At 45.1% G+C, this 144,179-nt stretch overlaps 5 protein-coding genes and 3 pseudogenes across 6 annotated transcripts; 7 read left to right on the top strand and 1 right to left on the bottom strand.

Annotated features, from left to right (window-relative positions):
• The window catches only part of LOC127328419 (wall-associated receptor kinase 1-like), a 13,412-nt pseudogene extending 994 nt beyond the window's left edge, over positions 1-12,418 (top strand).
• A 2,421-nt stretch (positions 12,419-14,839) lies between these two features.
• On the bottom strand, positions 14,840-16,310 carry LOC139831249 (uncharacterized). The gene is made up of 4 exons (XM_071820579.1): positions 15,760-16,310; positions 15,504-15,677; positions 15,291-15,401; positions 14,840-15,173 (listed from the first exon to the last, which is right to left on the bottom strand). The coding sequence occupies exons 1-4, from the start codon at positions 16,020-16,022 to the stop codon at positions 14,840-14,842; spliced, it is 882 nt and encodes a 293-aa protein (XP_071676680.1). The 5' UTR covers positions 16,023-16,310.
• A 9,835-nt stretch (positions 16,311-26,145) lies between these two features.
• Positions 26,146-32,914, top strand: LOC127342225 (cysteine-rich receptor-like protein kinase 10). Of its 2 annotated transcripts, none has more exons than XM_051368183.2 (6): positions 26,146-27,024; positions 28,295-28,405; positions 28,511-28,746; positions 28,974-29,103; positions 31,964-32,023; positions 32,099-32,914. In XM_051368183.2, the coding sequence occupies exons 1-6, from the start codon at positions 26,196-26,198 to the stop codon at positions 32,767-32,769; spliced, it is 2,037 nt and encodes a 678-aa protein (XP_051224143.1). In that variant the 5' UTR covers positions 26,146-26,195; the 3' UTR covers positions 32,770-32,914. The 2 variants fall into 2 exon arrangements, with proteins under 2 accessions (XP_051224143.1, XP_071682076.1); XM_071825975.1 differs by having other exon boundaries at positions 28,595-28,746.
• A 604-nt stretch (positions 32,915-33,518) lies between these two features.
• LOC139835988 (mannose/glucose-specific lectin-like) lies at positions 33,519-54,652 on the top strand. The gene is made up of 4 exons (XM_071825980.1): positions 33,519-34,332; positions 34,985-35,044; positions 38,114-38,161; positions 54,513-54,652. Exons 1-4 carry the CDS (start codon positions 33,519-33,521, stop codon positions 54,521-54,523), a joined length of 933 nt encoding a protein of 310 aa, XP_071682081.1. The 3' UTR covers positions 54,524-54,652.
• Positions 54,613-83,189, top strand: LOC127328427 (L-type lectin-domain containing receptor kinase IX.2-like; annotated as a pseudogene).
• Positions 83,190-93,135: 9,946 nt separating this feature from the next.
• Positions 93,136-95,139, top strand: LOC127328452 (wall-associated receptor kinase 4-like; annotated as a pseudogene).
• A 15,500-nt stretch (positions 95,140-110,639) lies between these two features.
• On the top strand, positions 110,640-115,527 carry LOC127342227 (probable serine/threonine-protein kinase WNK2). The gene is made up of 9 exons (XM_051368184.2): positions 110,640-110,897; positions 111,033-111,070; positions 111,882-112,109; positions 112,438-112,661; positions 112,751-112,908; positions 113,746-113,923; positions 114,010-114,090; positions 114,181-114,327; positions 114,416-115,527. The coding sequence occupies exons 1-9, from the start codon at positions 110,817-110,819 to the stop codon at positions 115,159-115,161; spliced, it is 1,881 nt and encodes a 626-aa protein (XP_051224144.1). The 5' UTR covers positions 110,640-110,816; the 3' UTR covers positions 115,162-115,527.
• Positions 115,528-116,412: 885 nt separating this feature from the next.
• On the top strand, positions 116,413-117,759 carry LOC127328462 (uncharacterized). The gene has a single exon (XM_051355059.2). It carries the CDS (start codon positions 116,681-116,683, stop codon positions 117,611-117,613), a length of 933 nt encoding a protein of 310 aa, XP_051211019.1. The 5' UTR covers positions 116,413-116,680; the 3' UTR covers positions 117,614-117,759.
• Positions 117,760-144,179: the final 26,420 nt, after the last annotated feature.

Below are 144,179 nucleotides of genomic sequence, written 5' to 3' on the forward strand. Positions count from 1 at the left end.
TTATCATTCCTTATTCTTCTTCGCAAAGAGAAAAGGAAGACCAGAGAGTTTTATGCAAAAAATGGCAGGCCCACAATAGAGAAGGCAAAGATTATAAAGATTTTCAAAAAGGAGGCACTGAAACATATCTTGAAGAGTAGCAATTTCATTGGAAAAGGTGGCTTCGGTGAAGTTTACAAGGGTATTGTTGGTGATGAAATAGTTGCAGTAAAGAAGCCAATTAGTGGTAGCATCCTAGAAAATGAACAATTTGCAAATGAAGTTATTATCAAATCTCAAGTGATCCATAAGAACATTGTGAGGCTCATTGGTTGTTGCCTAGAAGTTGATATCCCATTGCTAGTATGACTATGAGTTTCTGTCCAAATGTAGCTTTGATGACATTCTACATAGCAACAGCATGGAGCCTCTCAACTTGGTTGCACGTTTAAGAATTGCCGCAGAATCAGCAGATGGTCTGGCTTATATGCATTCAAAAAACAATAGTAAAATCCTGCATGGTGATGTTAAACCAGCAAATATACTCTTGGATGATAATTTAGTACCCAAAATTTCAGATTTTGGCATTTCAAGGTTGATTGCAAGAGATAAAGAACACACTGCATCAGTCATTGGTGACATGAGTTATATGGACCCTGTATATCTGCAGAGAGGCCTACTAACTGAAAAAAGTGATGTGTACAGTTTTGGAGTGGTACTCCTAGAACTTATTAGTAGGAACAAGGGCACACATTGTGACAACTATAAATTGGTGAAAAGTTTTCTAAAAGTTCACAAAAAGGGTAAGAGAGCAACCGAGTTATTTGAAAAGGACATTGAAGTGGAAAGTGATTTGGAGTTGTTTTGATAGCCTAGCTGGGGTCGCTGTGGAATGTCTGAACCTCGATGTGGATCAGCGACCTGCCATGACAGAAGTAACGCATCACCTTCTCATGTTGTATCAAACCCGTTGTCTTAGGTTATCTGCCACTGATTTGATGCATATTCCTGCTTGGACACCATGCTTTATTTTGTTTCGTTTTGACGAACAAACTCTTATAGTGGATGTGGATGTATGTTTCCTACAAAAGATGTATTGTGTATTGAGTGACCGTGATTATATGTTAACATGTGTATGTGTTAATTCATAAAATTCATCCGTCCTTATTTGTACAAGAGTCCATTATTATTTCTTTCAAGAGAGCAGCGATCAAAGGGCTAAATTAACAAGGGATTTCTATGTTGATTGAACTGTCGAATCACTACTACTAGCAAGTGTGCGTATGTTCCAACTAATGTACAATACAACTAGAACAAAATTATGAACCCATTCTCTATAATAAATATTGCTTTAATATTTATTTTTTAAAAACTCTATCATCAATAATAAAACTCACTCTGTCACGAATTAGATGACCAATCTGTGACATTCTTTTCTGGATAGAGGGAGTAAAAAATTTGAGGGAAGTATCAGCAATAATAATTGAGCACACGCAATGCAGTCATGTTGGAACATATCTATTTATATACTAAAAGCAAAATACAGAGATCGAAAATAGAGACATTACGTTGATCCACATCATCCGAATTATTTTAACTGTTAGATCTGTAATTTTAACGGACACGATTTAAAAAAAATTGCGTAACATGTACGAGTATATATTTTGTGGACATGCACCATATGTTATGTTTGACACGTACCTACCTTAGTCCGTGGGAAAGAAAAATAAAAGAAGTCCGACGTACGTGCCACTGTCTTTGGGAAGAAAAATAAAATAAGCCGGGAGGCTACACTCAGGAAAAAAAGAGTCCGTCCTCTAAAAAAAAGGAAGAAGTCCAGAGCTATTATTGCAAATAATGAGTCGTATTAGTCTCCAACTCTCCGTTGGAGAAAAAACTAACTTTATGTGTTGCTTTTTCATGTAGACGTGTTACGTAGCATGCATGAAAATAACATGCGACTCTTTCATCCCATTAACTAAGATTAAGAATGTAAAAAATAAGCCGTGCATATTTTTTTAAGTTTAATGGGCAAGCACCATAACATGTAATGTATATGCAAGAAGAAATATGATTAACTATCCGGTTAGGTTCTAAAGATTCTCTCAGAGGTGCTCATAGTGTAGATCGTATGTACGTACATGCTGTGTTTCGAAAAAAAAAACACCATCACGGTTTACTATATGGGAAAAAACAGTTGGCTTCTATTTATATGATTCTAATCCAAACATAGACCTAATTGTACGGCAATAATTTAGCGTAAAATGTTATAAATTTTAGTCGGAATCACTACGGGAGAGCACAGATGTGCCGACGGCCGCCGTGTGTGCCGACGGCCAAATATCGGGGCCGTCGGCACAGAAGCATCCGGACCGCGGCGACAAAGATGGCCGTCGGCGTTAAAATGGCCGTCGGCACAAGCCGGTTGTGCCGACGGTCACCGTCGGCACAGTTCTGGCCGTCGGCACAGGACCAGTCTGACCGTCGGCACAACATTTTTTTTTTTTACTACAGACCTGTGCCAACGGTTATACCGTCGGCATAGCTTTTTTCTATTTCTGCACGAACAGTCTTCAAAAAATCATAACTAAATCATTCTAATTGAGAAAAATAAGTATAATATATCAAATTTTGCAGAAAAACAAGATCTATCATAGAAAAATATAAAAAATGGAATATTTCAAATACCTAAACAAATATTTTTAGAAATGAGCTATAATGTTCGAGGTTTCATGGCTTTCACACACGCCAAAAATGAAAAAAATGTCGCTCGTGGGTCGGATTAGAAATCCGCGTCCGGGGACTTGCTTCCCATCCTAGGGTCCACACACGTGCCAAATATGATCTCGTTTCGGCAAACTATGTCATGCCGAGGCCGTTTCCCACCTTATTTCCCCTAAAATCCATAGAACTCCGGACGTGATAGCCCTTTTCGTGAAGGATTTTTCAAAATAATTGTCGTATCCCAGTTTTAATAAACGGAATAGTTACTATGACATATAAAATGACGTCACGCGGCTCCGTGGGATTTTTGGACTTCGTTCAAATTGTCATCTGGCCAAAAACGGACCCCCGGGACATGCGGTATCGCCGTACCGGGCGTGCGGGTGCACCCATTTACGAACAAACTAAACGGACAAAAATTAGCACATATAATGATGCGTCGTAGAACTTAAAACAATTTTTTCGGAATTTCTGAAGCGACGGATAGTTCACCCCTAGTTCAAATCTGGTCAGTTTCCAGCGGATTCGACGGGACACCGCCGGAGGCCGCATGGGTTCCCAAAATGCTAACGAGTCCACATGTCTTGTGATAGGTGGTGTGTAGGTGGTCTACTATTATTGCACGGAGGTTTCATGTCATAGTAAAATACGCCCCATGTAGCTGCTTCACAAATAAAAACCGTTTGGGCACGCTAAAAATGAAAAGATGGTCGTCCGTAGGTCGGTTTAGAAATCCGCGTCCGGGTTCTTGCTTCCCATCCTAGGGCCCACACACGTGCCAAATATGATCTTGTTTCAGCAAACTATGCCATACCGAGGCCGTTTCCCACCTCATTTCACCTGAAATCCATAGAACTCCAGACGTGATAGCCATTTTCATGAAGGGTTTTTAAAAATAATTTATGTATCCCAGTTTTGACAAACGGAATAGTTACTATGACATATAAAATGACGCCACCCGGCTTCGTGGGATTTTTTTGACTTCGTTCAAAAAGCCATCTGGCCAAAACAGGGCCCCCGGGACATGCGGTATCGCCGTACCGGGTGTGCGGGTGCACCCATTCGCGAACAAACTAAACGGACAAAAATTAGCACATATAATGATGCATCGTTGAACTAAAAACAATTTTTCCGGAATTTCTGGAGCGACGGATAGTTGACCCCTAGTTCAAATCCGGTCAGTTTCCAGCGGATACGGCGGGACACCGCCGGAAGCCGTATGGGTTCCCAAAAAGCTAACGCGTGCACATATCATCTGATAGGTGGTGCGTAGGTGGTCTACTATCATCGCACGGAGGTTTCACTTCATACTAAAATGCGCCCCATGTAGCTGCTTCACAAATAAAAACCGTTTGGGCACGCTGAAAATGAAAAGATGGCCGACCGTGGATCGGATTAGAAATGCGCATCCGGGGTGTTACTTCCCATCCTAGGGCCCACACACGTGCCAAATATGATCTCGTTTCGGCAAACTATGCCATGCCGAGGCCGTTACCCACCTCATTTCTCTTGAAATCCATAGAACTCCGGACGTGATAGCCCTTTTCGTGAATGGTTTTTCAAAATAATTGCCGTATCCCAGTTTTAACAAACGGAATAGTTACTATGACATATAAAATGACGTCACGCGACTCTGTGGGATTTTTTTGACTTCGTTCAAATTGCCATCTGGCAAAAACAGGACCCCCGAGACATGCGGTATGGCCGTACCGGGCGTGCGGGTGCACCCATTCGCGAACAAACTAAACGGACAAAAATTAGCACATATAATGATGCGTGTTTGAACTAAAAACAATTTTTCCGGAATTTCTGGAGCGACGGTTAATTGACCCCTAGTTCAAATCCGGTCAGTTTCCAGCGGATACAGCGGGACACCGCCGGAAGCCGCATGGGTTCCCAAAAAGCTAACGCATGCACATGGCATGTGATAGGTGGTGTGTAGGTGATCTACTATCATCGCACGGAGGTTTCACTTCATACTAAAATGCGCCCCATGTAGCTGCTTCACAAATAAAAACCGTTTGGGCACGCTAAAAATGAAAAGATGGCCGACCGTGGATCGGATTTGAAATGCGCGTCCGGGGTCTTACTTCCCATCCTAGGGCCCACACACGTGCAAAATATGATCTCGTTTCGGCAAACTATGCCATGCCAAGGCCGTTTCCCACCTCATTTCCCTTGAAATCAATAGAACTCCGGACGTGATAGCCCTTTTCGTGAATGGTTTTTCAAAATAATTACTATATCCCAGTTTTAACAAACGGAATAGTTACTATGACATATAAAATGACGTCACGCGACTCTGTGGGATTTTTTTGACTTCGTTCAAATTGCCATCTGACCAAAATAGGACCCCCGAGACATGCGGTATCGCCGTACCGGGCGTGCGGGTGCACCCATTCGCGAACAAACTAAACGAACAAAAATTAGCACATATAATGATGCGTGTTTGAACTAAAAACAATTTTTCCGGAATTTCTGGAGCGACAGATAATTGACCCCTAGTTCAAATCCGGTCAGTTTCCAGCGGATACGGCGGGATACCGCCGGAAGCCGCATGGGTTCCCAAAAAGCTAACGTGTGCACATGGCATGTGATAGGTGGTGCGTAGGTGATCTACTATCATCACACGGAGGTTTCACTTCATACTAAAATGCGTCCCATGTAGCTGCTTCACAAATAAAAACCGTTTGGGCACGCTAAAAATGAAAAGATGGCCGACCGTGGATCGGATTTGAAATGCGCATCCGGGGTCTTACTTCCCATCCTAGGTCCCACACACGTGCCAAATATGACCTTCTTTCGGCAAACTATGCCATGCCGAGGCCGTTTCCCACCTCATTTTCGATAAAGTCAGTCAAATTTAAACTAGAGGTACTTGATCTAATGCTCATGAGTTTTGGGTAAGTTAGCTTTGTAGGTTCAAAAGATGATATGGATGTCATATTTGTATTCCTCTCATTTTTCTGATCAATTTAGACATATTATTTGCCAAATTCGCATTTACTGATATTAATTATTCCTTATTAAGTAAAAAACAAAAAAAATCATTTAATTGTATTTCAAATTCTATATTATTATTATTTATATATATTCATTGTTGTTTACTTAAATAATTGTTTAGAATTTAAAAATATAGAGGTGTGACATCACGGTCAAAGGGTTAATATGATAGATATGGTAATATTAACATCAAGGTGTCATTTCTTTCAGGGAAGCTCATCCGAAGAGAACCAAGAAGTTAAGCGTGCCGGGGCGGGAGTAGTGTGAGGATGGGTGACCAACTGGGAAGTTTGACCATAAGTGCAATTTGACCTAAGATTAAGTGTACTAAGTGTGATTATGAAAGATTAACAAGTAAAAAGTAGAAGAAGAAAAGTGAAAAAAAAATTAAAAAAAAAATTCAAATTTTTTTTGAATATTTTTTCGAAAATAAATTTGAAAATTTTGAAATACTATGCCGACGGTGTTACCGTCGGCACAACAATCTATGCCGACGACCAGTCTGTGCCGACGGTGATCGGGCAGTCCCCGACCAGAACTATGCCGACGGTCACCGTCGGCACAGCCTGTGCCGACGGCCTTCTAGGCTGTGCCGACGGCTGGCGGCCGTCGGCATACAACATCTCTCCCGTAGTGAATGTAGAGTGGCTGGAATATATAAAATTAATATCACTACAGCAAAAATTTCCGGAAAAAACATTTTTATTTAAATATCCAGTTTTTCACGCTCTCGGTTTAAAAAACATACACGTGCCACGAGATGATACTAAATAGGATTGTATGTTGTTACAAATATAATAAAAGCGGTTTAAATGTAACAATTTAGAATCTTAAAATGTAAATTAGAATACCACATCTATCTTTGTATTTACATGGACTATAGAAATATATACAAAGTTGATGTATGTTTCAAACTCCGGGATGAGTGACTTTCAATTCATAGTACTTTTGACACAATAAGAATGATATTATCATAGTTGCTATAAGAATGATATCATCATAGTTGCTAAGGCCACACTTATGAGAAGTTTCATGATATATTTCATCTGGTTAGGTTTTTAAAGAGTCTCTCGGAGGTGCTCATATGGTAGGGCATCTGTACATACTATGTTTCGAAAAGAAAGCGTACCATCACGTTTACGGGGAAAAAATTTAGCTGCAAGTTATGATTCTAATCTAAACATATATCTAATTGTATGCCAATAATTTAGCATAAAATGGTATAAATTTTAGTCGGAATGTATAGTGTTTGGAATATATAAAATTAATATCTCTACGGCACAAATTTCCGAAAAATACGATCTTATCTAAATATACAGTTATTCACACACTATGTTTAAAAAACATACATGTGGCATGATATTGACTGATCACTGAAATAGGATTGTACGTTGTGACAAATCTAATAAAAATGGTTTAAAAATAACACTTTAGAATCTTAGAATATAAATTAGAATACCATATCTCCCAATTTTTTACAAAACATAGTGATTTTTCTACCAAACTAAATTCGTGAAGATAATAATAGCGAAACTATTCTAAGGTGTATCTTCTACGGCAGTGTAGAATAAAAGTTGAAAACATAAGGATGGAACATTGTAGCTATTTCACATATTTGTGAACCAACTTCTCACAGAAACAAAGATATGTTACCTGACATACTGCTGAAGCTAGAAAGAAAAATATCACTAATCAAACCAGTATTCGTCCAAATTTTCCATTCTTGGCACGTGGTATATACAGGAAGATAGAAATTCGAAGTCTCTTATTTTCCTGGCATCAAGCTGAGCCAGGGGCTTCTGTTTAACAACGTATTCATATATTCTACTGTACTCGTATTTGATATTCCACGTCAGGAGCCTTTCTTACTGCTTAAATTTACCTCTCCTACACTGCATTTGTTTCGCTCGATGGCCATGTTACCGAAGGGTGACCGCGGAACTCACCTGGGGAAAGGGAGCCGAGGGAGGAGCCGTAATGGTAGGAGTCAAGGATGTCGAGGCAGAGGGCAGCCGCAGCCACGACAGAGACAAGGGGGCAGGAGGAGCACGAGGGTTTAGCCGCGGAGGAAAGGACCGCCGCGGCGGCAGGAACCGGTGAGCAGCATCACCTAGCGCTGGCGGCGGCGCATCGCGCGTAAGAGCATGTACATCGCGGGCGCTTATTCCAGGGCGCTAGGATTCCAATCCCGAACGGTAGGCAGTTGTGACCAGCAATCCTAGTCGATGGGCGCTAATTATCAAGCGTGGACGCAAATTGTTGAGCCGGCGCTTGTTGGCTTCAGCAGAGAGATCAGGGTAGTTAATTGGGGAAACAAGCGCCTCGAAATTCCATGCATGCGTTGGAGTTACAGCCGCTTAAGCTGACGCAAGGATCAATTTCCAATTCAATCTCCACTTAAGCGTCTAAATAGGCGCCATCATTGGACATGCCCTAAGAGGAGAACGAGACGAGACAGAGAGGTGGGGGAGAGAGTGAGAGGTTAAGAGAGATGAGGGGTGCGGGCCAGGCTTAGGTTAGTTAGCAAATGGGCTTCGGCCCAATAGCCTTAGTATGGGCTGTCAAGTCTAGGATCTAATTGACCCAATTTTAATATCTGACCCAAACATTTTTAATTATTTTCGTCTCAAAAAAACATTTTTAATTGTATATTCCATCCAAATAGCATTGCAATAATATTTTCATAATACTCCAAAGTTCCAATCAAAGAAATAAAAAAAATTAAATACACTAATCTATTATATACTAAAAGCAAAATACGTGTGTTTAAAATAGAGACACCACGTTAATCCACATCATCTCAATTATTTTAATTGTTAGATCTAAATTATGTGGCTAGGATTTAATAAAATATTATTAGTAACGTAACTGTGCAGTTTCCAGTTGACACGTTAAGATTATTATGGTACGTATTCTTTTTTCCTTATATATTTAGACTTCCTGTTATGATTGAATAAAAAATTTACGTGAAAATATCCGCGGGTGTCCGTGTCTACCACGTATGCTGAATTTGCTTTTTGGAGTATTCCATCGGTCCAGGCAGGTCCAATATGACGTGTCAATACGTACGAGAAGTGATCTTTTTTTTCCTTAGCTAATTCCATCCATACAACCCAGGTCCTACACACATCATGTGTGCAACACTTTTTTTTAACGACGAGTCTGTTTGAAAAATGAAACCAAACGAAAGATTTCGATCTGGAAAAAGGATTCAAGTCTGTAGAATCGGAATAGCTAGCTAACCCCGGGCATGGTTTGGTGCGAAACCGTTGAAACCATCAGCCCGCACCGCACCACACCGTATGACCGGTTTGTGTCGTTGTTTGTTGGTTTACGTGTTCAAACCGTACTAGAGAATCTCCTGCTGGTTTGAGACGGGTTGGACCCAGATAAACTGGTCAAACTTTTCTAAAACATCCACACGAGGGTGGGCAGTTACCATGGCGGCGCCGCCCGAGCAGTGGCGAGGCGTCGTGGATGCCGCGCTACCAGGCACGCCGACGGGCGCCGTGTGGGCGCACGTCGCTAAGCTAGCTGAGTACGCTCACGAAAAAACGATGTACAAGCTCACACCTAGCTTCATCGGAATAACTCAGTACGTCCACAAAAATATAGATGCGATTCCCTAAAACTAAATTCAGAATAGCTGAGTTCGTCGAAGAAAAATTAGAGGCAATGCACTAAAATGAAATTCTAAATAACTGAGTCAGTTGAAGAAAAATAGAAGTGATGCTCTAAAATTAATGATCACTACATAGTTGAGTGTCCAGATTCATACATTATTGGAGGTTGAATATACGAAAAACTATGTTTTTCTTTGAGTATGAAACACAAAAGAGATAAAAATATTCCAAAAAATCAGAATACTAAAACATTCTACGAAAGGTTGCAATATCATACTCTACAAATATTAATTATAAAAATACTAAATGAAAATTTTAAGTTTTAAATTTGAGTATGAAACACAAAAGAGATAGAAATATCCTGAAACTCGGTCTATAAAATATATCATACTTTTCAATATTAATTAGAAAAAGTTATCTATGTTTAAAAGTTATCCTATGCTAATTACAACTTAAACAAAATTACTTTTAGTGTTTTATTTATTTCCTAAATGATTTTTATTTATGTTAGATGTTTTACTAATTATTGATTTTTTCTTAGAATTTTGGATAAAAGAAAAGGAATAAATAATAAGGTTAAATAATTGAATTTAAAAATATTATATTTTTAGTGGATAGAGTTTATTTTTGTGATTATTATGATATCTCATTTATATTTTTCTGATTTAAAACGAATTAGATATGAATTTGCAAAGTCTAAATCATTTCCTGGAATTTGAATTAAATGGAAAATACATAATAATTACCCTAAATATTCTTAAATTATTATATATTTGGGATCTTAATATTTTAGATAAACTTTTTATCTATTTGAGTGTCGCACATATAATGATAATCTTCAAATCAAAGGTAATTAAATAAGTTACCCACATGTGTCATGTATTATTTATCTAAATATTTTGGTAGTTATATAGATGTATTATTTCTTATCACATCATCCAATTTCCATGAAATTATAATATCTTTGTGCTGATCATTTGGCTTAATGAAGACGATGCCCTTGCATTTGCGAGGGCCACTATGCTAGTTAAGTACTTAATAGTTTAATGAGCATTATTTTAAATGTAATTATAACTTAATATTCAACACCTATTTTTAAAAAACTTAAGATTTAATCAAAGGGAAAAAGTTATTTCTCAAGCAATCGAACAACACCCAGTTAAGAATGCCACAGGTATCTTCCAATTGACGTCACATCACGTGGTCCTAGTTGTGCCACGTCGCCCTCTATCTGTAACACACGAAAATTGTTGCATTCCCCATACCCCAAACCATTCATTTTGTCCATTCCCTACGCATGAGAGGAGGGGAGACACCGGAGGTGTGAGAGGAGATGCGTCACAAGTTATTTCTTTTTTCATGTTGATGCACACTGCATTTGTGTAGATGCTTTATTCTGTAGCTAACCAAGTTTCGAGTTAATTTCGACTACCAATGTTTGGCTACACCAGAGTTATGTAGATTACATATCCTTAGTCCCACAAGTTTACTACTTTTATGTCTCCTTTTTTTGGACTACAAGCAACTACATTATTGTGTGTACTTGTCATGGTAATTAGAAAAATACAAGCAACTACAGGTAACAACATCACAAAATATTTGGTACTGCAAAATATCTTTTCCTGCTATGAAAAACCTGTCCATTAATCCAGTTGCTACTGAGTCATAGACTTTATTATATCATTGCCCTATACCGCCGTAAATAATTATATACAAATTACTACGTACGAAATTAGTAACACAAACGGATTGTAGTATAACGGTAGTACTTCCCGATCAATTCCACTTCATACGTTCGATTCACTTATATGCCTGTTTTTTTCCTATTTGTTGAACTAGTTTGTTGCTTTTCTACATTGACATTGACAACCTGGTCCCACCACTAATCAATGACGGACTAATGTACCACAAACTCAATTTCGTCATCAGGATTATCCGTGACGGTTAACCATGACACAATTTCATGTCGTCATGCATGTATGATTATACATGACAAAAAAAGCCAATCAGTCACCTACTTACCTTAATACATGACAGACTAGACATTTTTCATCAGGAAATTTGTCACTGAATATGATATCTGGCGTAGTGAAATTTCCCCACACCCCCACCCCTCACCTCTGCCGCCGACGGTCGCCAGCACGGCCTCGCACCCATTCTGTCCTCCCCCTCTCCCTCCCTGCTGATAAACCGGCGGCGCTCGACCACGGGCCCTTCTTTCCATAGTGTTTACGATGTGGGAGATGACCGGGGCTGGTACCACCATCACCATGGCGGCCCCGTCGTAGGTGCGCCTAGCACCTTGATCTAGAAGCCCCCGTCACTGACATTCGGGCCGTACTTTTCTTCCTGAGCAATGCCCTGGCCCCGGATCCGTGCCGAGCAGGGTGCACACGCCCACGAGCATCAAGGCCAACACCTATTCGGGAGATTGCGCAACCAAAGACCAGGTATGCTGCTCCATCAATCCTCGCAAACATAGTGGATATCGAGGGCTCAAATTTTGACATTAGTTAATTATGTTGTGTAGAACACCATTGATAGCTCGGGCGAGTTTTACTACAATTATTTTGTCGACATGTCTGAAGAGTCCTCTGAACGATGGCACTGCAATCATCGTGGTCATGGCCGCAATCATCGGGCAGCTCCAAGTGGACGAAGGATTGATCTACGTCGGATCCTTGCCTGGCAAGGCAGGGGCGTTGGATCGAGACAAGGTGGCCGGCCACATCTGGCTTGACAAGGACTACTTCCACCCGACGGATGCAATCTTCAGTCCTCCCCAATTCTGGAGGCGGTACCAGATCAGGAGTCTTATTTTCATGAGGATCATGCACGGCGTGCTAGGCGTAGCCGACTACTTCAAGTTGAAGAGAGATACCGCCGATAAAATTGGCTTTTCGCCCTATCAAAAATGCACTACAGCTCTTAGGATGCTTGCGTATGGGATATCTAGCGATCTCGTTGATGAGTACGTGTGCCTGAGTGATTCCACATGCCTAGAGGCCATGTATAGGTTTTGTCGTGCCGTAGTGAAAGCATTTGGGAGTGTCTACTTTTGTGAGCCTAATATGGAGGACACGACCTGACTGTTGGATATCAACACTGCCATAGGGTTTTCGGGGAAGCTTGGTAGCATAGATTGCATGCACTGGCAGTGAAAGAACTGCCCAATAGGTTGGTAAGGGCAGTTCCAAGGGCACGCCGAGGGGTGCACTGTCATCCTTGAGGGATTTGGCACTCCTTCTTTGGGTTGGCTGGCTTCAACAATGATATCAATGTGCTTCAGCGTTCTCCAGTGTTAGTTAGGCTTGCCGAGGGCAATGCCCCACAGATCTCATTTGTGGCAAAAATAACCACACCTATACCAAAGGATACTATCTTGCCGATTGTATCTATCCTGAGTGGTCCACTTTTGTGAAGAAAATCATCGTTCCGAAGGGCGAGTTTGAGGATGCTTTTGCGAAAGAACACGATGCATGAGGAAGGACGTGGAGTGACCTTTTGGTGTGCTACAAGCTAGATGTGCCATTGTATGGTATCCTGCAAGAACATGGAGCAGGAAGATGATGAACTAGGTGATAACTGCTTGCGTGATAATGCACACCATGATTCTTGAGGATGAGCGCACTAATACACATATTTATGATTTAGATTGGGAAGACTGGAGATTTGGTGTTCAGCCCAATCCAGGGCTAGCAACATTCTAAGAATCTCTCCATGTTCATCATGAAATTCATGATAGAGACACCCACAATGCACTTTAGGCCGATCACGTAAAGCATGTGTGGGTGCATCGTGGTCACCACCAATGCCTCCGGTTTAGATGTTCAACTATGTATGTATTGTGTTGAACTTTTTGTGTGTTTAACTTGTGTGTGGAACTACTTGTGCTTGGAACTATTTGTATTTGTGTTATACTTTTTGGGTGTGTCGATGAATATGAGGCCGAAATTCTAAAAAAAAAACAGTCCATTTTAAGACCAAAACGTTCGAAAAATGACCTCTGCGACCTCGCGCGGCCGAAATGGCGAGAGATTTGCTCTCAGAAAATGCTCCACCCCGGACCGTTGGGTATGCTCTTAGGCGGACAAACGGTTTTCCTGTATATACCATGTGCCCAAGCCCAAGTAGGCAGTGTGCAGCCAAAACGACGGTAAGATTACATGATAGTAGTATTAGGGCATCTCCAGCGGCGCGACAGCGACCGTTTGCATCCGCACAGACCGAAAATGCGTCTGGCACCCTCTCTAGTGGGGCGACACAAAGTGATCGGGCCGTCCGCGGAGACGCAAACCTGGCCCAAATATGCGCCAGGTTTGCGTCTCCGCGGACGCTCCGTGGTCGCGCCTAGCGTCCGCTCGCTTCCCCACGGGCCCTCATGGCAGCGACCCAGGTTCGATCGGCCTCGAATTCACAACGTGCCGATCAACCGCCGCAATGGAGCACCGAACCGCCGCAATGGAGCGCCGAACCACCGCGGAAGAGCAACCGCCGCCTCTTCGTTATACGCGCCGCCGTTAATGCCCGTAGATTATAACCCCTGCGTCTACGGTAATTCAAGTTCAGCCGCCTCCTTCTTCCTCCTCTTATTCTTCTCCAACACCGGCATGCCATGAGCGACTACACGCTGTCGTCCGACTCGGACAGCGAGGGCAAGTCGCCCGGATTTCTGCATTGGTGGGAATCCCCTGCGACGCCAAGCGATCCGGGCTCCACGCCCAGCGACCCTGCCTCCACGCCGAGTGAGGAGGAGGAGGAGGACGGAGGCAGCAATGCCAGCGAAGGCCAGGAGGAGGACGGAGGCGGCGCTGGCAGCGACGCCGAGGACGAGGAGGGGCAGGAGGAGGAGGAGGACTCCGACACCAAGTTCGCCCGGTTGGAGGCGCAGGAGGCGGCGGACGACAAGGCGGCGGCAAGGAAGAAGTCCAGGGCCCGGGCAAGGGCGCTGGCGCGGGCGGCGTGTCGTTGTCGTCATCGTCCGTTCACCGACGACGATGACGAAGACGCCATTTCTTCCAGTTCACTGGTGGAAAAAAGGGCTTTGGTCGCGGTTGGCAACTGCCATTAGTCGCGGTGGCGCAACCGCGACCAAAGCTGCGCGACTAAAGGCCCCCCCCTTTAGTCGCGGTTCCTTACGAACCGCGACTAAAGGCCCGTCCACGTGGGCCGCAGGCGAGCGCCAGGGCGGAGGACCTTTAGTCGCGGTTCTTCTGGCCAGCCGCGACTAAAGGCCTCCGCAGGGTTTAGGGTTTTAGCCCCCCTCCCCCTAAATCTGGTTTCTTTTTAATTTGTATTATTTTATTTCTTTTGGGTTTTAATTTTGAAGGAGTTTCACATATTCTACGGTACTGTATACATACATGCATATGAATGTACAATTTCAAACAAATTTGAAATTAGAACCAAAAAGAATTCAAGAGGAATATACAATATATATTCAATATCGGATCACCATATACAATATATATTCAATATCGGATGACCATATACAATTTTGAACAAGTTAGTTACAAATTCTGGTGCATATAAAGTTCTACGTCATCGTAATAGTGTTCTCCTTTAGGATCGATGACTTCCCTCGCCAACCATCCAGCTAGTTCCTCTTGAAGTGGTCGGAAGCGAGCTTCTGGACTAAGCGTCTTCCGGAGGTTATTCCTCAGGATGTTGTTCTCACACGTCTGGTCCCGCTCATTGCAGTATCTCCGGATCCTCTCACAAACATAGTATCCACATAGATTGGTCCCCGGTGGCTGAGTATCCCCAGTCGTCCGCACTGCCATTTTAAAAGATAGCTCTTTTTTGAATTCACCGACCTTGGTATCTACGAACCGTCTCCAAACCCTACGAGGCAAAGAAAATTAAATAAACAAGAGAGTTATTAATTAGTTACTTGATATTAGGAAATGATGAACGAAATAGGCCGATCGATATAGAGCGCAAATGAATGAAAATAATTACTTTTGCAACATTTTTCTCATGTCGCCCCAAAGCGCCGGATCCATATTCAGAGAGTCGTGGACGAGAACTGAGGAGGTCTGAACTTTAATTACCATAAGAATCCAGTGGAACCTGCGGACACGATACATGCACAGTCATGCATAACTCATCGATTAGCCACATACCATGCATGGAGTAAACAAAAGAGAATGTGCTCAAGACAGAAACACTCACCCAAAATGGTAAGGAAATAGAATATCACTTTTCTGTTGCTGTTTTCTAATAAACCGCCACAGGTCATCCTCCACGTCGGCGGGGTGGTGTTCTAACACATGTGAATTAACGATGTGTGGGTCAATGAACCCAACATCATGGATGTTCCTTATTCGCATTTCCCGCTTCTTCATTCTGCATAATAGCGTACACAACAAGATAGTTAGGACAGTGCAGGCAATGAACGAGATGGGGTAGAAATTAATAAATCACTTACAGAACGTAGCAACTGATGATAGATTTGTCGAGGTCGCGCAGATTGAACAGCTGGAACAATTCACTCAGAGGAATTTGTACCCAGTAATGTTTGAAGTGATGCTCATATCTAACTTCCGCATAGATATAGTCTTTGGCGTTTTTATGTTTTATGTAACCCTTGTACCAATTTAGCAGACCTAGCATTTGTCGAGGTAGATCCCCTTCCTGCGCAGGCTCGACGAGAGGGCCATTCTTCACATATGTAAATACTACGTCCTTCATTGGCGCCTCATCAAGGCCTAGCAGTGCACGAAGAGTGATACCTAACTCGGCCGCTTGTTCTCTGGCACTCGTTACAGTCAATCCATGTGCTGCCGCAGCTGCTACGATATCGGGGGCATCCGGATCGGCGGCTTGCACTATGAGCGGGGCGATCGATTGTTTACTTTGTTCCCCGAGCTGGGCAACTTCTTTCCCCCTTTCTAATTTTGACTCGGCCTCGTCCTTCACGGCTTTCTTCTCCGCCAACTCTTTCCTGTTCTTGAACGCGAGTGCTTGCCTACGAAGTTCACGTAAATAGTCGTCAGCAGATTCTTCGCGGCTTGGGACGGTGTGTTCAAAAATGACTTAGCCCACTGCTTTTCCTTGTCAGAATATACTGGCTTGGGCTCGCCCTCTATTTTCCTCTTGACGCTCGCCTTCCATTTCTCTAAATCAGCAGCCGCGCCCGCCTCGACTTCCTCGGCACTACTTTCCCAAGGCCTCGTGGGGAGAGGCTTCAGTGATACCTCCGGTACCTTTGTTTTCTTAGGTACGTAAGGGTCCGGGTTAATAACCCAGGACTGCTTCTGCTTCTTCGCCGGAGGTGGATTGGGGGGCGGTACCGGTGTCTGATCACCCGCCGGACGAGGACTGGGGGGCGGCGGCGTGGGCTGACGTGAATGAGGTGTATTAGGTGAAGCACCACCGCCACCGTCACCGCCACCGCCACCGTCACCGCCACCGCCACCGCCACCGTCACCGCCACCGCCACCACCACCACCGTACGGGGGTGGACTAGGTGGCGCCTCGCTGGAAACTTGATAAATTTCTTCGCCATAGAATGAATCGGCGCTTGACATCTCCAAGTCTTTTCACCCCTTCAGGTGTAGCAATGTCACTGTCCAGGTTCTCCAACCCGCGGACTAGCTCCTCCACCGTCACACGAGCATAGCCATCTTGAATGGGGTTGTTGTGGTGGAGTGCTCCAGTGGTAAAGCACCGCCGATGGCTACCTTCATGGACATGTTCCCGATAGGATAATACAGATGACATGCTTTCATCTCCTTTATATCGTCCACGGGGTAGCGAGGAGGCTCCGGTGCAGTAATTTCGACCACCAGAGGCTCCGGTGCAGTAATTTCTATCGTCGGTGCACCAGCCGGTGAGGCCTCCGTGGAAGCCACGCTGCTTCTTCTCTGCTGGCTTCCGAGATCCATTGGATGATCTTCAGCATGCTGCGCCCGAGCTGCATCTCTTTCGGCGACTAGTACACTCACGGTTTTCTTCATCACATCCATTTCAGTTACCAACTTCGCCACAACATCTCGCATCCCGATCCATCTTTCTCTTACGGCTTCGTAACCGTACGGGTCATCGTTCCGGGAACCCTATTTTCCACGGAATGGGCCCCATGCCTCGTATACGTCCTCCGTGTTCAGGATTCCCGAGGGCTTTTGTCAGGGCGTCGTTCTCTCTGTTGAACCTGATCCTCCCCTCTTGAGCCTCCCTCATTGCCTCAATAAGCTTTTGGGTGGGTGTAATTATTTTGCCCTGATAAACACACTCCCCTGTCTCCGGGTTCAGCGATCCCCCATGCCCGTACCACCAGCTTTTGGCCCTTGGGTCCCATCCCTCCGTACCTGGACGGATTCCTCGCGCCCTCAGCTCGTTCTCCATCTTCTCCCACTTAGGCTGCCAAAAGCGATACCCTCCTGGCCCCATTTTATGATTGTACTCCTTCTTGGCCGCATTTTCCTTATTTTTTCTCGATAGTTCAAGGAACTGCTCCGATTTCTTTTGCTTCACAAATTCTGGCCAATCATGTTGCAGTTTCTCATATTGTCCTATGAAATCCGGAGTCTTGCCCTGGTTGACAAAGTCATGGGCTAGATTTTGCTTGTATTTCCGGAATGCGTTGGCCATCCTAGAAAGAGCGAACTGTTTGACTAGCTTGCGCCTCTCCTTGTTTTCCGCAATCTTGTTACCCTCCTCATCGTATTTGCGGTATTCCGGAGGTAGAACAGAAATGTTCCATAAGCTTGTTGAAGCAATCTTTTTTCTCTCTTATCGACAAAAGTGAAACCAACACGTGCCTTCTTTGGCTCATTCCACTCCTGGCGGGTGATCGAGACGTTGTCTCTAACAACGGCTCCGCATTGGCTGACAAACTTGGTGGCGTTCTTGCTGGGCTCCAGCGGCCTGCCGGTTGCTTCATCGACAACATCGATGGTGCATGTTTCTCCTGCTTTCATCGTCTTGGTTGCGCCACGCTTTGACGACGTACTCGATTTTTTCGACGATCCGGCCGAGGGCTAAAATAAGAAAGAGAGTCGCGCGCGTTAGTACACACACATTTATTCAAATCAGTTAGTTTGTATCACCAGACGCTCAATATGTATATATATATACCTCGGCGCCGGAGGTGGTTGCTACTTCCAATTGAAGATCGTCGTTTATCGACGTTTCTTCGGCATCATCTGCTTGCTGACGGCGCCCTTCATCTTCACCCTCAAGGTTCAGATAAGAAGAGATATCATCTTCTTCTTCTCCGGTCGGCACATATAGAATATCGCCTTTTATGATGCCGAACATATGGTCTTCAGCTTCCGGATCATAGTTGGCCAGAATCGGGTCAGCTCTATCGTCCGCCATATGTCGATCCACGAAAACATGTAGTCAAAACAAATTAATTGTGTATATGCCAGCATTATCACATCTCTTCTACATATAAAGAGAGAGGGCGACGAGGGAGGCGAGAGGGGGGACGCGTGTTATATGCGGACGATCGACCTCGCAGTGACCGCGTGACCGAGAGACCGGTGGCGGTGGCGAACCGGTGGCGAAAGGGCGGTGGCGGTGCCGACGACACATAACCCTCGCCGCCCCCTCTCGATCCCAAAAAAAACACCGCGCGTATACGGACCCTCAGAACTCTCTCGATCTCTCCCGGCGACGCGGCGGCGGCGCCTCGATCTCTACTGTGGGACTCGAGGGCGCGGTGGCGGTGACGTTGGCGGTCCCTCCTTTCTCTCTCTTTCTCTCTGGCTCGCGAGAGGGTCGCGCGGTGCCCCCTCCGTATACACGCGGGACGAGCGCGAGAGTTTTTTTAAAGTCAAATTTTACTTTTTTTAAGTCAAAATTTAGTTTTTTTAGACAAACTTTTTAAGTCAATTTTTAGTTTTTTAAAATCAAATTTTAGTTATTTTTTATATTTGTTTTTTGTTTTAAATTAAAATTAACAACAATTAAAACTAAAAAAAAAAAGAAAAAAAAACGTCGGCGCCCCGGCCCTCCCTCCGTGACCCCGGCCTCCTCTCCTCCTCTCTCTGTCATGAGGCTGGCGGCCGGTCAATGGCGCGCGCGGCGGTCACGGCGTGGCGGCGGTCACGGGCGGCCGGGTCACGGCGGCGGCGGCGCGGTGCACGGCGGCGGTCACGGGCGGCGGCCGGTCACGGCGGCGGCGCGGCAGTGCATGGCGGCCGGGCGGTCGAGCGCGGACGACGGAGGCGGCGGCGGCGGGCGAGACGTACGGGTCGACGACGGAGGCGGCGTCGGTGACGAGGCGGCGACGACGAGGCGGCACGGCAAGACGGCACGGCAACGACGTCGACGTCGAGGGCGAGAGCTTCCGCGCGGGAGAAGAAGAGACCGGGGCGGCGGTTCGTGCCGCGCAGCATTTATAGCTCCTCACCTTTAGTCGCGGTTGGGGAGCCCAACCGCGACTAAAGGGTACCTTTAGTCGCGGTTGGTGAGCCCAACCGCGACTAAAGGATTTTTTCGCGAATTCTCGCGGTTCCGCGGAGAGGACCTTTAGTCGCGGTTGGCCGTGCCAACCGCGACTAAAGGCCTTTTTTCAAAATTCTTTTCATAAAACTAATTCATTTCAAAATTTCAAAAATACATATAATATATCAATAAATTCCAAAAAATAAAACTAATTCATTTCAAAATCTTAAAAATACAAATAATATATCAAAAAATTCAGAAAAATAAAACTAATTCATTTCAAAATGTTAAAAATACAAATAGTATATCAAAAAATTAAGAAAAGTAAAACTAATTCAATTAAAAATGTTAAAAATACAAATAATATATCAAAAAATTCAGAAAAATAGAACTAATTCAATTCAAAATGTTGAAAATACAAATAATATACCAAAAAAATCAGAAAAATAAAACTAATTCAATTCAAAATGTTAATAATACAAATAATATATCAAAAAATTCAGAAAAATAAAACTAATTCATTTCAAAATGTTAAAAATACATATAATATATCAAAAAAATCAGAAAAATAAAACTAATTCAATTCAAAATTTTAAAAATACAAATAATATATCAAAAAAATCAGAAAAAAAAACTAATGCAATTCAAAATCTTAAAAATACAAATAATATATCAAAAAATTCAGAAAAATAAAACTAATTCAATTCAAAAATCTTAAAAATACAAATTATCAAAAATTCAAAAAAATAAAACTAATTCAATTCAAAAGTTCGTTGGCCCCCTCTTCCCGCCTCTTTCCGCCGCCCGCCTCTTCCCTCCTCGTCTTCCCGCCATTTCTTCCCTGTCTTCCCGCCTCTTTCTTCCCACCAATTGTTTCCCGCCAATTTCTTCCGGCCTCTTTCTTCCCGCCAATTTTTTCCCGCCAATTTCTTCCCGCCACTTTCTCCCCGCCTCTTTCTTCCCGCCTCTGTCTTCCCGCTCCCATTTTTCCCGCCATTTGTCACTACATATAGGTAGCCCGGCTTGGCCAGCATCACATCTCTACAATCTCTCATCACTCTCTCATGGCTTCCACCGCACCCACTCTAACCTACCAGCAGGTGGAGGAGCTTTGCGCCTCGAACTACCCTTGCCCTCCGGGCTACCGCGTCCTCGCCGGGCCGGAGCCTAAGCGCCGGCGGCGTGCCGGTCCCTCCCGTCCCTCGGGTACTGCGCGCCGGCGGCCATCACGAACCACTACTACCTCGACCTCACGCCGGAGCAGCGGATGAATCCCCGCCGGCATCCCGATAACCAGCATACTTGGGACGCCTTCTTCATCAATCGGCGTGAGAGGGCGCTCGCTGTATGAGGAGGACGGTCTGCCTCCCGGAAACTTCCACGAGGCCGGCCGTCGGCTATGGTGGTACGGCCGGACTCTGCAGAGCGTCATGGACTACATCACGGCCGGCGATATCCCCGCCCGCGCTACCCCCCGTTCGAGCCACGAGCGCCGCCCGACGACAGCGACGACAGCAGCGACGACGACGCCGGCAACTTAGAAGGCGACGACTACCAGTACAATGGCGGCGGCTATGAAGACTACGAGTATGCATATTATACGCCTAGGCAGGAGTATGACTAAATCACTCCAAATTTCAAGTATGTAGGAGTATGACTTAGTCACTCCAAATTTCTGTATGCAGGAGTATGACTTAGTCACTCCAAATTTCATGTATGCGGGAGTATGACTTAGTCACTCCAAATTTCATGTATCATCGGTGCTATCTCGAGTCAATTGAATCATTCGAAAATGGACACCAAACACATCACGGGTAATATAATTCACATGATTCATTCAACAAAGTTTTGTAAAATAAATTAAAACACATCATTTCTTCCCATGAGTCCCAGCTTGCTTACGATTGAGCCGTATCAAAGGAGCATCCTCATCATTTAACTTAATGCTTGGGTCGGTGTTCACTTTGAAGGGCGGAATTTCAGCAAACATATTATAATCTTCGACATGTCTGTCTTGTCCTCCACTCCCACGATGTTTCTTTTCCTGAAAGAACAATGTGGCGCTTTGGATCATCGAACGATGTACCGATCGTTTTCTTATCTTTCCGTTTCCTCGGTTTGCTACTCATGTCCTTCACATAGAAAACCTGAGCGACATCTTTCGCTAGGACGAATGGTTCGTCAAGATAACCAAGATTGTTGAAATCCACCATTGTCATTCCGTATTGCTGGTCCACCTTTACCCCACCTCCTGTTAGCTTGAACCATTTGCACCGGAACAAAGGGACCCTAAAGGAGGGTCCATAGTCAAGTTCCCATATCTCCTCTATGTAACCATAATATGTGACCTTTTGCCCATTCTCGGTTGCTGCATCAAAGCGGACACCACTGTTTTGGTTGGTGCTCTTTTTATCTTGGGCGATCGTGTAAAATGTATTCCCATTTATCTCGTACCCTTGGAAAGTCGTTATAGTCGAAGATGGTGTCTTGGCCAACATGTACAGCTGATCTACAACCTTATTGTCACTCATTAAATGTTTTATCAACCAACCGCCGAAAGTCTCCATGTGGGCCTTCCTAATCCAGGATTCGAGGCTTCCCAGGGTTGTCCGAGCGTAAAATATTCTTGTGTTTCTCAAAGTACGGAGCAACCAAGCTGGAATTGGTCGAAGCGTGTGGTGTGCTTCGATCGAGAGAATGGCCGTCCATACATATCATTGATTTCCTTCCGATCGTGCCTTTTCCACTTAGTCTCCCCTCGTGCCGCGATTGAGGAAGACCAATCGGCTTAAGGTCAGGAACAAAGTCAACACAAAACTCAATTACCTCCTCATTTCCATAGCCCTTGGCGATGCTTCCTTCTGGCCTAGCACGGTTACGAACATATTTCTTTAATACTCCCATGAACCTCTCGAAGGGGAACATATTGTGTAGAAATACAGGACCGAGAATGGAAATCTCATCGACTAGGTGAACCAGGAGGTGCGTCATAATATTGAAGAAGGATGGCGGGAACACCAACTCGAAACTGACAAGACATTGGATCACATCGTTCAGAATCGTGGTAGAACTTGGATTGATTACCTTCGAGAGATTGCATTGAGGAATGCACATAGCTTCACAATGGGCGATCGAACATTTTCCGGCAGGAGCCCCCTCAAAGCAATCGGAAGCAATTGCGTCATAATCACGTGGCGGTCGTGAGACTTCAGGTTTTGGAACTTTTTCTCCGCCATGTTTATTATTCCCTTTATATTGGACGAGAATCTGACTGGACATTCTTACTGCTCAGGCATTCAAAAAAGATGACCTTCTCTTCTTTGGTAATAGAGTAGGTGGCACGACCTTGAAACCGTTCCGGATGCCGGTCATCAGGGTCTTTCAAACTTTGCTGGTCCTGCCGTGCTTCCTTTGTATCATTTGACTTCCCATACACGCCCAAGAAGCTTAGGATGTTCACGCAAATATTCTTCGTAACGTGCATCACGTCGATTGCAGAGCGGACTTCTAGGACTTTCCAATATTCTAGCTCCCGAGAATATAGATTTCTTCTTCCACATGGCTACGTGCCCGTCAGCTCCCTTCGGAACTGATTGTCCGCCAGACCCTTTCCAAAGATGACTGTCAAACCCTGGACCCTATCAAATCCCACCGCACCAGTGTGTTCCGCAGGCTTCGGCCGGTGATCTGCCTTGCCGTTGTAATGCTTGCCTTTCTTTCTTCCTGGATGACCTTTCGGAAGAAATCGACGATGCCCAAGGTACACGTTCTTCTTACAATTTGGCAAATGTACACTTTCGCCTCATGTAAGCAGTGCGTGCATGCATTGTATCCCTTATTTGACAGTCCCGAAAGGTTACTAAGAGCAGGCCAATCGTTGATGGTTACGAAAAGCAACGCTCGTAGGTCAAATTCCTCTTCTTTGTGCTCATCCCACACACGGACACCAGGTCTGCCCCACAGCTGTAAAAGTTCATCAACTAATGGCCTTAGGTACACATCGATGTCGTTGCCGGGTTGCTTCGGACCTTGGATGAGCACGGGCATCATAATGAACTTCCGCTTCATGCACAACCAAGGAGGAAGGTTGTAGATGCATAGAGTCACGGGCCAGGTACTATGGCTGGAGCTCTGCTCGCCAAAAGGATTCATGCCATCCGTACTTAGACCAAATCTTATGTTCCTTGCGTCAGCTGCAAAATCTTTGAACTCTCTCGTCGATCTTTCTCCATTGCGTTCCATCTGCGGGGTGTCTCAACTCCCCGTCCGACTTACGGTCCTCTTTGTGCCATCGCAACAACTTGGCATGCTCTTTGTTCCCGAACAGACGTTTCAACCGTGGTATTATAGGAGCATACCACATCACCTTGGCGGGAACCCTCTTCCCGGGTTTCTGGCCCTCAACATCGTCACCAGGGTCATCGCCTCGATCTTATAACGCAATGCAAGGTGCATACTGGGCATTCATTCAAATTCTCGTATTCACCGCGGTAGAGGATGCGATCGTTGATGCATGCATGTATCTTCGTAACCTCTAAACCTAGAGGGCAGACAACCTTCTTTGCTTCGTACGTAGTGGCGGGCAACTCGTTATTCTTTGGAAACATATTCTTCAACATTTTCAGCAAGTTTTCAAATGCCGAGTCAGCTACACCTGCCTCGTGCCTTCCATCTCAGCAAATCCAGTGTGCAGCCCAGCTTTTTCAGACCATCATCGCATCCGGGGTACAGCGCCTTCCTGTGATCCTCTAACATGCGATCCAAATTCTCCCTCTCTTTTTCAGTTTCGCAGCGTCTCCGTGCATCAGCAATGGTCCGACCAAGATCATCAACGGGATCATCACGTGCCTCTTCTTCACCTTCCCCTTCACCTTCCCCTTCACCTTCAGCATCCTCCATGAAAGTATCACCGAAATGAGCAAGATAGCTTTCATAGATGAAATCATCCCCTTCTTCATCTTCTTCAATAAAAACCCCTCTTTCTCCATGCTTGGTCCAACAATTATAGCTTGGCATGAAACCGTGCCAAGCAGGTGCATGTGAACATCTCTTGAGGAAGAGTAACCCTTCTGATTCTTACATTTAACACATGGACAGATAACAAAACCCTCCTGCTTGTTCGCATTAGCCACTACGAGGAAATCTTTCAAACCCGCACTGAACTCGCCGGAGAGTCGGTTACCGTACATCCATTGTCGATTCATCTGCATTATTATAATATAAAATATATAATTAACCATCATGCATTTGTTAAACTAACTAGCTACAAACAATATAAATTAAACAATGAACTACACACACATGCACATTTTATCAACGACACATCAAAGGTTCAAGTTGCTAACCGCGATCGAGGAGGAAAAAATAAATGAGAAAGCTCAAGTGTGGCTCCAACACTTCATATCATGTTTGTTTCATGCTCTTGGGGCATTTCATCAAACACCTTATGTGCATAAGAGGAACCAAAAGCAAACCTAACACCCACTTGTGAGCTTGTGAAGAGAATGGCACCAAATGGCTAAGTGTTGGCTGCTGGATGGGTATATATAGGGGAGGGGCTTTAGTCCCGGTTGGCCTGGCCAACCGCGACTAAAGGCCTTCGGGCACCTTTAGTCGCGGTTGGCCTGGCCAACCGCGACTAAAGACCCCCCACGTGCACCGGCTGGCCACCGAGCGCCCTGGGCCCAGGCCTTTGGTCGCGGTTCTCCTCCCGAACCGCGACTAAAGGTACCATTTGTCGCGGATCCTGCAGCATCGCGACTTATGGGGCTCACCCGAAGCCTGTTTTTCCACCAGTGGTTTCAACTCCTCGACGGGCGCGTCGTCCTCCAGTTCATCTTCCGACGAGGATGTGACAAGAAAGAGGCGCAGGAGTTTGGACGACGAGGCAGGGCCTTCTAACAAGAAGGCCAAAAATTAGTTTTACTTTATATGTTTTTAAATTTGTACTTCTTTGTATGTTAAATATGTTTGAATCTATTCGATTGAAGTATCCGGTTAATTGTTTCGATTGGAGCAACATGACATTATTGATGAGTACTACTTTTTCGCGTTTAACTTGCTCATTCAACAAAAATGAAAAGAAGTAGCACAAAAAAAAAACTCTTGCATGTCCAAAATGCGTCGGACCGCTGGAGGTAGCCCCCGACGCAAACGGACGTTTCGCCCCTCGCGGTCATTTTGGCATCCGCCAGGCGATGTAAACGGACGCTCGCGGATATTTTGGACGTCCGAAATGCGTCGGTCCACTGGATATGCCCTTAGTAGAACTCATCATTGTCATCAAGTGGATCTGAGCTGTCCTGGGCAAAAGAACAAGAAGAGAAACTTCTTCACGCATTACTGACATCGATTGGTCTGACCTGATCCTTTTTAATTAACTCCAAAGTCTCTCTCTAGCTTCATCCACCAGCTCCAAAGTCTCTCTCCCCGGCCTCCTGCGCGCAGTGTTCACGCCACAGCAACACCATGGATAGAGGCTACCCATGGTCTCATGCTCTTCTGCTTCTCGCGCTTCTCCCGCTCGCCGCAGCACAGCCGTGGTCGGTTTGCAACAGCAGCAGCGGCAGCTACTCTTCAGGCAGCACTTACGGAGCCAACCTGGTAAGCCTCGTCGGCACCCTCCGCCAGAAGTCCGCCTCCTCCATGTCCCTCTTCGCCTCCGGCGTCCTCGGCGCCGCCCCGGACACCGTGTACGGGCTGATTCTCTGCCGCGGCGACGTCAGCTTCTCCGACTGCTTTGACTGCGGCAGCCGTGCCCGCGACGACGCGGCCACGGCCTGCACAGGCCGCAGCAGGGACGTGGCGCTCTGCTACAACCAGTGCTACGTCCGCCTGGCGGACACCGACTTCCTCGCCTCCACCGACAACTCCGGCGAGGTACCCCTCATCAGCGGCACCAACATCTCCAGCAGCGACGTGGCCGGCTACAACCAGGCCCTCACGGGCCTCCTCGACGCCACGGCGCAGTACGCCGTCGACAACACCACGACGCTCTTCGCCACGGGGCAATGGGAAGGGCCCGACCCGGGGTTCAGTCGTATCTATTCGGTGGCGCAGTGCGCGGCGGACATTTCGCCGGCACTGTGCCGGAGTTGCCTACAGGACCTCTGGGCCAGGTGGTTTACCTGGTTCCACATGCCACCCAAAGGGGATGGCGCCAGGGTTGCTGGCTCCCGATGCTCCTTGAGGTACCAGATCGGGCAGGACCCGTTCTACACCGGCGCCGCGATGCTCCAGCTCCCGGCCAAGACTCCCGCACCGGGACCGGGACCGGCGGCGACAGCAGCTACGCCAGGTCAGTTGACTCTAGACTCCTTTCCATCCATTAGACTAGCCACAGTGCATGGGATATCATAGTAGGTGTAACTGTAATTAATGATCCACGTAGTCCTCCTTGCTATAAATAACTGTAGTAGTGCATATAAACAAATAAATACAATATTGAACTCAAATGGAATATCAACTCAATACTATTAGGTTTATTATGATATATTTTCATATGGTATTTATTTGACATTATAGATATACATATTTTTTCTTAATAAACTTGGTCAATGCAGCTGATGACGTTTGACTTTTGAAAATCTTATATATGTACTATATTGTGACAACAAGGGAGTATCATATGTAGACACGGTATCACATCACGTGGAACTAGGAAAACTAATCTCAAATAAAACTTCTACTACTGTATTGTGCCAAGAAGGGAGTATCATATGTAGACACGGTATCACATCACGTGCAACTAGGAAAACTAATCTCAAATAAAGCTTCTACATAATTTTACATTAAGATTCTACAAAATAATAATAAATATAATAAGATCACGATACTACTATATGATACCATGCATTGTGGATATAGTATCATATATACTACTATGGTATGCACGATACTAATATGTGATACATCCCTGTGTGATTAGACTTAAAAGTTAATTGATTTATTCCATTTGTTACCTCTGAAGATCTAATCTGTGACACACTTAACCCTTTAATACAAATCTTGCCAACAATTTTTTTGAATCAAAGGCATTATGCCTGAATTTGTCATATATAAGGCCCGGAGGGTAGTAGGTGTTAGGGATACGAATAATGATGTCGGGGTGGCCAGCTTGCTTACAAAGGCTTAAACGAGCAACATGTCCAAAGAAGGATTGGAGTATTCTTCAGCACTTACTCTTCCTTCGGGAGCCTATCCGTAATTCACTATAGCATGATACTTTGTACTCCCTCTGTTTCATAATATAAGATGTTTTAGATTTATGAAAAAAAAATGTATCTATATGACTTCTAGTGTCTAGATTCACTTAAACCTATACACTAAAATCCATATAGATATATTTGTTTCATAAACCTATAACATCTTATATTTTGAAACGGAGAGAGTACATTGTAAAAGGTGTAATTGTATAGAAGGGATATTAGCTAGAGCCCGTGCAATAATAACAACTTTATGAGCAGTTGAGATATTTTGAACTTATTACTTATGTATGCTGTTTAATCGCATACGATGATTTATTGGAATTTTTATATGCTCAAGTGCCAAAGATATTTATTGTCCAGATAATAAGAAGAGCAACTCCAAACGTGTCGTGCTCATCGCAGTGATAGTTTCTGTGGTGCTGATATTCCTCCTAGTAGGGATGTGCATGCTCTGGAAAATATATTGGAAAGGTAAGACAAAATTATATGATTTAAATTTATTTCCATTAATGCATGGGAGGTAGACATTATACGTCAGTCCCAGACCTTTTAAAACCAACTATTTTCACATTATAGAGAACTCAGGAGGCAATCTGGACTATGCTATGTTTGAAGAGGAAACTCCCCTACATATTGACATCAGACGGTTCACGTATGCAGAGCTGAAGCTCATTACAAAAAACTTCGAGTCAACCATAGGAAAAGGAGGTTTTGGTATTGTTTATCATGGCATACTAGAGAATGGTGATGAAGTAGCTGTTAAAGTATTGATGGAGACATCAATAGCTGAGTCAACGGACTTCCTCCCTGAGGTACAACACAAAACCAGCTAAGTGAAATTTGTTTTTCTTCAAGAAAAATTTAGAAGCATTTCAACAAAAAACCAACTAATTAAGTGACTAATTTTTTTTTCTTCATAACATATTGAACAATCAAAGATGACGCCCTCTCATTTGTAAGTGGCACCATGCTAGTTGAATGAAATGATGCAACTGCATTATAGCTCTGTAAAGTTTATTAACTATATGTTCTATCGCAGGTGCAAACCTTGTCCAAAGTTCATCACAAAAATCTTGTGACTTTACAAGGGTATTGCCAAAACAAGAAGTGCCTAGCACTTGTTTATGACTTCATGCCTAGAGGAAATCTTCAACAACTTTTGCGAGGAGGTTCCTCTCTTATTTCTATTAATGTTTTTGCTATAAATAGTTGTGTTCGATACAACAAAGCCAACTTGCAGTTAGTTATTTCCACTAAATTATATTTCAACTGTAAACCAATGATTTGTATATTAACTCCAGCTATAAAAAGGATATATAAACCTAAAATATGGCCAGTCTTAATATTAACTTGACTAAATTATAGTTCTACTTGATACCAAGTGAAAAAATAATCTCACATGCCAATAAATTTCATTAAAAATCTGGGGACCAAGTAGTTTTCCAATTTTCCATATATTATTCTTGGTACGATAAAATAAATATTGAAACGCTTGTAAACTACAAAATGGGAAACTAAAGAATTAAACAACTCTACATCTGAAATCAATATAATTATATTATATTATATATATGGACGTGCTAAATTGTTATTTTTTCTAGTCAATAGAATTGAATAGGTAGAACTTATTTACTCTTGTAGATATTGGACTAACGGTTGAGGCCACTGTTAGTGCATTCATAGAGATAATGCCTTGACATGGCAAGGTATTAAATATTTGGATAACATATTTGCCGCCAAGAACAATCTTATATTCGTAAGTAGTACACTACAACATGGACAAGTGCTCTGGCGCTTATAAACCCAAGGCACATGCCTAATCGCTGCACTTGTGACAGGGCGGCAAAAAGAGCTACTAGCGATAACTGTGTCGTGAAAAGTGCATAGTGTTTTTTTTTTGGTCTGGGACATGGTCACGTTTACGCGGCTCCACAAAGGTTGCACCTAGGTACACTATGAAGGACGTCAAAACTTTAATGCCGGGTAATAGTACGGTGCCGGTTATTAATTTGCCTTTATTCGTACACCTTCTAGTGATACAAAAGTTAATTACAATTAAGAGGTAACTAATCGTTTCCAAATATAATCAAATTTCTATTCATAATTTTTTACATAATTATTTCCAATTATTTGTTTCCTCTCCGTTAAATCCTCCAAAATATAAAAAAATAAACTATGCTACCAGTGAAGGAGAAACTAACTATAGAGTCTAACTAAATCCATAATCTTGAGCTCCTCCCTATCTTGAAAGACATGCATTGCCAATCTGAAAGATATGCATCTCCAGTCTGACCATCATCTAATGCACTGGTGAATCTACACGGCAGTACAGCTTGTGGCTGGACTAACCACAATCTTCCGTGTGGTTGATCTTCACGGCGTCCCTTGTTTGACCACCAAGTCTCACATGTTCAATATTCACTTGGTCACTTGCTTTACCACCATCTTCCGTGTGGTCGGTCTTCATAGTATTGCTTGCTTGACCACCATCTTCTGCAGAGTCAGTCTGCAAAGTGCTGATAATCTCGCAGGTGGAGGTGGTGATTGTGATGGTGATGGGATCTTGGGTTAGTCGTCGAGATTGAGAGTGGTGGGAGGTTTATGGTTAGTAGAGAGTGGAGTGTCGTGGGGTCTAGGGTTGGAGAGAGTGCAGTGCTGCGATATCTAGGGTAATTAGAGAGAGGAATACCGCTTGATCTAGGTTTAGGAGAGAGTGGAATGATGTTAGATCTAGGATCAGTAGAGAGTGGTGTGTCAAGAGATCTAGGGTTAGGAATGGACAGAGGGGAGTGTGATAGGGTGGATAGAAGATACTCCAAATGTTCCATGTACTATATACTACTGCGACATGGATCTTGGGCTTGTAATATGGGCCTGACTTGCTTAAGCCCTTAGGCCACAATTGGCTAATTCGGTGCTTATATGTGGTGGCACACACTATTAGCGAGACGAGTCTCTCGTGATTAATAATTAAAACTTATTAAATAAACACTCGAATAATAGGAATATTCGATAATGTAGTGCTCACATATATTTATGGAACACTGCAACAGAAAATTACATATCAGTAGACAAATAGAATTTTCTCCAGCGCCACCATGTCATGAGGTTTCTTCGGATGGTCACCGATTCTCTTCTTGGTTGATCGATCCAAATACGGATATTGCACTTCAGCACTGTGTGGTGGCACCCGAGGAACCTGTGGCCAGCACTCTTGCCACTTACGGCTGCGAGGCAATGCGGCTTCAAGCTACTGCTGCACGTGCAATTCAGTAGAAGAGATTGATAGAAGGCCGCTCCAATCCCAGAGGTTAATATAGAGGTTGATTACAACTACGAAGAACTAAAAGCAACAAACTAGATTAAAGAAACGTATTTAGTGCATTGTCACCGTGTGTGTTTCCACCGTTGAACATCCCAGCAGGGAGATTTGGGGAGAGTACTGCAATGCTGGGAGTAGTAAGAGAAAGACCAATATCGAGATTGCAGTTGCGGGAGGTGTAGAAACGGATATAAAGGCCAACCTCCGTGGTGCTATGCCACACAAATCATCTTGGGACATGCTGTAAATGTTGCATACAATGCACGGGGACTATTTTATGCCTCATTCCATCCACTACGGAATTAGAATGTTTCTGCCTCCCCTCCCACCTACCACAGAACTAATATACGTCAGTATAGAGTCTGCCACGGCTTATCCGTGGACGCCAACGAAAAATGGTGTCGCGACTGCATATGTCAGGTAAAAGTTTTCTATTGGTGGGTATGTCGTTATGTTTCAAGGTAGAGGGAAAGGAAGTAACTACATAGGTATTTTATTAGAAGAGTATTTAAGATGTTTTATTTGTGTTAACTATATTTGTATATGAGGAATTATCTTGTAGAGAGAAGGAAAAGTACTGAAATCTCAATTATCAAAGTGCATGCTATCTCAGATCTCAGTAAATCAATTGGTTAATCTTTGCGTGTGTAAACACCATTTGCACGTTTCAAATGGAACTTACATTGATTTTCTATGTATTGATGCAGCGGAGGACTATACTCTGAATTGGGAACAACGACTTCATATTGCATTTGATTCTGCACAAGGTTCGCATTTTAGTTTTGTGTTTGGCTCATGCATATATATGTTTCTTGACAAAGTACGAGTTTAATAAATTGCAGGACTGGAGTATCTACATGAGTTATGCACCCCATCAATTGTGCATAGAGATGTGAAGACTGCCAACATCCTACTTGATAAGAATCTAGTGGGGATAATATCTGATTTTGGGCTTTCACGAGCTTTTAATGATGCACATACACACATATCTACCGTTGCTGCTGGCACTCTCGGTTACCTTGACCCTGAGTATCATGCTACTTTCCAACTCACTGTCAAGACCGACGTTTACAGCTTCGGTATTGTGTTGCTCGAGATCATCACTGGCCAACCCCCGGTAATCATGGACCCTCAACCCGTCCACCTACCAAATTGGGTCCGCAAAAAGATAACCAAAGGCAGTATTAATGATGTCGTGGACAAGCGGTTGTTGGATGTGTACAATGCTAGTTCCCTGCAGAGTGTGATAGACCTTGCCATGGATTGCGTTGAAAACGCAGCCATTGATAGGCCAGCAATGACCGAGGTTGTTGCAAGGCTCAAAGTGTGGTTGCCAGTTGTTTCAAGTGAAAAGCGCTCTGTTAATGGACCAACTCAATATAAATACTCCATGGATAGTGAAATTCGGAAGCAGTACCAGTTATCAATTTCTGGAGCAAGCACCGAGGGGAGCTCCTTCCAGTCTGGTTCGACCGGTCGAATGTCTGAAATAAGCATGTCTTCCGGAAGGTGAAAGGAAAATTACTAGTGAGTTATTGTTGCATATGCTTTGACAATTCGGTAGTTGTCTCAAACGATGTTGTCATCAGTTGTTTATAAATTGCAAACTATAGTTATTTTATCTTGTGCAATCCTTTTGAATTTGAGGGTGTTATAATCGTCTCAAGGTGTGCTTCGGTGTCCCCCTCTTCTCATAATTTATGAAACTGAAAACCGGCCATGATTTTTGTGTTGTCCATGAACATCCTCTCTCGGTGTGCCTATCGAAGCCCCGCAGGATTTACACCATAACTTCCACCACGTTGTTGTGTTGGAGTGATGTCACGTACCTCTCCACCTTGTCTTGCTTGACCAAGAAATTGAAGACGACGTCGATAAGTATGTGTTATAACTCAGAGGTGCCATCCGTTTGGCGCTAGATCGGATCAAGAAGACGGGAATTGTTTAGCAGATAGTAGTTCGTTGGAAGATAAAATTAACCCTATCAGTGTAAAAAGAAAAAGGAGATAAAACCCTAGAATGCATGGCTGGCAGCAACCTGATGTGCTTCGCACCTGCTTGGTTTCAAGTCTTGCACCAAGTCTTGCTCTTCATTGCTGCAAATTAATGACGACGGAAGCAACATGCATAGAGGGCCCCACGTCCTTGTAATGCCACCTCATGCATGGTCGCGCGCCTTGTGACGTGAGCTTCACCGGGTGCTTCATTTTAAAAGAACTCTATGCTCTCAGTGTCTCACACAGCGTGCACTGGCCGGATGCCATGGCTGCCTGGTTCTTCTTCTTTTTCTTCTTCTCACTCTCCTTTTTGTTCCACCATGTTCGCGCCATCTCCCTGCCGCCTTCCTTTAGCTTTGACTTCTCAAACACCTCCAGCTACCATCTACAAGATCTACTATTCGAAGGAGACACCACCCTAAACGGCGACGTGGTTGACCTCACCTGCAACCCCATGAAAGAATATTGCATTGGGCGGATGTCATACAAACACCCGGTGTTCTTGTATGACAACAACACTGGCGAGTGGGCAAGCTTCACCACCCGCTTCACATTCTCCATCCAATTGGGGCCCACCGAATCCAAGGGGGACGGCATCGCCTTCTTCCTCTCCGGCTACCCCTCACGATTACCTCTTGGATCGTCTGGTGATCAGCTTGGGCTCACCAGCAGAAACAATGTTACCCCTTCTGGCGCGGACCAGTTCCTTGCCGTCGAGTTCGACACGTATAGCTCGAGTTCAACAAGTACGGGAACTCAATTCACGGCTGACCATATTGGCATCGACCTCAACTCCATAAAGTCGGTTAGCAAGACGAGGTTGCCGCCCGGCTACAGCCTCAGCGGCACCATGACGGCAACGATCACGTTCGACAATGCCACAAGGATACTAGAGGCTATCGTGCACTTCGATTCGAATAGTTCTCTTGGCGATGCTCAGGTCAAGACGCGGTTACCGGATTACCTCGATACCTTGCTCCCGCCTGAGGTCTCTGTGGGGTTCTCGGCGGCCACCGGTGCATACAGTGAGCTGCATCAGATACACTCTTGGTCCTTCAACTCCACTATGGTGGCTAGAGGTAATTATTTTTTCAATTTACAGAAGTAATAAAAAATCAACATATCTATGATAGTAAAATAGCATGCATTAGTATATAGGAACTACTAATACATATAATTATTGAGCTACCAAAACGTCTTATATGTAGGAACGGAGGCAGTTGAATTTTTTTAGTTATTACATATCAAATGCCTTGTTAGCCTTAAATTCACTTCATCTTCTTGGTTTATAAGGGACACACTCCAATTTGACGGAAAAAATGGCCATGAGTTCCATAAAAATATATGACTTATTAGGCACAAGAATTAGTCCATTGGATTCACATTTAAAAGGAGTTTCAATGATATACTTTTTGTGAAATATAACTACTATTTTATTATCAAACCCATGGTAAAAGTTTTTTTTTGTTAAAATGAGTGAGGCCTTGTAAATCCACACAGAGATATTACAAATTTAGATAGTGAATGATAATGTCTTTATTAGTCGTATTTCAACAAAATGAATACACTTCGGCATTCACCATTATTGATGTAGTAATTTATTATTTATTAGTAAAGTTTTAGTAAGGTGAGTGAGTGTAAATCTGTAGTAAAGCTAAATTAAATTTTACACTCACTTTATTTATAGCTTCGAACTAAAATATGTTTCAAACTAATATATGTTCTCAACAGAAACACCTACAGGGGCTGCCAAGGTCCTTCCAGCGCAAGGCCCGGTGCGTGGCACAGAAGGTATATATAGAACCATCTTAGTCATTTTAATCCTATCATTTTTATTGTATGCTATAACACATGATTAGTATGATTACATTAGTATTATATTTTCCCGTACGACGTAAAGAAATAATTTATCACAAATTATGACGAATGCGGACCAAAGGTCAATTAGTCGCCGATATATTTGCCGCCAATCCTACAATTTTTATGATTCCGTGGTAGGAGCCCGAGGGGATTGGTCCATGATTAATTTAAGGTCGATCTTATGATCATACGACAGTAGAGAGATGGAGGCAGGAGACCAACTGAATCTGATTTGAGGAAGCCAATACGCCCTACACTTCGCGAAAGCACCCTAAAATTTTGGCATCCTAGTTCATGGCAGCCTTCTGCGTCTCTTTTTATAACCTACTTTAGAGCAGGTCTAACAGACCCTTTAAAAGGCCCAACCCCGTAAAATAACCGCCGATATACGGGGTAGGCCTCTACCCGGCCGTCTAGCAGACCCCGTAAAACAGGTCCCCGTGTCGATTTTTTACAGTTTCGGCTACGGGGTGGCTTTTGGCCCCTTACTTGTACGGGGCGGGAGGCCGAATACAGGGCCAAACCCTCACTCGTGGCGCGCTGAATTTTCAGAAATCGCAACTGCTTCCGCGACGGCTGTTGGCTTGGCGGCGGCTCGGTTCGCCGGTGAATTCGCGCCATGGGTGCCAGCGGCGGGTTGGTCGGCTTGAGGACCTGCAGGTGGGCGCGTAGGTGGGGTTGGGGAGGCGGACGAGGTGCAGCAGCGGCCAAGGCTGGCGCGGCCGTGGCGGGCGGCGGCGCGGCCGGCCGTGGCGGGTGGCGGCCGGCCGGCCGGAGTGGGCGCGGCCAAGGCTGGCGCGGCCGTGGCGGGCGGCGGCGCGGCCGGCCGTGGGCGGGGACGGGGGCGGGCGGCCGTGGGCGGGGACGGGGCGGGCGTCCTTGGCGGGCGGGACGGGGGCGAGCGGCCTTGGCGGGCGGGACGGGGCGGGCGGCCTTGGCAGGTGGGGACGGGGCGGGCGGCCGTGGGCCGGCGGCCGGCGGGCAGGCTCGACGGTGGGGGCCGGCCGGGGCAGGGGCTAGGCAGGAGCTGGCTAGAGGAGGAAGAAGAAGTGGAGGAAGGGGATTTTTTTAATTTGGCATATTTTCGGAATATTCCCTTTTACAGTTTAGTCATACGGCCTTGGCAGGTGGGGACGGGGCGGGCGGCCGTGGGCCGGCGGCAGCGGCGGCGGCGGCGGGGGCCAGCCGGCGGCCGGCGGGCAGGCTCGACGGTGGGGGCCGGCCGGGGCAGGGGCTAGGCAGGAGCTGGCTAGAGGAGGAAGAAGAAGTGGAGGAAGGGGATTTTTTTAATTTGGCATATTTTCGGAATATTCCCTTTTACAGTTTAGTCATACGGGGTCTGCTAGCTCGGATAATTTTTCGGCCGGTGAAAACTGAATACAGGGCCCTCTACTCACGTTTTAAGGGGTGAAAAAATACGGGGCCTGTTAGACATGCTCTTAGCGTCTAGTGTCACCTCTCCACCATGTGGCATCATCGGATATCTCTATAGTTGTCGACGTTACCATTTGGGGCTTGGCATGTAACGTCCTTGGCCTCACCAACACTATCAATCCTGCTAGCATATTCATTATGGCACACCTGTCGAGTTGGGACCCCACGAGACCAACCTACCATATTGACATCTACATTGTCAACTCAACGACTTGGGTTAGCACAACAAAATAAAATTAGTTATAGTCCTAACCGAGGAAGTAATAAGAGTTTACTATTGCAGTAAAAGCATTTAAGATCCTCAATCAAAAGTGCGTACAATTTACGCCAACGTATATTTTTTTACACTAAACTTGGTCCCTGGTGTATGTTACATCTATCAAAAAGCCACCGTTTAAGCTCAAATAGATAATACAGTTCTCGAATAGGACCACCATTGTAGTAACACCAGCCTTTGCTGCAAAATATGCTAATTTTACTAGGTCCACCTCAGGGATCAGCCGGCTGCAGCCACCTTCCCAACCATCCAACTTACTTAAAATTGCAATCAAAATATACCGTTTTATAGTAATTTTATCATCGCTATCCATTTCGTTGAAACAAACCTTACAGTGATCCCTAGATAAATCATCTAAGCATTGAAATATGACCATGCAGCAAAAAAAATCCCTAGTGTGTAAAAAATATCCATTTGGTTTCGACAAAACGTTGGGAAATGTGTCAGCAACACATTCAATATGGGCATATAACATATGATGAGCCACATAGCTAGAACAACAAAAATCCTCATTTTAACATAAGAAAAACCGTTGTTTCAAGCATACTACCAAAATTTTGCAACATGGGCACACAACAAACAACATAGACATGTATATGTGTCGAAACACCCCTAACAACATAAAAAAGCAAAGAAAAAAATCATGAATCTCTAAGCAATGGAGGTACCACAGTCGGCATGTTCGAGATCACCAAGTCCCTGCAAGGGCCAGATCAGGTGTATAAGAACCCAGTATTTCTTGACACATGTCTTCATCCCACCATAGTGTTGTGGGGTTCCGCCTTTAGCTAAAACTTGAGCTCCCCTATGACCGCCGATATCCACACCCATGTGGCTTCCTCTTTTTGTTTATTTCCTGGAGGCGCATGGTTCAAGAGGAGAGGGGTTTCCAGGGACGCTCTTTCATTCACAGGAGAGATATATAGAAAGTGACAAAATTGGAACATGTGCAAAACATGAAGAAAAGGAAGTGTGCCCACCCAAAGCGATTTAATTTCCTTTACTGTTTAGCTAGCTGACTTAATAATTTTCCCATTCACTCTCTTCTCGATGTAGATTCATGTTACATATGGCAAAAAATGTGTTACTATTTGGTGTTTTCACATTTGCATATGGAAAGAATATTGCAAAATCATTTTCTACAAAATACACATACATGAGCTAACAGGGTGCTTCCATGGACTACCGGAATATTTGGTCAACATGTTGCGGAAACTTATCTAAATAAGTTTAGACTGTCTTCAAAATGTGTTTAATCTAATATATATCTTCCGCAAAAACGCCTACAGGAGCCGACAAAGTACAGACAGAGCAAGGCCAGCTGGTTGACATCAAAGGTATATATGGAACGAGCTTTATCATCTTGATCATATGTTTCATTCTATTGCTATAATACATGGATAAATATTATAGCATATATCATGAAGAAATGTAGACCAAATACTAGTTAATCTAGTAAAAACTAGAAGGATATTGTCGCCGAATAAGTTTCTGCTTCTTCTAGGATTGTAACAGATGGTGAGGATACAATTCCCTATAGATCTGTCAACGATTAATTTTCCACCAGTCTTACGACAATTATTAAGGTCGTCAATAAAGTTAAAATGAGGGTAGGAGCACAAGTGAGCTCGACAGAAACAATTTCACATGTGTTCTACGTTTAATTCTAGAGATGATCATAACCATGACTACTTGTGTTAGATGTTGTTTTTGTGCTGGTCTAAGACGTGTTTCCAGATATAACCTCAGTCTCAGCTAGTTGAGATAGGTTTGATTTATGTGTCCACATGTAGATAATGGTGGTAAAGCTAGCCTCGGTTCAAAGTAACGACACCAAGGCCTAGGCCACATGCTTAGACCATCGCCACATGGAAAACTTAAATCTCAAACTAGAATGTGTGAATTTAACAAATCTGTTCATAGTTTTAATAAAATAAAATATAGATTAGTAGAGAGCGTGCAAAACAAAAGTTAAGCCACATATCCTCAAGTAATGAGTGGAATCACATTGAGATGCCCTCTTTTCCTTCTTGAAGGCTTAGCCTAGGACTTCTGTATATTTGTTTCTATCTTTTACCATAGGGCTAGTGCTTGCATGGTGGATTAAATGTGATGAGGCCTACCGCCACATGTTTTCATTTCCGGATCGAACACGTTCGGCTGCTAAATTTCGCATTATGAATAAACAATGTTGAGAAAATTGCTTATCGGTCTTGACTAGGTCGGCTGCCGATTAGCAATTAATAAGAAAATTGGTAGTTAATCAGCCAATTAATCAGTTAATCGGCCGATTTATGAGTTAATCGACTAATTGGTGACCATTGAGTAGCGATGAATCGGCCGATTTTTGTGAACAGTATGAATAAACTATCAAGGTGACCCTCACAAATGCAAGGACATCATCTTTAGTGTATTAAACTTTTTCATGAAATATATTTACGATGCCATTTATATATACTGAGAATAGATACTTTACAAAAAAATCTTAGACCACAAAAGGTTCTCCTTTCGAATTTATTGTGATCACAAATTATTTCCAAAATATTTAATTAAAAGTCCGCCAATTTTTTGTGTTAATACCCAAGGTGAAACTTTACATTAGTAAATTCTTCCCGTGACAATCCAATATATTAGTACTGCTTGTTCTTTCCAATGACCGCTCGACCAACAGGCCTCTATGTACATCTTATGCTAGAACTCTCTTTTTCGGTCGTTGACACCAAGTATGCAAGTAGGTTATGCCATTGAGCTCGCATCCAATTGGGAAATCAAACAATATTCATGTAATCTTGAGGTACAAGGAGAAATCCGGCTCCAAAACTCCGTATTATTATATGCCAATGTGTAAAAGTGAAATACAACTATTGTCGATTTCAATACTGCAACGAATAGTTATTTTTATATTGTACAAATTACAGAATTCATATAACATGTACCTAGAACATAGCAAATCCAACCATATATTTTCAATACGCGTCAATAATTCTTGGTATCACTAATGAGTTTTTTTTTGTTGCGTAACAAGGTAAAAATTGAACAAGCTTGTTTCTTGTGTCTTTAGAAAACTTATTGCTAAGACCATGGTATGCGGCATACCGGACTCAAATACTGTATAAATATAAATATTTGGAAAATAATGATAATACCGGGTACACCAATAGTACGTACTCAAGTGGGATTATGGAGATACACCCTCCGTCCCTGTTTAGTGGCGTCCTCGTTTTCCATATTTTTCTTTGACCAAATAATTATCTAATGATACATGAGATATTTTTATAATAATTATATGATTTAAAACTTTTGGGAACAAAAATTCAATTATATAGTTTCTATAATATGTAACAAATATTTTATTAGTCAAATTAAGAGTAAAAGTTGGACTTTGGGATACTTACGCGCCACTCCCTTTGGGACCGAGGGAGTAGTACATATCGACACCTTCTAGTTGATTAATATCTCAATAAATACCTGGCATGGTAACCTAGAATGCAATTAGAAATTTAATCCTTAAACTGGGGTTTGCATCCTTTAATTTTCATCCTTTAGACGTTGGAAACCATATATGAATACATAATTATTGGACGATATACTACCAAAAAAATACATGGCATGAAATACATTTAAATAGTAACGAAATAATATCATTTTTTCTAAGCATACCTATGTTGCTAGATCCACCAATTATACTAGGTAACTGCATTATATGATGCATCAATGTGAATGTGTGTGGCTTTACATAATTATAAACCATAGACAAGCGTTGTGTGATGTTGGTTCGATTGAATCATCAACCAGTATCTACGAAGATAATGTCACTTGTTTCACACAGATACAAAACATGCCATATAAACATGTATTTTTAATTAACTCTATGAAGATAATGTTACTTGTTTTACATACATAGATACAAAACATGCTACACAAACGGTTGTGTGATTAACTCGCTGTTTTTTTGGAAATATATTCATAGAATTGGTACGCAGATACTTCTTATTTGCATGGATCAGAGGAAGTATATTACACTCTTTTGATGACATAAATGTGAACACAAAAATATAACATGCCTCATTTTCTCACTGCGGTTTTGAAGTTGGTATTACATTATATATATTTTTTTTTTTTATGCTCGCTTATGGTCTTTTATTTTGAATGTATTTTCATATGAGTTACTGCTGTGGGTATACTTCATGGGTATACCATCGACAGTGGCTAGATCCGGCAAGCCCGGGTGGCCCACAGACGGTGATGAGGCATGTGGCCCATCGGGCGGCCCAGTTGCTGTTGATCATGAAGGAAGAAATCCAGCCCAGGATCAGCAGGCCGGATCCGTACCGACCTAGGAGTGACCCGGATCCAGGGAGGCCCATGAGGAACCCGGATCCAGTACGATGTGTATGGAAGGCGGATCCGTGACGTGCACGGCAAGATATTGTACCGTAGCTAGACTATCTGTAATCCGGCTAGGACTCTCCATGTAAACCCTGGATCCGTGCGCCTTTATAAGCCGGATCCCGGGAGCCCTAGAGGCACAACCACAACTCATTGTAACAACGCGAAAGCGCCCAGATAATTCCAGACAAGCAGCAGTAGGCCTGTCATCGTGCAGGTGTTCCGAAGCTGGGTAACTCGCGTACCACCGTCCCGTGTGCACTCCGCCCTATGGCCCCTACTTCTTCTCCCCCTCGTGAGGATCCCTCCTCCGAGGTACCGTCGATTAGGCAACGACAGTTGGCGCCCACCGTGGGGCCTGTGGCGTCTGGAGGCCGGAACCGGGAGGGTTCCGCCATGGGAAGCTACGACGACACCATCGCTGTGGGGCGCGTCCTTTACGCCGGAAATCTGCCGATCGTCCCTCCGGATGAGTGCTGGATTCCGGCTAGGACAAACCCCGTCAAGCTCTCCATCGTCCCAATTGGCGGCATACACATCTTCATCGGGGAAACCGTCGATTTCGACGGAAACCCACTGGTAAGTAACGCAGACGCGACCGCCGCAGAGCTGGACGCTGTCGCGAAGATCCGATCTGAGATGCAGGAGCTTCCCAAGGAAGATTCCGCCTCGGATCTGGAAATTTCAAAGCCCACCCAATCCGCCCCTGAGCAGGAAACAAAGGTGGAAGACCAATGCAGATCCGCCTGGGTTTCCCAGGTGTTAGAAAAGCAGAGGTGCCACTTCGTACACTTCTTGGCCCATACCGCCGGAACCGCCCCTCAAGAAGACGGAGCTGGTCCTGAGCAGGTAGAGGCACCGGAAAACGGCGCAGATCCGGATCAGGCTCAGCTTGTCGGAGAAAGCGAAGCTCCGGTTGAAGAGTCGATTTTGGGCAATCTGAGCCCAATTTCCGGCGACACCCCGTCCATGGAATCTGATGACTTCGTTCGCAAGATAAGGGAGTACGGATACGGCGATCAGCCTGAAGTCGACTCCGCCCAGCCCAAGCAGGTTCTCGCAACGGTAGCAGCGGACAAACTGGATCCGGAGACCAAGTCAGCCAATCTGACCCCCAAACATCCCATCAAGGATCTCCAATGTCTCGGGTGCGACCCCAAAGGGATTCTCCCTCGGAGGAAATCTTGTCAGCAGAGGAGGTGGCCGCGCGAGCAGTTCTTAACACACCTATAACCCCGGGCGACGCCGCAGATCTGGAGGCCCTAGAGACCGCCAGAAAGGAAATGCTGGCCACAGCCAGGAGGCTTGCCGATACCGAAGCTGCGTTAAGGATAGGAAGGGCAGATCATGCAGCCTGGACGGAAAACTTCGAGAGACAGGACCGCGAGATTGCTGCCACACTCGAGCAGGTCAAGAGCATGAGGGCTGAGTGGGAGGTAAAGATGACCTATGCGCAGGCGGAGGCCGATCGAATTGTTAGAGAAGCAATTCCGCCTCGCAGAATACCCTTCAACACGCCCGCAGATCACCAGCCGCTGGAAACTCCCAAGGACAACATACAGAAAGCAGCGGAATTGCTGAAGAAGAAGGACGAAGAAGTTGACATCAACTATCTCCGCACACTTGTCGCTTCAGCAATGCAGCAGCAGAGCAAGGCAGATACTTCGCGCAGGTTGGAATCCAATCCGGATAACTGTGTATCTACCGCGCAGAAGGACGATGAATCGCACACCGGATCCTCGGAGCGCAGAAGAAGGGCCAGGGAGCACCCAAATCCGATCCCCGTTCCGTCCACGTACGCCTCCGTCGGATCCAAGGAAGGGAAAGGACGCGATGTACTCCGGAAGAGACAAATACCGCAACCCCTCACCTCCACCCAACGGTTACCCGCGACCCCCTCGCCGCCGTAGTCCAGCCGGAAACACCAGGCCCGTAGGGCATGGTGCGCTTGTTATCCGCGACAACGTGCTGCCAAGAAACAGAAACAGGGAGCGCTCGCCGGAACCTCGCCGGAATCAGAACAATGTTCATGAGCCCGAGCCCAGGAGGAGTCGGAATGAAGACCGCGGTCCAGAGCCTCGCCGGAACCGCGATCCAGAACCTCGTCGGAGCCGCGACCCAGAGCCTCGCAGGAGCCGGGACCCAGAGCCTCGTCGGAGCCGTGACCCGGAGCCTCGCCGGAACGACCATGGCAGCCAGCGCCAAGGCGAAGGCAGCCACAGGAGCCGGAGTCAGCACCAGGAAGGCCGAGGAGATTCAGATGGCGGAAGCAAGAAGTCAGACCGCCCACCTCGCAGGTCTCCCTCACCACCACCTAGCGGTGGCGGCGGAGGTGGAGGCGGAGGCAATGGCCGGAGATCTCGCTCTCGCTCCAAGTCTCCTCGCCACGGCTCGCGCGACGCGCGGGACCGCCTTAACGAGTACAGAACCGACTACATTGGTCCGAAGTGCTTTGGCAGGATGATTCGAGAGGAACCAAAGCCAAGGATGAACCTCAAGCTACCCGGAAATCTGAAGCATTATGATGGCACCGAAAGGCCGGATACCTGGATTGAGGATTACTACAATGCTGTAACCTTCGCCGGAGGAACCCCTAACATCGCCTGCCGCATGCTCCAGTTGTACCTTGTAGGTCCAGCCCGGATCTGGCTCAGCGACCTCGAGAAGAACTCCATCTTTTGCTGGTTCGACCTGAAGAACGCTTTTGAGAAACACTTCAGGGGCACCTACAAGAGACCTGCCACAACAAGCGACCTACAGGCTTGCATCCAGAAGAAGGGCGAAACATCGAGGAATTTCCTCACCCGATGGTTGGCATGCAGAAACGAGTGCGAGAACGTTGACAACCGCACAGCAATGCACGCCTTCATTGGGGGTTTGCAGCGAGGAGGATTGCTGCGTCACAAGCTAACCTGCATGGTCAATGCAAATCAACTGACGTTGGATGACATGATCACCATCGCTAGCGATCACACCGCCGCCGATGACGACGCAGGCGGTGATCTCGCAGCTACAGCAATCCCCCTGCACCAACAAAAGAAGAACCGTGACAACGGCGGCAGCAGCAGCCATAAGCGCAAGAACCCTGATGACCAGAAGAGTGGCGGATCCGAAATGGTCGCCATGGCGTTTCAACGCGGAGGTCCAGGAGGCGGAAGAGGACGCGGACGCGGAGGCGGAGCCGGCAGGGGTCAGCAGCACACCTCCGAGGTCACTGCTGCCGGATCCCGCGCACCGCAAACCTATGAGGAGTACAGAGACATGCCCTGCCTGGCCCATCTGGATCCGGTTACAGGGAAGTCCACTCATACCAACCGCAACTGCAAGTGGGTCAATGATCTAAAGAACGACCCGGAGGCCGGATACAAGCGCGCCCGGAAGCACCGCCCTCGCGGAAAAGGTGGCAAGGGCAAGAACAAGGACAAGGAGGACGATAGTTCCGAGGCGATGGATGAGGATGATAACTCGCCGGATCCCAAGGCAGGATCCGCAGGAAAATCCAACCCATTCGACAAAAAGAGCGTGGGGGCTTACCACACTTTCCTCGGAACCCCAACAGTACGCGCCTCCAAGTCAGCTACCCGGATCCTGAACGCCATAGTTCCGGCTGTGCCGCAGTACGTCAGGTGGTCGGAAATCCCGTGCACATTTGATCGGAAGGATCATCCCGCAATTGTGCCGAAGGAATGCTACGCCTTGGTTGTAAGTCCCCGCATCGATGGGTATGACTTCTCCAAGTGCCTCATGGATGGTGGAGCTAGCCTGAACATCATGTACCTGGAGACTCTAGAGCGGATGAACCTCACCAAGGAACAGCTCAAACACAGCACCACTGAGTTTCTTGGCGTGGTTCCGGGTAAGAAGACGAACTCCCTCGGCAGCATCACACTTCCCGTGGCTTTTGGCGATGTTCATAATTTCCGCGAAGAAAAGATCACGTTTGAAGTTGTGCCCTTCAAGAGCTCCTACCACGTCATCTTCGGCAGGCCCACCTACCACAAGTTCCACGCAAGAGCGTGCTACATCTACAACAAGCTCAAGATTCCGGGTCCTAAAGGCATGATTACCGTATCCGGAGACTACAAAAAGGCTCATGAGTGCGAGTTAGGCGAAGCCGCCTTCGCAGAGTCTGTGATATCCGGAGAAGAGCTGAAAGGCTACAGAGCCGCGGTGGATCCGACTGAAATGCAGACCACCAAGAAGCAAATCTCCGAGCAGAAAACCTCCTTCAAACCCGCGATAGAAACCAAGAAGCATGACCTCATCCCAGGTGACTCTTCCAAGCAGGTTTCAGTCGGAGCTAACATGGACCCCAAATAGGAAAGCGCGCTCGTCGAGTTCCTCCGCGCTAACATGGATATCTTCGCATGGCAATCTTCTGACATGTCCGGAGTACCTAGGGAACTCGCCGAGCACTACCTCAACATAAATCCGGGGGCCAAACCAGTGAAGCAAGCTATGCGACGCTTTGGAGATAAGAAGCGCCGCGCCATAGGAATGGAACTAGCAAAGTTACTAGAAGCAGGTTTTGTAATAGAAGTTATCCATACCGATTGGGTCGCGAATCCCGTCCTTGTACCCAAAAAGAACACTAAAATACTAAGAATGTGCATCGATTACTCTGGCTTGAACAAACATTGCCCGAAGGATCCGTTCCCCTTGCCGCGCATTGACCAAGTCATTGATTCGACGGCGGGGGCGGAACTTCTGTGTTTTCTTGATGCGTATTCCGGGTATCATCAGATCCGGATGAAGGAATCCGACCAAAAGGCGACTTCATTCATTACCCCCTTTGGTACTTACTGCTATGTTACTATGCCTTTTGGTTTGAAAAATGCAGGTGCTACTTACCAACGTACGATGCAGCGGTGCCTGAAGGACCAAATTGGCCGGAACGTGCACGCTTACGTCGACGACATCGCGGTCATGACCCGAAAAGGATCCGACTTGATCAGCGATCTCACAGAAACCTTCGACAACCTCCGCAGGTACAAGATGATGTTGAATCCGCTGAAGTGCGTCTTTGGCGTGCCAGCCGGAAAACTCCTTGGCTTCATAGTCTCTCACAGGGGCATTGAGGTTAACCCGGAAAAGATCAAGGCAATCCTGTGCATCAAAAGGCCAACTTGTCTCAAAGATGTGCAACGACTAACTGGTTGTGTTGCGGCAATCAGTAGGTTTGTTAGCCGTCTTGGCGAGAAGGCACTACCTCTGTACAAGCTGCTGAAGAAAACAGACAAATTTGTCTGGGACGACGCAGCTGATGCAGCTCTTCGAGGGTTGAAGGAAATACTCACCTCCCCACCTATCTTGGCAGCTCCAGTAGAGTCAGAGCCAATGCTCCTTTATCTGGCAGCTACCAACAAAGTCGTCAGCCTCGTCATTGTGGTGGAGCGAAAGGAAGAAGGTCATGAATATGACGTCCAGAGACCTGTCTACTACATTAGCGAGGTGCTGACGGAATCAAAACAGAGATATCCTCACTTTCAGAAGCTAGCTTATGGCGTGTTCCTAGGCAGCCGGAAGCTGAGGCATTATTTCCAAGAGCATCCGATGTGATCGTGAGCAAGGCTCCGCTGTCAACAATTCTCAACAACGCTGACGCAACAGGACGTACGGCTAAATGGGGCATCGAATTATCCGCCTTCGACATCGCTTACAAGCCAAGGACTGCGGTAAAATCTCAGGTTCTGGCAGATTTCGTTGCAGATTGGACAGAAGCTCTGGATGCAAGTCTGGAGCCGGAACCAGAAACATGGGTCATGCACTTCGATGGATCCAAGCAGCATCAAGGCTCAGGAGCCGGAGTCACCCTGAAGTCCCCTACCGGAGAAGAACTGCAGTACGTTCTGCAGATCCACTTCGAAGCCACAAACAACATGGCGGAATACGAGGCTCTACTACACGGTCTGCGCATCGCTAAGGAAATTGGGATCAAACACATCATATGCTGTGGAGATTCCGACCTGGTGGCACAACAAGTAGCCGGAACCTGGAACGCCAGAAATTCCGTCATGGCGGCCTACAGAGACGAAGTTGACGAGATCGCCAAGAGCTTCCTCGGATACGAAGTCAAGTACGTCAGGCGAGACGATAACACAGCGGCAGACATGCTATCCAAGCTCGGATCCGGCAGGAAACCAATTCCGCCTGGCATTTTCCTGGAACATCTCCGGATACCCTCAGTTAAGGGCGCTAACCCGGAAAACCCAGAGGTGGCAGTGTCTCCGGCTAGGGAAGTGATGGCTATCATTCCGGCTTGGACCCAGCCTTTCCTGGACTACCTCATCGATCAGAAGTTGCCAGAGGACGAGGTCCTCGCACGACGTATCGTCGACGAGCAAGAACCTACACAATAGTTGATGGACAGCTCTACAAACGAAGTGCAGCAGGGGTATTTCTTAAATGCGTCTCCAATCAAGATGGCATTGAAATCCTCAGAGAGATCCACGCAGGGGACTGCGGGCATCACGCCGCTCCCAGATCACTCGTTGCAAAAGCTTTTCGGTTAGGTTTCTATTGGCTTACAGCTAAAGAAGACGCTGATAAAATAGTCAAGACCTGCCGAGGTTGTCAGTACTACGCTACTCAACCAAACGCTCCAGCCCAAGAGCTGAAGACCATACCTATCACCTGGCCATTTGCGGTGCAGGGGCTTGATATGGTTGGTAAGTTAAAGATCATCTCTGGCGGTTTTGAGTACCTCCTGCTCGCTGATGACAAGTTCAGCAAATGGATCGAGGCTAAGCCAGTGAGAAAAGCCGACGGTGCTACGGCACTAAAATTCGTCTGCAACCTCGTGATGAGATTCGGCATCCCACACAGCATAATCACAGATAATGGCACGAACTTCGCTCAAGGAGAATTGAGGGATTATTGTGAAACAATGGGGATACGGCTGGATCTCGCATCTGTGGCTCATCCACAGTCCAATGGTCAGGTTGAAAGGGCTAACGGCCTAATATTATCAGGAATTAAACCACGCCTTGAAGGACCGCTGCGACGAGCAGCTGGAGCTTGGGCTGATGAGTTGGAGGCTGTTCTGTGGAGTTTACGAACTACCCCTAACAGATCAACAGGGTTTACCCCTTTTTTCCTGGTATACGGATCCGAAGCCGTGCTTCCCTCCGACATCATCCACGATTCACCGCGAGTTTCCGCCTACAATGAAGAAACAGCTGACGAGGCCAGACAGCTATCTGTGGACCTGATCGAGGAAGCTCGGAACTTAGCAGACCAGAGATCCGCCATCTACCAGCAAAAGCTCCGACGTTATCACAGTCGTCGAGTTCGGAAACGCTCCTTCATGGCAGGAGACCTGGTCCTCCGCCTTCGACAGGTGAAAGACCATAAGCTGCAATCTCCATGGGAAGGACCCTTCGTCGTTAGCAAAGTGCTTCATAACGGGTCGTACTACCTTGTTGATTTCCGCGAGCTAAGGGATAGACCTGCTAACTGGCACCGGAAACGCAAGCGTGAGGATCCGGATGACATCTACGATGAAACAGATCGCCCCTGGAATATCGCACAGCTACGTCCTTTCTACACTTAGCATATATTTTCCGAGTTATAAACTCTGTAATAGTTATACATGATCAATGAAATAAAGCTTCTGGTTCACTCTTTGATTCTTTTACCTCCTTGTTCATTTTAGATCGTGTATGTTTTTTCCGACTAAAACCGCAGAGCTGGATATTTCCGCCTAGGCGTGTATGAAAGTTGTGATTTTCAAAATCGTCCTTTAGGACGTAAGCTTAAGTTTTCTGATTAAGTTGTTATCTGTTGCAAACTCGTGGATTCCTAGTAGCGATTTCCGGCACCTATGCCTGGGGGCTTGTTTCCGCGGTTATGGACGGACTGCCATTGGGCTTCGTCGCCGCTGGCGAGCGTTTCCGGCTAAGGTTTTCCGGCTCGTGGAAGGTCAAGCGAGCAAGCCGGAAAATAACGAAGTCAGCACTTGCTTTCCGACATAAAACGAAACATGCACATAATATTTAACGGATAGCAGGATAAGTGTTTCCGCCCCATGCATTATCGTTTCGTTCCTAGCTACTTAAGAATTTAGTCTTATTACAAACCCACTCCGGGGCCAAAATGATGCAACTTGTTTCAATGTTTCAAACAGGAACTCTACTCGGAGTCCTCCTCTTCAGATTGCTGGTAGCTGGAGCCGTCGTCGCTGCCACCAGATCCGGCTTCAGAGTCTTCTCCAGAGTTTTCTCCGGAGTGCTCGCTGCTGGATCCGGATCCTTCCCCATAAAACTCTGGCTCGCCTGCTTCCTCCTCTGCATCGGAAAAACCTTCGGGCAGATTGTGCTTGTTGTACCAGAACGAGTGATCCACTCGCCTGACAAACAGCTCTTCATAGCCTTCAGTTTCCGCGAGGAGGGCGCTCATGTCGGAACTCTCGGGGGCTCCGCGTGCAACTTGCGCCAGGTTGAGTGAGGGGAAGAAAGCCTTGCAGGTGGCCAGGACTAAGGAGGCGGCTCCGCGCGCTGAAGACTTCTCGCGCTCCTTCATGAACTCCAGCACCTGTCGCATAAGTTTGGTCATCGTGTCGACGACTGTGGTTTTGGCCTTCTTTAGCCGCAGAGCCGTGGCAATCCCGCGACAAGCTCCAAACAGCGCATCAATTGAGATCCGCGCTTCATCGTACGCCTCCGTCCTCGTCAGGTTTGAGTCCTTTGTCCACTCAAAGCCAAGGCTTGCTGTGAAAGAAAGAGGTTCAGTTCCGTCAAAGAAAACATGCAAGGTGGTCGGAGCAACGACGCGGAAAAATGCTTACGGAAGATAAGCTTGTCAATGGCTTCCGCCTCCGCTTCCAGGGCTTTGTTCTTGGCAATCAGGGAGAGCACGCGGCCTTGGCTTCTCTCCAGCTTGTCGATCAGTTCCGCCTTCTCACGGGCGTGCTTCTCGGAGAGCTCCTTCCTCGCCTCAGTCTCTTTGCTTGAAGATTCTTTCATGAAGTTTTGGAGGGACTCGTTCTCCGCCTCAAGCACCTTGACCTTGGCGGATAGTTCATCAAGCGAGGAATGCTTGGCAGTTTCTTCTGAAAGCAGAATTGAACATGTTATGCACCCTGAACAACTGTCAGCGCAAAACAAAAAGTGAAGATCCGGATCTCGTACCCTGAAGTCGGGTCTCAAGCAGCTGGATAGCCTTTCGGCTATTTTCCGCGTGTTCGCGCAGTCCCTCGATCTCCTTGATTTGCTCCAGCACGTGAATGCGCAAGTCTTCGTGCAGTTTCCCCGTGGACTGAGAAGCAGCAGAGAGAGTCGGATATTAAAATCTGGGGGGCTGGCAAAGATTTCGAAGACTTGGCGAAGATTTCAAATTTCCGCCTAACAGTACATTTTGAGAAAGCATCGGCTAATACATGTTACACGGAACTATATCACCCAGTGCTTGGGGGCTAGTATTACCTGCCGCACTTCCTTGTGCTTGACGAAAAATTCCTTCAGGCTGTCCTCCAGTTCCGCGAGATAACCCACCTCTTCTTCCGGCTTCCCCCATACCTTGTTCAGCATGGCGGAAACTTCCGCGTGACGCTCTGCGAGTGTAAGTTTTTGGAGGGATGGAGTTGGCTCGAGGCTGACGCGGGTCGCATTGGTAACTTGGAGGAGCTTGGCCTTTTGCTCTTGCTCCTCATCAGTAGGTCCCGCGAAAGCGGAACTTGGTTGATCTGGTGGAGGCATGGGTGAGGAGGTCCTCTGGGCGGAGTCGCCATGGTGGGCAGGGTCTTCCGGAAGGTCATCAAGGTCAATGATGTCCTTCGGATTTGGCTTGCTGGCAGATGAAGCCTTAGGCGGAACTTCCACCTCAGGAGTGATAGGGAAGGAAGCCGGAGATGGTTTGATTTTATTCTTGATGACCCTTGGGGCCTTGGGAGGTTGGCTTCCGGAACTTCAGGAAAAGCATACAAATATAAGAGCAAGTGTTAAACCAGAACTTGGGTCTCGGAAGAAGACGCTTACCCGGAAGGCTTGAAAAAGTGCTGGATGGCAGGCTGCCCTTTGTTGCTGGTATTAATCAGCGCGAGGCGCTTCTTTTCCGCCTCAGCTTTCCGGGTAGCCGCGATGCTGAGCGTTTCGCGGGGGCGTTTCGCGTAAGGGCTGGAAGGGGCTGGTTTCTTCCTCTTCGCGGGACGTGGAGCTTCAGGAGCTTCCGCCTCTGACGTGGCCTCCGGATCCGCGTGGCCGGTGGATGGGACTCGGAGGAGAGTTCCGAGCTCATTTTCCTCAAGCGCCTCGAGCTAGTTCAAAGTTACACTTAGCAAAAGTTTGAAGAAAAACGATAAACCAAAGTCAAGACGACGTACCGCAGTTCCGGTTCCCTCCGTGTGGATGTCTTTGTTGCATACGTGAACGTGGAGTTCACGTGGGATTTTGATGAGGACCCGGATCCTCTTGTCGATGGCGTCGGCGGAGAGATTATCCTTGGTGGCGCGCATCGGATCGTCGCGCCCTGTGTATTCAAACATCAGGCGGTCCTCGTGCTGCAGCGGCTGGATCCGCTTCGTGAACCAGGAAAGGGTTAAATCCTTCCCTGTAAGCCCCTCCTCCGTGAGCTTGCAGATCCGCCTGACAGCGCGGGTCAGCTGTGGCGAGTCGGAGAAGTGGGGGCAGTGCGTCCAAGACGGAAGCTCGGTGGCGGGGCAGTTCTTGAAAGGTGGTAGCTTCTTGTCGCTCGCGGGGTCGGAGACGTCCTTTAGATAGAAGAAACCCCCAGACCAGTATCTCGCGGATTCATGGCGGTCGGTGGGGGGATAGACGCGACCCGGGCGGATGATGAAGGTGACAGATCCGCAAGTCGCCAACTCGGAAGTTTGGCGGATCTTCTCCTTCTTAACAGAGAAATAATATTGGAAGAGGGGAAGCTCTGGAGTTACCCGGAGGTGACCTTCGCAGAGAGCGACGTGGTTGCTGATGGCGAGCATGCTGTTCGGAGATATATTGTGGGGTTGGAGTCCATACGTCTTCAGAATCTCTCGGAAGAAATCCGAAGGCGGAAATGAAAATCCGCGCTCCACCAGTGCCTTCGTCAGCACCATCTCGTCGTCCCTTGGAGCCGGAGCTGGTTCGTCTGGAACTGTCCTCCAGCTTCCGGGTTGCAGGAAGCCCTCCGACTCGAGATTCTTCAATTCCATCTCGGTGGTGGTGCAGGGCCACCACTTCCCCTTAGCTTCGGAATCGCGCTTTCGAGCTTTTGACTTCTTGGCAGCTTCTTCTGTTTGCTGCTCCGACTGGCCCGCCCCAGAGGTTTTCTCCGGGTGCGCAGAGGTCCCCTCAGTCTCCTTGCCGGAATCCTTTGAAGGGTCCAGCCTGATGGGGACAAAGGGAGGAGGGGCGGAGGAAATTGGCGTCGCCATGATCGGTTCCGAGCTCGGAGGCGGAGTCGTCGAAGACATCTGAAGAAAAAAAGGTTGGCGGAAACTTTCCTTAGTCGGATCTCACTTCGTCTTCCCCAAGTCTATCCTTACCAACTACGGCGCGAAGTTTGAGCTCGAGGTTTTACCGTAATGGCGCGTGCGGTGGTCGGAGTTGCCGGCGGCGAGTTTTTCCGCGCGGTGGTTCGCCGGAGTTAAGAACACGAAGAACACTGCGGCGGAGGGCTCGCTCCGGCGATGCTCCGGCGACTTTCCGGTGGTTTCCGGCGTGGCGGAGGAATGGCTCTCGGGCGGCGCTCGGAAGAGAGGTAAGAAGGGGGTGAATGAGGTGAGAAGGGGTCGACGGCTGATATTTATAGGCAGAGGGGATGAGATTCGTGTTCCGCATCCTGTGGTCGGAACGCAAGCGTCGCGCCGTTGGATGCGTGACACGTGTCCCAAACCCTAGCGGTAAAAATGGCTAGAGATAAGTTACCGCGCGGATCGCGCGAAAATGGCGCCAGAATTGGCGGAACCGTTTGAGTCTTTTAAGATTTCGGGTAAATGCGTGAAGATAAGTTGGCTCTTGTTCGCGAGCAGGGAGTAACCCGGAAATGTTCTTTGGAACGTCGATGGATGAAGTCCCGCAGGATGAGAGCATTTTCCGGCTATAAGTTGGAAAAAGAAGAAAATGCAAAGTTTGAGCTCTTCGAGTTTCTCCGCGTTGCCGACGATGCCGGAAACCTAAGGAACAAGCATGGCGGAAACTGCAGGTGAAACTCGGAGAACTCTGGGGGCTACTGTTGTGGGTATACTTCATGGGTATACCATCGACAGTGCCTAGATCCGGCAAGCCCGGGTGGCCCACAGACGGTGATGAGGCATGTGGCCCATCGGGCGGCCCAGTTGCTGTTGATCATGAAGGAAGAAGTCCAGCCCAGGATCAGCAGGCCGGATCCGTACCGACCTAGGAGTGACCCGGATCCAGGGAGGCCCATGAGGAACCCGGATCCAGTACGACGTGTATGGAAGGCGGATCCGTGACGTGCACGGCAAGATATTGTACCGTAGCTAGACTATCTGTAATCCGGCTAGGACTCTCCATGTAAACCCTGGATCCGTGCGCCTTTATAAGCCGGATCCCGGGAGCCCTAGAGGCACAACCACAACTCATTGTAACAACGCGAAAGCGCCCAGATAATTCCAGACAAGCAGCAGTAGGCCCTGTCATCGTGCAGGTGTTCCGAAGCTGGGTAACTCGCGTACCACCGTCCCGTGTGCACTCCGCCCTATGGCCCCTACTTCTTCTCCCCCTCGTGAGGATCCCTCCTCCGAGGTACCGTCGATTAGGCAACGACAGTTACTAAGGAGACAATAATTGCTACATGTTAACTCATTTTGTGCTTAATTTTTCACAGATTTTTAATGAGTTACTAAGGAGACAATAATTGTTACATGTTCACTCATTTTGTCCTTACTTTTTCACTGGATTTGAAAGAACTTCAGCACTCTTGCACCACTACTTATATTTTTCCCACGGATTTTTTTGGAGAGATTCTACCAAATAATTGAACGTTCCCAGGAACAAGTACTCGTAAGGTGGAGTGTTAAGATTTAATTTAGTTCTCTTAATTAACTGATATTCCCCTCCTCAGTAAAGATGAATACGTAGTTTCCAATCGATCAAAAGACATGACGGTTCCTCGCATCTCTCTAAATGGACATATCCGTTGGAAGGCTTTGTTTCACTTGTATATATTGCAAACATCATCAATGCAATTCTACAGATTGATTAATTATTTTCTTGATTACACTGAGTTGTAACAGCAATAATCCTTTTTGCTAAACAGGAAGATAGAAGGCCAACTATTTTCTTATATAATAATAGATTTATAGTTTTTCTTATTTTTCAATGCCCTTACTTCCTTCAACAGATCTTCGTTGAGCGTTGATTATTGGAGGAGCAGTGATGCTTACATTGGCCCTTTTCTTGGTAATTTGGTCAACCCTTTCATGGTATAGGTGGAAACGGACATGCGACTCCTTTGGAACGGTAAGTCGGCTTAAGCGATACGGGTACCGCGCCCTGTCTATTGCAACAGACAAATTCTCTGACAAGAAGAAGATCGGGGCTGGTAGTTTCGGCGTGGTTTACCATGGGAGCCTCAAGAACTCAAAAGGAGAATCCAAGGACTTGGCTGTGAAGAAAATCAACAAGGACTCGGGAGGAGAATCCAAGGACTTCCTCGCGGAGCTGGGAGCCATTAGCCAAACACGCCACGGTAACGTGGTGAGGCTTGAAGGCTGGTGTTGCAGCATAAACAACTTTATGTTTTGGTGCTTTCACAGGCAGAACATCAAGCTCTTCCTTGTCTATGAATTGGTGCCTAATGGTGACCTGTACCAGCACCTGTATGAAAGGACAACTGTACTTCCATGGGCAATGAGGTATGACCAAATTTCACATAATTTGGTCAAATTTATTTTTCTGTAGAACTAAGTTTTTTTTTGGAAATCATGCAACCATACATGACATTTGCAGGTACAAAATAGTTCAGGGCTTATGTTCTGCTCTTCATTACCTCCACCACCAATGCGACCCATATATCTTGCATAGAGATATCAAACCAAGCAACATACTTCTTGATAATGAATTCAACGCCAAGTTGGGCGACTTCGGCCTGTCGAGGGTAGCCAAAGACAATCAACAGACATCAGTGCCGATGACGGTGGCTATCGGCACGGAGCGCTACATGGATCCTCTGTGCATGAAAGACGGAAAGGTCAACTTTCGCCGCAGCTCCGACGTATACAGCTTTGGGATCGTCCTGCTAGAGATAGCGCATGGAGGATACGCCCCGGTGGATGTCCGGAAGATGCACACAGATCAACCAGAATCATTCGTGGACGAGATTGCTGACGTGAAGCTTGCTGGCCAGTTTAACAAGACGCAGATGGAGCAGGTCATTCTCCTAGGCCTCCGGTGTTCTGAAGGGGATGAGAACCAACGGCCTACATTCAGAGGTGCAACGAATTTCCTGGATACTGGGGCGGAGTTGTGCCCTGCCACACCTACCCATGAATAAGAACCCCACTTTGCTGCTACCGCTTGTGCCTAGCAAACTATGCTGTCCTCTGCAACCTTGATTTTAAATTTTTAACAGACATTTATTCTTATTTCACATGTTTGCTTGTGTGCTTCTCACCGAGACTTGGTATCCTGGCTTTGGTCTAATTATTTTGGCCCCTCTAGTGTCTGTACTCTGTAATAATTAAGTACTCTTTGTTGTAGAGAACAGCATCATGAAGTGTCTCAGCAATTATTATTGTCACTAGTTTTTGCCTCGTTCATTGGTTTTAAATTGTGGGAGATCTTAAACTACCTTATGTCCAACCGTGTGTTGTTAGTACATTAAGATACTAGTCATTACCATTATGGTAGTATTATTAGTTAGACTCCTAGGGTATCATACAATTATCCCATCCTAATTATAACCGATGCAATTTGATTGCTCCATCTGTGCCGTGTTGTTTCCTTCTAAAACCCTGAACTTCTCTCATTGTATCAGAGGTAGCCAGCGATCGTCCATGGATCCTCTTCCCGCTAAGAGCAGCGCAACTTCCTCGCCACCCAAATATGGCACCTGTAGGGATGTAGAAGTGTGTAGAAGCGTGTGTGGGTGTAGTTATATGTAAATATAGTCTGTTAGAGGGAGGAAATGAAAATGAGACAAGACCAAACGGATAAAGGAAAATAATAAGAAGAGAGGTAGTGAACTCTACAGAACACGAATACGGCAATGTACTCTCGAATCCATAAATCACGGGAATTGCGTTATTGAATCTGATGTTCTTAATCACGTGAGACAACATGGTATCAGAGCATGCTGATCCGGAGTGTTACAAAATCGAGTCACATTGTTCTTTGTTGTGGCCGGGATTTGTCTTCCTGTTCCGCACCATCGTGTGGTTTGTGCCTTTGAGCTTCGATCCTGTCACCGCTTTCTGCTATGCGCTCTTTGAGCTGCATCGTTGCCATACTGTGTGGATTTGATCCGTCAAGGTGTTGCTTCCCTGTCTCTGCTGAATCAAGTTGTGCGCTCCCCACACTGTTGTGCCTTCGTCAGGCTAAAGCTGCCCTGCTGAATCTGCCGTTGATTGATCTGTGAAGTTGTGGGCTGATCCATCGTTTAAGGTGTTAACCTCCATGGAGGAGGAAAAAAAAAGCTTAAGTGTGGCTCGAACACTTCATATCATATTGTTTTGTGCGGTATCATGCTCTCAGGCATTTCATCGAGCACAAGGGAAAAGCAAACCAGCATACACCTCTCAAAACTAAGTGTGGCTCACACATAAGCTCGGGCAGGCACGGTGATATATATGAAAGCTTTAGTCTCGGTTTGTGTCTCCAACCGAAACTAAAGATGAACCTTTAGTCTCGGTTGGAGACATAAACTGGGAATAAAGGGGTTCGCGTCTACCGTAACCCCTTTAGTTCTGGTTAGTGTCTCTAGTCGGGACTAAAGGTTTCGTTTGACCTGGGACTATTGCTGGTCATGGCCCGTGCGGCATCCTAACCGTTGAAACCGGGACTATGCTCACATTAGTTCTGGTTCCAAACGTGTGTGGTGACCCTGCATACCACTGCATGTTGTAGTATGCCAGTCGTTGATATAACATTCACGAAGTACCATTCCGCAAATATTACATCCCTCAGAGTAGTACAACAGAACATAGCAGGTCCATAACTCATTCACTTATTATTACAATCATCATACACATGTCGTCTTGGAGCTCCTCTTGGGTCCTGAGAGGAATACTCCTGGATTCGAGGCGAACCCAACTTAGTTTACAATATAAAAGTCTCATTAAGTCATACATTTATTTCCTCGAGCAGCTAAATATTAAGAGTTCGTGCTGCTCGGTTACAACTACTACTAGGTTCTTTTAGGCTTGATCTCCACCGGAAGCCTCCCCGGTTTCGTAGACTATGAGATAGTCTACGCCTTCAACCCCTCCTGAGAGGTCTGGTTCCTCGTAGCCGATGATCTCGGCTCCTTCATTGTTGTTGTAGTCCTCCTCCAGATGATTCAGACAATCTAAGCATGGGATTTAAGAGTGGTATGAGTACGAGCGTACTCAACAAGTTCATTATAGATAAGAGGTATTTAATGCACTAGCTACGATATTAGACCAGAAAGTCTAATACCAATGCAAGTTTTGATAAACATTTCTTCAAGAGATTGCTTTTATTTCAAAGAGCTATGTCCGTCAGCCTTCACCGGTTTACTAGAACTTCATGGAGCTCCTTTCCGGCCGCGTTCGCAGTTCCTTATCCCGGAACAGGGAGTGACAGATCACAGTTCTTTACACTCTGCAGAGGTGTGTTGCTTTACCCATAAGAGATCTTAACCTTGGTGCCAACCGGGCAGCTTTCCCGTCCACACTTCCTTTGGTGTGAGGCCCGGTATAAGGTCTAGCCAATCATGTTCCTCCGCTACCTCGAACACCCACCCTTTGTTGCATGCCCCGACCCTGGGTCCACGCCGGTCCCATTATTCCTGTAGATTTCAAGGTGGACCCCGACCACGACGACAGTGCTGGGCTCTACCATACACTCCTACGCCGGTAGCTGCAACCATCATAGACCGCATTACCGTGGGGAATTAGAATGGGATCCCCACCCTCCGGTTGTTCCGCAAGACACAACTGCTACGGCAAGCAATGCTTTACCGTGGGGAATTAGAATGGGATCCCCACCCTCCGGTTGTTCCGCCAGACACAACTGCTACGGTAAGTGCATCCGTTGATGAACGAGAGGTGGAAACACTTTTGACTACTCCGTCCCACTCCGGATCTTATGGTTAACACGGGTATTACGGCACAAGAATCACTGGCGACATTTGTTGTTTAATCCTAGATGGATATAAACCCGTGCAATGGAACCTCCACCATATCAACACAATCCATGGTTCCATTGCCCACCACATAGTCATATTCATAGTTATGAAAGTAGTGGTTTTGATTTTTGTGCAATAGTGATAACCATAATACTTTGCAAGTAATTTGATAAAAATACTCAAATGACATGAGCAAGTGATGAACTTGCCTGAACACTGCAAAGTTTTGCAGTTGGAAGGTGTGGACTGACCCTTGTCCTCTGGTTCTGAAAAATAGCATCATTGTCCGATAAGGGCAATGGTTAAAGAAGCAATTATGCATGATTCCATTTTTAGGGTTTGTTCCCCCCTTCCGATGTCGTTATTATTTCATGTAAGAGGTTAATACTAAGAATAATTTAGGAATACTTGATTTGAAGTAATATACAACCTTGAAATGTTGTCCAGGTGTTTTTAAAGTCCAAATGCATTAATGGACTTATTTTTATTATTGAAAATTATATGTGTGATTTAAATGATTATTTAAATCTTCAAATGAAGACTTATTCTTATTTGTCTTCAAAAATCCTCTTCGATATTTTATTTGGATAGAGAATTTTATGCTGATTAATTTTCATATTTTTACTTATTTTTTTAGAGCTGTATTTTATTTTATAAAATTCTTGGAAATTCTCATTTAAATGGGTATTTTGGAAATGTCCAAAATACCCCTCGGGCCCACCTGTCAGGCGGCCGAGCTGGTTAGGTTGGACCAGCCCAGTGGGCTCGGTCCAACCGACCCAGTCGCTTCGTCGTCCTCACTCGCTCTCAAACCCTAATCCCCTACTCGCTCTGGCGACGCGCGCGTCGCCGCCCCCTTTGCCGAATTGTTCCGGCTGACTCCGGCCATCGCCGCCGCCGAGATGCGGCGCATCTGATCCGCCGTTTGACGGCGCTTCAGATCCACCGCGCCGATCTATGTTTCGCCGCTTCCTCGACGCGTCCCCATCGCCTCTGCTCGCCTGCCGTGGTGTGCTGCGGCGAGTTTGTCGCCGCCGACGCTCCTGGTGTCGAGGCCGTGTGCCTCGCCGTGGTGGTGCTGGCGTTGCGGCGAGGTGTGCCTGGCTAGGCTTGGCCTGGCGCCGCCGTTCGCCCGGCGTGTGCCGCCGTGCCGCCATGGTCAAGCTTCTCTCCGCTTCACCAGTAAGTTCTCATCTCCTCCGTCCTTCTCTGCTACTTGTTCTACTGCTTCTCCTTCCCTTCGTCTAGCTTGGCCACTGGCCTGCTTCTCCATGTGGAGATGCACGCTGTGCTGATGTGCTGTGCTAGCTGCTGCGCCTTGCTAGCCTACGCGTATGCTGCTGTGCTGTGTTGCTGTGCTGCTGCTGTGCATCTGCCATGATTCTAGCTTGCTGTGCTGTGCTTGCTCAATTGCTTACTGTTGCAATTCATGAACTATTGCTCATGAGCATGCTGTGGTGCTCTGTGTAATTTAGTGACTCCTGCTGATTCTCTGTATAATATTCCTCTCCTGTATATGCCATGGATTGCCTTTGGCTTGATCATTCTGTGATGATCCTTGCCTTTGGCAAGTGCCAGTGCTCCAGGTGTGCTATGATATGTGCTCTAATTCCTGGACATGCTCAATTGAGCCTAACTGTTGCATTATTAACTCCATCCCTTGATGGAGTGCTTCTGGATGCAATTATAATGCTCTATTCACTTATCTGTGATGCAATTGTTCAATCATATGGTTAATTTAATTATCTGGGCCTTGTGATGATACTATGCTTGGCTATAGTGATCAGTAGTAAAAGTAAGTGATGCTTTGATGATCAATTGATCATTACTTGCTTGTGAGCAAGTGTGTGCTCCTCTCTGTGACTCACTGGTGCTCACCAGTGCTGTTTGTGCTTCATACAGGCTTGGCCTGGTGTGTACTGTTGTTGGCTTAAGCAACTGCTGTTGCTTGAAGTGATCCATTGGATCACTGCAAAGCCCTGGTGCTTTGATTTATTTGTTTAGTTCACTTATCTGTATTTGCCTGAATTATACTGAAGTGGATAAGTGATGTGAGCTGCCTTGCAGTTGTGATCATCCAATTAATTGTGACAGGGCTAGATGGATGCCAACACTCAGTTGTGTACCCTAGACCTCTACTGAATCCAAATGGATAATGATGTGTAGGTTCTTGTGCTGGCTGTGGGTTGAGGTAGCCCTGGCAGCACTGTGATGCTGTCAAGGGTAGCTCCCTTCTTCTGTGGCTTGCTCTAGTTGGTAATTGCTTGCTGGATTTGAACAACTGCTCACTGGCTTGATCCAATACTGGACTTCCAGTGACTTTTGATGTTGAGAAATTATATAGACAAGGATTTGTCTATAGTCTGATGGCCTAGCTAGCTGTAGGTGCTTAGTGTGTGGGTTAGGCTAGCTATGAATTCATTCTTAGCTGGATTCCTTTAGTTATGCACTGATTTGCATAACCGATGTTCCCATAGGATGATTACCTAGTGGTCTTACCCATATTTGCTTGCACCAAATGGCTTTGTAGCCAGATGATGACACAAACAGGGTATTCTACCCTTCTGTGCTCCTGTGATGCATTGTATGCTTATTTATGAGCAAAACTTGGTTTTGCTCAGGTTGATTTGGTTTATACCTCACTCCAGCTCCTAGATTGTTTGTTGGTATAGAGGATTTCTTCAGAGTTGAGCTTGTGCTTGCCCTGCTCCTCCTTGCAATCTTGTGGTGCTTGATTCAGTGCTGTGGTGAGTTAGGCAGATTGAACAGCAGTGGCTGTTCTTGTGTTCTTGTGTTCTTGTGTTCTTGGTGACTTACCCAGTGGAGCCTGTCGATGGATATGGCTTAGGGTTTGCTTCTGAAAAGCTTATATTTGGTGCTCCCTTGCTCTCCCTGGTCGACAGCTTGGTCTGGCACACTTTGTGACTCACTGCTGATGTGTGTGTGTTGTGCTACATGCACACTCAGTGGCTTGGTGTTGAGCATGCACACATGCAGTGTGAGCTGCCTGTGTGTGTGTGTGTGTGCACCTGATCCTTTGAACTTGGCTTGGAGAGGATCAGCTCGGCAGAGCTGTGAGCATATCCTCTCTGTTGCCATTTTATTTCTAACCTGCCAAGTGGCAATGCCACTTGGCATAATTGTTGCTTTGCTTTGTTATGTGCAAGGAATCAAGATGATGATCAAATGAATATGAAGGTCATCAAATCCAAGATCAAGTGATGATGATCTTGTAGTATTTAGGATAGGATCCATCCTTGTACTTTTCTTTTTATTTACTTTTATTTTTCAATTTCTCCAATTCTTGTAATGTGTTGTAAAATTCATTTATTTCCATTATGAGTATTGTAAAGACAATGTATCTTGTGTGTTAATCAATAAAGCTCAAGGTTTTCTCTAATGAGCTTTGTCTTATTGTTTAAATTATTCATAATGTGTGTTATGTATTATTTACTTAATGAATTTCCTCACAATTCAAATATTTAGGGTAATTATTTAATATTTGAATTTGAAATTCAAATTCAACTTTGGTTTGAATTCAACCATGCCACTTAATTTAGAATTCAATCATGCAACTTAAGTTTGATGCAAACTCTCCCCTCTCTTCTCAAAACCCTAAACTAGTTAAGTGAGATGCAAGTTTGTCGCACTCTCGAAACCCTAACCCTGTAAGGTGTCGAGAGAGAAACTTGTTCCCCTTCGATGCAGTTTTTGTTTAAAAGCGCGAAATTTCCCCAGAATTTACCATGCAATGCACATCCCTTTCTAAAATCTACCCCTCGATCGTCTCTAAACCTGGGACATTACAGCCTTTCCCCCTTAAAGAAAACTTCGTCCCGAAGTTGTGGTTGTAATACCTGAAGAGTTCGGGGTATGTTTTCCTCAGGTCTTCCTCTTTTTCCCAGGTGGCTTCCCTCTCGGGGTGATGCTTCCATTGTATTTTGCAATACTTGATAGCTTTATTTTGGAGTTGTTTCCAGCTCTCCTCCAGAATCTTGGCTGGCTTCTCGATGTAAGTCAAGTCTGGTTGTAACTCGAGCTCCTCATGTGATACTGGTTCATCTGGGGTCTTTAAACATTTCCGGAGTTGTGACACATGGAATACATTGTGAACTTGAGCTAGCCTTCCCGGTAGATCCAATTCAAAGGCTAAACCTTGGTTCTGACTCAGTATCTTGAAAGGTCCTATATATCTAGGACTGAGCTTTCCTTTTACTCCAAACCTCTGGAGTCCTTTCATCGGGCTTACCTTAAGATATACCATGTCTCCAACTCGTGGCTCCCATGTCCTCCTCTTCTGATCGGCATAACTCTTTTGCCGACTTTGGGCTATCTTGAGCCTGTCTCTGATAATGTCAATGATTTGTTGTTTTTCCTTGACATAATCAGGGTTGAACTCTTTGCTTGCTCCGGCTTCATACCAACATATCGGTGATCTGCACTTCCTTCCATACAGAGCTTCGAATGGTGCCATCTTGATACTACTTTGATAGCTATTGTTGTATGAAAACTCTGCTAGTGGTAAGTGCTCCTCCCATGATCCTCCGAAGTCTACGGCACAAGCCCTAAGCATATCCTCTAAGATCTGGTTGGTTCTCTCGGTTTGTCCACCTGTCTGGGGATGATAAGCGGTACTATAGTCCAACTTGGATCCTAAAGCTTCGTGTAGTTGCTTCCAGAATGCTGATGTGAACACGGATCCTCGATCCGACACGATCTTCTTAGGCACTCCATGCTTACTCACGATCTCTTTGATGTAAAGATCGATGAGTTTCTCTCCTTTATCCTGCTGGTTTACCGCTAGGAAGTGTGCACTTTTCGTCAACCGGTCCACGATTACCCATATCATGTCCTTCTTTTTATTAGTCATGGGTAGTCCGGTGATGAAATCCATCCCTATCTCCTCCCATTTCCACTCTGGAATAGGTAAAGGTTGTAACTTTCCTGCCGGACTCTGGTGTTCAGCCTTCACTCTCTGGCAGGTATGGCATTCCGCCACATATTGTGCTATCTCTCTCTTCATGTTATTCCACCAGAATAGTTCCTTTAGATCCATGTACATCTTTGTACTTCCCGGATGTATGGAATATGGTGTTTGATGAGCTTCCCGGAGTATTACTTCCTTAATTTCAGCAATATCCGGAACGCAAATTCTTTTCTGGAACCATAAAGATCCAGATTCTCCGCGGTGAAATTCTGATGGTCTACCTTCATCTATTCTTCTCATCTCCTCAACGATAAATGGATCGTCCAGCTGACCCATCATTATCTCGTTCTTCAGGTTAACATTTAACTCATCGGCTACTTGCAACGCCGATAATCCTTCATGGGCTTCCTTCTCCCAAAGTTGTATTTGGGCTTGGCTTATTTCCTTCCTCAACTCCGGTGATATTTCTTGTTCCACTCCTCCGGTACTCTTCCTACTCAGGGCATCTGCTACGACATTGGCCTTCCCTGGAGTGTAATTGATAGTCAAATCATAATCCTTGATCAATTCTAGCCATCTTTTCTGCCTCATGTTGAGTTCCTTCTGGGTGAAGAAATATTTGAGGCTTTTATGGTCTGTATAGAGTTCACACTTAGCTCCATAGAGAAAATGCCTCCATGTTTTGAGTGCAAATACGACTGCTGCTAATTCCAAGTCATGTGTTGGATAGTTTACTTCATGAGGTCTGAGTTGCCTCGATCCATAAGATATCACTTTTCGATCTTGCATGAGTACGCAACCCAATCCATGTTTGGATGCGTCACAGTACACGGTGTAATCCATGCCAACTTCCGGAACTGCTAACACCGGTGCCGTGGTGAGTTTTTCTTTTCGAGTTTGAAAACTCTTCTCACACTCCTCTGACCACACGAATGGTGTGTTCTTCCTTAACAGCTTTGTCATTGGTCCGGCTATCTTAGAGAATCCTTCAATGAATCTCCGATAATATCCTGCCATTCCTAGGAATCCTCGGATTTCCTTGACAGTCTTGGGTGCTTCCCATTCTAGAACTGCTGCTACCTTACTCGGGTTAACAGCTATTCCATCTTTACTAATAACATGACCAAGGAATTCCACTTGATCTAGCCAAAATTCACACTTACTAAGTTTGGCATAGAGTTGATGTTCCCTTAGTGTTTGCAACACTAACCTCAAATGTTCGGCATGTTCGGCCTTGTTCTTGGAATATATCAAGATATCATCGATAAATACGATGACAAACTTGTCTAGATATGGCATGAAGATCTTATTCATGAGATTCATGAATATTGCTGGGGCATTGGTCAATCCAAAAGGTACTACAAGGTATTCATGGTGTCCATACCTTGAGACAAAGGCAGTTTTCGGAACGTCTTCCTTCTTGATCTTTATCTGGTGATAACCGGATCTTAGATCAATCTTGGAAAAGACTCCCGCGCCTCTCACTTGATCAAATAGATCTTGTATTCTTGGAAGTGGATACTTGTTCTTGATTGTTACATTGTTCAAATTCCTGTAGTCTCCGCACATTCTTCTTCCTCCATCTCTTTTATCCCCGAAGATCACAGGTGATCCCCATGGTGAAACACTCTCTTGAATGAATCCCTTTTGTTCCAAGTCATCCAGTTGCTCCTTAAGTTCTTTCAACTCCTTGGGCCCCATCTTATATGGTGCTTTGGCAATCGGAGCTGTTCCTGGGATTAGGTCGATGGTGAATTCTATCTCCCTATCTGGTGGCATACCAGGTAATTCCGCAGGAAACACATCCTGGAATTCATTTACTACAGGTATATCTTCTAACTTCATCTCCTTCATGCTGTTCAGCTGTAGCTCAACTTCAATTTGTGTATGTTTGTCGCCTTGGTAGATCATTCTACTTCCATCGGAGCTTTTCAAAGACACCGTCTTATTTACACAGTCGATCAATGCTCCATTAGCTTCTAACCAGTTCATACCAAGAATGACATCAATGTCCTTCATCGGTAAAATGAACAGGTCCGCGTCAAACGCGCACTTATTGATCATGATGACTTGTTTTTGTTTGGCATGGGTTACTACTATCGTTCCCCCCGCAGAAAGTATGGTTATGGGTGTATCTAACTTAGTGCAACTAATCCCATGTTTGGTGATGAATTGTTGAGAAATGAATGATGTAGTTGCACCAGTATCAAAAAGTACTTTGCCAGGATGAGTGAGTATCTGGAGCGTACCTATCACCGCCTGATCGGAGTTGACCACCTCCTCCAGACTGGTACAGTTCAGCTTGCCGAAGGGCTTCTTATTCTTCCAGTTCCCTCCGGTGTTTCCTCCTCGATTTCCTCCTCCTCCTGACTGACCTCCTCCACTATTTTTCTTGGGGCAGTCCTTCAGCATGTGCCCCTCCTGGCGACAACCAAAGCATATAATCTTTGGCTTCTTACAGTCCTTGGCAAAATGCCCTGTGAAACCACAGCTTCTGCAAACTATTTAATTTGCAGACTGGAACGCTTGGTTCTTCCTACTACCGTAGTAGTTGCTGTTGTTGTTGTTGTTGTTGTTGTTGTTGTTGTTGTTGTTGCTGTATCTGGGCTTGAAACTCAAGCTGGTATTAGGCTTGTTACTAACAAACCTCTTAGGCTCAAACTTGGCCTTTTTCCTTTTCTCCTCCTGCAGTTGTTTAAAATCATCTTCCAGAGTGATTGCAGCATCCACCAACTCTTGAAACTCCGTCGCTCTCATCATACGGAGCTGAACCTTGAACTGGGGACTTAACCCCCTCAGAAATCTCTTTTTCTTCTTGTCCTCGGTGTTGACTTCTTCAACAGTGTACCGGGACAGTTTAGAGAATTCCCTGACATAAGTCAGGATGGCTTTGTCCTTCTGCTCGAGACTTTCAAATTCTCGACGCTTCAATTCCACGATACTTTCAGGGACATTGGATTCCCTGAACTTCCTTGCAAATTCCTCCCAGGTAAATACCTTTCCAGCCGGATAAACGGCTACAATATTGTCCCACCATGATGCGGCAGGTCCACACAGCAGATGGGTAGCGTAACGGACCTTCTCTTGATCGTTACATCCAACAGTATTGAGCTTTCGCTCAGTATCCATAAGCCAATCTTCCGCGTCCATTGGCTCGGCCGCGTATGCGAAAGATATAGGCTTGGTGTTTTGGAAGTCTGCTAATGTGACTCCCGGGTTCTCAGGTCTCTCCACCCTGTTATGCTGCAGCAAATCTTGGAAGAATTTGTTCTGCTGCTCCAGTGTTACACGATGTCTCTCCTCTACCAGCTGCATGTACTGGATAAAATTTTGTTGCGTCATGGGTGGTGGTGGTGGTGGAAACTGATCTCTGGCTGCACCCTCAGCCTCTTCCTTTTGTTTTGCTTCGCGCTCCATGCGCTGTGCTTCGGTCTCGTCTCCTAACGTTCCCGACATACCCCCCTAGTTCTGAAACACAAGATGATACTCATAATTACTCCATGCGCAAGTTTTCTGAGCTCAACTTTGTGCACAGAACTAGTCACGCAATGGAAATCAAGAAGCAAATCCAAATCATACAAAACATATACCCTGTATATACATACTTAAGTGGTCTTATTACAATACTCAAGTCGATGTGAGTATGCAAACTCACTTATAGTATATGTACAAATTTATACAAATATTGCATACTATAATACACGTGGTACTTGTGTATTATAGCCACGCCTCCCTTGGTGGACTCTAGTCGATCTTCACTCCCGATACATCCCAGGCTTCCATCCGGTCGAACGTGTCGTCCTCCTGATAGACCCTGGAACATAAGGTCTCCCCGTTGGCTGGTAATCCGAATCCGATGATGATCCTAGGGAGAAATCAGTGTTCACAAACTGATCGTTAAGTGCATCATAGTCCACCCATCGGGTGTACTCCCCTGTAGCTCCACCATAGGTGTTACCAACACTCATACCCGACTCCACCTGTGTCGGATACCCTCCATCAACTCCTTCATTACTAGGATAACTCTGGTTCTGGGTTGTGGCGTCATCATTCATCTCCCCATCATAATACACAGAAGTACTATGAGTTCCAGTATCAGATCCCCAATGCCAACCCGTGGAATTCTCAATAGGAGTCTCGGAACGCTGGTTGTTTCCGGATTCCTCTCCGCCCTCGTATCCCCCATAGGAACTACCCAGATAGTTCCCAGGTGTAACAGGTGTAGGTTCACGCTCAAGTGGATCAATACTAATATAGTCACCAGCTGAGTAAACTGGTGTGTGCACCACATTCTCCATAGGTTCTTTCCCCCTACTCTCCTCCTTGGGCTCAGTAAATTCCTCTAGCATCGTATCAATTGCTCCTATCAGATGATGGTTCAACTGAAAGAGTAATGATATGAAGTTGCGACTATTATCCATATATTTTGCCGCTGCTATTGGTTTGCGTTTGGCATATTTGTAGTGGTTAAGCATGGGATCTTCTTCCTCCTGATTATGAGGAATATGGGAGAATTCGGAACCCATAAGCTCTTTCGTCTTATGTTCCCGGATGTCGGTTATGGCTCTCATAACAGCTATATGGTAGGCTGTGTTGATTGTCCTAGCTTCCCCTGCTGGCATGACTACGCTCATTCCCAAAGATTCGGGAAGTCGCAGTCCTACTCTGCACTTGGCCAATACAGTACCATCATAGTACATGTATTTCTTTACTTGGATTTGGGGATCGCACCCAAATTCAAGTAACATGGCTCGTAGGATATCTGCAAGTCCTCCTTGGTATTCTCTTAGTGTGGAATCCATCACTTTCACGTTTCGTCCGGAACGTGAACTTGCCATGTTGGCTGTAGAAATAGAAAGATTATAAGATTAGTAATAATGCATCATAATAGAGATAATAAAGAATTATCGCACTAAAAGGTATGATTGTTGTATTCTCAATTGAATATACACCATATTGTTAGAGAATTCTTTACTAGTCCTATTTGACTCCTAACGTTTGGTCCCATTTACTAGGTTCCAACCTAAGGTCAAAGCTTTTGCTCTGATACCAACTGTGGTGACCCTGCATACCACTGCATGTTGTAGTATGCCAGTCGTTGATATAACATTCACGAAGTACCATTCCGCAAATATTACATCCCTCAGAGTAGTACAACAGAACATAGCAGGTCCATAACTCATTCACTTATTATTACAATCATCATACACATGTCGTCTTGGAGCTCCTCTTGGGTCCTGAGAGGAATACTCCTGGATTCGAGGCGAACCCAACTTAGTTTACAATATAAAAGTCTCATTAAGTCATACATTTATTTCCTCGAGCAGCTAAATATTAAGAGTTCGTGTTGCTCGGTTACAACTACTACTAGGTTCTTTTAGGCTTGATCTCCCCCGGAAGCCTCCCCGGTTCCGTAGACTATGAGATAGTCTACGCCTTCAACACCTCCTGAGAGGTCTGGTTCCTCGTAGCCGATGATCTCGGCACCTTCATTGTTGTTGTAGTCCTCCTCCAGATGATTCAGACAATCTAAGCATGGGATTTAAGAGTGGTATGAGTACGAGCGTACTCAACAAGTTCATTATAGATAAGAGGTGTTTAATGCACTAGCTACGATATTAGACCAGAAAGTCTAATACCAATGCAAGTTTTGATAAACATTTCTTCAAGAGATTGCTTTTATTTCAAAGAGCTATGTCCGTCAGCCTTCACCGGTTTACTAGAACTTCATGGAGCTCCTTTCCGGCCGCGTTCGCAGTTCCTTATCCCGGAACAGGGAGTGACATGTCACAGTTCTTTACACTCTGCAGAGGTGTGCTGCTTTACCCATAAGAGATCTTAAACTTGGTGCCAACCGGGCAGCTTTCCCGTCCACACTTCCTTTGGTGTGAGGCCCGGTATAAGGTCTAGCCAATCATGTTCCTCCGCTACCTCGAACACCCACCCTTTGTTGCATGCCCCGACCCTGGGTCCACGCCGGTCCCATTATTCCTGTAGATTTCAAGGTGGACCCCGACCACGACGACAGTGCTGGGCTCTACCATACACTCCTACGCCGGTAGCTGCAACCCATCATAGACCGCATTACCGTGGGGAATTAGAATGGGATCCCCACCCTCCGGTTGTACCGCAAGACACAACTGCTACGGCAAGCAATGCTTTACCGTGGGGAATTAGAATGGGATCCCCACCCTCCGGTTGTTCCGCCAGACACAACTGCTACGGTAAGCGCATCCGTTGATGAACGAGAGGTGGAAACACTTTTGACTACTCCGTCCCACTCCGGATCTTATGGTTAACACGGGTATTACGGCACAAGAATCATCATGACATTTGTTGTTTAATCCTAGATGGATATAAACCCGTGCAATGGAACCTCCACCATATCAACACAATCCATGGTTCCATTGCCCACCACATAGTCATATTCATAGTTATGAAAGTAGTGGTTTTGATTTTTGTGCAATAGTGATAACCATAATACTTTGCAAGTAATTTGATAAAAATACTCAAATGACATGAGCAAGTGATGAACTTGCCTGAACACTGCAAAGTTTTGCAGTTGGAAGGTGTGGACTGACCCTTGTCCTCTGGTTCTGAAAAATAGCATCATTGTCCGATAAGGGCAATGGTTAAAGAAGCAATTATGCATGATTCCATTTTTAGGGTTTGTTCCCCCCTTTCGATGTCGTTATTATTTCATGTAAGAGGTTAATACTAAGAATAATTTGGGAATACTTGATTTGAAGTAATATACAACCTTGAAATGTTGTCCAGGTGTTTTTAAAGTCCAAATGCATTAATGGACTTATTTTTATTATTGAAAATTATATGTGTGATTTAAATGATTATTTAAATCTTCAAATGAAGACTTATTCTTATTTGTCTTCAAAAATCCTCTTTGATATTTTATTTGGATAGAGAATTTTATGCTGATTAATTTTCATATTTTTACTTATTTTTTAGAGCTGTATTTTATTTTATAAAATTCTTGGAAATTCTCATTTAAATGGGTATTTTGGAAATGTCCAAAATACCCCTCGGGCCCACCTATCAGGCGGCCGAGCTGGTTAGGTTGGACCAGCCCAGTGGGCTCGGTCCAACCGACCCAGTCGCTTCGTCGTCCTCACTCGCTCTCAAACCCTAATCCCCTACTTGCTCTGGCGATGCGCGCATCGCCGCCCCCTTTGCCGAATTGTTCCGGCTGACTCTGGCTATCGCCGCCGCCGAGATGCGGCGCATCTGATCCGCCGTTCGACGGCGCTTCAGATCCACCGCGCCGATCTTTGTTTCGCCACTTCCTCGACGCGTCCCCATCGCCTCTGCTCGCCTGCCGTGGTGTGCTGCGGCGAGTTTGTCGCCGCCGACGCTCCTGGTGTCGAGGCCGTGTGCCTCGCCGTGGTGGTGCTGGCGTTGCGGCGAGGTGTGCCTGGCTAGGCTTGGCCTGGCGCCGCCGTTCGCCCGGCGTGTGCCGCCGTGCCGCCATGGTCAAGCTTCTCTCCGCTTCACCAGTAAGTTCTCATCTCCTCCGTCCTTCTCTGCTACTTGTTCTACTGCTTCTCCTTCCCTTCGTCTAGCTTGGCCACTGGCCTGCTTCTCCATGTGGAGATGCACGCTGTGCCGATGTGATGTGCTAGCTGCTGCGCCTTGCTAGCCTACGCGTATGCTGCTGTGCTGTGTTGCTGTGCTGCTGCTGTGCATCTGCCATGATTCTAGCTTGCTGTGCTGTGCTGTGCTTGCTCAATTGCTTACTGTTGCAATTCATGAACTATTGCTCATGAGCATGCTGTGGTGCTCTGTGTAATTTAGTGACTCCTGCTGATTCTCTGTATAATATTCCTCTCCTGTATATGCCATGGATTGCCTTTGGCTTGATCATTCTGTGATGATCCTTGCCTTTGGCAAGTGCCAGTGCTCCAGGTGTGCTATGATGTGTGCTCTAATTCCTGGACCTGCTATGTTCTGTTGTACTACTCTGAGGGATGTAATATTTGAGGAATGGTACTTCGTGAATGTTATATCAACGACTGGCATACTACAACATGCAGTGGTATGCAGGGTCACCACAACGCGGCTGAGACTATTGCCTCCGGGCAGCTCCGAACAAAAGACTCATTTTCTGCTACTGCCTAATGCCGTTTGGAGGGCTTTGGGAGGGAGAGAGGGCAAGTGGAGATGCTCTTAGATCCCCTAGAGGCCGTCTTTTATGTTAGGGAGAAGTGGACATTAGCCGGCGGTGGTTGAGATAGCTTGGTCCCTGGTCCGTGCATGGCCTCGGGTGGAAAATTCCTCCCCGGGAGCTGAGCTGTTGGGGTCTTTTATGTATTGTATGGCTGGCAGCACCGTGCTGTGCTTCACACCAAGTCTTGCTCTGCAAATGACGATGGAAGCAACATGCATATTAACCATCCGTCCTGCCAGCTGATCTAATGGCCAGATCCGTCCTGCCTGCTGATATAATAGGTCAAGATCCTTTGCTATAGCAATAGGCAAGCGCGGCAATAGTACTATTTTTTTATCTTCATCGCCTAACCAATTTGCCATATTTTGCAGCAGTACTAATTTGTCTCAACGCTGAACTCATGACATGAAGAAGACGAGATAACATCATCACCGAGTAAATTGCCCACGTGTCTTACGTAACCGATGATCCGAGCGAGTTACTACCCACCTTAGCAACTAGTAGTAAGTTTCAGCCTAAAAAATCCGCTTTATAACTATGATCTGTCTGTTGCTTGCTTATAAGTTCATGCCAAGCAATGGTAGTGCCAAGTGACACATTCTAGCACACTTCAACTTAGCCGAGTGGCCGGAGCTACCAGCCAGGACTTGTCGATAGAGCCTACATCCACTATGGTGCCTGCAACTGCACACACCACACTGGTGGAAAAACAGGCTTCGGGTGAGCCCCATAAGTCGCGATGCTGCAGGAACCGCGACTAATGGTACCTTTAGTCGCGGTTCGGGAGGAGAACCGCGACCAAAGGCCTGGGCCCAGGGCGCTCGGTGGCCAGCCGGTGCACGTGGGGGGTCTTTAGTCGCGGTTGGCCAGGCCAACCGCGACTAAAGGTGCCCGAAGGCCTTTAGTCGCGGTTGGCCAGGCCAACCGGGACTAAAGCCCCTCCCCTATATATACCCATCCAGCAGCCAACACTTAGCCATTTGGTGCCATTCTCTTCACAAGCTTCACAAGTGGGTGTTAGGTTTGCTTTTGGTTCCTCTTATGCACATAAGGTGTTTGATGAAATGCCCCAAGAGCATGAAACAAACATGATATGAAGTGTTGGAGCCACACTTGAGCTTTCTCATTTATTTTTTCCTCCTCGATCGCGGTTAGCAACTTGAACCTTTGATGTGTCGTTGATAAAATGTGCATGTGTGTGTAGTTCATTGTTTAATTTATATTGTTTGTAGCTAGTTAGTTTAACAAATGCATGATGGTTAATTATATATTTTATATTATAATAATGCAGATGAATCGACAATGGATGTACGGTAACCGACTCTCCGGCGAGTTCAGTGCGGGTTTGAAAGATTTCCTCGTAGTGGCTAATGCGAACAAGCAGGGGGGTTTTGTTATCTGTCCATGTGTTAAATGTAAGAATCAGAAGGGTTACTCTTCCTCAAGAGATGTTCACATGCACCTGCTTCGGCACGGTTTCATGCCAAGCTATAATTGTTGGACCAAGCATGGAGAAAGAGGGGTTATAATGGAAGAAGATGAAGAAGGGGATGATTTCATCGATGAAAGCTATCTTGCTCATTTCGGTGATACTTTCATGGAGGATGCTGAAGGTGAAGGGGAAGGTGAAGGGGAAGGTGAAGAAGAGGCACGTGATGATCCCGTTGATGATCTTGGTCGGACCATTGCTGATGCACGGAGACGCTGCGAAACTGAAAAAGAGAGGGAGAATTTGGATCGCATGTTAGAGGATCACAGGAAGGCGCTGTACCCGGATGCGATGATGGTCTGAAAAAGCTGGGCTGCACAATCGGATTTGCTGAGATGGAAGGCACAGGCAGGTGTAGCTGACTCGGCATTTGAAAACTTGCTGAAAATGTTGAAGAATATGTTTCCAAAGAATAACGAGTTGCCCGCCACTACGTACGAAGCAAAGAAGGTTGTCTGCCCTCTAGGTTTAGAGGTTCTGAAGATACATGCATGCATCAACGACCGCATCCTCTACCGCGGTGAATACGAGAATTTGAATGAATGCCCGCATGCAATCGCATTGCGTTATAAGATCAGAGGCGATGACCCCGGTGACGATGTTGAGGGCCAGAAACCCAGGAAGAGGGTTCCCGCCAAGGTGATGTGGTATGCTCCTATAATACCACGGTTGAAACGTCTGTTCAGGAACAAAGAGCATGCCAAGTTGTTGCGATGGCACAAAGAGGACCGTAAGTCGGACGGGGACACCCCGCAGATGGAACGCAATGGAGAAAGATCGACAGAGAGTTCAAAGATTTTGCAGCTGACGCAAGGAACATAAGATTTGGTCTAAGTACGGATGGCATGAATCCTTTTGGCGAGCAGAGCTCCAGCCATAGTACCCGGCCCGTGACTCTATGCATCTACAACCTTCCTCCTTGGTTGTGCATGAAGCGGAAGTTCATTATGATGCCAGTGCTCATCCAAGGTCCGAAGCAACCCGGCAACGACATCGATGTGTACCTAAGGCCATTAGTTGATGAACTTTTACAGCTGTGGGGCAGACCTGGTGTCCGTGTGTGGGATGAGCACAAAGAAGAGGAATTTGACCTACGAGCGTTGCTTTTCGTAACCATCAACGATTGGCCTGCTCTTAGTAACCTTTCGGGACTGTCAAATAAGGGATACAATGCATGCACGCACTGCTTACATGAGACTGAAAGTGTACATTTGCCAAATTGTAAGAAGAACGTGTACCTTGGGCATCGTCGATTTCTTCCGAAAGGTCATCCAGTAAGAAAGAAAGGCAAGCATTACAACGGCAAGGCAGATCACCGGCCGAAGCCTGCGGAACACACTGGTGCTGAGGTATTTGATATGGTCAAGGGTTTGAAAGTCATCTTTGGAAAGGGTCCTGGCGGACAATCAGTTCCGAAGGGAGCTGACGGGCACGTAGCCATGTGGAAGAAGAAATCTATATTCTGGGAGCTAGAATATTGGAAAGTCCTAGAAGTCCGCTCTGCAATCGACGTGATGCACGTTACGAAGAATATTTGCGTGAACATCCTAAGCTTCTTGGGCGTGTATGGGAAGTCAAATGATACAAAGGAAGCACGGCAGGACCAGCAAAGTTTGAAAGACCCTGATGACCAGCATCCGGAACGGTTTCAAGGTCGTGCCAGCTACGCTCTGACCAAAGAAGAGAAGGTCATCTTTTTTGAATGCCTGAGCAGTATGAAGGTCCCGTCAGGATTCTCGTCCAATATAAAGGGAATAATAAACATGGCGGAGAAAAAGTTCCAAAACCTGAAGTCTCACGACTGCCACGTGATTATGACGCAATTGCTTCCGATTGCTTTGAGGGGGCTTTTGGCAGCCTAAGTGGGAGAAGATGGAGAACGAGCTGAGGGCGCGAGGAATCCGTCCAGGTACGGAGGGATGGGACCCAAGGGCCAAAAGCTGGTGGTACGGGCATGGGGGATCGCTGAACCCGGAGACAGGGGAGTGTGTTTACCAGGGCAAAATAATTACACCCACCAAAAAGCTTATTGAGGCAATAAGGGAGGCTCAAGAGGGGAGGATCAGGTTCAACAGAGAGAACGACGCCCTGACAAAAGCCCTCGGGAATCCTGAACACGGGGGACGTATACGAGGCATGGGGCCCATTCCGTGGAAAGTAGGGTTCCCCCAGAACGATGACCCGTACGGTTACAGAAGCCGTAAGAGAAAGATGGATCGGGATGCAGATGTTGTGGCGAAGTTGGTAACTGAAATGGATGTGATGAAGAAAACCGTGAGTGTACTAGTCGCCGAAAGAGATGCAGCTCGGGCGCAGCATGCTGAAGATCATCCATTGGATCTCGGAAGCCAGCAGCGGAGAAGAAGCAGCGTGGCTTCCACGGAGGCCTCACCGGCTGGTGCACCGACGATAGAAATTACTGCACCGGAGCCTCTGGTGGTCGAAATTACTGCACCGGAGCCTCCTCGCTACCCCGTGGACGATATAAAGGAGATGAAAGCATGTCATCTGTATTATCCTATCGGGAACATGTCCATGAAGGTAGCCATCGGCAGTGCTTTGCCACCTGGAGCACTCCACCACAACAACCCCATTCAAGATGGCTATGCTTGTGTGACGGTGGAGGAGATAGTCCAAGGGTTTGAGGACCTGGACATTGACATTGCTACACCTGAAGGGGTGAAAAGACTTGGAGATGTCAAGCGTCAGTTCATTCTATGGCAGAAGAAGTTTATCAAGTTTCCAGGCGAGGCGCCAACAAGTCCACCCCCTACGGTGGTGGTGGTGGCGGTGGCGGTGACAGTGGCGGTGGCGGCGGTGGTGGTGGTGCTTCACCTAATACACCTCCTTCACGTCAGCCGACGCCGCCCCCCAGTCCTCGTCCGGCGGGTAAGCAGACGCCGCCCCCTAGTCCTCGTCCGGCGGGTGATCAGCAGACACCGCCCCCCAATCCACCTCCGGCGAAGAAGGTATAGTCCTGGGTTATTAACCCGGACCCTTATGTACCTAAGAAAACAAAGATACCAGAGCCATCACTGAAGCCTCTCATCCCGAGGCCTTGGGAACTTAGTGTCGAGGAAAATGCAGCGGCCGTGGCTGCTCAGCATGAGAAATGGAAGGAGGAGTGCAAGAAGAAAAGAGAGGGCGAGCCCAAGCCAGTATATTCTGACAAGCAAAAGCAGTGGGCTAAGTCATTTTTGAACACACCGTCCCAAGCCGCGAAGAATCTGCCTGACGACTATTTACGTGAACTTCGTAGGCAAGCACTCGCGTTCAAGAACAGGAAAGAGTTGGCGGAGAAGAAAGCCTTGGAGGACGAGGCCGAGTCAAAATTAGAAAGGGGGAAAGAAGTTGCCCAGCTCGGGGAACAAAGTAAACAATCGATCGCCCCGCTCATAGTGCAAGCCGCCGATCCGGATGCCCCCGATATCATAGCAGCTGCGGCAGCACATGGATTGACTGTAACGAGTGCCAGAGAACAAGCGGCCGAGTTAGGTATCACTCTTCGTGCACTGCTAGGCCTTGATGAGGCGCCAATGAAGGACGTAGTATTTACATATGTGAAGAATGGCCCTCTCGTCGAGCCTCGCGCAGAAGAGGATCTACCTCGACAAATGAAAGGTCTGCTAAATTGGTACAAGGGTTACATAAAACATAAAAACGCCAAAGAGTATATCTATGCGGAAGTTAGATATGAGCATCACTTCAAACATTACTGGGTACAAATTCATCTGAGTGAATTGTTCCGGCTGTTAAATCTGCGCGACCTCGACAAATCTATCATCGGTTGCTACGTTCTGTAAGTGATTTATTAATTTCTACCCCATCTCGTTCATTGCCTGCACTGTCCTAACTATCTTGTTGTGTACGCTATTATGCAGAATGAAGAAGCGGGAAATGCGAATAAGGAACATCCATGATGTTGGGTTCATTGACCCACATATCGTTAATTCATATGTGTTAGAACACCACCCCGCCGACGTGGAGGATGACCTGTGGCGGTTTATTAGAAAACAGCAACAGAAAAGTGATATTCTATTTCCTTACCATTTTGGGTGAGTGTTTCTGTCTTGAGCACATTCTCTTTTGTTTACTCCATGCATGGTATGTGGCTAATCGATGAGTTATGCATGATTGTGCATGTATCGTGTCCGCAGGTTCCACTGGATTCTTATGGTAATTAAAGTTCAGACCTCCTCAGTTCTCGTCCACGACTCTCTGAATATGGATCCGGCGCTTTGGGGCGACATGAGAAAAATGATGCAAAAGTAATTATTTTCATTCATTTGCGCTCTATATCGATCGGCCTATTTCGTTCATCATTTCCTAATATCAAGTAACTAATTAATAACTCTCTTGTTTATTTAATTTTCTTTGCCTCGTAGGGTTTGGAGACGGTTCGTAGATACCAAGGTCGGTGAATTCAAAAAAGAGCTACATTTTAAAATGGCAGTGCGGACGACTGGGGATATTCAGCCACCGGGGACCAATCTATGTGGATACTATGTTTGTGAGAGGATCCGGAGATACTGCAATGAGCGGGACCAGACGTGTGAGAACAACATCCTGAGGAATAACCTCCGGAAGACGCTTAGTCCAGAAGCTCGCTTCCGACCACTTCAAGAGGAACTAGCTGGATGGTTGGCGAGGGAAGTCATCGATCCTAGAGGAGAACACTATTACGATGACGTAGAACTTTATATGCACCAGAATTTGTAACTAACTTGTTCAAAATTGTATATGGTCATCCGATATTGAATATATATTGTATATGGTCATCCGATATTGAATATATATTGTATATTCCTCTTGAATTCTTTTTGGTTCTAATTTCAAATTTGTTTGAAATTGTACATTCATATGCATGTATGTATACAGTACCGTAGAATATGTGAAACTCCTTCAAAATTAAATCCCAAAAGAAATAAAACAATACAAATTAAAAAGAAACCAGATTTAGGGGGAGGGGGGCTAAAACCCTAAACCCTGCGGAGGCCTTTAGTCGCGGTTGGCCAGAAGAACCGCGACTAAAGGTCCTCCGCCCTGGCGCTCGCCTGCGGCCCACGTGGACGGGCCTTTAGTCGCGGTTCGTAAGGAACCGCGACTAAAGGGGGGGGCCTTTAGTCGCGCTGCTTTGGTCGCGGTTGCGCCACCGCGACTAATGGCAGTTGCCAACCGCGACCAAAGCCCTTTTTTCCACCAGTGCCATCCTGGCCGGCCGCCTGGTTCTTCTTCCTCCCACTCTCCTTGTTCTCCCACCATCTTGCCGTCGCCTCCCCGCCAGTTTCCTTTAGCTTCGACTTCTCAAACCCCTCCAGCTACAGTCGAGACGATCTCCGTTTCGAAGGTGACGCTCTCCCTACGCAGCCCCTTGGTTACCTGATTGATCTTACCTGTGACGCCATGGAATATAACTGCATCGGGCGGATGTCGTACAAACACCCGGTGTTGTTGTACGACAACAACACCGGCGAGTTGGCAAGCTTCAGCACGACCTTCACCTTCTCCATCCACTTGGGGCCCACCACATCCAAGGGTGACGGCATGACCTTCTTCCTCACCGGCTACCCCTCAAGATTACCTCCAGGATCCAACCATGATATGCTTGGCCTCACCAGCAAGAATACTATCCCATCCGGCGCCGACCGGTTCCTCGCCGTCGAATTCGACACGTTCAGCAACACGTGGGATCCCACGGCATCCAAAGACCACATGGGCATCGACCTCAACAACCTGACATCAGTTTCTGCAACGATGTTGCCGAGTTACAGCCTCAATGGCACCATGACGGCGACCATCACCTTGGACAACACCACGCGGACATTGGAGGCCACACTGCACTTTGATGACAATGATTCTCTTCACGATGCTCAAGTCAAGACGCAGTTACCAGATGACCTTGATGCCTTACTACGGGAAAAATATGCGTCGCCGTGCAGCATTTCTTTGCCGTGTGTCCCCGCACGGCAAAGAAATCTTTGCCGTGCGCACAGATAAAAACGCACGGCAAAGACCTTGGTCACGGGAAAGATAGACACAAGCGCACGGCAAAGATACGACTCACGGCAAAGATGGAAGAGGCCGCACGGCAAAGAAAAGTGCACGGCAATGGTCCAACACACCGCACGGCAAAGACTTGGTGCACGGCAAAGGCGTTGGGCATTGCCGTGCCTCATCCTTTGCCGTGCGTGCAGCTGGGTTGCACGGCAAAGCAGCCTTTGCCTAGTGTTTTTGAAAAAACGCACGGCAAAGAAGCCTTTGCCTAGTGTAAGCGCACGGCAAAGATGTAGAAACTGGATTTTTTCTCATCTCAAAAGGCATGGCATGGTATAGTTTTCAACAAACGAACACATAGCTCAGTGGCAAGGTTGCACGCTTTCCCTACTCTGTGTCCTAGGTTCGATTCCCAGACCAGCCAGTTTGGGGCCTTTTTTTAGATAAAACATGTTAGGCACACGGCAAAGAAGCGACCTTTGCCGTGCGGCGTCACACGGCAAAGCCTTTGCCGTGCAACGTTGGCGAGTCACACGGCAAAGAAGCCTTTGCCGTCGATAACATTGCCGTGCGGGGTCGCACGGCAAAGCCTTTGCCGTGCAAATAGGGCTCTTTGCCGTGCAAATAGTTGCACGGCAAAGCCTGTTTTTCCCGCTTGCTTCCACCCGAGGTGGCGGTAGGGTTCTCGGCATCCACAGGCGCAAATGCTGAGCTGCATCAGATACACTCCTGGTCCTTCAACTCATCTATGGCGGCTAGAGGTAAGGATGTTTTAAATTTCCATAAAGAACAGACAAAAACACCATTCTGTCATATAAAATAATATTCTTCAGCATATAGGCGCTACTATGGTCGACAAATCTTTCGTTATTTGCAGCTAAAATGAATTTGTAGGGTTTAGGCTCGTCGTAAAATTTTATTCATCTGTCCTGGTTCATAAAGCCCCATGTATTTGAGGCAAAAAAATCACCATCAATTCAATAAAAAGATATGACTTACACGCCACAACAAGTATATCACTAAATTCATATTTTAAAGGAGTTGCTAATGGTAGATTTTCTGTAGCATGCAATTCTTGTTTTGCTGTTCAAATCAGGTTTTGTCATAAAATATATGTGGGCCTTCTAAGCCTGGAAGGATACATTACAGCTTAGATCGGAAATCTGAATGATAATATTTGTATTATATTACTGGTATACTGAAGACCCTAGGCTTCACCATCATTGTTGTACATATTTGCTATTTATTACTGTCGTAAACTTAGTACTAGGGTGGATGTGTGTAAACATGTACTATAGTAGAATTGAATTGAACTTACAATAACCTTATTTACAATCTGGGATTAATATATGTTTGGAATTAATATCTAAATCTCAACATAAACACCTATATGAGATACCAAGGATGATCAATTGCAAGGCCAGGTGCTTGGCACTGGACGTATATATGGAACAAGCTTTGTCATATTAATCTATATTTCATTTATTGCATATCTTACAAACTATTATATTATTATGTAAGACATTCCTAATTAACATATCACAAATTATGTGGAGAAGAATTTAATACATAATCTTATAAGGCAACACGCGGGTACTTAGCTAGTTGAAAATGTTATTAAGGCCTGTTCATAATATACCATGGACCTGGGGACCAATTTGGGGTCTAAACTAAACGTGTAAATAACATCTAATACCTTTTATTATCATAAAACATCCCCTAGATATAGTACATACTTGATTGTAATCAATTTTTACAATGATGCAACATTTGTACTCTTTTTTTTATAATAGTTAGTATGTTTGTTCGACCAAAACAGAAACATAAGCTAATTGATCCATCTGGGGAATATCTTGAATATTCATCAAAAGAATAGAGAACTTGTCTGAATATTTCAAAATGCGTTTGAAATTAATATATGTTCCTGCCAGAAACACCTCCAGGAGATACAAACGTCCATTCAGAGCACGGTCAGGTGCTAGACATTAAAGGTATATATGCTTCATCATATTGATCATATATTCTATTATATGATATAAAATATGATTAGTATTATTATAAATCATTACGCTCTTACATAATACTACCTCCATCCCAAGGTTAAGGCCTATATTTTTTTCAGAAAGTCAAACGAAGTAAAAGTTTGACCAAACTTTTAGAAAAATTTATGAACATACGATATTTTGTAGGTACCATATGAAAATATATTTCATTATCTATCTAATGATATTGATTTTGTACTTTTCATGTTAATATTTTTTGATAAAAACTTAGTCAAACTTAACATAGTTTGATTTTCTGAAAAAAAAGGCCTTAAGCCTTGGGATGGAGGTAGTAATATTTATAATTAATATATAATTTTCTCAAACTTAGACCAAACATAGATTAATCCAGCGAATCCTAGCAGGATATTATGGACATGTAGTTTACAACCAATTTTACATTGTTATGAGTTGATTAAATGATCTCCAGAGTATATGTGGACAATTAATTTACCGCCGATTTTGTGACATTCATGAAAGCGAATTGTATTGTCTAATAAAATGATAGCCAATTTTGCTCTGACATAGCAGCAAATGGAGAGAATTGTACATGTCTTTCGCAATGTTATTAATTGTGTGTTGACTACTTGATAACCATCCATTCACGTTGCACTAAGCATTCATGCTAATCAGGAAATTCGCATGCCAACTCTTTTTGCATACAATAATAAACCTACATAGAGATGCTTAGTTTTATTGCCCTTCTTCCCTTGAGCAGGTCGTCACGCTGAAGCGTTGATTATTGGAGGAGCAGCGATTCTTGTGTTTGCCCTACTATTGGCAATTTGGTTGATCCTGTCATGGTATAGGTGGAAACGCACACGCGACTCCTTTGGGCAGGGAAGTCGGCTGAAGCGGTTCGAGTACCGTGACCTATCTATCGCAACGAACAGATTCTCTGACACCAAGAAGATCGGAGCGGGTGGCTTCGGCGTGGTATACAGTGGGAGTCTCAAGAAGGAGCAGGTGGCTGTTAAGAGAATCCTCAAAGACTCAATGGGAGAATTTAAGGACTTCCTGGCAGAGTTGGGCACCATCAGCCGAACAGGCCATGGTAATGTGGTGAGGCTTGAAGGCTGGTGCTGCAGCATAAACAACTTTATGTTTTGGTGCTTGCACCGTCAAAACATCAAGCTCTTCCTTGTCTATGAACTCGTGCCCAATGGCAACCTCCACCAGCACCTGCACCCGGATGAGCAGTGCGAAACACGGGAAGTACTATCATGGGCAAAGAGGTGCATACATGTTTAGTTATTCTAGCATACTTTAGTGAAATCTACTTTTCTCTAGAAAAAATTGAACTCTTTGAAATAGTGGACCTGATAAGATTTATGTTCCGGGTGGATATATGTTGCAGGTATAAAATAGTGAAGGGCTTATGTTCTGCTCTTCATTACCTCCACCACGAGTGCAAGCCATACATCTTGCATAGAGATATAAAACCAAGCAACATACTCTTGGATAATGAATTTAACGCCAAGCTCGGCGACTTTGGCCTGTCGAGAGTCGCCCAAGACAGCCTAGAAACATCATTGAAGACAACAAGAGCTATTGGAACCGCATTCTACATGGATCCTCTGTGCATGAAAGATGGACATGTCCATTTTCGCCGCAGCTCGGACGTCTACAGTTTTGGGATTGTCCTGCTAGAGATAGCACATGGAAAATATGACCCTGACAAAGTCCGGAAGCTGCACATAGATCGACCAGGAACATTCGTGGACGACGTTGCCGACCAGAAGCTTGGTGGCCAGTTTGACAAGATGGAGATGGAGCAAGTCATTCTCCTGGGCCTCCGGTGTTCTGAATGAGATGAGAACCAACGCCCTACACTCAAAGGTGCAATTAATTTCCTGGATAATCGGGCCGAGTTGTGCCCTGCCACACCCACCCATGAGTATGAACCCCACACTGCTGCTACCGCTGGTGCCTAGCAAACTAGTACTAGTATGATGTCCTCTGCAACCTTGATTTCAGTAGACATTTATCGCTATGTCATATCTTTACTTGTCTGCTTCTCTCCGAGACTAGGTATCCTGGCTTTGGTCTATTTATTTTGGCCCCTCGAGGGTCTGTAATAAGTAAGTACTCTTTGTTCTAGAGCATAGCGTCGTGAAGTGTGATGGTAATTGTTCGTCTTCCTACTTATTGGTTCGTTCCTTGCTCTTAAATTGTGGGAGATTTGGTTAAACTACCTTATGTGCAACCATGTGTTGTTAGTACGTTAAGATTCTTGCCAAGACCAATATGGTCGTATTAGTTAAACTCCTACCGTATCGTAGAGTATATCCTTATTATAACCCATGTAATTTGAATATCTGATCGCTCCATCCGTGTGGCCTGGTTTCCTTCTAAAACCCTAAACCTCTCTCATGCTTTCATGGTACCAGCGAGCCAACGATCAGACATGGATTCTCTTTCCGCCAATAGCGGCACAATAACTTCCCCACCACTCAAATATGGCACCCTTCGTCCTCTCTCATCTCTGGCATGGCCACAAACTAGGACATGATGTCATCAACAAAGGTGTGAAGAAAAGTGTGGCAAATTATAAAATACCACTGTCTTTGCCACTGATCAACATCACCAACCAGATGACGATCAAGCTCACAGCCAAGAACTAACTCTATCAGTGAGCGCAAGCAGTTGGCCCCAGTCCTGATCCCTTCTCCGTTGGGGGCGGATGATGGATTAACTCTACCGTTGCCAATCCAGCACACCGGGCCTGGCAACACCACGCCATATATCCTCCCAGTGCTTACACGAGGAGGTGGTCGGGATAGTATTCCTCACCACCACTTCATAGGAGGCCAGGATGCGTGGAAAACTATAACTGGAAGTAACATTACCCGTTCCTTGCTGGGACTGAACTTCGCTTAGGCAAATGTTATTGCTGTACAGAGAGAGGGAGGTCACAAGAGATAGAGAGGATGGCTGCACGGACCGCCGGACCGGACATGCTACGTCTGCCGTGGCCCAAGGCCGTGTCGTGTGGCTCGCCTGCTGACACTGATGACGCGACGACGACGACTTCATCCTGCCATGCAACCCTTATCAGTCAACTTTAAAGAGTCAAACGGCCCACTGGGCAAAGCAATAACGAGGCTATTTAATGCAGAAAATAACATTTCTGACACTCTCATTCTTGGTCTTCAAAAACGTAGGATGTAACTTTGTCATTCTAAATCAAAACTTTCTTTCGAAGTCCTAAACTAAACCTCATTTAAAAAAAGATAAATAGTTTTGCTGTTTTATATGTATGCGAATTAATGTGTACTTGAATAATAACAATGTGAAGACTGGGAGAGTATTCTGTCCATCATCTAAACAAATAGTATATCTGCTTATACATGCACCTCTATTTTACTTGCCATTACTAAAATTTAAGCTAATCAGTTGGTGCGAGTACTGGACATTCATAATTTAGCCCCATTCTCCAAGCTTTGTGCCTCAGTCAGACCCAAGTTCAGTACAATAAGCTGTGGACTACTCCTCCGGCACAAAATGAAACTATATCTCGAAAAACCAGTTCTGAACTCGGGTGTAGATGCTCCTGGTTGAATAAACAATCAGAGAAAATAGCAAACAAATTCAAACAAAATCTGAAATTTTTGGACAATGAACATGAACAAGTGTCCTAAATCTCCGAAAAGACATACGTAGCGATCTGTGCAAAAAAATCTCCGAGAAAAGACATACGTAGCGATCTGTGCAAAAATAGACAAAATGCAGTGTTGTTTGGAAGATCTAAATTTGTTTATTATCACTCACTACATATGTCTTTTTCCGGAGATTTTGGTGTGAAGTTAGAACATTTGTTCATATTCATTTTACAAAAAATTCAGTTTTTATTTATTTATTTGCTATTTTTTGTTCAACCAGGAGCATCTACACCCAGGTTCAGAAATACCTTTTCCAGTATATCTCGGTTAAATTATTTTAGGTTCAATCAGAGTTGTGGAATTTAGACATCCGTGACACCAAACTACTATCATTAGATCAAAGATGAAATACATTTTGCTTGTGTATTTGTTGGATGTCATGAATGTTCATATTATTTCCTATAAATTTAGTCAAACTTAAAATAGTGTCTCATAACTAATCCAAATGTACTTATATTTTGGCTTGAAGGGCGTATTAATGGTGTATTAACTTCGATCAAGCTTGCCTTTGTATATATTTCTAAACAATAAATATGTGTGTCTACAGTCTGCAAACCACAGGATTGTGTTCCACAAGTGCAAAGCATTGGCATAGCCATAGAATGGCGACGCCTAGCTCGCAGTTTCATTCCCGGCTGCTGCTTCCGATAATCCTACTACTCCTTGCAGCGGCTGCTGATTACCAGACCCCGCATGCATGTGCCGTTGTGTTGCCGATCACTCGTCCTCATCCCCTTCCCGTTTGGCATAGGTTCCGTCTGCTTCCTTGAGGGCTTCGAGGTCACCTGCAATAACTCCTTCCTTCCACCTCGAGCCTTCATCACGAACCGCGAGCTCGACGACTCGACGATCCGAATGCCAGCTGGCCTTACAGCGGCGTGTTCTAGGACATGCTTGAGCTCGTCTACCTAGCGGGTAGCTCCGACCTACCTAGCAGGAAGCAGTGGGCTGTCCCGCTGGAGCTCTTCAGCAGATCTATCTCTCCTTGCAGCACCGACACCACCGACCACCTGTGGACGGTGTTTGACCGTGACGGGCCAAACGGCACATTCCTCCTGTTTGGGACGAGCAACATTCTCGTCAGTGTCGGCAACAGCGTCGAACCTGTGGTATCCCAGGTCGTCGGGGACACGTCGGACAATATGGGCTATCTGGGGCGAATAGCTCCTATGCGACGTCGTTGGAGAAACGCGTCCAGAATGCGACGTTGTTGGTGGAAATAGCTCTCGTGCGACAGCTAAGATGGCCCAAATAGCCTATGTGCGACAGTCGGCCCAGACACAGGTTAGTGGTAGTATTATGTGATCGTCGCGGGTCCCACAACTTATACACATCAGCCGAGGGGCCTCAAGCACTGGTCCCACAACTTATACACATCAGCTGAGGGGGCCTCAAGCGCGGGACCCACCAGTTGTCCACGTCACGGCGTGGGACCCACAACTAACAACAGAAAACAGAGCCGCCACTCCCCGGAGCCATCCAACGCCACCATTTCGACCGTTGCCCGCATCTTCCACCCCTGTCCCCTCTTCTTCTCGGGCTCCGGCGACAAATCGCGGCGGCAGATGTCGAGCGCTTCATCCTCCCAATCCCGCTGGCCGCAATATGGTCCAGTGCCGATGATGAGTTGCCCGGATTGCCCCCGTACCGCCCCCCTGAAGCGGCGTGTCACCATGTCCGACACGCACGGCAATCTTGGGCGCGAGTATGTCAAGTGCGACAGCAAGCCAGAGCTGGGGAAGGTCAGATCTTGGTTATACCTCTCCCAATTTCATTTAGGTGTGTCCAATTTCTGCTTTTTGTGCCGATTTGGGGATTAGGGTTCATATTTCCGATTTGGGAATTAGGGTTCATCGTTCTGATTTGGGAATTGGTTTCAGGATCTACGCAATTGCAAGCATTTTGAGTGGTTGGACGAGTACATCGATAGGATTCAAGGTCAAGGCGCATCCCTGGGGCTGATGTTGGACAAATCTGTAGCTCCCACCACCGGCGGGCTTGCTTCAACTGTTGGGAATGGGGAAGAATTCAAGGTAGCTGAGTTGAATGAGCTGAAGCAGATGCACAAGCAGATAAAGAAACTCGTGGTTCTGAAGAAGCAGGATAATATGATGGCTGCATTCTTTTATATTTGTGTAATTGCTCTTGGGATTGCTTATGTGCTGATCATTAGTCGATAGACGATGCAGTTAGATATGAATGACAGGGCACCCCTGTTTGATTTCCATCTAGATGACCGTGAAGAATGAGTTGCAATTTAGTTTTTGTGCAATGTTAGTTACCGTTCAACGTGCACTGTTTTTGTGATAGAAGAACAAAGTGCATTGTTATGTAGCCTTCAATATAAGGCAATGAGCAAATTGTATTATAAAGTTTTGTAAATAAAATGAGTAACATTCAAATTTGAGCACAGAAAATGAGAAGCAAAAGAAAAAATAAAAAAGAAATAGATGAAAAGAATTGGAGGAAAAGAGAAGCGGCCTGGGCCTGGCCCGGCCTGTTAAGCTAAATGTAAAGCGGGTTGCGTCTGTAAACGAAAAAAAAAGGGTAAGGATTGAGACCTAACCCTGTGGGCCGGCCTGTTAAGTTAAATGTAAAGCACGGCCTGGGTTTTTCATTTGATATCACTCTTTTCTCAGTTGTAGATGTTTAAGGGTTAGGATTGAGCAATGTGATGCACAAATGTTTTACCAAATGCATAAATGTTTGACCACATGAAAATTAAATAAGAATACTCATAAAACATTGAAATTAAATAGAATAGATAAAGTGGGGCATATATGCCCAAGGAAGCACACGGTACAAACTCACACGATACAAACTCACACGATAAAAAACACACACAACGACAATAGATAATAAAAACTAGAAAACATTAAAAGAAGACGCGACGCCGTCATCCTTGGCTCCTCCTTGGCTCCTCCTTGGCTTGGCTCCTCCTTGGCTTGGCTCCTCCGGTGGTCACTCCTCCTCCTCCTCGATGGCGATGGGGGTGGTGGGCGTGTAGTGGAAGTTGTAGGGGAGGGAGTGCATGTTCCCGAGAGAGGGGAAGATTGCACGGAAATTGGTGAAGATATTGTAGGTTGTGAATGCGATGAACTCGCATCCACACCAAAACACCTTACCAAGAAGGAAGAAGGCGTCGTGGGGGTTGACGAAGCGGACGGTGAGGCCGATCTGGAGTTGACCGTTGTCCCCGCCATCGAAGTACCCGTCGAGGTGGAACATGGGCGGCGCGCCGCGAGGAAGGTTGAGGTGGCGGTAGCCTTGCGAGAGGAATACCTCCGCAAGTTCCCTGCCAGTCCTCCACCTAGAAATGGTCCACACACGGAGTTGGTTCTCCACAATGACTCCCGCCGGGAACTCGCGCTCCGGGACGGTCGCCGGGAGACGGTAAGTTGGGTGGGTGAACGCCATGGGCTTGGTGGTGGCTAGGGCTAGGGCACGGATAGGACGGTTGCGGCGCTTGAGAGAAGGAGAGAGTAGTGGTGAGTGGCGAAGAGGAAGGGGATGGGTGCCCTTAAATAGCCAGAGGAAGGGGAGTGGATGGAGGCATCGTGTGAAAGAGAAGGAGAAGGGGAGGGGGCGTGTGAGAAAATTAAATGGATGAGCATGACCCGTGGTCGTTTGCATGCCCGTGTTTGCTGAAACGATGGCACGTCTGCCTGCACTGCCCGCCAATGTGTGCTGCGCCCGCTGAAAAGAGAGCACGCCGCCCCCCGCACTGCGACACCGACGGGCGACACGGGTCTGAGACGTAATAAATAGCTACGGTACTACGCGGGCAGGGCTGAAAAAAGATGCCCTTCTGATTTGCTTGTGTATGTTTGTACATGACCGTTTGCACTTAAAGTAGAGTATTAAGAAAATGAATCGACTAAAATAAAATGAGTTTGTAAAATAGACACGAAAATGAGTTGATTTAAAGAAACTATGTTATGCTTGTATTTGGCAAACACACACGAAAAATGAGTTGAATAAACCAAAATGAGTTTTGGTATGTTTGGATTTGGCAATGACACACAAGCATGATTTGATTTTCAAGAAACTAAATATGTTATTCTTGTATTTGGCAAAGACACACCAAAATGATTTGGATAAATCAAAATGAGTTATCATATGTTTGGATATTGCAATGACACATAAGCATGATCTAATTTCAAGAAACTAAGTATGTTATGTTTGTACTTGGCAAAGACACACGAAAATGAGTTAAATAAATCAAAACGAGTTTTGTTATGTTTGGATTTGGCAATGACACACAAGCATGATTTGATTTTGAAGAAACTAAGTATGTTATGCTTGTATTTGAGCAAGACACATGAAAAAGAGTTGGATAAAATAAAATCAGTTTTGTTATGACAGACGATAATTAGTTGAATAAAATAAAGTAAGTTTTGTTACCGTTGGTTTTACCGTTGCTCCCCTAGTATTTTATGTGTACTCTTTAAAAGGAGTGGCAAGGCTGAGACTAGGAGGCTGCACTCTACAAGACAATAGCTGTGCTGCGACGCTGCATGGGACATGCATGCCGACGTGGGCGTTCTGCTCGATGGCTCGGTCGGGCGCAGGCTCTCCAGGAGGCGACACGATTCGGCCCAGCGGTCAAAAGGATCTGAGCTCAGCCCAAACAGAGAATAGATGGCAGCCAATCAGATTCGAGAACTAGTCCTCCCACGGATCACGCTCGCCAGCCCGCGGGGAATCCTTCTAGAAGCACAGATCGGACGAATGCGGTTGGTCCTCAGGTTAGCTGACGGTCCAGATTGGCCGTTAGGGTTAGCTGGCCAGCAGATTTGAAATGAGGATAAAAAATTCAAAAAAATTCAAAAAAATATGAATCCTGCTCACATTGTCTTCTTATATCATCTAGCAACAACTCAAGTTGATAAACATGGTGTAGATACATTGTAACGAAAAAATCATGTGTACAATGTGATATCTTGAACTCTGCCGTACGAAGTCGAGGATTTGAGAGAAGGGTTTGAACTTTGAATCATGGAATGGAACCAAAACTTGGAAATAGGTTCATTTAGGTGTAAGTAAGAAGGATCCATGCTTCATTTCTCAATTTTGTGTTTTGACCATGTTTTAATGCTAGTCAAACCATAGCTTTGACCAGATTTGAAATGAGGATAAAAAATTCAAAAAAATTCAAAAAAATATGAATCCTGCTCACATTGTCTTCTTATATCATCTAGCAACAACTCAAGTTGATAAACATGGTGTAGATACATTGTAACGAAAAAATCATGTGTATAGTGTGATATCTTGAACTCTGCACGTATTTAAGTCGAGGATTTGAGAGAAGGGTTTGAACTTTGAATCATGGAATGGAACCAAAACTTGGAAATAGGTTCATTTAGGTGTAAGTAAGAAGGATCCATGCTTCATTTCTCAATTTTGTGTTTTGACCATGTTTTAATGCTAGTCAAACCATAGCTTTGACCAGATTTGAAATGAGGATAAAAAATTCAAAAAAATTCAAAAAAATATGAATCCTGCTCACATTGTCTTCTTATATCATCTAGCAACAACTCAAGTTGATAAACATGGTGTAGATACATTGTAACGAAAAAATCATGTGTATAGTGTGATATCTTGAACTCTGCCGTACGAAGTCGAGGATTTGAGAGAAGGGTTTGAACTTTGAATCATGGAATGGAACCAAAACTTGGAAATAGGTTCATTTAGGTATAAGTAAGAAGGATCCATGCTTCATTTCTCAATTTTGTGTTTTGACCATGTTTTAATGCTAGTCAAACCATAGCTTTGACCAGATTTGAAATGAGGATAAAAAATTCAAAAAAATTCAAAAAAATATGAATCCTGCTCACATTGTCTTCTTATATCATCTAGCAACAACTCAAGTTGATAAACATGGTGTAGATACATTGTAACGAAAAAATCATGTGTATAGTGTGATATCTTGAACTCTCTGCATTTAAGTCGAGGATTTGAGAGAAGGGTTTGAACTTTGAATCATGGAATGGAACCAAAACTTGGAAATAGGTTCATTTAGGTGTAAGTAAGAAGGATCCATGCTTCATTTCTCAATTTTGTGTTTTGACCATGTTTTAATGCTAGTCAAACCATAGCTGGCCCTATGCATCTTTTCAGTTGCATCATGAACCATGTCCAGCTTGCCTCTGTCTCTGATTGAAACAGTCCAATTGCAATTGGGAACATCCAGTTGTGTCCATCCAAAGCATTGCATGCAGCCAACTGACCATTCCACTTGCCAGTCAAAAAAGAAGAGTCTATGCTCAAATATGGACGACATCCTGCTTTGAATCCATCTATGCAAGGCTTCAAACACATAAAAAACTTGCTGAAGTAAACACTGCCATCCTCTGAAACCTCTGTATCTATCTCCACCACACTTCCAGGTGACCTCTTCTCCACCTCAGCTTTAAAGCTATACAACATCCTAAATGTATTTGCCCAGTCACCATACAATGATTTCATTGCCCTTTGTTTTGCCTTCCAAACTGTGGTATATTTCAGTTTGATGGGGTATAGCTTCTCCAAGTCCACTTTAAGCCTTTTTGCAGTAGTGTTTGGAGTTTTTGCTAAAATAGGAGTAATCTTCTCTGTAATCCAAAGCTGGTTTGTCATATTTGAAACTCTCTGTGAAGTGGTCATACATATATGCTGGTTTGGTATTTGATTTACCCTGACTGTACTGCCATCAGGTTGTAGTCTGGCAGATATGTACCATTTGCATGGATTTCCACCACCATCATAGCCTTTGCACCTAGCATAAAATTTCTTCCTATCAGTCCACATAGTCTTGGCATCAAACTTTTTTTTCACTGCATAGGTCCTAAAAGACATCCTAAACTCATTCATATTTGGCCACAACTTTCCAACCTCAACTACTGGGTTCTCTTTGTCATACAAACAGACCAGCTCATTGTCATTTGCATCATCCACATCATCTGCAGCCTGTCTCATCAGGTCTTCTTCATCCTCATTTCCACGGCCTGCATTTGTGTTACCATCTGCAGGCAAAGAACTGTCATCCTCAGTTGCACGGCCTTCATCTCTATCATCAACTGGAATGCCAAACATTTTGGCCATTTCAATGTCAGATATTGGTGCAATGACTAAATCTGTTTTTTCATTTAACTCTACTACATTCCAGTCAACAACAATCTTTTGAGCACCATGGTTTCCCTCCTCTGCATCTGCATCAGCCCCTATATCTTCAGCTAGTATTGTCGGTTCAGTGAGCAATGCCAACATCTGCCCCCTCCTTTGTGAAGCCCACTCATCATCTTGCATCTGTGCAGCCATCTTTGATGGCACATAACCTACTCTGGAATTTGTTTGTAGATCAATAAGCTCTGCATGAAAACTTACTTGATTGCTTTCCCACCCTTCTTGACGATCAATTTCAGCAACCATAGATTCTCCATCTTCAATTCTCACATATTCACCCTTATAGTTGTCAAACCGTAGCACAGACACCTCTTGTTCTGGACCCCAAACAATCTTCTCCCCTATCTTCTCCACCAGATTGCGCACGGCCTCCTCCTCCTTTCCCTCCAATTCCTGCGGATCAACATCTTCAAGATCAAGAGCCAACCTCACGGTGCTATTTGCAATGTCTTGGACGCTTCCATCACTCAACTTGGCTTTACATGGAAAAAATTCGACTGTAATTGCGAATGTGCTGGCAGAATCGGGCGCAGCATCTCCCCTGTCAATGGTGGGCAGCGGCGGCGTAAGCAATTGATCCCCAAATCGGCCCCAAATCGATAACGATAACATTAAAAGAAGGGGCGCATTACCGATTTGAAGCACCGTCTCGTCCCTCCATCCGATTCAGCCCGCGCTCCTCTCGATCCGCCCAGATACGCAGATTCTAAATCGGCAACAAAAAAGAAAATCAGGCCAAGATCCAGGGGTATGAGACTAGGGTTTTGCAATTACTCACCTGCAATAGCTCCGCCGCCGCCGAGATAGACGCTCCGCCGCCGCTGAGATGAAAAAGGGCCGCTATCGGAGAAGAAGCCCAGGGCGCCGCCGCTCGCCGCCGTTCCCAGTTCACCACGCGCGAGTCGAGCAGACCGTTGAGACATGCGGGACCCTCACTCGTGAACGGTTGACTCTGCCGTACATGGACCAGGTGGACCCCACTTGTTATAACCCTCACTGTCCTAACCTAATCGCATCCTAACTAAGTTTCTTAACCCGCGTCAGCTGCCTATCGCATGCGAGCTATTTGAAGCATAAAAAACGACGCATGGTAGCTATTTGAGCCAACAACATCGCACCGTGGAGAATTTCACTCAACTGTGTCGCATAGGAGCTATTGGCCCGGGCTATCTGTTGCTTCTGAAAAACGGGTCGTGTATGGGACGTGGCTGCTGCCAGGCCCCTGTGCTACCGGAAGCGGAGCCCCGCAACTGCAGCACGTTCTCGGTGGCGTTGTATCCCAGGAACAACACTGACCGGGACACCTACCTCTGCAGCTACGGCATGCCGGTGGAGAAGGCCTGGTACTACTTCTCGACGATGGACATCGACGGATACGAGATGATACCCAATAAATTCCCCAGGGGCATGCCCTTTGTGTATAATTTTTCCATAAGGAACAGCACATGCCCGGCGGAAGGCTAGCTGGTATTGTCCCAGTGCAACCAATGGCCAAGGTTATGTCTGCAAGTACTCGGAGAACTACGAGGGCAATCCTTATATCAAAAATGGATGCCAAGGTATAATATACAACATAAACACCACCTTCTATCTAGACTAACAAAATAGAGCTCACTTCTGTTGTTGTTGTTGTTGTTTACAGATATCAATGAATGTGAACAACCTGCTAAGTATCCTTGCCAGGGAATCTGCAAGAACAAGCCAGGAGGCTATGACTGTCTTTGCAAAGCCGGAATGAAGAGGAAACTGTACGAAGAAATTCCCCCTAGTAGCAAAGGTGGTCGTGGGTAAGAATCAAACTAAAGAAAATAAATTACTTCACAAATGCAACTACTTTTGTAATTATTTTTGCCCAATAAGAACACATCCAAGAAAATTATTACTTTGTTACATGCTAAATAGTGTATAATCATGATATGTCCGCATTGGCCTCCTATAGAGGGCCATCTTCGCCAATAGAGATGGCGAGGTTACAACTGGTTTGGTGAGGGTCCAGCTAAGATGAGCGAACACCTCCAACTACCTTACCCACCTTACTGAAAATAAGCTACTTAGTTTGTAAGTCAGTATATATTCTGAATGTTGAAATGCACAGAATTATCAGCATAGTTTTGCATTCAGTACTTTTCCTGCAATTCCTAGTGGTTAGTCTATCAGATTAGTCATTTGAAATTTAGTGATGCAAAATAAGTTTGCTTCTTTCTATGTAGGTGTAATAGGTGATATTTTTCTTATAGCCCTTTTATCATTCCTTATTCTTCTTCGCAAAGAGAAAAGGAAGACAAGAGAGTTTTATGCAAAAATTGGCAGACCCACAATAGAGAAGGCAAAGATTATAAAGATTTTCAAAAAGGAGGCACTGAAACATATCTTGAAGAGTAGCAATTTCATTGGAAAAGGTGGCTTCGGTGAAGTTTACAAGGGTATTGTTGGTGATGAAATAGTTGCAGTAAAGAAGCCAATTAGTGGTAGCATCCTAGAAAATGAACAATTTGCAAATGAAGTTATTATCCAATCTCAAGTGATCCACAAGAACATTGTGAGGCTCATTGGTTGTTGCCTAGAATTTGATATCCCATTGCTAGTATGACTATGAGTTTCTATCCAAAGGTAGCCTTGATGACATTCTACATAGCAACAGCATGGAGCCTCTCAACTTGGTTGCACGTTTAAGAATTTCCGCAGAATCAGCAGATGGTCTGGCTTATATGCATTGAAAAACCAATACTAAAATCCTGCATGGTGATGTTAAACCAGCAAATATACTCTTGGATGATAATTTAGTACCCAAAATTTCAGATTTTGGCATTTCAAGGTTGATTGCAAGAGATAAAGAACACACTGCATCAGTCATTGGTGACATGAGTTATATGGACCCTGTATATCTGCAGAGAGGCCTACTAACTGAAAAAAGTGATGTGTACAGTTTTGGAGTGGTACTCCTAGAACTTATTAGTAGAAACAAGGGCACACATTGTGACAACTATAAATTGGTGAAAAGTTTTCTAAAAGTTCACAAAAAGGGTAAGAGAGCAACCGAGTTATTTGAAAAGGACATTGAAGTGGAAAGTGATTTGGAGATGTTTTGATAGCCTAGCTGGGCTCGCTGTGGAATGTCTGAACCTTGATGTGGATCAACGACCTGCCATGACAGAAGTAGCGCATCGCCTTCTCATGTTGTATCAAACCCGTCTGTCTTAGGTTATCTGCCACTGATTTGATGCATATTCCTGCTTGGACACCATGATTTATTTTGTTTCGTTTTGACGAACAAACTCTTATAGTGGATGTGGATGTATGTTTCCTACAAAAGATGTATTGTGTATTGAGTGACCGTGATTATATGTTAACATGTGTATGTGTTAATTCATAAAATTCATCCGTCATTATTTGTACAAGAGTCCATTATTATTGCTTTCAAGAGAGCAGCGATCAAAGGGCTAAATTAACAAGGGATTTCTATGTTAACTGAACTGTCGAATCACTACTACTAGCAAGTGTGCGTATGTTCCAACTAATGTACAATACAACTAGAACAAAATTATGAACTCATTCTCTATAATAAATATTGCTTTAATATTTATTTTTTTAAACTCTATCATTAATAATAAAACTCCCTCTGTCACGAATTAGATGACCAATCTGTGACATTCTTTTCTGGATAGAGGGAGTACAAAAGTTGAGGGAAGTATCAGCAATAATAATTGAGCACACGCAATGCAGTCATGTTGGAACATATTAAATGCAACAATGCACCTGACATACTGCTGAAGCTAAAGAAAAATATCACTAATCAAGCCAGTATTCGTCCAAATGTTCCATTCTTGGCACGTGGTATATACAGGAAGATAGAAATTCGAAGTCTCTTATTTTCCTGGCATCAAGCTGAGCCAGGGGCTTCTGTTTAACATCGTATTCATATATTCTACTGTACTCGTATTTGATATTCCACGTCAGGAGCCTTTCTTACTGCTTAAATTTACCTCTACTACACTGCATTTGTTTTGCTCGATGGCCATGTTACCGAAGGGTGACCGCGGAACTCACCTGGAGAAAGGGAGCCGAGGGAGGAGCCGTAATGGTAGGAGCCAGGTAGTCGAAGCAGGGGCCAGCCGCAGCCACGACAGAGACGAGAGGTAGCAGGAGCACGCCGGAAACCTAGCCTAGATAGGGGTTGCCGCGGAGGAAAGGACCGCCGCGGCGGCAGGAACCGGTAGAGAAAGGGTTGGGGGACCGGCACCAGAGAGAACGAGAGGAGACAGAGAGAGATGAGGGGTGCGGGCCAGGCTATAAATTTGGAAATTGTGCCCTTTTATGTGTACTAGTTGCAAGAAAAAATGATAAACGCGGATTTTGACGTTTGTTTGCAAATAAAAAACCTATGCAAAAGGGACTATCAGCTATAAACATTCATGGCTTTCAAGATAAATGACCATGTTCATGTCCATATACATGCATTCAATAGTTTTTGGTAATGTTCCCATATTTGGTACACACATGCATCTTTGCATGACAAACAAAATGTTGCCAAGGTGAGTTTCAACTTTTGTTAACTCTTTCATGCACTTCAAATTTTGTTTTGTTAAAGGCCTAATAATACACTTAATTCCTTAAACGTCGCAGCCCATTTTTATCTTAAACACTCCTAATTTACCCACATGGATCATTTTACGATGTGTTACTAATGCTATTTTTTTCCTTTTCTAATTTCAAGACATGAGTTGCATTTCTAATTAACTGATTTGCCGAGTGTATGGTAGAAAACACTAGGCAAAGACCCCAATTTGCCAAGTATTATTTATTTGCCGAGGGTCATTAATTTTTCGATTATTGTTGTCAGTACATTCGGGAAAGGGCATGTTTGCCAAGTGCCCAACCAAATACTGGCAGGCACACTTTGCGTACAACATTTTCAACATAGTGTTTAGGGATTTCTATTTTCGTGCCCTCAGTTCCTTAGTTGTGCTCAGTTTTCCCCAGCTCCTTAGTTTTTCCTCAGTTTTTTCCAAGTGCTTGTTTGAAACCCGTAGAAGCAGCTCAGACGGCAGGATTCCCGTTAAGTTGACCGCTCCGTGCTGACGTGTGGGGCCGCGTCGTGAGGGCCCGCGTCGCGTGGGGCTGGTAGAAAGGGACCGCGTGGGACAGGACGAGATAGCGTTTGGTTGCACGTGAGCAGGAGCTGGGTTTTGTCTCTCTCGGCCATTGGCATTTCCCTTTTAAGAGTACCTTTTCTGCCTTCTTCTCTCTGCCTTTTTTCACCTAATTAGTATCAAATCTAGAGAAACTTGTATTTATCTCTTTCTTCAATTATTATTTGTGCCTTTTGGCCCTCGTTGTTTGCCCAATATGGCAGCAAATCTAGTAGGGAGCCCAATCTAGTACTCCATCTGGTCCATATGTATGTAGTTAAATCTAGAAGCAAATCTACAGGAAATGTACGATAAATTCACAAGGTCATATAGTAGAATAGGGATAGATAATATAGATAATAAGCTGCATTCAGCAGCCAAACATCGTAGGGTTCGAGGTTCTTCACAGCAGTACAACACCATCATACTAACAACATAACAACGAGGGATCCCTAGCTAACAACAAAGGGATCCCAACAACAAAATGGAGGAGGCAGCAGCAGCACACGTCCAGGACTCCGCCTACCCCATCTGCCTCTGCCTCCACTTGTTGCTCCCCTTGGGAGCCTTGGGCTTGAGCGGAGGCATGCGCCCGCCGGAGATCTCCACCCGCTGGATGTTGCGGAGGTGCATGCCGAGCGCCAAGTGCTTGGCGCGGAAGGAGTTGGGGTTCACCGACGCGCCGACCTTGGGGTTGGTGTGGCCGATGTTCTCGGCATGCGTGAGGACGCAGTTGAAGTCAGTGCCGCCGAGCCTCCTAGTGCAGAAGGGGCACCTGTAGACACCCTTGGCGACGTCGAGGTAGGAGACGTACTGGCCGACCTGCAGCCTCCGCAGCACCTGGCGAGTCTTGACGTCATGGTGCTCGTCGTCGCTGTCGACATCGCTGCCAGACAGCTGATCCATATCAAACGGGAATTTATTAGTGAATGAGTTGCAAACGTGCATGATAACAAAGTTAGGAAAAACAGAGGCAGCCTCAGTTAGAGTGGACACAATTATATGTCTACAGGGACGGTGTAAGCGAACCAAAGCTCATGCACAACAGATTTGTACACAGAAATGGTTCGCTGAACCCTCCCTGTAAAAATCTGTGCCCACCGATTCATCATAGGCAAAGAAACAGATTCCAGATCTGAACTTGAACACATTCCAGATTATTTGCAAAATTAAACGGTTGATATATTTTGATTCGTGCATAAAATAACTGATTGAGATCCTATGATTACTTGCATAAATTAACTGATTGAGATCCCATTATTACTTGCATAAATTAACCGAACGGCCGAACCCCAAATCTTAAACGAAATCAAGGAGGGATCAAAGCAAAATGGAATAAAATCGGTGCAAATATTAGCCCAATACTCATCCATCCACAGATCCATCTACACTAGCACAAATAGGGTTCAAAAAGGAATGGAAAACAAAAAAGCAAGCAAACCGTAGTTACCTCGTTCCATGGGTCCTCTATGGAGGTGTCGTAGCGGTTCGGGGGCGGGACGTACGGCACCGGCTCGTAGGGGTCCCATCCCGGCGGGATCTGACCGCGACCGGCGGCAGCAGCCTCCGATGCACCGGCGGAGGCGGAGGCGACGTCCATTGAGGGGACGGCGGCGACGTCCGTTGAGGGGACGGCATCGAAGAGGGAGGCGTCGCGCTTGGAGCCGACGGCGCCATGGATGATGGGATTGGCATTCTCCTTGTCCATCTCGTCGGCAGAGGAGAGGGAGAGAGAGAGGGTTTTTTGCTTTGGAGAAGATGATGGGACGTGAGAGAGGCGGCGTTGCGTAGGTGAGTGAGAGTGACAGAGATAGTGGGAGGAGGCGTCTATAAAGGCAAGGGGTGGTTAATGCGACTCGCGTCCTACGCGTCCACCGCTGCACGTCTGCACGTCTTGGACTTCTGCAATGCGCCACGCGTCCACGATTGCACGTCTTCGACTTCTGCACCGCGACCGGCGTCTACGCGTCAACAATTGCACGTCTTTCATTTCTGCACCGCAACACGCGTCCTCGAGTCTAACCCTGGAAATTTAGATATACTCAGGTATAACCTCGAGCATTATACTAGCATTTTTTGTGTGCTCAGTTTTCCCCTTGAGTGCTAATACTGGCTAGTGCAATATGCTCAGTTTTACCCTCAAGTAGCTGGTCAAAAGACAGTCAACAAATGTGATTAACTAGTTAAATGAGTCATTTAATGTGCAAAAAATTCCGAAAAATAGTGGCACATACTCATGGAGTCTTTACCACAAATTGCCAGTTCTCAAAACATAGATAAGTCATAGATAAATCAAGTTTTACCACAAATTGCCACTTCTCAAAGGCCTTCTCAAATCACCTAGTAGCTATGAAGGTGCATGGTTTTCCACAATAAGCCCTTCCCAAAACAGCTTTCCCCAAAACATATTTTGTCTAAATGAGGCCACAATTCTCACACTCATGTATATTTGTATTGCAAATAGTTTGAGATAGGCCAAGATGGGTTTTATTGTACAAAACACGCATTTTCCATTTTTTAAATCTCATATTTGAATCCCTTATTCTGTTTATTACATAGGTGCCCTTGGTTTCTTGATACTACTCAGTTTTGCCCTCTCCCTCCACAAATTCTCTCACACGTGCAACATTGCCCTGATTGGTCTAGCCCATGTCACGCGGATCGTGCCCGTCGACCGTTGATCGTATGATCTAACGGGCAGGATAACCCATCTCTCTCTCTGTCGGCGGTTACCTTCCACTCTCTAAGTATGCTAAAGGGCGGTTTTCTGTATTTATTTTCACGCGCTAAAAATTATAAACTCTTTTAGGCATTACTTTTCACGCAAACAATGATAAACCATCACCGTTTGTTGTAGCCATAAATTTTCACGCAAAAAATGATAAACTGTCACCGATTTGTTGTAGCCATTAATTTTCACGCATAAAATGATAAACCATCACCGATTTGTTGTATCCATTACTTTTCACGCAAAAAATGATAGACTATCACCGATTTCTTGTAGCCATTACTATTCACGGTAAAAATGATAAACGAACCAATCTATCTATCTCTGTATTTGAAGTTTGGAAGGGTTCACCATCTAGTTATGTTAACTTTCGAGGTTTTGACCTGAAAACAAATGGGTATTATAAAGGGAAATAAAAGTTCAAAAAAATGTAAAAACGAAACAATCTACCTATCTTTGTATAGAAGATCGTCTGTATGATTTTTGAGGTCATTTAGAGAAGGTAGAAAAAAATCCCTTTTGAGAAGGTCGAAAAAACCTAACTTGTTACAAAAGCTGGTTTCAGTGAGACCTAACCAAATTTGACATACATTATGCTATATCTATAACAATAAGGAATATCTAAAAGGGAAAGTTTCACAAAATTTGAAATTTATGGCGAAAATGATGCCATACATGATGCTGTTTTTCGAGGTTTTGACCTGAAAATCAATTGGATATTATAAAGGGAAATAAAAAGTTCGAAAAATATAAAAACGAAAAAATCTATCTATCTATGTATAGAAGATCAGCTGTATGAAATTTGAGGTCATTTAGAGAAGGTAGAATAAATCACCTTGTTAGAAAAGCTGGTTTCAGTGAGACGAAACAGCATGCGTTTAAGCAAAGTGATTTTTTTGAACATCTCCAAATGATCCCAAATTTGCCATACATGATGCCATACGTGTAACAACAAGGAACCCTATCTAAAAAGTGTCAAAAAAGTTTGCCCAACCGTATAGCTCTATCAAAAAGAACCTCAGCATGGCGCTAGTATAATTTTGGGCTTAGTTACAAACTTTCGTTACCTAACCTTCAACACGAAACTTGTTTCAAATCACTTTTGGCGTACAAGAAACAAATCCCTCCTTGATTCGAGCACCACAGCCTCCAAACTTTGCCGATGCCGATATCGGCATGGTCAGAACGGCTATGCTCGACGCCACTGCTACGTCACCGTCGGGATGCACCCTCAATCCCGTCCCCTCATTCGATCACTGACACACCAGAGATACCACCGAGGCCAATACCGAACGTACATGCTGATGCCAATGCCGAACATGCATCCACGCCGATGTGGGCACGGCCACGCCGCCCCGCTATGCTGGACGCCACAGGCCACCGCGAGGTCTTTCCCTTCGCCACCACACTCTTCTAGCACCTATCTATACACGCCAGAAAGGAGAGACACTAGTTTTCTCTACATTGCTCGCGTTCGTGTCGGACACGGTCAGTCAAAGTTTTGAGGTAGTCATCGATGTCGTCGACCATTTCTTCTCTTCTTTGCATGGTTAAACGCGTCTAGTTCATATCTATCTAATGCGTCTGGTCTCGCCTCATGCAGTTCTTTGTGGACGTCGATCTCATCTCGGCACCCCGCAGGCCACCTCCTCCGTGCCATCGCTGTAGAGCTCCGTTTAAAAATCTATTCCTACCCGTGTATTGCCCCTTGTATCAGCGCCATGGCCCACTTGTCATTCGATATACCGAAGCCCCACTCGTGCGTGTTTTGGTCAGGGATACAGCGATGCTTACGGTCAAACAAAGATGGATGGTCTGACGTGTCTTTGCGGACTCTACGTGGCCCCACTAGTCAGAAGATAACAGTCAACCGTCGGGCAACCGGCCGTTACAGCATCTGTGATGGTTTCAGACAAGGTCTTGGGGAAAACTGAGGAAAAACTAAGGAGCTGGGGAAAACTGAGCACAACTAAGGAACCGAGGGCACGAAAATAGACCCAAACATTTTTAATTATATTTGTCTCAAAAAACATTTTTAATTATATATTCCTTCCATAATAGCATTGCAATAATATTTTAATAATACTCCAAAGTTCCAACCAAAGAAATAAAAACAATTAAATATACTAATTAAGTACTTAATAGTTTAATGAGTATTATTCTAAATGTAATTATAACTTAATATTCAACACCTATTTTTTTAACTTAAGATTTAATCAAAGGGAAAAAGTTATTTATCAAGCAACTAAACAACACCCGGTTAGGAATGCCACGGGTATCTTCCGATTGGCGTCACATCACGTGGTCCTAGTTGTGCCACGTCGCCCTCTATCCGCAACACACAAAAATTGTTGCATTCCCCATATCCCAAACCATTCATTTTGTCCATTCCCTACGCATGAGAGGAGGGGAGACACCGGTGGTGTGAGAGGAGATGCGCCACCAGACACGTGACACGTGAACAAATGATTAAGTTGGGAGACCTACCACCGTCATTCTCCCTTCCGATGGTGTGGCAGACTTGTCTGATGTGTGGCGGAGACCGACAAAGGAGCTCAAAGGCGACGACAACCACTGCTTCGACTCTGCCGTGACTTCCACTTCTTTATCAAGGTGGCATGTTAGTATACGTCCAATCCATGTCCCATTTGTATTCGTAATTTGTCTGAAATGGATGATTTCTAGGGTTAAGGTATGTGAAAGGACGAGATGTTGCCTAGAGGGGGGTGAATAGGCATTTTAAAAACTCTTACGGATTTGGCTTGTAAGAATGTGGAATTAAACTAACGTTTATTTTACAAGCACAAATCCTAAATATGATAGGCTCACCTAAGTACAACAACAACAACAACTAGAGCTAAGCAAGATAGGCACGAGATATATGTAGCACAAGTGATAGCAAGATATGTACTTCAAGCATGATGACTATCACAAGGAAAGTAAGCTCGGGTATAGAAATAACCGAGCCACGCGGAGACGGGGATGTATTCCCGTATTTCCTTCCTTTGCAAGAAGGTATGTCACGTTTGGAGGGGTGGAGGTCCCACGGAGGATTCCCCGACGCCACGAAGGCTCACCCTATTCTCCGAGCCAAACCCACGAAGGATAATAGCCCTTTCCTTATGATTAGCTTTTCCTCCGCTCTAAAGATGGCAAGCTCCACAACCACTTCACAAGCTCCACAAAGTAGAAGCCCGGGCCGCTTCACAATCTTCCTTGAAGAGATCACCAGAGCACCAACCGCCAAGCCAACTAAGAGATCTCCCTCCAAGAGTAACAAGCTCACGGTCTCTCACTCGAACTAATCGTGGTGGAGAGCTCAACACTATGCAATGATGCAAAGAAAGAACACTACAGGTGTTTAAATCCTTCACACTCAAATAACACCAAAGCAACAAATGCTAGGATGAGATTAGAGAGGAAGAATAAGGAGGAAATCAACAAATGACTCCAAGATCTAGATCCCAAGAGTTCCCCTCCCAAAGAAGAGGAGTGGATTGGTGGAGTTGTAGATCTAGATCTCCTCTCTTAGATCCCTCAAGAATGAGCAAGAATCATGGGGGAATCAAGAGATAGGGCAAGTTCTTCAAAGACAACAATGGAGGAGAGAGAGAGTAAAAGAACTTAACTTGTCCAAGGTGGAATAAGGCCTATTTATAGTGTAAGAGCAAATATAACCGTTGGGGAAAAGTTGGGCTGAGAAAACTAGTTGTTTGAGGTAGAGTCGAGCAACCCGGCAGCTGACCCGGTGGTACCGGGCCACATAACGGGCTGCCCGGCAGGAGCACCGGGTTGGCCGGGCTGGCTGCCGAAATTCCCGGCAGCAGCACTCGGCAGGTCGGACCAGAGACTGGGCTGACCAGGAGGCTGGGCTGGTCGGCACCACACCCGGTGGGCCGAGCCAGATGTCGGCCCGCCCGGTAGCAGCACTCAGCAGCCCGGGCTATGTTCCAGACTGACCGGCAGTAGCACCCGGCAGACCAGGCCAGAGACCGGAATTCGGGACCCGTGAAAAAACCTTTTCTTTTTCTTTAAACAGAAAATGGTCCCGAACTCTGATTGACATAAAACCAATTTTGTTGGAAATATGGAGACTCCTCACATGATATTTTTATATGAATCTATAGAGGGAGTCTCCCACCATCAAGAAACGGTGAAGACGTCCAAACTTGAAAACGCAACAGAAGATGCATGCGGATTCCGTTTTCGATGAACTTGGGCTTGTTGTAAAGCTAGCAACAAGCTCAAGAACCTCACACAGAGAAACACCAAGAAGCAATAGGGGTATGCAAAGTATGCAAAGGATTGAGCTCCCTAAGACGATGTGATCAAGTTACCCAACCGAAAGCTTCTCTTGATAGTGCGGCTATCTATCATATAATCCGGTCTCCCAACAACCATCTTGAGGCCGGTAAAAGGAAAACCTAGCAAGGCCATACCTTTGCCTTGCGCATTCCGCTTGATCTTGATGATGATGTTTCATTCTTCATTCAAGCCGGAATGCCTCACTTGATCATTGTTGCTTCGTGAAGACTCACAAATGCTCCCTCATACACCATGATGGGATAGCTCCATTAATACACATCTTCACATGTCCATTATCACCAAATGGACGGCAAGCTTCAAGCACAAGGTCCTCTTGAGATGCTCAACTTGAACTTGCGCAACTTAACCTTAATGACGATCACCACTTGATGTCGTCCTCTCATGGGCTATATGAGATCTCACTTTTGATGCATGCCCATGGAAAGATACCTAACCCACATAGACAACACAAGGGCACATAAATGATGGGTTAGTTCATGAAGCATAATTGACAAGGCTTACCATACCACATGACTTCACGTGGCACATTCTTCATGCTTCATGTGTTGACCAAACTTAAATCTATTCTTCACTCTTTGTATTGGTTAACCTTTTATCTTCTCATGCTCTATCATACTACCTTGAGGTTTATAAAGAACTCTTCATTTGTTTGCATGCTCTAAATCTTAGTCAACCATGGCTCAACTCATGAGCCTATCATGACACCGACTTAGAGCCATATCTTGAGTTCTTCACTTGTAATCAAGCACTCAAGATCTTCATCATTCATTGCTTAACACATAGCTAGAGCATGGCTAATATTGAGTTCCACATAAGAACTCCATCTTCATTTCTTCTTCTTGATCATATCACATATATGTCTTTAAATCGATGATCTTGATGCCAATACTCAAGATATATCTTTATCTTCATGGCATCCATACTTGAATCCAACACATGGACTACAAGTAGTACCTATGAAATATTTCTCTATATAAACTCAATGAAACCATTAGTCCATAGGGGTTGTCATTAATTACCAAAACCACTCATAGGGACAATGTACCCTTACAGTATGTTTTGGGGTGATTATGTTGTTTTGATAGGGTTTTGTCAAAAACATCCGTGGATTGGGAGTTTTGTTTTGGTTGATTTAGGGTAGATTAATTTTTTTGCTTCATATTTGATTCTGCATTTGTGGTTCTTCTAAGGTCTTTAATTTCCATTACAGGTTGGTAAATTTTTGTTTTCCATGTTGTACAAGGGATAGGAAATACTGCAGATCGGTAGATTATTTGGTTCACATGTTGCTTATTTTTGTTTCGGTGCTTTTTTTAATTTATACATGAGGTGTTCAATTTCCCATCTCATACCATGTCTTTATGTACTGTGTTGTGTAATGGTTCTAAATTATGTGACGCTTTTCTTCTTTCTTGTGTGTGTGATGTGTTGGTGATCATGTTTTTTCAGTAGTGTTGCCCCCATTCAAGCTAAGATTTAATGCAATACGCTAGGAAATTTTGTTGAGAAATATCTCAACAATGCAAAGACGGAGATCATTTGGGATTCATTTTTTGATGATATCGCAACGATTTCAAGGTTATTGTGCCTGGTGAGTTGATTGACTAGATTCTGATGAACATCGACCCAAAGTTACATGAGTATTTGTACAAGATCTACAGACAATTCATATTCACTAGAGACATGGTGAAGAAGGTGTTCAACATGCCATCAGGGGAGATGTTGTTGCAAAATCCTCATGACCATATCAAGACATTCGCCATTGTTTATTGTTTGCATGTACTCACTATATGTTCCATGCCTAGCTATGTTGCACTTTCTTGTTTATTTACATAAGCTTCTCAGCCTCACCTCACTTTACTTTCTAACAAGTTTCTTATTCCTTTTTGTTCCTGTAAATAATACGTGTTGACCATCTAGACTTCCCGATTGTAAGCATCTATGATCATGTTATCGAGTATTCTCTTCCAGGGTGCTTGTCTTTTGAGTAATGCAGATTTCAAGTTTTCTATTGCTATAGATAGTAAAAAAACATTGGAGCAAAATGTGTTGTGTTTGGGAAATGCCCTGTAACTTGGTATACTTTAGTATATGTGTTTTTATTTGCATTTTTCCTTCTACTTCCCTTGTTTATTGTCACATACCTTCCCTTTTTGGAAGATCCAAGATTTATGCCACAAGTTGTATGCTCTTGAGCCGAGCCAGGTGAAAGTGCATGGAGCCCCATGCATGTGTGGTTTTGGTAATTAGTGACAATCCCTATAGACTATATTTGCATTGAGTAATATTTGTAGGATTCGTCCATAGGTAATGGTTAAACCATATGTTGGCTTGAAGGTTGCATAAACAAGAAAATAAAGAAGATCAAGTGACAAGTATATCTTGAAGAGAATATTGAATGAACCCCCATGTGTATCTTCAAGACATCAACAATACAAAGAAAGAAGAAATATTGTGCAAGTTCAAGATGAGCTATCTCGAAGAGGTCATATGCTTGAATATTTCCATCCATATGGTGATCATGGATATTTGAAGATGGGCCGGAGAAGTAGCTATCCCATAGTGGATTATGGGGGAGCAATTGATACGTCTCCAACGTATCGATAATTTCTTATGTTCCATGCTTGTTTTATGATGATACACACATGTTTTATACATACTTTATGTCATATTTATGCATTTTCTGGCACTAACCTATTAACGAGATGCCGAAGAGCCAGTTGCTGTTTTTGGTTTCAGAAATCCTAGTAAGGAAATATTCTCGGAATTGGACGAAATCAACTCCCGGGATCTTATTTTTCCACGAAGCTTCCAGAAGTCCGAAAGGGAAACGAAGTGGGGTGACGAGGCGCCCACACAACAGGGCGGCGCGACCAAGGCTTGGGCCGCGCGGCCCTGGCGTGTGGGGCCCTCGTGGCGCCCCCTGACCTACCCTTCCGCCTACTTAAGCCTTCGTCGATAATAACTCCAGTACCGAGAGCCACGATACGGAAAACCTTCCAGAGACGCCGCCGCCAATCCCATCTCGGGGGATTCAGGAGATCACCTCCGGCACCCTGCCGGAGAGGGGAATCATCTCCCGGAGGACTCTTCACCGCCATGGTCGCCTCCGGAGTGATGTGTGAGTAGTTCACCCCTGGACTATGGGTCCATAGCAGTAGCTAGATGGTCGTCTTCTCCTAATTGTGCTATCATTGTTAGATCTTGTGAGCTGCCTAACATGATCAAGATCATCTATTTGTAATGCTACATGTTGCGTTTGTTGGGATCCGATGAATAATGAATACTATGCTATGTTGATTATCAATCTATTATCTATGTGTTGTTTATGATCTTGCATGCTCTCCGTTATTAGTAGAGGCTCTGGCCAAGTCGTTACTTGTAACTCCAAGAGGGAGTATTTATGCTCGATAGTGGGTTCATGCCTCCATTAAATCTGGGACAGTGACAGAAAGTTCTAAGGTTGTGGATGTGCTGTTGCCACTAGGGATAAAACATCAATGCTATGTCTAAGGATGTATTTGTTAATTACATTACGCACCATACTTAATGGAATTGTCTGTTGTTTGCAACTTAATACTGGAGGGGGTTTGGATGATAACCTGAAGGTGGACTTTTTAGGCATAGATGCATGCTGGATAGCGGTCTATGTACTTTGTCGTAATGCCCAATTAAATCTCACAATACTCATCATAACATGTATGTGCATGGTCATGCCCTCTTTATTTGTCAATTGCCCAACTGTAATTTGTTCACCCAACATGCTATTTATCTTATGGGAGAGACACCACTAGTGAACTGTGGACCCCGATCCATTCTTTACATCGAATACAATCTACTGCAATACTCGTTCTACTGTTTTCTGCAAACATCATCATCCACACTGTACATCTAATCCTTTGTTACAGCAAGCCGGTGAGATTGACAACCTCACTGTCACGTTGGGGCAAAGTAATTTGGTTGTGTTGTGCAGGTTCCACGTTGGCGCCCGAATCCCTGGTGTTGTGCAGGTTCAACGTGCTTCTTGACTCCTACTGGTTCGATAAACCTTGGTTTCTTACTGAGGGAAACTTACTGTTGTACGCATCACACCTTCCACTTGGGGTTCCCAACGGTCGCGTGCTGTACGCGTGTCAGCAATCCACAAGGCTTCTTCAAGTAAGCACAATCAAGAAAGACGTTCCATCTTGTTGCACTCAAGATCGTCATCATCTAGCTCAAGTGGAATGCGCAAGTCTAAGGTTTGTTCTTGATATGATTTATTTCTTACCAGTCTCCTAGTATAGTTGGGAGACGGGTTTATGGGATAGTTGGCCGTACTATCAACGAGTTTTTCGAGTGAGTAAATTGATTGTATCGTTTGGAGATACCTCAAACCTTTGCATCCTTGCATCATCTTTATTTGTTGTTATATTGATCTTATCCATGTGGTTTTTAGATATTAATCTTGTTCTTATTATAATGACAAACTCTAGTTCATTAAAAAACAGACTCCGCATGAAATATTTATGTTGTTTTTGATATTGGAGTTTTTCCTGGTTCTTCGTGTTGAGGGTTTGAACCTATAAATTCATAGAAAAATCACCCAACTCATTCTTAATATTTCCACTAGGGTATTTTGGGTATCTCTTGTCGTCCTCTTTCTAACAAATTTGGTTTCACCTAAATCGGAGTTTGCTAACTGGAGTTATTGCATTGTCGATGTTGGATGTTTTACCGGTTTGTCTCTTGCAGAGAGGTTAAAACATTCTTCATTGGTTTTATACTCCAGGGATGGACTATAATTTTTATATGCATGATCTTTTAGAGATTTGTTTTGTGATTCCAACAAACCCAAGATCATGAAATTCGGAGTCCATGTTTCAAAGTAATGGCGTTCTTGTGCATGCAGGTTTGTTGCCAGAGTGGTCCGACCAAAGGTTGGAAGGTCCGGCTTGCCCGGACTTTCCAGCGCGGTGTGGTCCAACCTTGGTCCAGTTTATTTCCCCAGCGCTCAGCCTCCTCCCAGCATACCTTACTAGTATTATTTTGGTTGGCCCGAACCAGTCTGGCTAGGCAAAACCCCAGTTTTTCGGTTCCAATGGTAGATTTTGTTTTTGGGTATAAAAGGCACCCTTCTTCCCCCGGTCTGGTTTCTTCTCTTACTTCCTCTCTCCTCCACTGTTGACTTTGAGAAACTTGCCTATCTCTCAATCCCTCCATCACTCTTGCACCCATTTAAGAGAATCAAAATCCGCTCTTTGTGAGGGAATCATTAGATCTAGCTCTTAGATAAAAAATCTCCTTCCTTGTTCTTCCTCTTTTATTCCCCCAACATTTTTATAGCTTTGGTAGAATTTGAGAGTGAAGGACTTGCCACTGCATTTGGTGCAACAATTTGAGTTCTCTGCGGTGATATGCGGTAGTGAAAGTTTGTGAGTACATCTCTACGGGAGCTTGTTCTTCTAGGGTCTTTGGCCCCTAGACGGCTTTGTGACTTAGTAGTGTTCTTGGGGCCTACAATTAACGCGGTAGTGATCGTTCGTGAGTACATCTCTTCAGGAGCTTGTTCTTCTAGCTAGGGTCTTTGGCCCCTAGACGGATTTGTGACTTAGTGGTGTTCTTGATTATCTCCGCATCCATAGGTAAAAATAATTCATCAACCTTTCCGTGATTCCAAGACGTGGATGATCCGTCAATGTAATCAGCTACTTGAGTCGGAGCACCTTCCTTCCTTGGCGCAATAGGACGAAGGCGTTCATCTCGTGGTAGCCGATTCTGCTGCCAGGCATCTGTATCTTGACCATTCCCGAGTCGCTTGATCAGGCCAATCTGTAGAGCATCGTGTCCTTCGATAATCGATCTCCAGACTTGCGACGGGTGTGATCCTAATGTTGCTGAAAGGATATCACTTTCTGGGAAATAAGCAGCCTTTAGAACCCTAGCACTCAGCGATGCGGGCTCCTGGAGAATGCGCCATGCTTGGCGCCCTAGCAGGGCTAGATTGAACAGCTCGATGTCTCTAAATCCGAGACCACCAGCAAATTTTGGTTGAGTCATCGCCTCCCAAGACACCCAACACGTTTTCCTCTTCCCTTTTTTGCTGCCCCACCAGAAGTTGCGCAATAGAGAATTTATATGCTCACATAAATCCCTAGGTGGCTTGAAAAGATGGGCACGACCTGTGCTACAGACTTTATTAAGATCTCTTTTCCTCCCACTGATAGCAATTGTTCGAGCCAGCCTAGAACTTTTCTCCACACTCTATCTTTCAAGTAAAAAGCTCCACTCTTTAATCTACCAACATCAGATGGTAACTCAAGATATTTCTCATTGAGAATCTCCTTTTGAACCTCAAGTTCATTCTTGATGACCACTCTCAAAGCTTCTGGACAGAACCTTTTATTTCGGTGCTGGAAAAAGGAAAAGAAATGTTTGACCATAAATCCTTCATAAGATGTTGGCCCATTACTACCACCCATAAGCAGGCCAAAAGCGACTAGGCTTTCTAGCCTCGGACAAACAAAGTTCCAGTTGCAGTTCCGACCACCATTTGCGTTTGCTCATCTCCACCACCGAGCCAGAGGTGAGACAGATCGCGGTGACTCGGCACAGTCGCCATGGGCGCCACAAAGGCTGCTGCCGCCGCTTTCCAACCCGCCACGGGTCACCTGTGATCCCAATCAACCACCGCGCGCGGATCGCCGGACGGGGATATGCCTCCCACGGCGCCGCCGCCGGAGGCGGAGACCGAGCCAGAGTTCGCCGAGGTCGACCCCACCGGCCGCTACGGACGGGTAACCAAATGGCCGCCGCCACCCGCCCCTTTCTCTCTGTCGATTCGATTCGCCGGACGCCCACCGTGTCCATTCTTTCTCCGACTCTCTCAACTCTGAACTCATCCGGACGTCCCCTGTTTGGTGGTGTTGCAGTACACGGAGGTTCTCGGCAAGGGCGCGTTCAAGACGGTGTATCCTTTTTTCCCACAGATCGCAGCATTCTCTCTGCCATTGACGCGCGACTCCGAATTTCTTCCGATTTGTTTGACTCGCCACGATCGGTTCAAGATTCGATTTTGCCCGGTCCACTGAGGGGTTCCGCCGTTTGAAACGGTCTCAAGGAGCACTTTCTAATATCTTGAATTTTGTTTGCCATAGTTTCTGGTAGTAGTAGTTCCCACTTCCCAGTATTTTCGGGGGATTTGAAGGCCATCTCCTCTGGAAAAATCTGGCACACTCTTCTTCTTCTTGTCGTGATTGTAAGTTTAATTAGCCGCCGTTGACCTGCTGTGGCTCCTGGATGCACTGTCACTTTCAGAGTTTTCCATTTCCCTTGCACCTGCTGTGCATTGGCTGGCGTACACCTGCTGTGCAGTGGAGAGATGCACACATACTTGATTAATTTAGCCATGATGTGTCTTGCGAGGGTTGGATGTCTCGGATGATGATCGCCTGCTTTACGCGTGTAGCTGTTCACCGCTGTTTGTGAAATTGAGATGACCTATAGTAGAATGTACCGTTTTTATGGGTGTTATGAGCGATACTCGTAGCCAGGTTTTTGTTGCAGTTTGTTTTGTTGCGCATCCTGCAGTTCGTTTGGGCACATTCTGCAGTCCTGGCGCAAAAGCTAGACACACATTTGTAGATGTTTATTGCGCGCCATGTCCAGAATTGTAAAATAGTTATTTCTTGATCGCATACCTTTGGCAACTTCTTTCTAATTTTGCCTGCCCATATCTTTATATGGACTTGGATTCCTTAATTCAGATTCGGTTGTCATAGTTACAAGGCTTTTGATCAACTCGAAGGGCTAGAAGTTGCGTGGAACCAGATCAAAGTGGGCGACATATTACGGAACAATGATGATTTGGAGAGGCTGAGATCAGAAGTGCGGCTGCTCAAGACCCTCAAGCACAAGAACGTGATCAAATTCTACAATTCATGGCTTGACAAGAAGAACAACAAAATAAATTTCATCACAGAAGTCTTCACATCAGGAACACTGCGACAGTTTGTGCTCTCTTGCCCCTCTTTATTACAGTTACTGTATTTCAATAAATTTGAACACGTGTTAGCTGCTGATGTCACATGGTTGAACACTAGTGTCATTGTTCAGTGATAGATGCCATTGTTAAGATGTAGATGAAAAATAGCCTGTTCCGAAACACACATACTTTGGATCTTAGCATTGATGCAGCGATAACCAAAGAAACCATCATTGGTAGAAACTAACTCAACATGTTTGGTAGAAACTAATTTAACATAATGAATACACCTACATTTTTCAGGCGCCTAAGCCCTTACTGAATGTTTTTTTCCATCATGTTATCTTTTCTAGGTACCGTATTAAGCACAGGAAGGTAGACATTAGAGCTTTAAAGAAATGGTCAAGGCAGATCTTGAGTGGTTTGGTCTACCTCCATGGCCATGATCCACCAGTCATCCACAGAGACTTGAAATGTGATAATATATTTGTGAATGGAAACCAGGGCGAAGTTAAGATTGGAGATCTGGGGTTAGCAACCATTCTAGACAATGCACGATCGGCTCACAGTATCATCGGTAAGCAATTCGTTTTCTTAAAATCTTCTGTTATTCCTTCTTAATTTGGAGTTTTGGATATTCCTCACGGAGGCTGTGTTTCTTCATAGGCACACCGGAATTCATGGCTCCTGAGCTCTATGATGAAGAATACAATGAGCTTGTAGACATTTATGCATTTGGGATGTGTTTACTGGAGCTTGTTACATTTGAGTACCCATATTGTGAATGCTCCAATGCAGCACAAATATACAAGAAAGTTTCTGATGTTAGTCTGCTTATTCTCTGCGTTATTTTCCATGTTTCTTTCCTGAAAATTTCAGTCAGTCAGTGATTAGCAAAGTAATCTTGCTACATGATCGTAGGTGCATTCAATGGCCCATCTATTGCTGATACTTGCAAGTTCATCACTTACGCAATGTTAATATCTTTCTAATTTCAATGTCTTTGTACCATTTCATAAGTTTCTGCATGCTGTGCTTATGCTTTTGTTTTATAATTAGCAAGTCCGAAGGAATTGATTCCAAAATAAATACATAAAAATAAAATGTTTTTAGACATTTGTATTGTAAAATACCATGTTCACAGAATATCACTTGTCTTTTTGATTGTCGTTATAGTAGAAGTTTTAATGCGAAGTAACATTTAAATTTGTGATGTTATAATTTCCTCGTGTTGTAGTTGCTTTTATTTTATACCACAAAAATGCTTTAGTGTTGATACGGCTGTATAATGTGTTGTACAAATAATATGACTTGTCTTTTCAACTTTTGATATAGTAGAAGTTCTGATACCTAGTAACATTTCATTTGACATGTTTCCAGTAAAAAAATATTTTCACAGTAAACATGTTTGTGAACATAGGATCTTCTCTGTTCTTCTATTCATAAGTTTACCACTGCAGTTATTAAGCTATTAAATATAATCTGTGAGACTAGACCTGCAATTGTTAATGTCTTACTACTAAATTGACCCAACTTCAAAAATAGAGATACATAAATGTCCAAGACTACAAGCAATTTTTTGCTTTTTTGATCATTATCTTACAATATCCTATTAACTACACTACCGTCTGACTCTCCAATCTCTTGATTTGGTATTACAGGGTGAAAAACCTGCTTCACTGGCTAAGATTGACGACCCTGAAGTCAAATTCTTTATAGAGAAATGCATCACCCAAGCTTCCCAAAGGCTCTCAGCGCAGGAACTATTAGTGGATCCTTTTCTCCTAGACGTTGATGATGAGAGGATATTTTATCCACCGTCAAATGCTAATACGTCAGGTACATGAGAGAACATTTCTAATTACGGATGCACAATTTAGTAAATTGCTCTCTTCCTTATTATAACCTTAGAATAAACATAACAGATACCGTTGGCAGTTCAAACCCAAGCTCAAATTACAGATATGATAGAGTACCATCATCTGTTGGGTCCCGAGAACAAACAGGTAAATTTCAGTGAGCTATTATTTGAACAAATAGCTGACTAACATGAGACTTTACTCCTTTTCATATATCAATCTTATGGTGGAATGCAGGTAGCATGCAGGGTTCACATGTAAGTGATACCCACATACATGGCAACATTGATCGACATCCTTCCACGGGTCGAATAATCACCGTCGAGAGTCAGCGGAAGGATCTAAATACAATATTTTTGAAATTGAGGATTGCTGATTCAACAGGTATATATGGTGGAATCTGATTTCAGTTATCACTAGGTTGATAGTTTGCTATTTATCTTTTATGCATTTGTTGCGTTGCAATGTGTAGGTCATGCCCAAAACATCCACTTCCCATTTGACATTGAAGCTGACACTTCGATTAGTGTTGCAACCGAGATGGTTGTACAATTAGATCTTACAGACCAAGATGTCACATCGATTGCAGAAATGATAGATGCTGAAATACGGGCACACATTCCTGACTGGTCGTTTGATGAATCTGTTGACACCCAAGGAGATGAAATAGCTAATTCTGAAAACGGCAGTTCAGAAGCCGACGATGAGATTTCTGAGCTGCGTAATGAACATGATGCGACTAATAATGGTTTCACCCAAGAGCAGCTTCCTTCTGGGCGGAAGTACTGGTCTGACTCACCTAGAAGAGACAATGAAATCTCTCACTCGGTTGAGGACCCACAAATTGGTGATAGTATGCCAAATGGGACATTGAAACAAAATGATGCGCATGATACTGAGAGCGATGAGAAGCCTGAGTTAGAAGATATATGTGGGCGTATATCGTGCTCTTTGACTCTATTGAACCCATCTGGGGTCGACAGGAGTTCTGCTGGAGCTTCTGCTGGCACTAGCTCTTGCTCCTCTAACGATGGGCATAGCACAACAGATCCTGCTGAAAGGTTAGCAAGTTTGTTATCGCAGCAACAAGAGGAGCTGAGTGTGCTGCGAAAGAAGCACAAGGCTGACATAGAGGAAATCCTGAATGACGTGCCTGCGCAGCATCGCGAGGAAACCTTGACTAGGTGTCGGTTGAAGGCAGATCAGAAAAACATATGAGACAGGATTTAGCTGTAACTCCGTGTACATGTTTGCTGCGTCTTTTTCTTATGCCGGCACCGAGGAGTTGCTTAGAATCATTGTTGTGCATACTTGGTCTTGCCTTTGAGCTGGTCTCCTTTTTATGGAACAGACCAAGCTTTATGTATGGTACTCCTGATCGAAGCTGTTTAGGGGTTTTTGAAGTCAACCGAAGGTTTTTGATCAGCTAGCCAAGTCTACAGATACCATCAAGCCAAAAAAATTGTTCATAAGTACAATATTTTCCTTTTCTCCCTTTTTGTTGTAAGTTGTAATGTCAACCTTTTTAGATACATGGATGTTTGCTTACATGCAATCAGATATAATGTTGAATTGTTCCCATCATGTTTGCGTCACATGCTTGCCCAGCCCCTATTAGCTGTTGTATGTGTGTGCATATACATACGTCCTTCACTCATCTCTGTTTGAGTGATCATACACACATATAATTTTATATATATTTGTGAAGTGCCAAGTGTGTGGCATGGAGGATGGGAGCTGGCCGTGGAACTCTCTCCACTGGCTGACTCGTCTCATCAGCCACAGATCTGGAGTGGCCAATGATACGATACATAAACAAACAGTATGTGCAGCAACACATGCTCCGGTAGCATCCACCACATGCCCCAGATTTCTGTGTCCCCCTCCTCTTTCTTTCTTTCCGATTAAACTTCCTGAATCTGTGTACTGGGATGGGAAGTATGGAAGAAAACCTGAACCCAGCTGGCTGGTTAGTTAGTCAGCTCCACAGAGAACTTGGATCTGTGTTGCGCTTGGGAGTGACATGGGCCACACCCTCCAATGTCACCCTGTCACACAATGATCAAATCAACTGCCCCTTACACACCCGGAGTGAAGAAATGCATGTAGATATTTAGTTGGTCACTTTCAGAGGAAATGTAGCACTTTGATCCTGAAACTTCATGGATCCATTGCACTAGAAACATGCCCAAAAAGCCAAAAGCGTTTGGAAAAATAAAAGAGAAAACCCCAAACAAGTTGACGAAGACAGGAGATATACACGAGACATCAAATTTGTCTAGAAGTGCAATGCTATGCTAGCATCTCCACCGTGATTGATTGGAAGATATACATGGTCCATGGATGGATGCATGCATGCATATACTAGCTGAGCTTGCTGAGGTGCCAGCTATCAGCTAAGAAGCCATGAAATGAAATGAAAATGGATTAGTAATCCAGCAAATACATGCCAATTATGTAGAGTGATGCATTGGCCTGCTATATGTCTGCATCCAGCTGAGCTGATGATCCCCCGGAACACACGCACATTATTCTAGTCCCAGCGTAGAGCTCAGCTCGTCACCCACCTTATCATTCGCAACCACCACCGGCACTCGCCCCACTATATACCTCTCTCCATCTGCCCTGTGCGCCTCCTCTCCTCTCTTTCTTTCCCAACTCCGGTCAGTCAGCTCCGGTGGAAGCTGCGTGCATGACGTGGCGCCTGTAGAGGTCTAGGATCATCACTTGATCGGCGATGCTCTCGCGGAGGGTCAGCGGGGAGCAAGCGGCAGCGCCATTGCCGTGCGAGATCGCCGTGGACGACATGCCGGTGGCCAGCGGCGGACACTACAAGCCTGGTAAGGCGGTGACGGCGTCGGTGTACCGTGCCAAGATCGCTGGGCACTCGCGGGTGGTCACCGTGTCGTGGTCGCGGGACCTCCTCTCGCACGCCTTCGCCGTCACCGTCACCGGCGCCGACGGTGCGTCCGCGGAATGCAGGGTGGACCTCCGGCCGTGGCAGTTCTGGCGGCGCGCGGGCTCCCGCCGCGTGGAGCTCTCCGGAGGCGCGTCCGCGGGCACGACGGTGCGCGTGCTCTGGGACCTGCGGCGCGCGCGGTGGCACGGCGCGGCCGCGGGCCTCCCGGACCCGCGCGGCGGGTACTACGTCGCCGTGGAGGCGGCCGGCGAGGTGGTCCTGGTCCTCGGCGACCTCCGCAAGGCCGCGCTCCGGCGGGCGTACCCCAGCGCGCCACCGGCCCTCGCTGCCGTCCCGGTCGCGCGGCGCGAGCACGTGTTCGGCCGGCGGCGGTTCGCGGCCAAGGCGCGGTTCCACGACCAGGGCGCCGTGCACGACGTGGCGATCGAGTGCGGCGGCGACGGCGAGGACGTGGAGATGGCGATCGGCATTGACGGCGAGGAGGCCGTGGCGGTGAAGCACCTGCAGTGGAAGTTCCGGGGCAACCAGTCGGTCACGTTCGGCCGGGCCAAGGTGGAGGTGTACTGGGACGTGCACGACTGGCTCTTCGCCGGCGCCGCCGGCGGCGCGCGCCCGGCGCTCTTCATCTTCCGACCCATCGTGCTCTCCAGCGCGTCAGCGGGGGCGTCCGCGCCGCTCCTTTCCGGCGTCGACGGCGCCGCTGGGGCCACCGGGTTCTGCCTCTACCTCTACGCCTGGAAGCTCGATTGATGCCATTACTCCAATAGTATGTGGAGATTGTCCATCCGACATAAAGGAAAAAAAATGTGAACTAAGATGAGTAACATTTTTTTTTACGATTTTGTAATTCTTTCTCTGGAAACCACATAAATGAATATAATTCTCTTACAAGATCTCATTTAGTACACAGTTCATTCATGCATTGTTCAACTCAGCCAGTGAGATCACAATGCGACTGCCATTTTTATGTCTCATAGCCACACATTTTCAAGTGTTCAGTTTGTCTTAACACTGTGATTAGGACCTGTAAGATCACACTGTGATTAGTAGCTTAATTTGTTAGCCAAGTGCAATGTGTTGGGTGGAAGGCACATGGAAGATGAGAGAGGGTGGGTCCTAGTGATGTGGTGGAACAGCAGCTGTGCATGGAGACTGACTGATCCCAAAGGAGAAAACTATTGCCACCACAAAAGGTGACAGATTGGATCCACCAATCTAATCTCCGTGCTCATGGCCCCAGATAAGCTGTTTTTAGTTTATTGTGTGCCAATCCACATTATTGGTCTGGGGTATCCTATGTGATGACCCTAAAGGAAATTAACAAGTACAGTGACACATAAAGGAACAGAACCAGTGTTGTGAACAAAATGAGGGCATTTTTTTTCCTCTAACTCATTAAATATCAATCTCGAAATATATGGACGCCTTACATAAAACAAAATGAGGGAGAAGCGAAACACTCGTTCTACAGGAGAGGAAACAAGATAGAGTATATAATGCGCCGGAAGATTATGCTTAATTAGACTTGCTAGTTGGGCCTTCATGAGAAATCTGCAAGGTTGTACTTAGCTATCTTCTTATTTGTCTATATCCATCTTGACGACTCCATCTACATATATGTATGTTTCACCCATATGGTAGGATGTGTTGGTGAGATGCTAAAAAGGCTGTAAGATTCCATCATGGGGAAGCAATGGAGCAAAATGCATGCAGGGATGCTTAAACAATGTTCGTCCATTTTGTTCCCTTGCTATAGCAGCTTGCATCTGCTGGATAGCTGGTGCCGATCAATCAAGATTAGCTTCTCCGATAAAAGAAAAGATTATATTCGTCTGGTGACATTTGTCTCCAACCAATAATTTCCACACTGCGCTTGCATATCAAACAAAGGATATATATTACCTAGATTTTCTTTTTCAGATCCATTTTGAATTTTTTTGTTCTTTTAAGATAGTCTATCTTTCATTTTTGTTAATTGTAGTGACTCTCCGGAGGCTGGTCTAAAGAGAGCCAGATTAAATTTAATCTTTGGTGAAAAATATTAATGTAATAGACAGGGATACATAAGTTATATCTCAAGCTACATACCTAAACTGCATGCAAACAAAGCGAAACAAAGATGTGATGACAAAAAATCCCAACCAAAACGATGCTTTCTGAAGATAGCGATGTTTTCAATATAATGGGGTGAGAACAAATATTTTACACGGACACGAATCTTGAGGTGCCAACTCTAAATTTAAAATAAATAGTTAGAAAGATTAGTTTATTTGTTGGTTGTTGCTCGCCTCCCCGTTGTCCCGGTCAAAATTGTTCCCTAGCTAGCTACAGTCCTCCGGATTAACAGTACTAGTGGGACACTGATTGTCTGATTTCTTATCACTAGCATGTTTACACAGTGAACGGAACTGATCTATGTAGCAGATCGAATGGGATCAACTCACTTAGCTTTGTCCCCATGGGTTAGAGCATCCCAGCCGTTGGGGCTCCCCAGGCCCGAAATCCGGCGTTATTTAGTGCCGGATGGTTGTATTTTGTGGCCTGGGGAGGCCCATTTTCCCAGCCGCGAGCCCATAGTCGCCTTCTGACGCGCACCCACCGCGTGCATAGCGACGGTGCAGTCACCGGGAAGGGCAATCGTCGGAGTTCCCTCGACGCATTGAACCGTCGCGAAGTGGTCTGGAGAGCCGAAACGACTCGTCGGGAACGGTCGAAGTGGCCTCGATGGGAGAACCGCCGTAATGGAGCACGAACTCCGCGGAAGAGCAACCGCCGCTCTCTTCGTCGAGAGACCTACATATACGGTTTCCGACGGCCGACGCCATTCATCTGTTCTCTCCTCACCATCCTCCGTCAACCATGAGCGATCTCTCTTTGCCATCGGACACCGACAACGAGGGGAAGCCGCCTGGATGGCGCCATTGGTGGGATAAAGCTGCATCGTCCAGCAGCGACGATTCCCCCCCGCCGGCCAGCGAGGACGAATGGGATGACGACGAGGAGGAGGACGCATGGGATGACGACGAGGAGGAGGACGAAGAGGCCAAGGAGCAGGCCGAGGAAGAGGCCGAGGAAGCGGAGGAGGAGCAGCAGGAGGACGACGAAGAGGCTGAGGACACTGACGAGGAGGAGGACTCAACTTCCTCCGACGAGGAGGTGACGAGCCGGAAGCGTCACCGCCACGACGATGAGGCGGGGCCATGTAGGAAGAAGAAGTAGTTTAAGTTTGTTTTAAAGTTTTTATATGTAATTTTTATGTTTCTTCGAATTATATTCGAAATATATATAATCTATCTATGTTGCACCACTTGAGATTTCAAAGCTTTCGTTCGACGAGGGTATTGCCGTAGATCGGGAAGACGAGGGTATTGCCGTAGATCGGGAAGACGAGGGTATTGCCGTACAAACCCAGGCCATTGTCGCCGACAAGTTGGGGCCACGCGCGCTTTTGTTTCGTCCGGACTCCCCGAGCGCTCCCCGGGGGGCCGGGGATGGCGTGGGATCGCCGGATGAATTTAGGCCCAAATCCGGACGAAAACGAGGAACCGGGGGCGCGACTGGGCCGAATTACGCCGTCCGGATGGAAAAAACGTCGTTCGGGGGCCTCGTCGGGGAGACGAGTGGAGATGCTCTTAGTGCCGGTGATGAGAACGTCGGGAGACATAGTTCCTTTGTTGGAGACTTTGTGGATGAGCTACAATTCCCACCAGGCCAAGAGTGTGGTCCTTTTTCCGTTGCAACAAAAAAAGTTACATGAAGAAATAAAAGTTGTTTCCCTAGCTACAATTCTTCCAATCTTTTGATCTCAACGATCCTCTCTCCCCCGAGGCGGCGGCGCCGCCCACCGTCCCCGGGGAGTTCCCCTCCACACCGCCCTCCTCCCCTCCCCTACATGCCCCCTCCTCCGCCGCCGTCGCCGCGGACGCCGCGGGGCAAAGCCCCTGTGGTGAGGCGGCGGTGGCGGGTCGGTCCTCCGTCGGCAGAGCGCAGCGCGGCCTGCGGGAGCGTGTGGGGGCGGCGGCCTACACCCTCCTCCTCCGTCGACTGAACGCAGCGGGATGGCGCTGGCCGGCGGATCTCTGGCGGCCGGCGGCGGATGTTGGTTGCGGTGTGGTCGGATCTGGGCCCGAGGTTCGGATCGCGATCCATCGCGGCTATGTCTCGTCAATGGCACGAGGAGGCTTCGATGGGTCTTCTTCGCGGCTTGAGGACGTCTGGGTCTTCGGCCCGGGCATGGTGGTGGTGGCTGACTTCATCCACCGAAGGCAGTCGGCCAGGCTGGCTATGTTGGATTTTTGATCCCACTTTCAGCGCCGGCAGCGAGACGGGGAGGCATAGTAGACGGTGAAAACCGAGCCAACTCCGGTCATGGCGGGCGATGGCGGCTTCTGCGCCGTTATCTTGTTGAAGGCATCATCAAGCAACTATCGCTAACCTACTTGTTCCGGCGGCGAGATGGAGGAGCTTGGAAGCCGGCGATGGTGTCGCCGGTGGAGGGTTGGAGTGGCCAGCCCAGGATGGTCGCCAACGTGGGGGTCTGACCTGAATAAAGGTGGCGGTCCTAGGGCCTCTCTTGCGTGAAGAGGAGGACCTACCGGATGCCTGAACTCATGATCTGGCCGGAGTGTTGAGTTCCGGAAGGCTCCGTCGGTGAATGTAAGAGTGCTTTTGCCTGGAGTTTGTTGGATCGGAGGTATTCGGTCGTGCACACCCATGTTTTTATTCCGACCGATTGGTTCTGGAGGGAGCGGCGCGAAGCTCTTTTTCTTTGTTGACATCAAGTGACTATGGATCCCTGATGAAAGTCGGAAGAAGAGAATTTCATGAAGGCCGGAGGGGAGGACTAGCTAAGGGAGGTTCAAGTCTCTGCGTTGTTGAGGGACTTGCTTGGTGTTCCGGGCTTCACAACAGCGGTATGAAAGTGGGGGTGACAACACAGGTGAAGTGCAGAGTCCTACCTTTCAGGGTGAAAACCCAAGGTCTGGCCTTAATTGGTTGTGCCTGGCAATGTCCTTGGTGGAGGCATTGTTTTGAGAGCGGGGACTATCTTCAGGGTGAAAACCTAAGATCTTTGATCGAGCGACGACGGTGTTGAGCACTGTTCCCTTCTTGGAGGCGTCGTTTTTGGAGAGTCTGTAATTCAGGTGTTGTCTTGGCGGTGGAAGTATTGCTGTTGTTAGGCCCGAAATACCGTAGCGGGACTTTTGTTTCTTAGTTTTCTTTTCTTGTTTTTGGTTGTGTGCATCCGTAGTGCCATTAGGGTGGTGCGTTGTTGCAGAGGCTGGGTGTAATTGGTATCTTCATGATATTAATATATTTCCTTTATCGAAAAAAGCTACAATTCTTCCGGATTAACCAATAATTGCTGTAATTTAGTCATGTTTATGTTTATACCGTGCATTCAACTGATCTATGTAACGGGTCAAAGAGGATAATCTCATCAAGCATAATACACACCATCCTGCTACAAGCCTACAAGAAGACTACAAGCATGTTTAGTTGTCCTCCACATTTTGCCACACTTTTTTGCCACAAATGTGGCAATGCATAAGTTGGCTACTAACTGAATATATGACAAGTGGGGTAACCAAATACTCGCTACACTTGTATGCCTAACGTCTGGCAACGTGCGGCAACAAACACTAAAATTAAGGCCAGGTGCATTTGTCTTACAATTCAGAGGTAGATACAGCGATCACCTTTTCATTACGAAAAGAACTTAGCACTGGACATGAAGGTTAGTTAGGTTTCGAACGAGGTAGCTCGGAGAGGAGTGTGAATGAGCAGGGTGTGTATATGGACACAATATGCGTCTGTTTTGTGCCCGGGATCAGCGGACAGGGGTCTACACTTGACTAGAACAGCCATTTGCTACACCCATGTGCGGCCAACCTGTTATTGATGCCTCAGATCGGAAAGGTGGCCTTGTCCTCATCTCATACTAGTACCATCGAGTCTACATGATTCATGTGTATATATTGGGTAGGCATTGACATGTGTGGCTGCTACGCAATGATCGATAGCTCATATGCACACTACTTATAGAACATGTCATGTCATATCAAGTGGTATCTCTCAATATTAATATATTAGCTTTATCGAAAAATGTCATGTCGTATCATATTATATGAAGATCAGTTTACGATTGCATATATGCATGTATGTATGCCAAGTAGTTAAAATGGGTAAATGTGGCGAGTCAGTAGGATTATCATTTGTTTGATGAGGATAAAGTCAGGCACTCACACACCGAAAGAAAGAAATCAGAGAAAAAGATATTAGATGGCTAGCTAGATGGGGTAGTATGCCTTTAGCGGCTTAGTTTGGACCATTTATTGCACGTCCCCAAGAGCTTTTGCACTGCAAAGCTCTCCCTTTCTTTGAGCAGAAAGGGACTTGTGCATTCAGGGTTATTGTTCTTCACGATCCCAAAAGGGCATTGGGCCCATGGTCTAGATCTTGAGACCAGCTATCAATGGGATCAGATGCATAATTTGGTAAAAGTGCGTGCCTTGGAAGGTCTATTTCGTTAATAATTTTTACTAGAGATATATAGAGAGAGATAAACAAACAATGAGCAGGACTTTGCGGTGCATTTGTACCAACAAACAGTTGAGATCAGTAATACTGTCAGTTTAAAGCACATATCATTGATAGGGTCAGTTGTTTCTGTATAGGGCTAGACATTGGGTAGGACTGGACTCACTATTGGGCCTTGTGAGAAGTGGGTTTTGTTCAGCCTTTGGCAAAAAGTCCTATGTTGAGGGTCCACTGAAACTCCATCTTTTCCTACCGTGACCTCCAAACTAATACTATCAGGCTACTGGAAAATCCCAAATCTCTCTTTTCAACTTCACATGTTTTAGTGAAAAGAGCAATTATATATAAGTTCCGTGTGCCATAGAGACGGGAAGATAGATGAAGGCACCAATGAAATACATAAATGAGCTATGCATAGATGGCGCCCAATGATAGATCGAGGAGAGTAGAGGGATTTGCCAAAGACATATTTTTAATGGCTTTTATTAATTTTGGGTTTAGTGTCTGGGCCGGGGAAAATAGATTTCCTCGACCTCATGGGTAGTTACTATTGGGTTGGCCCAAAAATATTTTGTCCTTTGTCTTTTTGTTTTTGTTTTCTTCTTTATTTTTCACCCTTTGACGTTATTTTAATTTTATGACTTTGTTCATTTATCTTTTACCTCTTTATTTATTTAATTTTGATTTTCACATACACTAGTAATCAGGCACGTGCAATGCACGTCTCCGCCAATGATTTTTAAATTGAACATAGTGAAGGGAAAGAAAAAAATAGAAGCTAGTGTTTATAATACATTTATCTAGTTTTTCTCAAAGGGAAAGCTGATTGAAGATATTTTTGCATTGGCAGTTCTTAGAAAAGCAAATGCAGAAATATCTCCAATCAGCTTTCCCTTTGAGAAAAATTAGATAAATGTACAAGACATTGCTATGAGCGAAACTAATGCATGGTCATCTAAACATATATGGCAACCTCTAATGCATAGTCATAGATAACCTGCAATAATAGGATCCTTGCAATAGGCAATGGCTATCCAAAAAGAAAATCAGAACATGAAACACTTCAAGTTTTGGCCGTCTGTCATGAGTCTAAGTACTACTGTGCCAGTCAGTAATCGTGAAACCGAACCTTTGCTAGATATAATAATGCTACTTTTGTGAGGTTATGTTAAATTTGAGATTCAAATGAAGTTTCAATACAATAATAAACAACCTAAACAAAAATATTTGCATACAGAAAACAGATTTAGATGATTTTTAAGAAAAAAAGGTTCAAAATCATAGGCATATACAAATTATTTTTCTTCACATGATTCATGTCTTTATCTTTTGTCAAAAATATCCGGCAGTTCCCGAAAATAGCATTATTTTCAATCTTGAGCTTCATTTTCCTTGTACTTGGGCAGGCATGATATCTTCAATGAACAAAATATTTATAGAGTAGCATAACTCAATTTGTTACGACGCAAACTTTAAAAGTAATATTATTTAAGGTAAACATATCCAATTTTGTAAAAATATATTGCAAAATTTCAGAAAAAAAGCATATTGCATAATATGTGAAAAATAATATAGGCATCATATAATTGGAGGACTTACTTGCTCCAGTAATATGCTCGCACTCTCACTATTGCAGCATCAGCATCAAAGTTCAAAATAAACCAAGAAAACAGAAGATTTTTTTTTAAAAAAAATGAACAAGTAACATCTGCAGTGGACAATGACATTAACCTGATATTCTAATTTCTTGCATTGGAATAACCGCTTGCTTGTTGACAAGAAGTGAAGAAGTTATAAACAAGAAATAGCTCCGTCATGGAGTATCAGGGAGAATGTACGGCGCTTCAGGTGCTATGGCCTTCATACAGAGACAAGTACTCAGCTTGTAGTCCATCCATATCCTTTAACTACAGTTGTCCACTCCCATTGCCTTTATATATGCAAGATAGGAAATACTGTCCAAATAATTCAGAAATACCGATCGTTAAGTTACTGATGCATACCAAGTACAATTTAATATAGATGGTGTGCCTTCTGGTGATGCATGATAGCACAAGTTTTAGAGATTTAGCTGAGGAATAGGTTCTGAGACTTACAGTCCAGAGAAGATCTCCTATCTCATGTGAGAATCACATCAGGAACTCAAGATTGATCCACCGAACCAGAAGCGGAGCAGGACGATGGAACTGCTACATGCATCTGGACAACATCAAACATGTCCTTATTATTTAATTGCAAGAATCAAACATGTTCTTATTCAGCTGTCTCCTAACCATAATAAAGGAGCTGAAGATAAAATTAGGCCCTTCTAATTTCTGAAATTGGACTATTATGCCAAGCATATACGGGAGACATGTGCAATGAAACAAGATGGAAACATGATCATCATGCTCGACCTAGCTATTGACTTGAAAGTTGAGAGAAGATGTCTCTATCATAACTATCTCTAACCATTAGTATAAAACAGTATGCTTTTGAGGTTGCATGTTAAGAAAAAAAGGAAACAAAGTATAATCAACAAAAGAATGTTGCTCACATTTACTGGATGTACCTGTAGTCAAATGTAGGGAAGATATAATGAAGAACATTCACTAATAAATCCACATTGGCGTTTTCCCTTACAGAAGTATATGTTAAGTGCTCATGTTGAACCTGTAAAGACCTGGTAAAAAGGTGAAAGGGAAACAACAATGTGGTTAGATCTGATAATTCAGATTTTGGGTTTTTGTTAATTAATCTACCATAATGGATCATTATGTGTATTTTGTGCAGTAATTAAGTTCCTACAGGAAGATGCACGAAAATATAGTTATACAGGGAAGGGATACAGAACTAACAATTTCCGGTGATTCTCCAACTATATTCTTCGACAACCCAATAAAGCTAAGTGACTTCAGACCTATAAGCCTTTGCAATGTGGTCTTTTCTCCTAATTACCAGGTTATGCACTTGACCTCTTCTCGGTCTGATCACTGTCCCATTTTATTTACTTTGGACTGCTCCACTGCTATGACTAGTTCTATCCATCAACGCAGATATGAGGTATACTGGGAGCGGGAAGCAAGCCTGGGAGAAGAAATAAGTTGTGCTTGGGAGAGGCACAGGAAGCCAAATGATCTTGGTGATGTGGCAAATAATCTTCAAGGGGTGATGGCATACTTGCATACATGGAGCAAGCGCACAATCGGACATATCCCAAGACAGATAGAGAAGAAAAGAAAACAACTAGAACAGACAAGTATGCGGACAGATAGTAGAAACAGAGCTTTGGCAAAAAAGCTTAGCAGGGAACTAGATGAGCTACTAGAAAAAGAAGAGCTTCGTTGGAGGCAAAGGTCTCGGGTGAACTGGTTAAGGGCAGGTGACAGAAATACCAAATACTTTCACCGGAAGGCGACATGGCGAGCAAAGAAAAATAAGATTGACAAGCTGATGGACTTGGAGGGGAATGTCATTAAGGATGAACCAAAGATGCAAGAGATGGCAACAAATTTCTTTAAAGACCTATATACTGAAAGTGATTCTGTACACTCGGAAGTGATAACAAATTTGTTACAGGAAAAAGTAACAACTGATATAAATGAAGGTTTGTGTTCACGGTTTACAGATGAAGAAATAAGTTTTGCCCTCTTTCAGATTGGGCCTACCAAAGCACCGGGCCCTGATGGTTTCCCCGCGTGTTTCTACCAAAGGAATTGGGGTACCTTTAAGGAAGATATCATTGCTGCTGTGAGGAAATTCTTTGAGGATGGAGAGATGCCGGAGGGAGTAAATGAAACATCAATTGTGCTCATCCCTAAAGTCAAAAACCCAATAAAGCTAAGTGACTTCAGACCTATAAGCCTTTGCAATGTGGTGTACAAAATTGTGGCAAAATGCCTAGTTAACAGAATGAGACCACTACTCCAAGATATCATATCTGAAACACAGAGCGCCTTCGTACCAGGTCGCATGATCACAGACAATGCCATCATTGCATTTGAGTGCTTCCATGCTTTACAGAAAGGCTCAAAAACCGCTGGTAATTTTTGTGCCTACAAACTTGACCTTATGAAGGCGTATGATAGGGTGGATTGGAACTTCCTCGAGGAAGCTATGAGAAAATTTGGATTTGCAGAACAGTGGATAAAGTGGATCATGGCATGTGTTAAGACTGTCCGATACTCAGTAAGATTTAATGGTAAACTTTTGGAAAGATTCATTCCAACGAGAGGACTACGTCAGGGGGATCCACTCTCTCCCTACTTATTCCTCTTCGTTGGCGAAAGCCTTTCTGCCCTTCTCAAGCATCAGATCAACTCAAATTTGATAGAGGAGTTGAAAATTTGTAGGAAAAGCCCGGGTATATCACATCTTCTTTTTGCGGATGATAGTCTGCTATTCTTCCGTGCTACTCCTGAACAAGCTACATGTGTGAATGTGGTTCTTAGAGATTATGAGAGAGGAACTGGGCAGCTTTTGAGTCCTGCAAAATGCTCCATCATGCTAGGGCAACACTGCTCGGAGGAAGATGGTGCCGCAGTGGCAGCGATCTTAAATGTTGGTTCCATGACAATGGAGGACAAGTACTTGGGGCTGCCAATACCAGAAGGGTGCATAAAGGAAGGAAAGTTGAAGTCGTCAAAAGAAAAGTTGAGAAAGAAATGTTCAGACTGGAATGAAAAATACATGTCCGGAGCTGCCAAAGAAACTCTGATAAAGTCTGTCGCACAAGCGATAACAACTTATGCCATGAGTGTTTTTAAATTCCCTGCTGGTTTGTGCGATGAACTCTCCCAAATTATAAGGGATTTTTGGTGGGGCGACGAGGAAGAAAAAAGGAAGGTACACTGGATGGCGTGGGAGAAGTTGACCTTGCCGAAAAGCCAAGGTGGAATCGGGTTCAGAGACTTAAGAATGTTCAATCAGGCCTTACTGGCAAAACAAGCTTGGCGCCTGATACAATTCCCAGAAAGCTTGTGTGCCAGGCTCTTGAAGTCTAAATACTACCCCTCGGGTGAGCTAACTGACACAGTCTTTAGCCAGGCTGTCTCCCCTTGTTGGCAAGGTATAACCCATGGTCTTGAACTCCTAAAAAAGGGAATAATATGGAGGATTGGCTCAGGAACAAAAGTCAAAATTTGGCGGGACAATTGGTTGCCAAGGGGAAACCATAAGGTTATTGGAAAGGCAAGTAAACAAAGGCTTAGATGGGTATCTGATCTCATAAACCCGGCTACTAGATCCTGGGACGAAGCAAAAGTTAGATCCGTCCTTTATCCCCCGGATGCAGAAGAAGCCTTAAGGATTACCTTATCGCCAAGCCAAAATGAAGATTTTATCGCGTGGGCACATGAAAGTAATGGTATTTTTTCTGTTAGGAGTGCTTATAAGTTGGGTATGGAGCTACAGGAAAGAGAGGGTCAAACAGCAACTAGCACAAATCCTCAAGGCGACAGGTCGCTTTGGAATTTAATCTGGACCGCAAATGTTCCTCCAAAGCTCAAAGTCTTTGGTTGGAAGCTTGCCACAAATACTCTTGGAGTGCAGGTTCATAGGTGCAGGAGGAACATGGAGGTAATGCCAACTTGTACACTGTGTGGAAGGGAGCCTGAAACGGCTCATCATGCAGTGGTGGCTTGCACGAAAGCTACTGCCCTAAGACAATGCTTAAGGAAAACATGGCTCCTCCCTACGGAAAATTTCTTCAATTATACTGGAAATAATTGGGTTCTTGTCCTCCTTGACCAATGCAGTGCGGAAATGAGATCAAAGTTGATCTTCCTCTGGTGGCGCGCTTGGCATTTAAGAAATAACTCTATTTTTGGTGATGGCAAGTGTGGTATAGAGCAGTCTGCATTGTTTATCCAATCATATTTAGTCTCCTTCATGCAGGCAAATGAACCAGATGTGGAGAAAGACTACAAAGGGAAGACGGTGGTTCAGTCTTTAGGGGATGGTATGCCAAAGAAGAAAGAACATCCTGCTGCTTGGACAAAGCCTGATGAAGGATGGCAAAAACTGAATGTTGACGCTAGCTTTTCAATTGAGGAAAATAAGGGAACCTGGGGCGCTGTGTTGAGGGACCATGAAGGCAAGGTATTAGTTACAGCCTGGGGGTTAATTAATCATTGTCTGAATGCAGAAATGGCTGAAGGAATAGCAGTTCTGGAAGGTGTTAAATCTATTATTGCACTAGCATCGACACACGTGGTGGTGGAGTGTGACAATGCAAATGTGATTAAGGAACTGAAGTTGAAAGACAGGAGCAATTCCCAATTGGCTTTTGTCATATCGGACACAAAAGATTTATTAAGTTTGCTTCCAGGTTATAAAGTGCAAAAGGTCAATAGAGCTGGTAATTTTGTGGCACATGATATTGCTAGTTTCTGTAAAAATGTGGGGTATGGGGGTGTGTTACTGGACTCTTTTCCTTCCTGCGTGTTGGAGAGGGTTAACATGGATTGTAAGGGTTATTGTATTGTTGACTCTTCTGGTTAAGTAATACACACAACTTATTCAAAAAAAAAAAAAATATTCTTCGACAACCCAGCAGGCTGGGCATCTCTTCAGCATCCCTATGGCCGGACGTATTCATCTGACACACCGCATAGTCTTAGAACAAGTACCGGTAACAAAATAACGTGATCTACGACAAATTGAACCTGCAAACGCCCAAATCAATTTAGACGTGTCAACTGTCGATACACACGGTTGAATTCCGTACCAGCTGTGTGATGTGTTGGCCGAGCTTGATGTAGATGTCGCCATTGCGGTCCTCGCGGAGGCGAACACTGGCAGCATCTCTCATCACAGTCATCGTGGTCTTGTGGAGGCGCCCAGGCTGCGGCCAGCTCTCGCCACAGGAGTAGGGCGTGGTCACACAAGTACGATGGAGGATCCTAGCAGCGATGCTACCGTGAAAGAAGATTGGATTAGTGCATGGGAAACAAAGAGGACATCAACTTGATCATGCAATAGCAATGAACTGGACCGTGGCTCAGAATGGATGGAGATCGATGGCGGAGGAGCGTCGGCTGAATTGGGGAAAGAGATGCTGATGCCCGTGGAGTGGACGTCGAGCGCGGCGATAGTCAACGTGGTCGTCATCCTTGAATCCGCATGCACCTCTTGCAGGCAGGATTGTCCCGGGCCGACACCTCAGAGGAGAACGAAGGCGGCGGCGCGATCGTGGGCAGATGGCGGCGCATGCGACTGAGGCAGAGGCCGCGTAGCAGAAGTAGGCGTTGCCCATGTCGTTGCAGTCGGGCGTGGGCGTTGGCAGTTTATGCGTGGCCGAGATCGTGCGGGTCTTGGCGTGGGCCGTTGACCGTCCATAGGATGGAAGGTAACGTGAATTGCGGGTGGGGAGAACGGGTGAATTTAGATCGTTAGATGAACTCGGATAGACGGTACAGATTTTATTTTCCAACATAAATTTGTGCCTTTATAAGTAGTAGAGATAGAGATAGATAGAGATGAACCTTATTTTTGAAGTACATGAACATTTCTCCTTGAAATGGGCAAACATTTTTCTGGTTCACATGGACATTTTGGAATGGAGAAACATTTTCAATAGACAATAGCATATAGAAGGATTTATGTACAACAACAAAAATTTATTGATTTGCACGCAAACATTTTTTAAGAGTAGCATGAAATATTTTGTTTAAGACACATGAAGTAATTTCTCAAGCTACGTGAACAAATTTTAATACTAGAAAAAGATTGTGACTTGCAAAAGTGACTCGCACCATATTATTTATTAAATTATCTTTTATTTAAAATATTATTAACAAACTATGCATTATTGGCCATGCCAGTCCAGAGTTTAAATCCCAGATTCGACACTTTGGTGTCTTATAAAGGAGTAATATTTTTAGTGGGAGGCAATATTACTGTCGACAGCGAGGCACTTATGATGACTTTGTCAATCCCAAGATCCGCCGGATTAGTTTCTTGGACGCAATCTCTCGGAGATGCTCATAGAGGTAGAAAGTGCATGCATTTATAGAGATGAGTGTGTGCGTCTGTGATTGTACTGTGTTTTCACAAAAAAAAAGTGTTGATCACTCGCAACGACCAGACCAGCTTCCCTCCCAGGCGAGAGAATGGAGCTCCAAAAGGAACTTTCCTTTGGATGATTTTATCATAGTTAGACGAATTATTACGCTTTGCGCAACCTTTTGCATTAGGGCATCTCCAACGGGGCGACGTAAACGGACGCTGAGCGACCGTTTGCGTCTGTGGAGACCTAAAATGCGTTGGGCCTTGCTCCAGCGGGGCGACGCAAAGTGTTCGGACCGTTCGCGGCGAAGCAAACCTGGACCAAATGCGCCAGGTTTGCGTCTCCGTGGACGCTGCGCGGTCACGCCGAGCGTCCTCCTTTTTTTAACCGGTCCCGCACGTCAGGGACAGCGAAATCGAACACTTCAATTTGCTTCTTTTCCTCCTTCTTTACTGCCCTAGTGCGAGGCCACCACCCCAACCCCACCCACCGCTGCACCGCCGCGGCATCGTAGTACACGCCGTGCGCTCGATGCTCGCCACGCTGGAGAACAGGATCTCAGTCGGGGTAGGCTCTAGCGCGCACATGTCGCATGTTTGTCGGTTGCGCCGCCCGGCCTCACCGCCCAAGACCTGTTCGGTCAATTGCGCCGGTAGGTTTCTTTCTCGTGTTTTCCACGCTATTGTGTGCGGCCATTGATCCGCAGTTCCTACCCACGCAGATGAACATGTGGCAGATGTTGGAAAAGTTTCGCGCGGAGTTCATTGACTCCTCTTCCGACGAGGAGTCCGATCAGTCGACGCAGATAATGGCTACTGCTACAACCTCCATACTCCACGAGTACAATTCAAGCCAGACGTCGGTGCACCGGGGCTCTGTGAAGGGCCGCTCAAAAAACCTACCGCGCAACAAAGTGGAAGGGCACATCCGGCTCCACAATGACTACTTCCACCGACCGATCCAGTGTTCAAGGAAAAAATGTTCTAGCACCGGTACAGGATGTCAAGGGACCTACTCATGGTCATTCTGTGCGGGTCAGAGACTACGACCCCTACTTCCAATGTAGGCCTGATGCAACAGGTGTGCTAGGCTTCACCTCCTACCAAAAATGCTCCGCAACTATTCGCATGCTATCAGATATATTCGATGAGTATCTTCGAATGGATGAGAGCACCTGCCTTGAGTCCATGTACCAGTTTTGCCGAGCCGTGATTTCCGTGTTCAGACAACATTACCGTAGGGAGCCAACAGTTGAGGATACAATGCCGTTGTTGTCTATCAACGAGTCTAGAGGGTTCCCATGAATGATTGGCAATATAGATTGCATGCATTGGGAGTGGAAGAAATGTCCATTTGGATGGCAGCTAGGTCAGTACATTGGGCATGCGGAGGGACGGACTGTCATTCTTGAAGCAGTCATATCTCAAGGTTTACGGTTGGCATTCATTTTTTGGCATGACCGGTTCCAACAACGATATCAATGTGTTGCACCGATCACCGATTTTCAACAGGCTTATGCAAGGCAAAGCTCCACGGGTGAGCTACAAGGTCAATGGAAATGCATATGACAAGCCATATTATCTTGCTGATGGCATCTACCCTGACTGGGCCACACTGGTGAAGACTGTCTGTAATTCAAACTCGGAGAAGACGAGGAGGTTTGCCAAGATGCAAGAGGCTTGCAGGAAAGATGTGGAGCGAGGATTTGACGTGCTCCAAACTCGGTGGGCAATTGTCTGTCATCCAGCAAGAACATGGTCGCTAAAGACCATGCATGAGATGATGACATGCTGCGTGGTCATGGACAAAATGATCGTTGAGAACGAGCGTCCTGATGGCCGCAATGAGCACCACTGGGATTTCCAAGGTGACCAGCTGCGCCAATCCCTTGGCATTATCCTCGGAGGACTATGTGCATATGAATGTAGAAGTCACTGACGAGGTCGTGTGCATACGCCTACAAATGGATCTTATTGAGCATCAGTGGGCATTGGCTGGCCATGAACACGGTGCCTCGAGGAATACCATCTTATTTTCATGCAGACATTAAAAAAATTAGATGTAATATGTATGACTTCGTTGAAATTGTTTATTTTGTTGGTTTGAAACATCCAATTCATGCTGACACGCAAATACGTCGTGCCGCTGGAGGCACCCTAGACGCAAACGGACGCGCGGACAAAAACGGTCATTTTCACGTCTAGCAAGCGACACAAGCGGACACGCGCGAACAATTTATGCGTCCGAAATACGTCACCCCGTTGAAGATACCCTTATAAGGTATAGAATATAAGGCCTTGATTGGAATGTCTTACTAATATCCCATCCGGAAAATTTGGTTACCTTGTTTTGTTTTGCATAGAACTACGGCGGGAGATTATCCAGAGTGTTGAGGGTCCGTGAGTTTTATGCGTCGAAATGCAGCAAATTCGCATGGAAAAAAAGAGCCACCAAAATAATAACGAACCAAACATAGACTAATTACGACACTTTTATTCCGGATTTGACTAAATAGCTTGTGCCTAATACATGAAGTAGATGGTGAAATTGTGAAAAGTGAAGACAAGAACTAGAATCTTTGGTGGTACCAACTCCAAAACATAAATAAATAAACACTGGTAGAAAAACAGGCTTCCGGTGAGCCCCATAAGTCGCGAAGCTGTAGGATCCGCGACTAATGGGACCTTTAGTCGCGGTTCGGGAGGCGAACCGCGACCAAAGGCCTGGGCCCAGGGCGCTCGGTGGCCAGCCGGTGCACGTGGGGGGCTTTAGTCGCGGTTGGCCCCCCCCCTATATATACCCATCCAGCAGCCAACACTTAGCCATTTGGAGCCATTCTCTTCACAAACTTCACAAGTGGGTGTTAGGTTTGCTTTTGGTTCCTCTTATGCACATAAGGTGTTTGATGAAATGCCCCAAGAGCATGAAACAAACATGATATGAAGTGTTGGAGCCACACTTGAGCTTTCTCATTTATTTTTTCCTCCTCGATCGCGGTTAGCAACTTGAACCTTTGATGTGTCGTTGATAAAATATGCATGTGTGTGTAGTTCATTGTTTAATTTATATTGTTTGTAGCTAGTTAGTTTAACAAATGCATGATGGTTAATTATATATTTTATATTATAATAATGCAGATGAATCGACAATGGATGTACGGTAACCGACTCTCCGGCGAGTTCAGTACGGGTTTGAAAGATTTCCTCGTAGTGGCTAATGCGAACAAGCAGGGGGGTTTTGTTATCTGTCCATGTGTTAACTGTAAGAATCAGAAGGGTTACTCTTCCTCAAGAGATGTTCACATGCACCTGCTTCGGCACGGTTTCATGCCAAGCTATAATTGTTGGACCAAGCATGGAGAAAGAGGGGTTATAATGGAAGAAGATGAAGAAGGGGATGATTTCATCGATGAAAGCTATCTTGCTCATTTCGGTGATACTTTCATGGAGGATGCTGAAGGTGAAGGGGAAGGTGAAGGGGAAGGTGAAGAAGAGGCACGTGATGATCCCGTTGATGATCTTGGTCGGACCATTGCTGATGCACGGAGACGCTGCGAAACTGAAAAAGAGAGGGAGAATTTGGATCGCATGTTAGAGGATCACAGGAAGGCGCTGTACCCCGGATGCGATGATGGTCTGAAAAAGCTGGGCTGCACACTGGATTTGCTGAAATGGAAGGTACAGGCAGGTGTAGCTATAGCCCATGAAAATGGAGGCAGGAAACATGAAAAACACGAGTTTTCGCGAAACCTCTCAAACCATGTACGAATGGTCACATTCGCTGCAAATCATCCCCGAAACCAAAAAAAATGTGTGCTATAGCTCATGAAAATGGGCAAAAATATGAAAAATACTAATTTTGGCGAGGCCAGTCAAATCATGTGTCGGCAGTTATGATCGCAAGAAACTATCTCGGGAACCAAAAACTATACGCCATACCTCATGAAAATAGGCAGAAAATATGAAAAATACGAGTTTTTGCGACACCACTCAAACCATGTATCGGTGGTCACGATAGCTAGAAACTGTCCTGGGAACCGAAAATTGTGCGTTATAGCCCACGAAAATAGGCAGAAAACTTGAAAAAGGCGAGTTTTGGCGACACCCATCCAACCATGTATCGGTGATCACCATTGTTGGAAATCGTCCCTGGAACTTAAAAATGTAAGCTACAGCCTACGAAATGGAGGCAAAAAACATGGAAAAAAACATGAATTTTTGTTAAGTCTCTCAAACCATGTATCGGTTGTCAAGCTCGCTAGAAATTGTTCCGAGAACCGAAAAATGTGCGCTATAGAGCATGAAAGTGGGCAGAAAACATGAAAAATACGAGTTTTGGCGACACCAATCAAACACTATCAATGGTTAGGATCACAAGAAATTTTATTGGGAACCAAAAACTGTGCTCTATATCCCATGAAAAGGGGCAGAAAACATGGAAAATATGACTTTTAGCAACGCCACTCAAACCATGTATCGGTGGTCATGATCGCTAGAAGTTGTCCCGAGAATCGAAAACAGTGTGCTATATCCCCCGAAAATGGGCAGAATAAATGAAAAAGGCGATTTTTGGTAACACCCGTACAAACATGTATCGATGGTCACCTTCACCAAAAATCATCCAGGGAACTTAAAACTGTGAGATATGGCCCACGAAAATGGAGGCAGAAAACATGAAAAATACGATTTTCATGAAGTCTCTCAAACCACGTATCGATGGTCACCGTCATTGGAAATCGTGCAGGGAACTTAAAACTGTAAGCTATGGCCTACAAAATGGAGGCGGAAAACATGAAAACATGAGTTTTTGTGAAGCCTCTCAAACCATGTATTGGTGGTCAAGTTCGCTGGAAATCGTCTCGGAACCGAAAAATATGCGCTATAGCTCATCGAAATAGGCAGAAAACATGAAAAATACGAGTTTTGGCGACGCCACTCAAACATGTATCGGTGGTTACGATCGCCAGAAATTTTCTTGGGAACCGAAAACTGGGCGCTATAGCCCACGAAAAGGGGCAGAAAACATGGAAAACACGACTTTTAGTGACGCCACTCAAACTATGTATCGATGGCCACGATCGCTAAAAGTTGTCCCGAGAATGGAAAATGGTGTGCTATATCCCACGAAAAGTAGTTAGAAAACATAAAAAATGCGAGTTTTGGTGACACCCATCCAACCATGTATCGGTGGTCTCCATCGCTGGCAATCGTCTCAGGACTTAAAACTGTAAGCTATGTGATACGTCTCAAACGTATCTATAATTTTTTATGTTCCATGCTAGTTTTATGACAATACTCACATGTTTTATATACACTATATATCATTTTTATGCATTTTCCGGCACTAACCTATTAACAAGATGCCGAAGCACCAGTTCCTGTTTTCTGCTGTTTTTGGTTTCAGAAATCCTACACAGGAAATATTCTCGGAATTGGACGAAACAAAAGTCCACGGTCTTATTTTCCACGGAGTCTTCCAGATCACCGAAGAGGAGACGAAGAGGGACCACGAGGCGGCCACACCATAGGGGGGCGCGGCCCCACCCCTGGCCGCGCCGCCATATGGGGTGGGCCCCTCGGGCGTCCCCCGACTCTGCCCCTTCGCCTATATAATCCTTCCGTCGCGAAAACCCTAGTACCGAGAGCCACGATATGAGAGAAGTTACTGAGACGCTGCCGCCGTCAACCCCATCTCGGGGGGTTCTGAAGATCGCCTCCGGCACCCTGCCGGAGAGGGGAATCATCACCGGAGGGCTCTACATCATCATGCCCGCCTCCGGACTGATGCGCGAGTAGTTCATCCTTGGACTATGGGTCCATAGCAGTAGCTAGATGGTTGTCTTCTCCTCTTGTGCTATCATGTTTAGATCTTGTGAGCTGCCTATCATGATCAAGATCATCTATTTGTAATGCTACATGTTGTGTTTGTTGGGATCCGATGAATATGGAATACTATGTCAAGTTGATTATCGATCTATCATATATGTGTTGTTTATGATTTTGCATGCTCTCCGTTGCTAGTAGAGGCTCTGACCAAGTTGATACTTGTAACTCCAAGTGGGAGTATTTATGCTCGATAGTGGGTTCATGTCTCCATTGAATCTGGGGGAGTGACAGCAACCCCTAAAGTTGGGGATGTGCTGTTGCCACTAGGGATAAAACATCAATGCTTTGTCTAAGGATATTTGTATTTTACATTACGCACAGTACTTAATGCAATTGACTGTTGTTTGCAACTTAATACTGGAAGGGGTGCGGATGCTAACCCGAAGGTGGACTTTTTAGGCATAGATGCATGCTGGATAGCGGTCTATGTTCTTTGTCGTAATGCCCTAAGTAAATCTCATAGTAGTCATCATGATATGTATGTGCATTGTTATGCCCTCTCTATTTGTCAATTTCCCAACTGTAATTTGTTCACCCAACATGTTATTTATCTTATTCGAGACACGCTGCAAGGGGAGTCTCTCACACCCAATCTCTTTACTTTGTTTATTTTCTTGCTTTACTTTATTTTCTATCTTGTTTTCTTTCTTTATATCAAAAACACAAAAAATTAGTTACTTGCATTTACTTTATTTATTAGTTTACCTTAGTTTATTTCATCATGCTTCTCCCTAAGTTCACTTTGAATGATATATCAGTAGGGCGTGGGTCTATCATTGGAAGAGATAATATAGAAGAATTTTCCGCTCATGTTAGTAAGGTTAAAGATTTTGAACATAGATCCTTGGTGGAACTTGCTCCTAATTATGAAATTGCTACTGCCTCATTAGTGCACATGTTGGAAGCTAGATTTGTTAATCTTAATCCTATAATGCAACATATATTTCTTACACTCCGTGATATGGAAGAAGGAGAGAAGAAAGATTTTGTTTTAGAAACCCTTTCTTAAAGAATTTGGTGATGTAGCTAGAGAAGCTAGAAAAGTCTTTATTCAACATAAGATGCTTGGCTTTTATACCAATTTTGCAAGTACCCTTGAAAAGATGGAAAAAGATAGGCTAAAGTACACTAATGAAGCCAATTGTGAGGGGGAGACTAAATTACCAATACCTTATAAGCTCATAGGAATGCACGAGGCACTAGAAAAGAATTTTGATTGGATTGTTCTTGAAAATTTATTTGAGGAGGATAGTAAGCATAAAAGTAATGAAAGAGGAGCTTCTGAAACTTACATAGATAAGATACAATGCATTATTGAGAAAACCCCCAACTCCTCTGTTGATGCTTCTTCTCTTGATGTTACTTGATTTACACTTTCTGCGTCTAGCTGAAAGGCGTTAAAGAAAAGCGCTTATGGGAGACAACCCATTATTATATTTTCTGCAATTTTTTGTTTTATATTTGAGTCAAGGTGCTTGTTACTACTGTAGCAATACCTTTGTATCTTTACTTTATTGCATTGTTGTGCCAAGTAAAGTCTTTGATATAGAGTTGATACTAGATTTGGATTTCTGCGCAGAAACAGATTTTTAGCTGTCACGAATTTGAGCTGTTCTCTCTGTAGGAGAATCTAAAAATTCTTTAAAAATTCATGAGTAATCCGCAGATATGTACGCAACTTTCATTCAATTTGAGCTTCTTCATCTGAGCATGTTAAGTGCCTCGAACAAATTCGTCTTTACGGACTGTTCTGTTTTGACAGATTCTACCTTTTATTTCACATTGCCTCCTTTAATGTGTTTGAGTGGATTTCTTTGCTCCATTAAATTTCAGTAGCCTTGGGTAATGTCCAGAAGTGTTGGGAATGATTGTGTCCTCGCTGAACATGTGAATTTTTGATTATGCACTAACCCTCTAATGAGATTGTTTTGAGTTTGGTGTGAAGGAAGTTTTCAAGGATCAAGAGAGGAGGATGATATAATATGATCAAGAAGAGTGAAAAGTCTAAGCTTGGGGATGCCCCCGTGGTTCATCCCTGCATATTTCAAGAAGACTCAAGCATCTAAGCTTGGTGATTCCCATGGCATCCCCTTCTTCATCAACCACTTATCAGGTCACCTCTAGTGAAACTATATTTTTATTCCGTCACATCTTATGTGCTTTACTTGGAGCGTCTGTGTGCTTTTATTTTTGTTTGTGTTTGAATAAATTCGGATCCTAGCATTCCTTGTGTGGGAGAGAGACACGCTCAGCTTTTTCATATTGAACACTGGTGTTCTTAGTTTTACTTTTAATGTTCATGACGAAAGTTGAAAGCCGCTTCATTTATTGCTATTTGGTTGGAAACAGAAAATGCTTCATGTGGTAATTGATATATTGTCTTGAATAATTTGATACTTGGCAATTGTTTTGAGCTCCAAGTAGATCATGTTTAAGCTCTTGCATCATGTGGTTTAAACCTATTAGTGGAGAACTACCGTAGAGCTTGTTGAAATTTGGTTTGCATGATTGGTCTCTCTAAAGTCTCGATATTTTCTGGTAAAAGTCTTTGAGCAATAAGGAAGACAGTGTAGAGTCTTATAATGCTTGCAATATGTTCTTATGTAAGTTTTGTTGTACCGGTTCATACACGTGTTTGCTTCAAACAACCTTGCTAGCCAAAGCCTTGTACTGAGAGGGAAAGCTTCTCGTGCATACAAAACCTTGAGCCAAAACCTATGCCATTTGTGTCCACCATAACTACCTACTATGTGGTATTTTTCTGCCATTCCAAAGTAAATTGCCTGCGTGCTACCTTTAAAAAAATTCATTTCTTTTCTTTGCAATACATAGCTCATGGGAAAGTAGCCTAAAACCTATTGTAGTAATGAATATGTCGCTTATGTATCTTAGTTCTTATAAGTTACTTGTTGAGCGGTAATCATGTTTCTGGGGACGCCATCAACCTGTCACACCTTTGTTGAATATCATGTGAGTTGCTATGCATGTTCGTCTTGTCTGAAGTAAGGGAGATTTGCCATGATTTAAATGGTCTGAGTATGCATATTGTTAGAGAAGAACTTTGGGCCGCCAACCAAAGCCATGTATCATGGTGGAAGTTTCAGCTTGGACATTAATCCTCAAATCTCTTATGAGAATATTATCTGCTGTTGAATGTTAAAGCATAAAAGAGGAGTCCATTGTCTGTTTTCTATGTTGTCCCGGTATGGATGTCCTCAAGTTGAGATCTATCAAAATTGAGAGATCAAATGCGATCTATCTCCTTGGACCTTTGTACAGGTGGCATAGAGGTACCCCTTTGTGATACTTGGTTGAAACATATGTAATGCAATGATAATCCATGGAAATCCGAGCTAATTAGGACAAGGAGCGGGCACTATTAGAATTCAATGCATGAGGCTTGCAACTTATAGGAGGTTTTATGCATAACACATATGAATTATTACTACCGTTGACAAAATTGTTTCCATGTTTTCAAAATAAAAAAGCTCTAGCACATGAGTAATCCCTGCTTCCCTCTGCGAAGGGCCTTTCTTTTACTTTATGTTGAGTCAGTTTACCTACTTCTTTCTATCTTAGAAGCAAACACTTGTGTCAATTGTGTGCATTGATTCTTACATACTTGCTTATTTGCACTCATCATATTACTTTGTGTTGACAATTATCCATGAGATATACATGTTGAAAGTTGAAAGCAACTGCTGAAACTTAAATCTTCCTTTGTGTTGCTTCAAAACCTTCTATTAAGAATCTATGTCTTTATGAGTTAACTGTTATGCAAGACTTGTTGATGCTCGTCTTGAAAGTACTACTCATGAAAAGTCTTTGCTCTATGATTCAGTTGTTTAGTCATTATCTGTTTGTTAACAAACTATAGACCATTGCTTTGAATCACTTCATTCATCTCATATGCTTTACAATAGTATTGATCAAGATTATGATGGTAGCATGTCACTTCAGAAATTATCCTTTTTATCGTTTACCTACTCGAGGGCGAGTAGGAACTAAGCTTGGGGATGCTTGATACGTCCCAAACGTATCTATAATTTCTTATGTTCCATGCTAGTTTTGTGACAATACTCACATGTTTTATATACACTTTCTATCATTTTTATGCATTTTACGGCACTAACCTATTAACAAGATGCCAAAGCACCAGTTCCTGTTTTCTGCTGTTTTTGGTTTCAGAAATCCTACACAGGAAATATTCTCGGAATTGGACGAAACAAAAACCCACGGTCTTATTTTCCACGGAGTCTTCCAGAACACCGAAGAGGAGACGAAGAGGGACCACGAGGCGGCCACACCATAGGGGGGCGCGGCCCCACCCCTGGCCGTGCCGCCATATGGGGTGGGCCCCTCGGGCGTCCCCCGACTCTGCCCCTTCTCCTATATAATCCTTCCGTCACGAAAACCCTAGTACCGAGAGCCACGATACGAGAAAAGTTACTGAGACGCCGCCGCCGTCAACCCCATCTCGGGGGGTTCTGAAGATCGCCTCCGACACCCTGCCGGAGAGGGGAATCATCACCGGAGGGCTCAACATCACCATGCCCGCCACCGGACTGATGCGTGAGTAGTTCATCCTTGGACTATGGGTCCATAGCAGTAGCTAGATGGTTGTCTTCTCCTCTTGTGCTATCATGTTTAGATCTTGTGAGCTGCTGACACGCGTACAACACGCGACCGTTGGGAACCCCAAGTGGAAGGTGTGATGCGTACAACAGTAAGTTTCCCTCAGTAAGAAACCAAGGTTTATCGAACCAGTAGGAGTCAAGAAGCACGTTGAAGGTTGATGGCGGCGGAGTGTAGTGCGGCGCAACACCAGGGATTCCGGCGCCAACGTGGAACCTGCACAACACAACCAAAGTACTTTGTCCCAACGTAACAGTGAGGTTATCAATCTCACCGGCTTGCTGTAACAAAGGATTAGATGTATAGTGTGGATGATGATTGTTTGCAGAAAACAGTAGAACGAGTATTGCAGTAGATTGTATTCGATGTTAAGAATGGACCGGGGTCCACAATTCACTAGAGGCGTCTCTCCCATAAGAATAAGCATGTTGGGTGAACAAATTACAGTTGGGAAATTGACAAATAAAGAGGGCATGACCATGCACATACTTGTTATGATGAGTATTGTGAGATTTAATTGGGCATTACGACAAAGTACATAGACCGCTATCCAGCATGCATCTATGCCTAAAAAGTCCACCTTCAGGTTAACATCCGAACCCCCTCCAATATTAAGTTGCAAACAACAGACAATTGTAAGTATGGTGCGTAATGTAATCAACGAATATATCCTTGGACATAGCATTGATGTTTTATCCCTAGTGGCAACAGCACATCCACAACCTTAGGGGTTGCTGTCACTCCCCCAGATTTAATGGAGACATGAACCCACTATCGAGCATAAATACTCCCTCTTGGAGTTACAAGTATCAACTTGGCCAGAGCCTCTACTAGCAACGGAGAGCATGCAAGATCATAAACAAACACATAGATGATATTGATAATCAACATAACATAGCATTCACTTATTCATCGGATCCCAACAAACACAACATATAGCATTACAGATAGATGATCTTGATCATGTTAGGTAGCTCACAAGATCCAACAATGATAGCACAATTAGGAGAAGACGACCATCTAGCTACTGCTATGGACCCATAGTCCAGGGGTGAACTACTCACTCATCAATCCGGAGGCGGCCATGGCGGTGAAGAGTCCTCCGGGAGATGATTCCCCTCTCCGGCAGGGTGCCGGAGGCGATCTACTGAATCCCCCGAGATGGGATTGGCGGCGGCGGCGTCTGTAACGGCCCCGGGTAGCACCCCTATTAGATTTGTTTGTTCTTTTCTTTTATGCATCATCATGACATCATGCATCATATCATCCATGCTTTTATTAAATAAAATTATTTTATAAACCCTTCCTTGTCTTCTATTTTTAATAAAAACCCTAATCTCTCTCTCATATTTCTTATTTTATAATTAAGCTTTTCCAACAAATAAGTTCTTAAACATAAAGTTGCTTTGTTTTGATTACAAATAAAGTAATATTTGAAAACCTAATTTTGAATCTCTCTCTCACCTTTGCCTCAAATCCAAAACAGTTTTCAAAATAAAAGTCAAAGGATTTTGTAAAATAAAAAGAAAACCCCTTCCCTCTATCCCCTGGGCTCCCTTCTTCTCTGGCCCAACCTCCTCTCTCCCCAGTCCAGCCCTCTCTCTCTCTCTTCCCTCTCCCCACCGGCGTGGCCACCTTCTCTTCCTGGCCCAGTCCACCTCCCTTCCTTCTGGCCCATCTTTTCTCTCCACCGCAGGCCCAAGCAGCTCGGCACCCATCTTGGCCCGTACCCCTTCGGCCCTCCCCCACCTTCTTTTTCCTCGTCCTCGCTGGAAAGCGACCGAGCACGCATGGCGCGTGAGGTCGTGGTCCTCACCACCGCACCGACGCCACCACCTGCTCCCTCCCCTCTCCTTATCTCTTCCAGGACCACCGCACCTCACTTTCCTCCTCCCCTAAGTTTTCCTCTCCTCCCCTTCTCTTCTTCCTCTGCAAGAAAACGGGAGAACCACCCCCCACAGTACCGCACCTCCCCGCCGTCGACCGACCGACTCCGGCCACCCCGAGCTGCGCCGCTACCACCACGAGCTCCGCCTCTCTCTCCTCGTTCTCCTCGTACCCTCAATCGAGCCGGGGACGCCCTAAATCATCCCCAGCATCGCCGTTTCCCCTCGTCGGCCGCCGGCGTTCTTCCTCGATTCCGGCCAACCTCGACCTCCTCCGGCCAAACCGAGCCCTCCTGCGTGTTCCTGGTAAGAAGGCGCACCTCCTGAACCTCTTCCTCGTCTCGTTCTCGTCCTCGCTCTTGTTGTCGTTGTTGACCGCCCCG

Source organism: Lolium perenne, chromosome 1 (genome assembly GCF_019359855.2).
Source record: "Lolium perenne isolate Kyuss_39 chromosome 1, Kyuss_2.0, whole genome shotgun sequence".
NCBI lineage: Eukaryota > Viridiplantae > Streptophyta > Magnoliopsida > Poales > Poaceae > Lolium > Lolium perenne.

Excerpts from the sequence above, each read along its gene's own strand:
- LOC127328462 (XM_051355059.2), top strand. The coding sequence starts at position 116,681 with ATGCTCTCGCGGAGGGTCAGCGGGGAGCAAGCGGCAGCGCCATTGCCG.
- LOC139831249 (XM_071820579.1), bottom strand. The coding sequence starts at position 16,022 with ATGAAGGACGTAGTATTTACATATGTGAAGAATGGCCCTCTCGTCGAG. Across the intron at positions 15,402-15,503 it reads CTATTTCCTTACCATTTTGG|GTTCCACTGGATTCTTATGG; the intron begins GTGAGTGTTTCT and ends TCGTGTCCGCAG. Across the intron at positions 15,174-15,290 it reads ATGAGAAAAATGTTGCAAAA|GGTTTGGAGACGGTTCGTAG; the intron begins GTAATTATTTTC and ends TTTGCCTCGTAG.
- LOC139835988 (XM_071825980.1), top strand. The coding sequence starts at position 33,519 with ATGGCTGCCTGGTTCTTCTTCTTTTTCTTCTTCTCACTCTCCTTTTTG. Across the intron at positions 34,333-34,984 it reads CTCCACTATGGTGGCTAGAG|AAACACCTACAGGGGCTGCC; the intron begins GTAATTATTTTT and ends TGTTCTCAACAG. Across the intron at positions 35,045-38,113 it reads CCCGGTGCGTGGCACAGAAG|GAGCCGACAAAGTACAGACA; the intron begins GTATATATAGAA and ends AAACGCCTACAG.
- LOC127342227 (XM_051368184.2), top strand. The coding sequence starts at position 110,817 with ATGCCTCCCACGGCGCCGCCGCCGGAGGCGGAGACCGAGCCAGAGTTC. Across the intron at positions 112,662-112,750 it reads ATCGGCTCACAGTATCATCG|GCACACCGGAATTCATGGCT; the intron begins GTAAGCAATTCG and ends GTTTCTTCATAG. Across the intron at positions 114,328-114,415 it reads GAGGATTGCTGATTCAACAG|GTCATGCCCAAAACATCCAC; the intron begins GTATATATGGTG and ends TGCAATGTGTAG.
- LOC127342225 (XM_051368183.2), top strand. The coding sequence starts at position 26,196 with ATGGATAGAGGCTACCCATGGTCTCATGCTCTTCTGCTTCTCGCGCTT. Across the intron at positions 27,025-28,294 it reads GGCGACAGCAGCTACGCCAG|ATAATAAGAAGAGCAACTCC; the intron begins GTCAGTTGACTC and ends TTTATTGTCCAG. Across the intron at positions 28,747-28,973 it reads CAACGGACTTCCTCCCTGAG|GTGCAAACCTTGTCCAAAGT; the intron begins GTACAACACAAA and ends GTTCTATCGCAG.